General features: G+C 42.8%; 2 protein-coding genes and 1 long non-coding RNA gene across 10 annotated transcripts; all 3 read right to left on the bottom strand.

The window, feature by feature from the left end:
- Positions 1-14129: 14129 nt before the first annotated feature.
- Positions 14130-37829, bottom strand: LOC110505391 (uncharacterized). 8 transcript variants are annotated; one of them, XM_090219247.1, is made up of 11 exons: positions 37671-37829; positions 34606-34727; positions 33129-33674; positions 32885-32958; positions 18679-19226; positions 16599-16695; positions 16298-16364; positions 16010-16182; positions 15749-15865; positions 15594-15653; positions 14130-15488 (listed from the first exon to the last, which is right to left on the bottom strand). In XM_090219247.1, the coding sequence occupies exons 2-11, from the start codon at positions 34643-34645 to the stop codon at positions 15399-15401; spliced, it is 1812 nt and encodes a 603-aa protein (XP_090075373.1). In that variant the 5' UTR covers positions 34646-34727; positions 37671-37829; the 3' UTR covers positions 14130-15398. The 8 variants fall into 8 exon arrangements, with proteins under 8 accessions (XP_090075373.1, XP_090075369.1, XP_021440251.3 ...); XM_090219243.1 differs by having other exon boundaries at positions 32885-32961; positions 37671-37791; XM_021584576.3 differs by lacking the exon at positions 37671-37829 and adding an exon at positions 36360-36469.
- Positions 37830-56192: 18363 nt separating this feature from the next.
- On the bottom strand, positions 56193-62873 carry LOC149972078 (uncharacterized). Its single transcript, XM_090220659.1, has 2 exons — positions 62722-62873; positions 56193-60145 (listed from the first exon to the last, which is right to left on the bottom strand). The coding sequence occupies exons 1-2, from the start codon at positions 62770-62772 to the stop codon at positions 59873-59875; spliced, it is 324 nt and encodes a 107-aa protein (XP_090076785.1). The 5' UTR covers positions 62773-62873; the 3' UTR covers positions 56193-59872.
- An 11432-nt stretch (positions 62874-74305) lies between these two features.
- On the bottom strand, positions 74306-90605 carry LOC110505392 (uncharacterized). Its single transcript, XR_005039581.2, has 6 exons — positions 90522-90605; positions 89488-89613; positions 89357-89411; positions 84048-84158; positions 77418-78550; positions 74306-74954 (listed from the first exon to the last, which is right to left on the bottom strand). It is a non-coding gene; the product is annotated as an uncharacterized LOC110505392 (long non-coding RNA).
- Positions 90606-144179: the final 53574 nt, after the last annotated feature.

Genomic DNA, 144179 nt, shown 5'->3' on the forward strand with positions numbered 1-144179 from the left:
TATGCATTGTTTACATTCCCACAGGCCCACCGATGTAGATGTGTGCCGTCACAGCTGACTGAGCAACATGTATATTTAAGGAGGTGTCTTCGATAACTGTGAGGAGCAAGGCGTGTCTGTGCATCAGGTCTGTCTTGTATGTACTAGCAATCACACGTTAGTCCTCGCGTGATGACACCTGTTTCTGATCGATGTTTTGTGATACGGGGACATTCTGTGCCACTGTTCTGTGAGTTACATGGGGCCACACAGCAAACTAGCTAGAGACTGACGGGTTACATGGACTGTAGTCTTACATTCTTTAGTATGTTTATGTACGGACAGAAATTGTCTTGACAAAGCTATTGTCAATTTGTCACTCAGAAAAATCCTGGGAATGATATGAGTGGGAATGACAATAGCTGAGAATTGTGATATTCTAGCAGGAAGGTATTGGTGTATAGATCCTGGAACAGTCCTGCGGCAGCAGCTGCCCCTCGCTAGGCCCTGTTCTGTCTGGTCTGGGGTCTTTCAGACCTGGCCTTCAGAGCCAATAAGAAACACACTATGTATTTCTGAGCACCTCCCAGATGTATGATACCTACAGGACTAATGGTAAAGTTACTTTAGACAGAAACGGTTGGGCGTAATCCGTGACCATCAAGCCAGATAGCAAAAAAATTCCCCCCGTCGCTACGGCCAAGGCTATACATTCCTACAGCCAGCGGGCAAGTTTCCTGCTCAAGAATTGATTTGTATCTCTGGCGGATAGCCCACATTCAGAGGGCCGCTATAAGCCCTCCGCAGGCTGCTTTTCCATCTGGCTTTCAGCATCCACTTAGGGGACTCTATTCGTCCTAGGCAAGCCATCTAGCCATGAGTTAATTTGAAAGACAATAGGCAGGAATCTCTCACCTCAAATTCGGCCTGTCACCTTCCAGCTAACCACTGCCACGTGAACGACAGGCGCATGGCCTGTCATGGGTGCCCAGTGAATGAGGCGATTGGATTGCTAACCAGTTAGCAATGAGCAAAGGTTGCGTGTTCAAGTCGCATAGCTGGCAACTGTAGCATTTTAGTTAACCCTTATTCTAAACGTAACCTATATTTCACCTAACCTGCTACATAAATTCTCCTAACCTTTGTAGTGTTAGTTCTCCTAACCTTTTAAATAAAATTATCCTAACCTGTCGTTAGCTCCCGCAACAAGCAATCTGGACTCAGAGAAATATGTATGGTACTATACGTCCTCCAAGATATATGATAATGTACACCATCCAATTTGTATGCCGTTGTACGACCGGGTAAAACATATTATACTACACGTCCTATAATTCGTATTATAAACTGGGTGGATCGAGCCCTGAATGCTGATTGGCTGACAGCCATGGAATATCAGACGTGTTAGACAAAACATTTATTTTTACTGCTCTAATTATGTTGGTAACCAGTTTATAATAGCAATAAGGCACCTCGGGGGTTTGTGATATATGGCCAATATACCACATCTAAGGGATGTGTCCAGGAACTCCGCGATGTGTCGTGCAAAAGAACAGCCCATAGCCATGGTATGTTCGCCATGTACCACACCCCCTCTGGCCTTATTGCTTATATTGTCTGACCACTATTCCATTCATAATGTAACGTAATACATCACACTAAATGGAGATACAGATTTACTTCCAGAATAATACGAATTGCCCTGAGACCATATTGGTCTGTCTGTCTATCTGTCTGTGAATGGAAACAGCTAAGGAAGTCTAGTTGGCCACTACACTAACAATCCCCATTCAGCTGGCTGTAGTTAAGGCTGCAAAGGTTTATGATGATTGAGTAACAGTGATTTGCATAGAGTTGTGTTGTCTAGTACAGTATGAGAGAGGTAGTACAGGGCAAACGCCAGAGAGCAGGAACTCATCAAACAAGTCACTCTGCAGCTTTGAGCTACATCACACTAAAGATGTGATGAGAGATATCCCAATGGCAGATACTTTAGAGTCTAGAGGCATTAAACATGGTGATAGACATTCAGCATCTGAAACAGTTTCACTTCTAAAACTCCTTTCATCCTTGTGGTAGACTAGAGTTGACAGACCCTAGCAATAGAAGCCATGGCCTCTACTTGCCCAAGAACAGCTTAAAGTGGCATCTCTCCAAAAGTGGCGAGATGTATGCAAACTCACAGAAGAGTCCAGTGCAACTTTATTAAAATCGACGCTGAATACATCATTGTGAGCTTAAACACATTGAACCCACAAGTGATTAATTTGCAGGGAATCAAGTCGAGTGCTGGCAGAATAAATCTTAATTCATAATTTTACTGCCTCAGCTAAACATGTTCTTCCAAAGGGTCAGAGACACATGTGGAGGATGAAAGCCAATGACTTTTATCTGTTCGGTTGCCAAATATCCAGAATGTCAGCTAGATCATAAATTATTCAGTCCGCAATTAATTAACATAATGGTATATCAGACCCATGTATCACATCCGGCTGTGATTGGGAGTCCCATAGGGCGGCGCACAATTGGCCCAGCTACGTCCAGGTTTGGCCGGGGTAGGCCGTCATTGTAAATAAGAATGTGTTCTTAACTGACTTGCTTAGTTAAATAAAAGTTCAATACAAAACTAAATGAAAAAAGATGGGAAAATAAGAATGGGGAATTGGAACGCATTTGTTCCACGTAATTGGAACGTACACCTACATTTGTTTGTTGACATTTTTATACCAAAGTGTTCAAATGAATGAGGTTACCTCACAACATTTAAAAAGACAGATGTATTTGAAATACAAAAAGTACATTCAACCCAGTGCATCAATTTGCTTCTTTTTTTTAACCTTTAACCATTCGAACCAGGGACTGTAGTGACGCCTCTAGCACAGTGCCTTAGACCGCTGCGCCACAGGGGAGCCCAAAGCTAATAAAACACTCAGATTTGACCAATTTACTGATTCAGGGTAAAGTAAATCAAATATATTACTAGAATAATAATTAGATATTTCTACAGATATTTTTTTGCCTTCTGACAGTGGCTTTTAAAATGGTTTATATTGTTATAACCGTAAAGCTGTGATTGCAACCAGTACACATCTCAGCCAGTGGATGGCGCTGTTCTTTGTATTGGTGGTGGAGGAGCCAGAGATTAAGATCTCTTGCCTGCAGACTGCAGTCTCTCCCCCAGAAGACATAGGAGGCCCTGTCTTGCAACACACCAGAGTTGTAGAACCTCCCTGCTCTACGCCGTATAAGATATTGAAGAGGTAAATGTTGTACTGATAAATATTGTACTGATAAATATTGTATTGATTACTAGAGAGACGTAGTATAACACTGAGTGATTGTCTGCTTTGATATTAAAGGTTACTTAGTTCATAGTAGTCGTACACTTGAACCACAGCATCTTGCACATGAAAAACTTTGAAGTCTTAACATTGGGATTGTGATGCACACCTCTGTTGTGGTCAACTGCAAATAAAATCATTGTGAATTAGCTACACAATCAATGATGACAAATCAATCTTCCAACAAAGCAAATTAATGATTTATTGTCCCAATTCAACCTCTGAAATATCAGTGCTATTGTATTTAAACACGAGGCGTACAGTATGTAAAAGTCAATTTACTGAATCTAAATATAGGCTAACTTTCCCAGGAGAAGTCACAGCTTTTCTGACCAGGTCTCCCGTGGCAACAGCTTGTGGAGCGAGGGTGAAGCCACTGAGCACACCCACCAGCAACTTACCTATCGGAGCTTTCCTCTGTCTCTCTAACAGCCTCAGACAGAAGTTGATTGAATGATTATACAAGGTGGAGTTATATATAATTATGACAACTGTCACGACAAATAGAAAATAGTGGCACATACTGATGCTTGCAACAGACAAAGAATTAGGTTGAAAACAAATGAGCCAAACATCTCCATAGAGATAAGTTACCTGGGGCATATGGATAACATGATACTGTATGGTCCAGGTCATTCTCTTCGTCAAACGCCTCAGCATCCAGAGAACAGCCTTCTGTGTCAGCTTCGCTCCTCCGACAGCACTCGGTCCTCCATGTTGTAGAAAACATTCATCTGATTGACAAGAGAGGTAGAAGTGAGTGTATGACATGAAGTGGTTCTATGCCTGTGTAGTGAAATTGTAATTACTGTAGTAATTACAAAAGGGAAAGGGGGTAGCTAGTCAGTTGCACAACTGAATGCATTCAACTGAAATAGGTCTTCAACATTTAACCCAACCACTCTGATCTTCTAAACAGCACAGTATACATGACTTGTTATGTGCAACAGAAACACAATAAACAAAATAGTTGTCAAGGACAGAGAACAATGAGAACAAATAATTACAATGAATTGGATTTGGCCCGGGGTAGGTCGTCATTGTAAATAAGAATTTGCTCTTAACTGACTTGCCTAGTTAAATAAAAGTTTAAAGAAAATACAATAAATTAAAAAACAGAAAGCTCTGTTGTTTTAAGTCAATTTGAGAGGAAAACAGTGAACGTGTTTGAAGAAAAGGCCAAATCCTCTGGATTTTTTTTTTTACTGTTTCCAAAATGTAATACATCATATAAATGGCTCCCCAGGGCAGGTGAGGACACTGTAAGAAAGATGTTTAGAGGGGGTCTGTAACAGACTAAATTGAAGGCAGTTGGAAGCAGAACATTCCATCATATCGTATCTGCGATACAATCTAAGCAGATTTAACATGGACCAGACGGTATGTGTTCCAGATGGTCATTTCTGAATGAATGCGGTCAATTACCACGTTTCTGCATCTCAACACATTTTTCACGCTACATTGTGGGGTCAGAGCTATCATTCACAGCTGTTGCCTTCATTCACACTGGACATCGTTCTGGGATTTACATGGAACGCAAGTGAGGAGACAACACTGAGAACGTATGGCCATTATATCTGAAGTGTCGGACTTGCTGGAACCTGAAACACAGGGCCCCTCTATTGCCTGTAGGAGCATACCTAAACGTCACCTTCTTCTATGACATAATTAAGTCATCACATATCATAAATGTCTGTACAAGTTGAACATTGTGTTTATAGCTATGATTTAACTAGACATCCAGTGATAAATAGGTGACCTGAATACCTGAAATAAGGCAGATCAATACATCAATGAGTAAATCCTGTTCATCGTCTACCTGGGAAAATTGTTAATACTGTCGCCTTGGAACTGTACATTATGGTGGCTGTTAGCCTTTGATGCATGCAGTCAGGTGAAACATCACTGAAATGATGTATCATATGTTCCACTTGAAATAGACAAAGACTTACCTCTTTGCTCTGGTGTAGCAGGTAGTTAGTGGAGTTGGTGTTGAAGTGGGACACTTTGTGAGAGCAGAGGGAGAGAGAGAGATGGATAGATTGAAGAGGGGGAGTAAAAAGGTGAGGGGAGACAAAAGAATATGGCTGAGAGACAAAAGGACAGAGATGAAGAGACAGGAATTCTCTTGGTGTTTAGAAAAGATTGCCTGTATAATATACATAACATGAAGAGAGACCACACGGTTTGGCCTTGAACGACAAAAGTTGCTAGGTTTGTATTCTACCATGACAAATCGCTGGATCTGATTGGTAAACATAAACAACTCCACAGCTGCTCTGAGTCGACTTGCCACAAATATATAATATTTTGATAGCCCTCATTTCCGTTTCCATCATCTACCACCCAACCCAAAATGAGAGATTTTTATTGGCCAGCCACGTGCCTGCATCATGCCCATTGTCTAAACACAAAATGAAACATAGGCGTACGCTGCGGTTGAGTTAACGACATGTAAACCTAAACAGAGCTGTGTTGGTGATAACAAAAGATGGATGGTAGACAGTATTGAACGGTACATACCAACCACTGCCACGTGAGCCCTCTCGCGGCCTGGCACCACATCTGGAGGGAAGGAGAAGTGGAGCTGTCTGGACAGCCAGCCCCAGAAACACTGTCCCAGAGAAGGGCCGTTGTTTGCCCTCGGGGCTTAGAGAATACAGACCGACAGAGAGGTTACGGGACGAGTACTAAGAGGCAATGTAGTGTTAATTAGTCATGGTCTGGGGTGTTCTGATGGGAGAGGGGTACCGAGGGGGGTGTATCAAAAGACTGACTAAGTTCATTATTTTACATCCATCAAGAATCCACTTTGTAACTAAGAAAACTAATTTATTATGAAGTTAATCAGCCACGTTGTACCTTCACAAGGATCTTTACGACCAATTTTCTCAGTCCAGTCTTTGCTTTCACAGACATTGTTATCTCTCCACGAACCAGGGGCCTGATGGGAAAGAGAGCAGCAGCGCCGCCCTGGCTCTGAACAGCCACCGTAGGTAGGTTCAGTGTAGAAACAAGGGCATTGTCTGCCAGGACAAACAAAGAGCTGACTCTCAGCAACCACCAAGATGACCTGTGGAGAACAAGAGGAATGGGAAAACAATTAAGGATGGGTCACTTACATCTAAGAAGCGGTTTGATACGGGAGATGCAGAGTATAGGAAGAAGTAGAATGAAGAAAGTAAATGATCTAAGACATTTTCTAAGAGTTTTTCACAACACCGTTTAAAATAACTGTCCAGTATTTCCAGATTTCTATGAAATATACCATTCTTTAAACTTTAAGGGGCGGTTTCACGGATAGAGTTAATTTAAAATCAGGAATAGGCTAATTCTTTTGAAATGAATCCAGATTTTTTTAAATGTTTCTGAGACGTTGCTTAACTTCAGATGAATTAGTTCTAGACTAGGGAGTCTGATTAGATTAACGACGTGCACTTGTTGCTGACCTGAGAAGGCTTCAAAAACCAGGGATGGGACACTAATACAGAACTATTGTGTGGATTTGGAGCAAGTCACCTAAACCAAACAATGAAGTAAAAGAAAATGTTCAAAGAATGACTTTGGAAAAAAAAAAGTTACGTTTCAAAGCACTCAATTATCAAAAACAAAACAGCATGATTCATCAATAGAAAACAAGAAAAATAATGCCTGGACTACCATTTGTAATGAATTCAACTCAAATGAAAAGTAAACAAAAGGACGCTACAACTACTTCAGGTCAGATTCTGTATTTATTGTTGACTCACTTTTACAAATCAGAGTCACTTTGAAATGTTAGTTTTCTTGTGCAACACAGTTTGGCCAAAATGTATTTGTGTGACAAATGTAAGCAAACAATATCATACATAATTATTAATATATTTTATATGTTTTCTTGTCTTTCTAAAGGTCCTGTCGAAAACACAAAAAGACAAATGCTGTTGCTCGTAGGGAGCCATGGAATTGGAATTTCATGAGCGCAAACTGTATTTAAAAGAAGAGCATGATATGAGTTGGCTGTTAAAGGAGGGAAACATGAAGCAGCACCCATGTTCTTCTACCACCAGCACCAGTTCACAGTCCCGATATTTACATTTGTGAATTATGAATATTGTTTGCTTCAATCACGTGAGCGATCTTTGTTGTGAGAAGTGCTGCATAGCAAAAGCATCTCTGCAGGCTTGTCCATTTGTCTGTCTCAACCATGGGAACATCTGGGTCATTCCCATCTTTAATGTGAGGTTCTGGGCAGCCATGCTGTTTGAAGTAATTGATCTGGGCAGCCATGCTGTTTGAGGTAATTGATCTGGGCAGCCATGCTGTTTGAGGTAATTGATCTGGGCAGCCATGCTGTTTGAGGTAATTGATCTGGGCAGCCATGCTGTTTGAAGTAATTCATCTGGGCAGCCATGCTGTTTGAGGTAATTGATCTGGGCAGCCATGCTGTTTGAGGTAATTGATCTGGGCAGCCATGCTGTTTGAGGTAATTGATCTGGGCAGCCATGCTGTTTGAAGTAATTGATCTGGGCAGCCATGCTGTTTGAGGTAATTGATCTGGGCAGCCATGCTGTTTGAAGTAATTGATCTGGGCAGCCATGCTGTTTGAAGTAATTGATCTGGGCAGCCATGCTGTTTGAAGTAATTGATCTGGGCAGCCATGCTGTTTGAGGTAATTGATCTGGGCAGCCATGCTGTTTGAGGTAATTGATCTGGGCAGCCATGCTGTTTGAAGTAATTGATCTGGGCAGCCATGCTGTTTGAGGTAATTGATCTGGGCAGCCATGCTGTTTGAAGTAATTCATCTGGGCAGCCATGCTGTTTGAGGTAATTGATCTGGGCAGCCATGCTGTTTGAAGTAATTGATCTGGGCAGCCATGCTGTTTGAAGTAATTCATCTGGGCAGCCATGCTGTTTGAGGTAATTGATCTGGGCAGCCATGCTGTTTGAGGTAATTGATCTGGGCAGCCATGCTGTTTGAAGTAATTGATCTGGGCAGTCATGCGGTAATTGTGAAGCACTGCTGTTGCAATTATGACAAATGCAGCATCTTCTTGGTTGAAAGCGCAATGTGTTTGAGACACTGGAAATGACTCTTCCATACACCAAACATGTGCTCCATTAAACCTCTGGTGTGGATATGAGTTTGGTTGTACCGTTGTTTCTCAGAACCCTAACACTAATTCTACCGTGTAGTTGGCTTGGGCAGAAGCATCAGAGAACTTGATGCAATTGTCTTTCAGTTTACATATAGCATTGCAGACTTTGTGGACTTTTCTGCATACAGTCGGTTCAGTTAGACCACCCAAATCTTCTGTTTCACGATTGAAGGTTTCAGGTGCCAAAAACCTCAAGGTGATCAGTACTTGTAGGGAAGGAGGGATGGGCCGTCCCGGCAGAGAGTCAGATGAAAGCCTTGGCTCATGCGAACTATTGTCAGCTGCATTTTCTTTGTAAATACAGAAAAGGTCACAGTAATTGATTTCATCAAAATCATTCAGTGGGTTGCTCCTGTCTATAACCGCCCTTCTGTCAAGTCTTGGTGGTGCTCTTTGATCATCATTAAAATAGTCCAGGTAATCAATTTTCCTCCACTGCCAGGGTCAACCTGGGGACCAACACCCATTAATCTGAAGTTAAGCCTGCCTCTGGCCAGGTTTAATTTAAGCCTACACTTAGATCTAAATTAACTCTAATCGTCCTTCTGGAAATCAGACTTTAAAAATCTAGACTAGGGCAAGTCTGAGACTAATTTAAACCATGTCTGAGAAATGCATTTTCATTTAGTCCAATTTAAAAGTGCAATTTAGTCTAGGACTCGGCTTAATCTGTGTCTGTGAAACCGCCCCTAAATGTAATGTAATCTTTATGTAGTATTCCACATCTCCACAAGAGGGACCTCTTGATTTCATAATCCTTTCGGGAACAGAAAGTAGATCTCACAGTATATGGGCTTGTTTCCGAGTTGTTTAAATGTTAAGTTATCCAAACATGGTGGTGTGTGTAATTAATTTCATACCCAATTCAGTCTTCTGTTTAATGTAAACTGGTATCTGTTCATACCACAAGGTTGCAAGTCTAAGATTTGAAAAGCAACAAGCTAATGTTTTGGCAACATTGTACACAACACACTATAGGCCTATTTGTACTTGCAGTAAATGTCCTGCATTATGGAATTGTATCTGCAAAAGTCAATATTAATAGAATAGAACACTTGTTTCATAGCCACATTTATACAGTTAACCCCACATCACGGTCAACTATCATCTATGAAGAAGTGTGTCAAGTCACAGTCATGATGTAACGCAACATCAACCCAGGAATACAGTGAGGTGAGACCTAGGGTTATTCCAGGCTCAGTGTAGTCTATTCAGCAAGGCACAACGTGTGCCATCAGTACTGTGAAAATGGAGAGCGTGATATCTTTCCCTCCAGTCATTCCACTGTGGTGAAGGGTTATCTTCTTGAGTTATCCAGTCATCTCCCCCAGCAACTGAGCACATCCCCACCCACAACACTAGAGGTGCCACCACCACTTAGACATAACAAAAACAACTAGCTACATTACAGCAGGTTGGGCCAGTTCTGATGCCGCAGAAGTTTACCACGTCGCCATTGATACAGACAGAGCCTGACTGCTGAGCTGATGACCTAAGACTGTTACAATCACAAGATGAACCACTTGAAGAGCTCATCTGAGATATCACTATCAGAGTCTTTGTCCTCCACGCCACAGCCATGATTCTGACCAGAGGGCCAGGTTCAAGCACACTGACGGAGGAACACCTCATCACCTGTCCTTGCCGTCAGATGGCTCCAGCTGAGACATACCTGGAGAACAGAATACATTTCATCATACTGCAATAATTAATTTAGTATACTATCACTGTATGCACTGAGTAATTTCAAAAATAAGAAAGATTAGCATTATTAGTGATACGAGTTAGTTACCTTGTTTTGTAGGATTACATGGGGCTTGATAAAGATGTGCAGTAGGCCATTGATGACCTCACCATCAGGTAGTACACAGTGATACAGGCCTCTGCTGACCAAGACACTGCAGGGGTTAGAGAGAAGGAGGGAGAGGTTGCTGTCCCTGCAGCCACCACCTGACCCCTGGACGTCAACTGGAAGTCAATGACAAGAGGTCAGGGGTCAGATGTCAAAAGGTTATCGCAAAGAGCAGAGCGGAATCACTACAACTCTACACTCACCAACCAAGAGAAAAACCTACCAAATAATGAAGCTCATGAAGTTGGAAAGTGCTCTTTACAGATATAGGAGGAGATTCTCCAATCTGGAACATCAAATTAAATAAAAACAGTTTTATTTTCATCTGTATACCTCAGGTGAAAGATCAGATTCATAGAGACATTGATGTCAAGTTTTGGTGACGTAAAATGGGCGCCGATATGTTATGCTACAGTCTGTTGAGAGGAATATCTGTGGTTCCCTTACTATGTAAAGTGTTCCTGAAAGTTGTCGTCTATGGATATTCCTGTGGTATACAGAAAAGCACATTGAAAAGTCGCTATTCACCGGGAGGAAAAGCATCTCTACTTGTTTGTGTAAATAGAACTCTGTGTGTACGATCGCAATTCAACGGCTCAGACACAGTGGCAGGGTCTACAGACAATCATGGACTACAAAGGCAAAACCAGCCACGAGGACACAGACATCTTCCTTAAACACCTTCTTCGCCCGCTACCAAGGACTGTGGGCTCTCGTTCTCCATGGCCGACGTGAGTAAGACATTTAATCGTGTTAACCCTCGCAAGGCTGCCGGCCCAGACGGCATCCCTAGCCGCGTCCTGAGAGCATGCGTAGACCAGCTGGCTGGAGTGTTTACGGACATATTCAATCTCTCCCTATCCCAGTCTGCTGTCCCCCACTTGCTTCAAGATGTCCACCATTATTCCTGTACCCAAGAAAGCAAAGGTAACTGAACTAAATGACTAACGCCCTGTAGCACTCACTTCTGTCACCATGAAGTGCTTTGAGAGGCTAGTTAAGGATCAAATCACCTGACGACACCCTAGACCAACTTCGATTTGCTTACCGCCCCAATAGATCCACAGACGATGGACACTGCCCTATCCCAGCTGTACAAGAGGAATACCTATGTAAGAATGCTGTTCATACACTGTAGCTCAGCATTCAACACCATAGTACTCTCCAAGCTCAGGTCCCTGGTTCTGAACCCCCCCGTGCAACTGGATCCAGGACTTCATGACGGGCCACCCCCAGGTGGTAAAGGTAGGAAACACCTCTTCGCTGATCCTCAACACAGGGGACCCACAAGGGTGCATGCTCAGCCCCCTCCTGTACTCCTTGTTCACCCATGACTGTGTGACCATGCACGCCTCCAACTCAATCATCAAGATTGCAGACAACAGTAGTAGGCTTGATTACCAACAATGACGAGACAGCCTACAGGGAGGAGGTGAGGGCTCTGGGAGTGTGGTGCCAGGAAAATAACCTCTCACTCAATGTCAACAAAACAAAAAGGAGATGATCATGGACTTCAGGAAACAGCAGAGGGTGCACCCGCATATCCACATCGACGAGACCACAGTGGAGAAGGTGGAAAGCTTCAAGTACCTCGGCGTACACTTCACTGACAAACTGAAATGGTCCACCCACACAGACAGTGTGGTGAAGGCGGCACAACAGCGCCTATTCAACCTCAGGAGGCTGAAGAAAGTTGGCTTGGCGCCTAAAACCATTAAACTTTCACAGATGCACAAGAGATCATCCTGTCGGGCTGTATCACCGCCTGGTACAGCAACTGCACCGCCCACAGCCGCAGGGCTCTTCAGAGGGTGGTGCGGTCTGCCCAACGCATCACTGAGGGTAAACTACCTGTCCTCCAGGACATCTACAGCACCTGATGTCACACAAAGGCCAAAAAGATCATCAAGGACAACAACCATCCGAGCCAGAGCCTGTTCACCCCGCTATCATCCAGAAGGTGAGGTCAGTACAGGTGCATCAAAGCTGGGACCGAGAGACTGAAAAACAGCTTCTATCTCAAAGCCATCAGACTGTTAAAAAGCCATCACTGGGCGGCTTCCACACAGTTACGTAACCCTACACCTTAGAGGCTTCTGCCCTATATACATAGATTTGGAATCACTGGCCACTTAATAATGGAACACTAGTCACTAATAATGTTTACATATTTTTGCTTTACTCATCTCATATGTACATACTGTTTTCTATTCCACTGTATTTAGTCTATGCCATTCCGACATTGCTCATCCTAATATTTATATATTCCTTAATTCCATTCTTTTACTTTTAGGTTGTGTGTATTGTGAATTGTTAGATATTACTGCACTGTCGGAGCTAGAAACACAAGCATTTCGCTACACCAGCAATAACATGTGACAAATCAAAGTTGATTTGCTTCGACCCTCAGGCACTGGGAGAGTCAAGCGTCGCTTGCATTCTATGTCCTACATCTTGTCTTGTGGAGAATCGGCTGAAAATTCCAAGCCTATAGATATTTACACTCACATGTTGAAAGTGTAAAGATGGCTTCAGAACATGTGGGAAATTGAAAAGAAAAAGTGTCATGCGTCATTGAGTTAATCTTATTTCTGTGTAATTAGGCTGTAATAACCTAGATTAGTCATACTTGGCCTAACATGTATACTTTGTGTCATCAATAGTCCTTTACCCACCACTGACCAGCTCAGATATTACCTCAATATATTAATTGATACAGGAAAACAAAAAAAAACACAGGAGGAAGATCAAGAACCCACCTTTGAAAAAAACAGCAACCATGTTTGTTGCCTAACAAAGAGAAAGTTCAAGATAACTTGAAAGATGATATAGACTGATAACATTCCTCTGTTACATCCTCTGAAAGCGCACTCTGCCTGGACCAGGCCGGTGTTGCCGTTGGTCAGCTCTGCTGTGACCCTGACTGGGTCGTTCGTGAGGATGGTGACAGCTAGGGAGGTAGGGGTCTCCGGACACAACACACTGGGGTCTGAGATCAGGTACGTAGTGCTCATATGAGCGAGAGAGAGAGCAAGAGACTTCTACATCAGCTGGGATACAAACACTAAGTGTTCAAGCAACCAGTAAAATGTCAACATATTTTTTTACATGATTGAAATTCCAAAAATGTTTGCTTCTTGGCTCTTATGAGTTATGACTATCAGAAATGAGTACCTATAATAATGACTAGACTACATGACAGAGAAATTCAATTTACGGACATGGCAAAATATTTCAAATAATAAATCACAGAAATGTCTTGTTTCCATCAGCTCAAATTCAAGGTTCATTACCTGGAGGAGACCTGAGCAGAAGCAGAAATGACAGCCAGCGCCACACAAACTCCCAGGAGCCAAATCCTCTCCATGTCTTCTCTGCTGTGTTGTAGTCCAGACCAACACATCATTATGGCTCCAACCTGCACCACTGTCCTGTACCAATCCCACCCATAATGCCAAATTCTGATAGGCTTGTAAGAATTTGATCATAGCATATTTTATTGCACACATTAAAAATCAACTTTTTTCAGTATCACCCACTTGGAACAAATGTTAGTTTGGCGCAAAACAACTCCCTAGCCGAGAGCTATTGTGGATGACTTATTGAGTAATATTATTCAGATGTCTCAAGGTTGTCATGATTAATTCAAATAAGTAATTAAATGGACGTGATCTTGATGTCAAGAGGGCAGCGGCTATGTGTGTAGCTTGTCAGCTTTGAGACACCAGTGGATGGAGACAAAGGCAAGACCAAACAAGGTCTCACCTTTGATTATGGAGGACCAAGCCTGCAATAATAGACTGTACAGAACAAACAATGTTAGCTTTATATTGACAATTTTATTTATTCTGCGTCTTTGGCAACATAGTCAGCGATCACATTTTAGTTACATATAAGCATCCACGGATAGCAAGACAGACTGTGTGTGTATATATATATATGCATCCCTTTCCTTTTAAATTACAATCAAAGTGCTTATAAAAGTGCATATTTACAGAGTCCTAAAAACTGATAGAAAACATGAAAATCTTTGGAATGGAAAACTGATATTAAAAAAAGGCACTGCACACAAATCAGCAGCTTAAGAAGGTACTGCTGAAAAAAATGGCACCTGCACTCCTGACCACAACGGGGCTCTGTTGTGTCAACAAACCCTAACTTTCACTAGATGCCAATCACTAGCTAGGTTTCCATCCAATTGGCCACAGATTTTCATGTGAATATTATAAAATCTGTATGAAAACAATAGGCACATTTTCTCCCCACAGATGTGTTTCCATCAAACTGACTTGTTGCGGATTACATGCTGTGCGTGATGACCTTAGTACATATAAAAATATATTTTGCGCTTAAACTCCCATGTACTGAATTTAAAAAAGTAATGGGTTTCCCATTGCATTTTCAACTCTACCGATGGTTTTGTCCAAAAACTGTTGCGTAATATAGCATAAGTACCCACTCTCGTTTTGGCACGTGTGTGCTAGCTAACAGCTGGCAGATACAGTGCGGGTATAGGCTAGCCTAGGCCTACATGATGAGATTATTATGGGTAAGATCGAGATTATTTGTCAAAACGGCAGCCAAGCATCAATCAGAATAAGACCCTCAAAATGTATTGGAAAGGAGCATCAAGCTTATCACAGTGCACTTTCACCCCTCCTGTGAAGTTCATAACTTATTACATCTGTAGCTTAATAAACTGCATGCTTTCCCGAGTCGTAGTGGGACGACCACACCACATATCATTTCGTGACCATGTTTACCATATGATTGATTGATTATTATATCAATATTAGAACACAAAAAGTGTTTCTAACACCATTTCTCGCATAATTAATTGTACCGACAAAAGTATCCCACCATGTTGAACAAAACTTGTCTGTCGAAATTTATGAAATTGTACCAACATTTCCTCTTTCCATCAACCCGGTCATTTTCATGCGTCAGGTAATTCATCCACATGAATTGGTTGGATGGAAACCTGGTTAATGACCATCTCAGCTAGTAGAAGGGTGAGTTACACTCCCTCTCCTTCAACCAGTAGTAGTGAACTGTAACTCCCGCCGAGGCTTCCCTCATACGCAGTCGTTACATCTCAAAGTGATGGTACATGCTCTCCACATATCCCAGAACCCTTTGCCAGTCTGGTCCTCCAGCCCTCAGCATCTCCTCCATGGTCTGTAAAACACAGAGGACTTCAATACGGCAGCATCTCATTCACTATTGAGTCACTATTGAGTTATGACACTAACACAGCTTCTGATTAACGGAGACTCGACTCACAAGTGATGTTGTGATTCCAACATTTTCTCCAGTCTTAAATGCCAGGCTGAGGTTCTCCCTCTATGGATAAAAGAATCAGCACCATGATTGACAGGCTAATCAATAGGTGTGTGTGCAATGCATTCAAGTGTGCTATGCATGTGTGTGTTACCCACCTTGCTGTCAGGGCTAAGGGTGCAGTAGGGAATACGTGAGGGGAGGTAGGTGTGGTACAGAGCACAGAAGGCCAGACCATCTGCCCAGCTACTGCTGAAGTTAGTGATGTCAATATTCTGTAAATAGAGTGAGCGTGGGCAGAAAAAGGGTGAAGAAAGTATCATAATGAGTGTTTACTGATTACATATGGAATGTTCCAACATTCTCTTTACCGAGCAGCCTTTCTCCTGACCCCGTTCAAAAACATCGCGTTACGGTACCTTGTAGCCCTGAGTGCGGTTCTGACACCAGCGCAGCAGAGAGTTCCTCTTGGAGCCGCCATGGCGGCGCAGCAGCAGACTGAAGCTGTCCTGAGACCTGGTCTTAGAAACCTTGTTAGGGGGCAGGTCTGTCAGGGCAGAGTTGTACTGGTTCAATGCCTCCTCCTGTATCCCTGTAAAACACACAAACGACAGTAGAATGTATTTTACCTGCTACATTAATGATCACGGGGTCGTGGTAGGAACGAACGCACTGACACGTGGTTGATTGGGGAACACAAAACACACCGGTGTGAGTGCTGGACCAGCTGCCTTGCCTTTCCAACTCTCTTCTTCCTCTGGTTTGGCTTTGGTTCTGAAGTGAGAGAACATAGAGAACATCTATTCATACGCTATTACATACTGTACCATACATTCCTTACATTTAATTGTTGTGCCTCAATATTTTAAAAACGTGAAGGCATTAGTCGATCACAAAACACATTCTAACTATTGCAATGACGCCACCTGCTGGAATAGTAATGGTTATATATTTGCAGGGTTATGAGACACAGACTAGCAGTTGGACCCCAAATTCTAAGTGGTCTACCTTGAATGTAGCCCCAACTATTGTGGCAGTATTGGACTGGGATGTTCCATTCTGTACAGTGGGAGAGTCTGAAGACACGGGTAGTCTGGAAAGGCTTCTGTGAAATCATGGAATGCCCTTTGATATTACTGGATGAACTCAACTCACACAGACACACTGATCAGAGAAGAACCATTTGTTGTTCAGCTCATCAGGGGTCAGACATGATAGCAAAGCTAACCATTGTTGAAACACTTTATTCTCAGTTTTCACCTTCAGTACCAGTAGTAAAATAAGTTAACATGGTTCTTTACAAATCAATGTCCTCAAGGGTCCCGCCTGAACATCAGTTCCATTCCAACAAGCGCTCAACCCTCCTGACAATGATTCGTCTGATTATGCAACTCTGTTTATGATTTACAAATTATCAAAAATCAGTCTGGATTTACAGTTGAAGTGGGAAGTCTACATACACTTATGTCGGCGCCATTAAAACTCATTTATCAACCACTCCACAAATTTCTTGTTAACAAACTATAGTTTTGGCAAGTCGGTTAGGACATCTACTTTGTGCATGACACAAGTCATTTTCCAAACAATTGTTTACAGACAGATTATTTCACTTATAATTCACCATATTCTAAGTCCAGTGGGTCAGAAGTTTACATACACTAAGTTGACTGTGCCTTTAAAACATCTTGGAAAATATCAGAAAATGTCATGGCTTTAGAAGCTTCTGATAGGCTAATTGACAAGATGAGTCAATTGGAGGTGTACATGTGGATGTATTTCAAGGCCGACCTTCAAACTCAGTGCCTCTTTGCTTGACATCATGGGAAAATCAAAAAAAATCAACAAAGACCTCAGGAAAAAAAAATTGTAAACCTCCACAAGTCTGGTTCATCCTTGAGAGCAATTTCCAAACACCTGAAGGTACGACGTTCATCTGTACAAACAATAGTATGCAAGTATAAACACCATGGGACCAGCAGGCCGTCATACCGCTCAGGAAGGAGACGCGTTCTGTCTCCTAGAGATTAACATACTTTGGTGCGAAAAGTGCAAATCAATCCCAGAATAACAGCAAAAGACCTTGTGAAGATGCTGGAGGAAACAGGTAAAGTATCTATATCCACAGTAAAAACAAGTCCTATATCGACTTAACCTGAAAGGCCACTCAGCAAGGAAGAAGCTACTGCTCCAAAACCGCCATAAAAAGCCAGACTACGGTTTGCAACAGCACATGGAGACAAAGATCGTACATTTACAAATGTCCTCTGGTCTGATGAAACAAAAATAGAACCGTTTGGCCATAATGACCATCGTTATGTTTGGAGGAAAAAGGGGGAGCTTGCAAGCCGAAGAACACCATCCCAACCGTGAAGCATGGGAGTGGCAGTATCATGTTGTGGGGGTGCTTTGTTGCACTTCACAAAATAGACTGCATCATGAGAAAGGAAATTGTGTGGATATATTGAAGCAACAGCTCAAGACATCAGTCAGGATGTTAAAGCTTGGTCGCAAATGGGTCTTCCAAATGGACAATGACACCAAGCATGCTTCCAAAGTTGTGGCAAAATGTCTTAAGGCCAACAACGTCAAGGTATTGGAGTGTCCATCACAAAGCCCGGACCTCAATCCTACTGAAGATTTGTGGGAAGAACTGAAAAAGCATGTGCGAGCAAGGAGGCCTTACAAACCTGACTCAGTTACGCCAGCTCTGTCAGGAGGAATGGGCCAAAATTCACCCAACTTATTGTGGGAAGCTTGTGGAAGGCTACCCAAATCGTTTGACCCAAGTTACACAATTAAAGGCAGTGCTACCAAATACTAATTGAGGGTATGTAAACTTCTGACCCACTGGGATGTGATGAAAGAAATAAAAGCTGAAATAGATCTCTATTATTCTGACATTTCACATTCTTAAAATAAAGTGGTGATCCTAAAAACTGAGTTTAAATGTATTTGGCTAAGGTGCATGTAAACTTCCGACTTCAACTGTAGCTAGAATAGCCAGCTATATAAAATCATGGACATTAACATTCATTTAAGTTCATGTATAGTTGAAATCCTTCAAACAGGTAGTCATCCTGGTACTCACCTTGACCTCTCCTGTGCGAGCATCCATCGCGTCTCCCTCACATCACACCCCTCCTCTGCACTCCTCTCCTCATTGGTCACCTTCATCAAGTACCGGTTGGCCACGACCTTAGTGTCCGTCCTAGCCTCTTCCACAACCACATTCTTATTCACTTCTTCCTGGCTCCTCTTCCCCATCTCTTCATCTCCTCCTTTGCCCACCCTGCCGATTCCCCTCTCCCTGCCCCGGTGGCTTCCCTCCTGGGGCTCAGGTGTGCTGATCTCCCCAGTGGTACTCTCCTTGCCCTGGGTCTTGGCCTGTCCTGGCCCCTGGTTCTGGGTGAGGTGGGCCAGTCTCTGCCTGCTCTCCTTCAGCTCTCCTCGCAGGATGACCAGCTGCCCATCAGTCTCTTCCCATCTCTGCTGGGCAGCCGCCAGCTCTCGCTCTGTATCCTTCTGAGCCGTTCTGAGCACGCACAGTTCCTCTTCGCCCTCAGCCCTCAGCCGGTCGGCCACCGCTACTGCCACCTGCAGGTCAGACTGGAACTGCTGCCACTCCCCTCTCTCAGTCTGCAGAAAGGAAGACAGTGACAATTATCTACTATGAAGAACAATCCATAGGCCAAAAGTATGTTAACACCTGCTCATCGAACATCTTATTCCTAAATCATGGGCATTAATATGGAGTCCCCTTTTTGCTGCTCTAACAGCCTCCACTCTTCTGGGAAGGCCTTCCACTAGACGTTGGAACATTGCTGTGGGGACTTGCTTCCAGTCACCCACAAGAGAGTTAGTGAGGTCTGGTTCACACTCTGCGTTCCAATTCATCCCAAAGGTGTTCGATGGGGTTGAGGTCAGTGCTCCGGCTGGCCAGTCAAGTTCTTCTATTCCGATCTCGACCAACCACTTCTGTATGGACCTCGCTTTGTGCACGGGGCATTGTAATGCTGGAACAGGAAAGGGCCTTCCTCAAAATGTTGCCACAAAGTTGGAAGCACAGAATTGTTATTCTATGCTGTAGCGATAAAATTTCCCTCCATCTGAGTGAACTACTCACAACATTTTATGCACTGCTAGCTAGCTTTAATTACTAGATTAATTATCTGATTGGGTGGACAAGATGTCAGTTCACCCTGCAAGAGCTCTAATAAGTTGGAGGACACCCTCTGGAAGTTGTCATCATTACTGTGTAAGTCTATGGAAGGGGATGAGAATGATGAGCCTCCTAGGTTTTGCATTAAGGTCAATGTACCCAGAAGAGGACAGAATCTAGCTGTCCACCAGCTACACCATGGTGCTACCCTACAGAGTGCTGCTGAGGCTACTGTAGACCTTCTTTGCAAAACTGTGTTTTAACCAATTATTTGGTGACGTGAATATATTTAGTATAGTTTTAACTAAAAAAGGACAACTCCCCTTCCTCATCTGAACAGTGGAAGCTCCTACATATAGTACCAGACAAAAGTCCATGGTAGGGCAAGAACAGCTCAAATAAGCAAAGAGAAACAACAGTCCATCATTACCTTAAGACATGAAGGTCAATCAATTCAAAACATTTCAAGAACTTTTAAAGTGCAGTCACAAAAACCATCAAGTGCTATGATGAAACTGGCTCTCATGAGGACAGGAAAGGAAGACCCAGCATTACCTCTGCTGCAGAGTTCATTAGAGTTAACTGCAACCCAAATAAATGCTTCACAGTTCAAGTAACAGACATCTCTACATCAACTGTTCAAAGACAGTGAATCAGGCCTTCATGGTCAAATTGCTGCAAAGAAACCACTACTAAATAACACCACTAAGATGAAGAGACTTACTTCGGTCAAGAAACACGCGCAATGGACATTAGACCGGTGGAAATCTGTCCTTTGGTCTGATGAGTTCAATATATACATACACCCACTTGAAATATACATACACCCACTTGAAACATACATACATACATACATACATACATACATACATACATACACCCACTTGAAACATACATACATACATACATACATACACCCACTTGAAACATACATACATACATACATACATACATACATACATACATACACCCACTTGAAACATACATACATACATACACCCACTTGAAACATACATACACCCACTTGAAACATACATACATACATACATACATACACCCACTTGAAACATACATACACCCACTTGAAACATACATACATACATACATACATACACCCACTTGAAACATACATACACCCACTTGAAACATACATACATACATACATACATACACCCACTTGAAACATACATACACCCACTTGAAACATACATACATACATACATACACCCACTTGAAACATACATACACCCACTTGAAACATACATACATACATACATACATACACCCACTTGAAACATACATACACCCACTTGAAACATACATACATACATACATACATACACCCACTTGAAACATACATACACCCACTTGAAACATACATACATACATACATACACCCACTTGAAACATACATACACCCACTTGAAACATACATACATACATACATACACCCACTTGAAACATACATACATACACCCACTTGAAACATACATACACCCACTTGAAACATACATACACCCACTTGAAACATACATACATACATACATACACCCACTTGAAACATACATACACCCACTTGAAACATACATACATACATACATACATACACCCACTTGAAACATACATACATACATACATACATACATACATACACCCACTTGAAGTCAGAAGTTTACATACACCCACTTGAAGTCAGACGTTTACATACATACACAAAAATAGAACTGTTTGGCCATAATGACCATCGTTATATTTGGAGGAAAAATGGGAGGCTTGCAAGCCAAAGAACACCATCCCAACCGTGAAGCACGGGGGTGGCAGCATCATGCTGTGGGGGTGCTTTGCTGGAGAGATTGGTGCACTTCACAAAATAGATAACATGAGAAAGGAAAATTATGTGGATATATTGAAGCAACATCTCAAGACATCAGTTAAAGCTTGGTCGCAAATGGGGTCTTCCAAAATAGACAATGACCCCAAGCATACTTCCAAAGTTGTGGCAAAATGTCTTAAGGCCAACAAAGTCAAGGTATTGGAGTGTCCATCAAAAAGACCTGACCTCAAACCCTTAGAAAATTTGTGGGCAGAACTGAAAACCTGACTCATTTACACCAGCTCTGTCAGGAGGAATGGGACAAAATTCACCCAACTTATTGCGGGAAGCTTGTGGAAGGCTACCCGAAACATTTGACCCAAATTAAATAACATAAAGGCAATGCTACCAAATAATAATTGAGTGTATATGAACTTCTGACCCACTGGGAATGTGATGAAATAAATAAATTCTCTACTATTATTTTGACATTTCACATTCTTATAATAAAGTGGTGATCCTAATTGACCTAAAGCAGGGAATTTTTACTAGGATTAAATGTCAGGAATTGTGAAAAAAAACAGTTGAAATGTATTTGACTAAGGTGTATGTAAACTTCCGACTTCAACTGTGTGTGTGTGTGTGTGTGTGTGTGTGTGTGTGTGTGTGTGTGTGTGTGTGTGTGTGTGTGTATATATATATATATATATCCTCCTAATGTGTCGCTTCAAGACCAGATTGATCTCAGTTTGTCAGAGTAGCCACTCATTTAGGTGGTATTAAAAAAAGATTCAGCTAATGTCTCCTGTCATGTAAATTACGTAGAATTGCATGAAATGCATTTTTTTTTTTTATCCGATTTTTTTCTAAGACTAAAATCAAAATCCCCATGTGTGGAAATCCAAAAAACGCCTCTGCTGAACTGTAGCCTACGCCACATTGCCAAAGATTTCTTAATCAGGCCCCGTCTGCCAGCATCACATCATACACAGCACCTCTAGAGACTATGCGATTTAAATGATTAAATGTCCATTTGGCCTTCATAAACTAACAGCTGGATGGGATGAGACGGAGGCAAGTCTTAGCATGTTTAGAGGAGTGGATCTAGCGAATCAAATGAGCCACATCGAGACCTGTGCAAACGCATTGCTGTAAACAGCCCTGGCCCCATTCAGGTGCACTGGCTCAGATCCACTAGCCTGGAATGTGTCAGTTGTTTACTGCCCTTACTCCAAAGGGGCTATGATTCACTGAGGTTATTGCTGAATTTCTAATGAATCACACAAGTTGAACACAGGGAGAAGAAATCATACCACAGCAATGCAGCAGGCTATTACATACCGTAAACTCACGAGAAAGGGTGGATAGAAAAGATACCAATACCAGATTGTGCGTCGCAAAGTGGCTTTGTCAACTAACATGCTAACCAAACTGACCGCGCTGCGTGAAGCAAGCATAGCAAAATAAACCAAACACGACCTAACTGCTTAAACGAGTATGCGTAGCCAAGCGTTAAAATAGAACGGATCTCTATGCGAAGGAGATGTGTCGTGCTGCATGAGGAAAATGGTGGGTACACCAGATACTGGCTGGTTCTGATCCACGACTATACTTTTTTTATTTTAAGGTATCTGACCAACGGATGCAAATCTGTAATCCCAGTCATGTGAAATACGGTGTATTCGGAAAATATTCAGACCTCTTGACTTTTTCCACATTTTATTACATTACAGCCTTATCATACAGTGCCTTGCGAAAGTATTCGGCCCCCTTGAACTTTGCGACCTTTTGCCACATTTCAGGCTTCAAACATAAAGATATAAAACTATTTTTTTGAGAAGAATCAACAACAAGTGGGACACAATCATGAAGTGGAACGACATTTATTGGATATTTCAAACTTTTTTAACAAATCAAAAACTGAAAAATTGGGCGTGCAAAATTATTCAGCCCCTTTACTTTCAGTGCAGCAAACTCTCTCCAGAAGTTCAGTGAGGATCTCTGAATGATCCAATGTTGACCTAAATGACTAATGATGATAAATACAATCCACCTGTGTGTAATCAAGTCTCTGTATAAATGCACCTGCACTGTGATAGTCTCAGAGGTCCGTTAAAAGCGCAGAGAGCATCATGAAGAACAAGGAACACACCAGGCAGGTCCGAGATACTGTTGTGAAGAAGTTTAAAGCTGGATTTGGATACAAAAAGATTTCCCAAGCTTTAAACATCCCAAGGAGCACTGTGCAAGCGATAATATTGAAATGGAAGGAGTATCAGACCACTGCAAATCTACCAAGACCTGGCCGTCCCTCTAAACTTTCAGCTCATACAAGGAGAAGACTGATCAGAGATGCAGCCAAGAGGCCCATGATCGCTCTGGATGAACTGCAGAGATCTACACCTGAGGTGGGAGACTCTGTCCATAGGACAACAATCAGTCGTATATTGCACAAATCTGGCCTTTATGGAAGAGTGGCAAGAAGAAAGCCATTTCTTAAAGATATCCATAAAAAGTGTCGTTTAAAGTTTGCCACAAGCCACCTGGGAGACACACCAAACATGTGGAAGAAGGTGCTCTGGTCAGATGAAACCAAAATTGAACTTTTTGGCAACAATGCAAAACGTTATGTTTGGCGTAAAAGCAACACAGCTGAACACACCATCCCCACTGTCAAACATGGTGGTGGCAGCATCATGGTTTGGGCCTGCTTTTCTTCAGCAGGGACAGGGAAGATGGTTAAAATTGATGGGAAGATGGATGGAGCCAAATACAGGACCATTCTGGAAGAAAACCTGATGGAGTCTGCAAAAGACCTGAGACTGGGACGGAGATTTGTCTTCCAACAAGACAATGATCCAAAACATAAAGCAAAATCTACAATGGAATGGTTCAAAAATAAACATATCCAGGTGTTAGAATGGCCAAGTCAAAGTCCAGACCTGAATCCAATCGAGAATCTGTGGAAAGAACTGAAAACTGCTGTTCACAAATGCTCTCCATCCAACCTCACTGAGCTCGAGCTGTTTTGCAAGGAGGAATGGAAAAACATTTCAGTCTCTCAATGTGCAAAACTGATAGACATACCCCAAGCGACTTACAGCTGTAATCGCAGCAAAAGGTGGCGCTACAAAGTATTAACTTAAGGGGGCTGAATAATTTTGCACGCCCAATTTTTCCGTTTTTGTTTTGTTAAAAAAGTTTGAAATATCCAATAAATGTCGTTCCACTTCATGATTGTGTCCCACTTGTTGTTGATTCTTCACAAAAAAATACAGTTTTATATCTTTATGTTTGAAGCCTGAAATGTGGCAAAAGGTCGCAAAGTTCAAGGGGGCCGAATACTTTCGCAAGGCACTGTAAAACTGATTAAAATTGTTTTCCCTCAATCTACACACAATACCCCATAATGACAAAGCAAAAACAGATTGTTTGGCAAATGTACAAAAATAAAAACAGAACCCTTTGCGACACGACTCAAAATTGAGCTCAGGTGCATCCTGTTTCCATTGATCATCCTTGAGATGTTCCTACAACTTGATTGGAGTCCACCTGTGGTACATTCAATTGATTCGACATGATGAAAGGCATACATACCTGTATAAGGGCCTACAGTTGACAGTGCATGTCAGAGGAAAAACCAAGCCATGAGGTTGAAGGAATTGTCCGTTGGCCACCGAGACAGGATTGTGTCGAGGTACAGATCTGGGGATGGGTACTAAAACATTTCTGCAGCTTTAAAAAAGGTACCCCAAGAAGACAGTGGCTTCCATCATTCTTAAAATGGAAGAACTTTGGAATCACCAAGACTATTACTAGAGCTGTCCGTCCGGCCAAACTGAGCAATCGGGGGAGAAGAGCCTTGGTCAGGGAGGTTGACCAAGAACCCGATGGTCACTGATAGAGGATGGGAGAACATTCCAGAAGGACAACCATCTCTGCAGCACTCCACCAAATCAGTCCTTTATGGTAGAGTGGCCAGACAAAGGCCAATCCTCAGTAAAAGGCACATGACAGCCCGCTTGGAGTTGGCCAAAAGGCACCTAAAGGACTCTCAGACCATGAGAAACAAGATTCTCTGGTCTGATGAAACCAAGATTTAACTTTTTGGCCTGGTGCCTAGCGTCACATCTGGAGGAAACCTGGCACCATCCCTAGAGTTAAGCATGGTTGTGGCAGCATCATGCTGTGGGGATGTTTTTCAGCGGCAGGTACTGGGAGACTAGTCAGGATCGAGGGAAATATGAACGGAGCAAAGTATAGAGAAATCCTTGATTTAAAACCTGCTCCAGAGCACTCAGGACCTCACTGTGGCGAATGTTCTCCATCCAACATTACCACGAACCTAAGCACACAGCCAGGCCAACGCAGGAGTTGCTTCGGGACAAGTCTCGGAATGTCATTGTGTGGCCCAGCCACCTGGACTTGAACCCTGATCGAAGATCTCTGGAGAGACCTGAAAATAGCTGTGCAGCGACGCTCCCATCCAACCTGACAGAGCATGAGAGGATCTGCTGAGAAAAATGGGAGACTCCCCAAATACAGGTGTGCCAAGCTTGTGGCGTCATACCTAAGAATACTTAAGTCTGTAATCGCTGCTAAGGGTGCTTCAACAAAGTACTGAGTAAAAGGCTCTGAATACTTAAGCAAATGTGATGTTTTTTAAATTTGTAATACATTTGCAAAAAATGTCTCATTATGGGGTATTGCTTGTAGATTGATGGGGAACATTCTAAAGTGGAAAAAGTCAAGGGGTCTGAAGGCACCGTACATATTAGGACCTAATGACTATTTCAATTGACTGATTTCCTTTAAATCTTTGAAATTGGTGCATGTTGTGTTTATATCTTTTGTTAGGCGTAATACAGATGGTTCACAGTTGGTTTTGCTATTTTAACTTGCGTGTCACGAACGTGTCCGGTGGGGATAGACAAAAAAAATTATAAATCGTCGGATGCAAGCGTGGAGACGGTTTAGTCCGCGTGTTACCTCACTTGCACTGATATTATAAAGAACTGCACCGACGGAACGTACCAGTAAACTTCCGCCATGTTTTCTTCACATATTATTTTCTATTGAGTGCAAATGCAGGAGAGGAGACCAGGTGAGAACGCCACTATCGACAAACATACACCCCGAGAGCATGCCCTAGCTCTGGACATGCACAAACACTGCCCTGTGGATAAAAGGTAGAAATAAAACACAGGCTCTCAAGCAGAGTTGCTGAGCCAAAAGGTAAAATGATAAGGACCACTGAGAAAATCTGTTGAGAGCAGCCGAAATACAGCACTATCCAGTTACAAAACATGCAACAGCACATAAAGTAACATGCACAGATGGAATCAGTGCAGAATAGGTGTGAGAGCATTGCAATGTGACCCCGCAGAGAAATGTGGGAGTGTGGAGGAGTGGAGGGGTTGCCTTGTTTGGTAATTAAATGAAGAATGGATAGAGACGCGGAGGAGGAGAGACTGGAGCCAGCTCGTTTCCTCATCTGACCGGCGACTCTAGACCACAGCTGGGGTCTATTATGTCGTCATTGGACACACACACACACACACGAGAGCATATTCTCTTTCACTCACACACCTCTCCTTGGTCATTTCTCTTCCAACACAACCAAAGTGAAGTTCACCGCTCTCTCTAACACAGTAAACTTTAGACCACTGAACCCCTTCTTACATTCTTTGATTCAAAGCCTCAGAGTTTAAACTGCCTTATGGCAGCAGACACAAAGTGATTTTTATTAGTACACATGATGCAACTCATAATGCCAGATGGGAGACAAGAACACAATGGGAAACCATTAGACTAAACCACCCCGTCCTTTAGTAGCCTCTGATCTGCATCCTGCCTGTACAGCTAACTAAGTGTCAGTGTGTCCAAATAGGGCACGTCTTAGACGGGAAACAGGAGGGGGCACTCCTCACACACAGAGAGATAACACTGTTGATTCTCCCTTAGACACACACATACTCCCTCTCGGGAATCCCTAGTGACACATGCCGCATAGTCTCTCCAGGACGGTTGTTGTTATTCCAGTTGTGTGTCTATCTCAGCTGGTGTATGTGTGAGAGAGACAGAGAGAACCATCCGTCTGTCCCCAAGCCTCCGTTCACTTCCACACCCAGACCCCCTAATGCATACTTGAGTCTGTGTCCCCACTCGCCGTGGGTTTTCTGCAACTTTCCACACTCACTTGGGTGTATTGAACAACCAGTTCCCATACACTCTGATACTCATTAAGAGACCAACTCAGTTCAACAGCAGTCCCTACAAGGCCTGTGGATACACTCACCCACACTAGACACATCTAGATCAAAGACAGTGCTTCTACCCCCCCACAGGATATCTAACTTCTCCCCAACCGCAACCATTTATTCTGCATTGCAAATTTGACCCACAACCTTCATTTGGCATGTAAACATATTCAACCTCAGTTTCAGAGCCAAAACCAGCTCAATCCTGGAAATCTGCAGCACTGTCCAACTGGAACTGATCCCAGAGCAGATCTGAGAGCTATTTAATCCACGGGAAAAGATCAGCCCACATACCCAACCACATGGACAGGCGCAATAGACAGGGAAAGAGACCGGGTGGATGAACGGGACATTGGTTTGGTGAGAAGGAGGAGTGGACGCAAAGGACAGGAAAGAGGGGCTAGACAGGGAAGACGAAGGGCAGAGGTGGGATCAGGAGGGAGCAACAGTTGAGTGGTCGTTTGAGTGTCTGAGGGAGGGGGGGAGGGGTGGTGAGAAGAGCCTCGAGAGCACAGGAGCAAGAGAGCGCGAGATACCGGCGCGGGAGCAAGAGAGCGCGGCGCGGGAGCAAGACAGAGTATGCGGGAGCAAGAGAGCGCGGCACGGGAGCAAGACAGAGCGGCGCGGGAGCGCGGAAGCAGGAGAGCACGGCACGGGAAAGTGAGAGGGAGCGAGCGAGCGGCAAGGGAGAGGGAGCGAGCGAGCGGCAAGGGAGAGGGAGCGAGCGAGCGGCAAGGGAGAGCGAGAGCGAGCGAGCGGCACGGAAGAGGGAGCGAGCGAGCGGCACGGAAGAGGGAGCGGGAGAGCGAGCGGCACGGAAGAGGGAGCGGGAGAGCGAGCGGCACGGGAGAGGGAGCGGGAGAGCGAGCGGCACGACGGGAGAGCGAGCGGCACGGGAGAGCGAGCGGCACGGGAAAGCGAGCGGCACGGGAGAGCGAGAGAGAGCGGCACGGGGGAGAGAGCAGGAAAGCGAGAGAAAAGCCAACTGACATTTACTCCTGAGGTACTGACCTGGTGCACCCTCTACAACTACTGTGATTATTATTTCACCCTGCTGGTCATCTATGAACGTTTGTTCTTCAAAATGTTCAATCTGGCTTTAATGGCCATGTAGTCCTATAATCTCCACCCGACACAGCCAGAAGAGGAGTTGTTCCTAGCCACCATGCTTCTACGTCTGCATTGCTTGCTGGCTTCTGGTTAACACTGACATCTGCTGATGTAAAAATGGCTTGTATTTGATTTGATTCGATAGTGTTTACCATTATTTTCTATTACTAAATCATCTCTGTACCTCACACATACAATTATCAGTCGATCAGTGAATTTCAAACACAGATTCAACCACAAAGACCAGGGAGGTTTTCCAATGCCTCGCAAAGAAAAGCACACATTGGTAGATGGGGTAAAAAAAAAAAAATAGACAATGAATATCCCTTTGAGCATGGTGAAGTTATTAACTACACTGTGGATGGTGTATCAATACACCCAGTCACTACAAAGATACAGGCGTCCTTCCTAACTCAGTTGCCCGAAAGGAAGGAAACCACTCAGGGATTTTACTATGAGGCCAATGGTGACTTTAAAACAGTTACAGAGTTTAATGGCTGTGATAGGAGAAAACTGAGGATGGATCAACAACATTGTAGTAACTCCACAATACTAACCTAATTGACAGAGTAAAATATTCCAAAACATGCATCCTGTTTGAATTAAGCACTAAAGTAAAACTGCAAAAAAATGTGGCAAAGAATACAAAGCGTTATCTTCGGGGAAAATCCAACACAGCACTGAGTACCACTAAATATTTCCTAGTATGGTTGTGGCTACATCATGTTATGGGTATGCTTGTCACCGGGAAGAGAGTTTTTTTTAGGGTAAAAACAAAGCTAAGAGCTAAGCACATTCAAATTTCTGGAGGAGTGTGCTTTTCAACAGACACTGGGAGACAAATTCACCTTTCAGCAGGTGAAAATAACGTAAAACAGGAACCAGGGGTACTTGTGAAGACTCACGAGACCATAGGCGTACTGGTAAAATGCACAGTGGGGTACTTCAGGGGTACTCCATGCAGAGCAAAAATGTAATTGGTGGTACATTAACCAAGAGCATTTAGGAACCACTGACCTAAAACAAGGCCAAATATACACTGGAGTTGCTTATCAAGACAACATTAAAATGTTCCCGAGTGGCCTAGTTAGTTTTGACTTGATTCGGCTTGATAATCTATGGCAAGACATGAAAATAAATGGATGTCTAGCAATGATCTATTTTTTTTATAAATGTGAAAATGCAATCCAGGTGTGCAAAGCACTTACTCAGAAAGACTCACAGCTGGAATCGCTGCCAAAGGTGAGCCTAACATGTATTGACTCAGGGGTGTGAATACTTATGTATATCAGATATTTCTGCATTTCATTAAATTTTCTAAAATGTCTAAAAACATGTTGTCACTTTGTCCTTATCGGGTATTATGAGTAGATGAGCAAGAAAATCAATTAAATCAATTTTGAATTCAGGCTGTAACACTACTAAATGTGGACTAAGCCAAGGGTTATGAACACTTTCTGAAGGCACTGTATGTATATACAGTATGTACAGTTTGTGTGTGTGTTTGTGCATAAAAGGGAGATCAAGATTATCTTAGAGCATTTTCTCCTTGACTCCTCAGGATCTCAGGAGGGGTCTAGGACAGGAAGAGGCCATTTAGCAGGACTGCGTCTCCCAGAGGCCCTTGCTCTGTTCTATTTCTGGGTGGAGATGACAGGATGTCTTTTGTTGTTATCTCCTGAGCTAAGAGGTTACATGCGGTAAACCCCAGTTGCAACCTCTGCCTCTGGGATTGTGTAATTTCCTGTTTGTTTCTAAATTTATCCACCAAAAACTCCCCCCAATACACCTCTCCACGTACAATGAACAAAAATACAGTTGAAGTCGGAAGTTTACATACACTTAAGTTGGAGTCACTCGTCTTTCAACCACTCCACACATTTCTTGTTAACAAGCTATAGTTTGGCAAGTCGTTTAGGACATCTACTTTGTGCATGACAAGTCATTTTTCCAACAATTGTTTACAGAGATTATTTCACGAATTCACTGTATCACAATTCCAGTGGGTCAGAAGTTTACATACATTAAGTTGACTGTGCCTTTAAACAGCTTGAAAAATTCCAGAAAAGTATGTCATGGCTTTAGAAGCTTCTGATTGGCTAATTGACATCATGAGTCAATTGGAGGTGTACATGTGAATGTATTTCAAGGCCGACCTTCAAACTCTGTGCCTCTTTACTTGAGATCATGGGAAAATCCAAAGAAATCAGCCAAGACCTCAGAAAAGTAATTGTAGACCTCCACAAGTCTGGTTCATCCTTGGGAGAAATTTCCAAACGCCTGAAGGTACCACGTTCATCTGTACAAACAATAGTACGCAAGTATAAACACCATGGGACCAACAGAGCCATCACACCGCTCAGGAAGGAGAAGAGTTCTGTCTCCTAGAGATGAACATACTTTGGTGCGAAAAGTGCAAATCAATCCCAGAACAACAGAAAAGGACCTTGTGAAGATGCTGGATGAAACAGGTACAAACGTATCTATATCCACAGTAAAACAAGTCCTATATCAACATAACCTGAACGGCCGCTCAGCAAGAAAGAAGCCACTCCAAAACTGCCATAAAAAAGCCAGACTACGGTTCGCAACTGCACATGGGGACAAAGATTGTACTTTTTGGAGAAATGTCCTCTGGTCTGATGAAACAAAATAAAAAACTGTTTGGCCATAATGACCAGGAAAACTGACCTAAGACAAGACATTTTTACTAGGATTAAATGTTAAGAGTTGTGAAAAACTGAGTTTAAATGTATTTGGCTAAGGTGTATGTAAACTTCCGACTTCAGCTGTAAATGCAAAATGTTAAGTGTTGGTGCCATGTTTCCTGAGTGGAAATAAAAGATCCCAGAAATGTTCAATACGCACAAAAAGCTTATTTCTCTAAAATTTTGTGCACACATTTTTTATATCCCTGTAAGTAAGCATTTATCCTTTGCCAAGATAATCCCTTCACCTTACAGGTGTGGCATATGAAGAAGCTGATTAAACAGCATGATCATTACACAGGTGCACCTTGTGTGTGGGACAATTTAAGACCACGCTAAAATGTGCAGTTTTGTCAAACACCACAATGCCACAGATGTCTCAAGTTGAGGGAGTGTGCAATTGGCATGCTGACTGCAGGAATGTCCACCAGAGTTGTTGCCAGAAAATGTAATGTTAATTTCTCTACCATAAGCCGCCTCCAATGTCATTTCAGATCATTTGGCAGTACGTCCAACCAGCCACACAACCGCAGACCACGTGTTTGGCGTTGTGTGGGCAAGCAGTTCGCTGATGTCAACGTTGTGAACAGAGTGCCCCATGGTGACGGTGGGGTTACGGTATGGGCTGGCATAAGCTACGGACAACGAACACAATTGCATTTTATTGATGGCAATTTGAATGCCCAAAAATACAGTGACAAGATCCATTGAGAGGACAATTGTGCATATCTATACGCCCAGTCATGTGAAATCCATAGATAAGGGCCTAAAGAATGAATTTATTTCAATAGACTGATTTCCTCAAATGAACTGTAAATCAGTAAAATCAATGAAATTGTTGCATGTTGCATTTATATTTTTATTCAGTATACTTAGACAAATGCTAAATAAAGAATAGTAGCTACACCTAAAACAAAGTAGTTGTCTAACCTAAAAACACACCTGAGCTTAGTACTTAGATTAAAGGAAGGGAATCTGTCATGTTCTATTGTCTGAGTTTGTAGCAATGGTGACCCTCGCTCCACATCTGTTTGTGCTTTAGCCAACTCTTCTCTGCAGTGTTCCTTTGTTGTCATGCCAAAGGTAGTCCATGGCATGACAACAATAGTTAGAAGAGTTGGCTAAAGCACAAGTCAATCTGGGACTAGGCTAAAGCTGAAGGGTTACACTATGTAGAATCTGTTTCCTGATTTGGAAACAGGTCAGTTCATTGTTTACTGGAATGTCTTGTTAATCTTTCTCACCTGCATGGTCTCCCTCAGACTCTGGACCTCTACGGTCAACTTCTGACGTTCCACTAGCAGATGCTTCAATACATCTACTAGATGGGGAGAGAGAAAAAGAAAGTGAGAGAGAGGAGAAGAGAAAAATGTGTTTGTTCAGAGGTATGAGATCATGCATTTCAGAAATATGGCATTGTGGGATTATTTTAGGCATTGCTAGAAAGAGGGTCTGTTAATGTCTACGTACAGTATGTGCTGCTCTTACCCGCGCTGCTCAGAGCAGCATACTGACTGGGGCTGAGACCCAGTGCTGTCCTACACTCCTCCACCAGTCTCTCCAGCTCTCCCTGGTTGTCTGCAGTCCTACGGACCTCCAGCATGGATGTGCTCAGTCCACTGTCCTTTTCCTTCCAGCTATGGTCAGAAGGGCTGACCGGGCCGGCTGAAAACAAGGGGCTATCCAGAGATGGAGGACTCTTGGTGTGGCTAATCATTGAGCTATTCCCCTGTGATACAGGACTCCTGGGAGTAGAGCAGGTGGGGCCTCCATTACGCCCCATCACAACCCGCCTTTCAGGCGCTGCTGCATCACTTCCTGTCTTGCCCTGCAGGGAGATAAGCCCAGGACCAATCACAGAGTAGCCTGGGCTGACAGGCAGGGAGGGTAGTAGTCTCTTCCCACTTAGGGCTGGAGCCGGAGCTGTGGCTGGGACCGGCTGGCCTGGTGTAGAGGGTGTGATCTGAGTGAGAGCAGGCAGGGTGGAGGTCACTGGAGAAGTAGGGGGGGTGTGGAACACATCCAAGTTGGGCCCTGGAGAGAATAAGAGCAACAGCACAAGTGTGAGTAAGAGACACAGCCAGACAGACAGCTAACGAGAGGGTGAGAGATTGAGTGCAGTGGTCACTGGTTGGGCATGTATCGTGTGATGGCATGCAATGCTGCCTTGATGACTAATCCAGACCGTCAACCCCCCCACAATACTCAGGCCGTCATTCTCAGGATGAATGGGCCATTGCTTGTCAGGAGACACACGTTCCTCTGCTCTGTGCTGCTGATCTATACCACCACTGACCCTAAATCCTCCTTTGTCCTTGGTTTAAACAGATATTCCCTAGGCTTAATTCATATCATTCCTGATAGAGTTCCACAATACAAGTTATGGAAAGTGATGCATCATAATCCTGTCAATCTAACCCACAGCAAATTCAGTGACTGGCCATAACTTCCCACTTCCACCGCTGACTTCTATTCACCCATTCCAAGCCATAATGTGTGTATGCGTCAGTCCGCCAGCATTAGGCTTCCCATGATTAATCCGTTGCCCTTGTGCTGAGCCGGGGAATTCTGCAGATTCATCACAGCTTGGGTAGCAAAGCCTGACAAATCGCAAGGGGACGCGAGGAGAATGACCACCGAGCAACACACACACAGGAACCAAGCCAAGATTCCTACCCCCTGACCCACACACACTCTGGAGATTGGGGAACACAAATGCAGAGATGGATCCAGTCTCTCCTCACTCCCTCGTCTCATTCCTACTCTCTATTAATGCCTCTCTCTGTCCATCCCCATTCGGTCTTTTCACCATTGACTAAAAGCTGAAATAGGTATGTGAGCATCCCTCTGGGTATGCTGTCTTTGTTCTCTGAAGGAAAAGTCAGCTGACAGCTGTTCAGCACATCAGGAGGGTTGACAGGTTAAGTAAGGAGTGTGTGTGTGTAGGGGGGGGGGCAGAGGGTACCTGTGGGTCCATGGCTGTCCTTGCTGGAGAAGTTACCCATGATGCAGTGGGAAAGTAGACAACACACCAGTGGCCCTGGCCTTTCTTGGCTCTCTGGACAGAGCTGAGGCTGCAGAGGAGACCTGCACAACAGCAATCAGTGCGATTAATCATCTCTAATATGGCACTGCGCTGTTATGTAATGTTCCACAAGGGAAATGATGCACCAATGAATAACACATTCCGCACACAGCAATTGGTGAGACACCAATCTATATTAAAAGTGATTAGAGAACTGCAATGGGAAAATATTACTTGTTTCACATGGAAAGCAGTCACTTGTATCTGACCCTCCTGCATATGCCCAGTAAGAGAGAGAGGACATGAGTGTATATCCAGACTAAACATTAGATAGACATCTTAGATAGACATCTATGTTCATTTGAATGTTGCACCACCTTCGGGGGAAAACAAAAAGTCTGCAACAAACCAAAGCACATTTTAGTGAGGGATAGAACAGATGACAATAGAATCCCACAACTCAATTGTAGTAAAACAGTGCCCGTATCATGAATTTGGTCGTCTAATCTGTCAGTGATATCTGTCCAAAGCGTGCCAGCGTTCTCAACTTTAATTATTCTCATTTGTAGCTGACTAATGACGGAGATCATTCAAACCTCAGTGGCTTTGGGCGTTTGAATTGATTCCCATGTTAAATAGACACGAAGGCCCATTTCAATATCTAAATTGGATGATTAATAGCCAAATTAAGTTGAATGCATGTAGCCCTAGAGTTACAGAACAACACCTTCCCCTAAAATGAATTTACAGGCGCAACTCAGTCGTCCCATCAAAAATACTAAAACTCAACGTTTATATTTACACAAGGGAGGAGAATAGAAAATATTTCGTTTTTCTACCAACACAAAACCCATCTCAAAGAAATTTGAAAGTTAACTGAGACACACGTCTTTCTATCCAAACTGCGACGCATTTATCAAGCTTTTTAATCAGAGAAAAAAAATCAACTGTAGGCCTACACACCCTTTAAACTTTAAGGTATAATTATTTATTTGTATCCCTTTCTTTTCCTCCTCGTGCAAATGTAATCAATCGTATCTCCTCCTCACCTACCTTCCCGCACACTGGATCTGTCCTCTTTGTCAATGCGGGGAGTGCGTACCACGAAAGAGGATGAAGTAGCCAAACGTACCAACTCCGCTTGTTCAAGGTGAAGTAGACCTATACACTTGTTTCTCCCATGAGAACCCCCAATATGTAACGTGGCGAGTATTTTGTAACAGAACTTAATGCATCTTCATCGTTATCAACTTCACCTAACTTTCCTCCATTCTGCTCTGATACAGTAAGCTCTCAGTTCTGGCCATGGCCACTAGGAGCATAATTGCGCTCTTCTATTTGTATGCAATAGTGATTTGGTCGTTCGCGAACGGATCTTTTTGGTGAACGCAGGGAAAATAATAGCATCGGTGAAAGAGCCGTTAATTTGTCTCCCTGATTTGCATACTGCTGCTACTGCTTTTTGAGCTCAAAACAACGTTTTTCTGCAGATAAATGACAAAATAATTATCGAAAGAAAGATAATTTTCACTGCAGACAATGAATAGTGGGAATGGAGAGCTGTCAATCTGGTCCACGTTGATGTTTTGTGCATTAAAAAAATGTAGTTCCTATTTTTTGCAGGCCATCTAAATTTGGCCAGGTAAAATCGTATTTGAACAACCATTTCACGATCTGACATAATGGTAGCCTACCTTTTGGGCTTTACATTAAATGTTTGTTTTTTTTTAATCATGGTTCTAGGTAGATTTTTAAAGGGAAACTTCACTGCTAGACACAATGTAGGGTGTTTTTCCAGTTTCCCTGCATAATTATGATTGATGGAGGGTGTTTCAGACAATTATGCACTACAGCTGTGTTTCAGAATTTTCGAGCAGGTAGAGTTCAATCAATGACGTCATTGGTTGATTGATCCTGCTGTCAGATCTAAAACTGAATGGTCATGTTTTGTAGCAATTATTGTGTCTGTGTTTCGCAGATTGCACGATCACGCTAGCAGAGAGTAGATATGGTTGTCCTTGTTCAATAGAGCCATAGAGTACCACGGCATGAGTCATAATACCCATAAAACCTAGCGGTCAAACAGGGAAATGGTTCCAATTGTTTTTACACCATTCAGTTTTCCCAGGGGATTTTAGAAACATAAAAAACAAGGGCTGTGATTCATGTAGACTTATGTGACGTTTTGATAACCACATAAATCTCTCTTGGACAAGGTGACTTTTATCAGTATATATTGGCTCTATTTACTCTCATATTCAAATGCTAATTAACATCAGAGTAGACATCATGCTAAACTACAAATCCCTGCAAGCTCCTGCACATCATCTCTAGCTGAAACCTTTGCTAAACAGGTATTGTCAATTAAAAGATTTGTAGCCAATTTATTCATTACTACATTTAGCTAACGTTAGATAGTTAATCCAGAGATTCTTACCTTTGCCTTGATTAGCATTTCATGTTTTGCAGGTAAATTCAAGTTACTGGTTACTAGTTACTGGAGCTATGTTATCGTGCACTGTCTCGCCGAGATTGCTAAATAATTAGCTACAAATGTTCTTTTACATGGAAACAAACAGCCCTATTTATTTGAGCCGGAATACACGGAAGAGGAGTTGCGACAGTGAGAAAAAAAAATTGCGAGACCAGCAGGCAGCGGGGGAAGCTTAGACAAGTTAGTCCAGGACTCAGGTGGGCAAATGACAAACTAGTAAGTTGTTTTGCTGTCGGTAGCTAGCTAGCAATATGACCTCTCTTTTTACAGGAGGCAGAGTTGTTCAACAGTACAATTTGGTGATACATTTGGCCATAACGGTGCTTGCTAATACCACTATAAACCAAGTTTAGCAAGCTAGCTAACAAATGAATAGAATTGACTCCATACGGTTAAAAAATTCAATGAGCATTTCACCAAACAACAACATGTCTTATTTTTATGGTGCAGATAAAACAATCTGGTAATTGAAAAAAAGTACATGAGACTTGAAAGATAAAAAGTAACATACCTTATCAAGGCTATCAACTCCCCCTTTGTTCCTGTTGTAATCCAGGTTTCTTGTCCTCCCTGTGCAGAGTCATCAGGAGCACATTCTTCTTTTTCTTCGGGCAGTAGGACACAAGAGTGTGTGTAATGGTGAAGGTAAATTCAGAGGGAAAACGATCCCTGTCCTTGGTAGTGAGTAAGGCAGGAGGCAACTCCGGCTTGTTCCTTCTGACCGTCCCCACCATGGTCATTTTTTTTAGCAGCTCCTGACCAAGAGCATATAAGGTGAAGAAATTGTCACATGTTATGTTGTGCCCCTGGAGACCTGTAGTCATTTCCAGGACCACTCGCTTCCCCTACTTCCTTTCAGGAATTCCGTCAGCAGGTTTCCCAGTGTAAACTTGCATGTTCCAGGCATAACTTGTCCTGGCATCACATACTGCCCATATCTTTATTCCATATTTAGACGGTTTGCTTGGCATATACTGTTTGAATGGGCAGCGACCAGATGCTCATCCACTGTGATGTCTGGACTTGGGTTACAGATGAGTGGCAGGCGCTCCACTCACTTGTGCCAAACCTCTCTGATCGCTGCCAGCTTGTCTTGTTGATGGCGGCCTGGTCTTGTATCACGGCTGTCAAAGCGAATCAATCGTGACAACACGTGAAATGTCTGGAGTGACATAGTGGCACCCAAAATTGACTGACACATTCTCTATCCCATAAACTGGTGGTAGATTTGTTTCTTGGATCCAAGTTGGTCATGTTCATCACTATAGTTTCGATTGACTCTGTCAGGAACAGTTCGAAGCAGCGTATCTCGTTGGCCCTGGGGTCATGCTGATAACATTTTCAGCCGACAGCAGACCTCTCCTCTCAACCGGAATATAACAATAACCTCAGCAGGGCCCTCTTCCTCATCACTGGATTGTTCCACATTGGATGTCTCTTGGTCTGGATCATATTCTGTGTTGTCTTCAACTTCTGACACTTCCTCCTCTAATACATCTTCACTGTCAGTTTCCTGGCCTCTCTCCTCCTCACCAGAGTCATGATCAAAGATTGATCAAGAGCCTCACATACAGTATATCGCTTGGTCATTGTGCTGCCACAGAATGAATTGTGAGCAAGGCCTCAAAAAAGCTTTATGTACCAGAGCTGCGAGAAAAGTTCTATATATTATTGAAACAATGCAGCGATTGTTTGTGAGAATGCCAAACAGGTGTGGTTCCCGTGGGGGAAAGGTTCCTGTGGGGGTTGCCATGCAAGCCAAGAAGGGAGTGGGGTGTGTGTGTGTGTGTGCGCACGCTCAAACACACATGCATGTGGGGGTCTGGGAGAGGAAGTGTTTCCATCTGATGAATGGACATGTGCCTGAACTCAATGTTCTACACTAATTGTAGTCTCACCCATTCATTTCTAATGACAGGTCATATTTAACTGGGAACACCACAGGTGTACAAAAGGTAAATAAAACATCCTGTAATGAAAATCATCATAATGTATTTTGTGTGTTCAGATGCCCTGTGTGGACAAAGTAATCTGACAATCAGATTAAATTAACTACATTTTCCAGAGAGAGAATTTGTAAAACGATCCAATTCGACCGGAACACAACAGGAGGGTTAAATCTACTGGAAAAATCTAGACCTGAAAATTGTTGTCTAGCAATGATCAACAACCTATTTGACGGAGCTTGAATACATTTGAAAAAAATAATGGGCAAATGTTTCACAATCCAGGTGTGGAAAGCTCTTAGAGACTTACCCAGAAAGACACATCTGGAATCACTGCCAAAGGTGCTTCTTCGAAGTATTAACTCTGGGGTGTGAATACTTATGTAAATGAGATATTTCAGTATTTCATTTTCAATAAATTGACAAACATTTCTAAAAGCATGTTTTCACTTTGTCATCATGGGGTATTGCGTACAGATGGGTTCTAAAAAAATATTTAATCATTTTTGAATTCAGGTTGTAACAAAATAAAAATACTTTAAGGCACTGTAGTTAGCTAACCTGTGTCTGTGGGATGTCTCATATTCAACACCGTGCTGCTGCAGTAGGAATACAGGCACAACGATTGTCCATGAATGTCTATTACCGTTTGGATACAAAGAAGTTGATGACTCTCAAGAAGAGATGTGAAAGGTCCCATAAGAACAATCTGCGTTCGATCAAAGGGACTTCGAACACCTCGCTGTACAACCCAAACACACCATATGCAAGTATTCCCTTTGTAGAACTGTAGTATTTATTATTAGTTAGTAGTATATTTCTATTTGGAAAGTATTCAGACCCCTTGACTTTTTCCACATTTTGTTAAGTTACAGCCTTATTCTAAAATTGTTGGAAGTCTGAGGTCCTGGTGCAGATTTTCATCAAGGATCTCTTTTTTTTACCCCCTTTTTCTGCCCAATTTCATGGCGTCTGTCTTGCCTCATCGCTACAACTCCCGCACGGGCTCGGGAGAGATGAAGGTCGAGAGCCATGCGTCCTCCGAAACACAACCCAACCAAGCCGCGTTGCTTCTTAACACAGCGCACATCCAACCCGGAAGCCAGCCGCACCAATGTGTCGGAGGAAACACTGTACACCTAGCGACCTGGTCAGCGTGCACTGTGCCCGGCCCAGCACGGGAGTCGCTAGTGCGCGATGAGACCGGCCAAACCCTCCCTAACCCTGATGACGCGAGGCCAATTGTGCGTCGCCCCATGGACCTCTCGGTCGCGGCCGGCTGCGACAGAGCCTGGGCTCAAACCCAGAGTCTCTGGTGGCACAGCTAGCACTGCAATGCAGTGCCTTAGACCACTGCGCCACCTGGGAGGCCCCAATCAAGGATCTCTTTGTATTGTGCTCCGTTCATCTTTGCCTCGATCCTGACTAGTCTCCCAGTCCCTGCCGCTGAAAAACATCCCCACAGCATGATGCTGCCACAACCATGCTTCACTGTAGGGATGGTTCCAGTTTTCCTGCAGACGTAATGCTTGGCATTCAGGCCAAGAGTTCAATGTTCATTTCATCAGACTAGAGAATCTTGTTTATCATGGTCTGACAGTCTACAGGTGCTTTTTGGCAAACTCCAAGCGGGCTGTCACGTGCATTTTACTGAGGAGTGGCCTCCGTCTGGCCACTCTACCAGAAAGGCCTGATAGGTGAAGTGCTGTAGAGATGGTTGTTCTTCTGGAAGGTTCTCCCATCTCCACAGAGGAACTCTAGAGCTCAATCGGTGACCATCGGATTCTTGGTCACCTCCCTGACCAAGGACCTTCTCCCCCGATTGCTCAGTTTGGCTGAGCGGCCAGCTCTAGGAAGAGTCTTGGTGGTTCCAAACTTCTTCCATTTAAGAATGATGGGGGTCACTGTGTTCTTGGGGGCCTTCAATGATTCAGAAATGTTTTGGTACCCTTCCCCAGATCTGTGTCTCGACACAATCCTGTCTTGGAGCTCTACGGACAATTCCTTCGACCTCATGGCTTGGTTTTTGCTCTGACATGCAGTCAACTGTGGGACCTTATATAGACAGGCGTGTGCCTTTCCAAATCATGTCCAATCAATTGAATTTACCACAGTTGGACTCCAATGAAGTTGTAGAAACATCTCAAGGATGATCAATGGAAACAGAATGCACCTGAGCTCAATTTCATGTATCATAGCAAAGTGTCTGAATACTTATGTAAATAAGGTATTTCTGTTTTTATTTTTAATCCATTTGCAAAACATCTAGAAACCTGTTTTAACTTTGTCATTATGTGGTATTGTGTGCAGATTGCTTAGGATTTGTATTTATTTAATCAATTTTAGACTAAGGCTGTAATGTAAGAAAATGTGGAAAAAGTCAAGGGGTCTGAACATTTTCCGAAGGCACTGTATTTCATATACTGCCATAACTCGGTCTCCAGAGCAAATAGACTTTGTCTTGAATACAAGCCATGTCTGCTTACTGGCTACATTGACAGACTAATCTATTGTTTTATTTAAACATGTTAACTTGCCAACAAATTAAAGTTTAAATTATACATCAACTCCCTTCATCCTTTGTTTTAGCATTTCATTAATATCACAATGAATTTATCCAGAAGTTGAAGTCGAGACTGATGCAGCTAGAATCGTTTATTCATGTCAGTACACTTCAAAAAATATTATATAAAACACCATTATATACATACCCCTGTATGTACAACCGCTAGCAATATCTATACCACAATGCAGTTATGAGCATACTGGGCACTCTATACTATACTACAACATCAGTCTAACTAAATACTATTGGTTGAATGTTCCAGGCAGGTTCCAGAATGTTCTTCAGCTGGTGAACCTCTTCTTGTGTTGGGTAATGGCACCTGGTTTAGCAGGCTTTGGCGCTGTGGCAATGTTCTTCACCACCCACTACTTAGACCTCTTGCAGAAGATTTGTATGTATGTACAGTACTGCAAGTGTCCTGGAAAGACATGAAGACTGATCATGAGAATGTGTAACCATACAATAAACCATGTTCATCTATAAACGAGAAAGGGTACAGTAGAACTGGTATGTGTTTTGTTACACTCAATAATGGGGCATTGAGATGGGCTGTTGGCAAAGATAAAACATTTGAGGAGGGCTTGACTTGTAGACAGTCTAGTCGTGTATTGTTGTGTGTGAGCACCTACAGTTGTGCTGTTAAGTAGACAAGCACTGCCAACAGTAGAGTGGATAGGGTAGAAGAGTGTACTAACAGCCCCTCTCTCCCATGCCAAAGAACTGACTGCAAATGGTGTGAAAGATTGAGAAGCACTTACATTTATATATTTTTGTCTTGCACACAGTAGTTTATTCATGATTTTGTTTTCTCAAGAGGGTAGTGTGCTTTCATAAATCCATTTGGCTGTCCTGGCTTGTTTCAAAGTCAGATGATGTTGAGTTTGAGCTTATTCCCGGCTGAAAGCTTTCATCCAATGGGTCTACAGCACATATGTCAGAGTCAAGGCCCGCGGGCCACATCCGGCCCGCAAGAAGGTTTTTTACGGCCCCTGGGATGATCTTGATTTATTATTAGAACCGGCCCGCAGCAAGCCGGCAGCCCGCAGATCTTTTACACGCACCAATACTACATTTCCCACAATGCAAAGGTGACGCACCGAGCAGTAGGCTGCTTCATTTCAATATTTATTGGCACAGCAGTCGTCAGCATCACAGTAAAATTAACTTTCAGATACCCATCAAAAATGGCAAAACGGAAGGTGGATACTGAGAACCGGGGGTTTCAAACAAGGTGGGAGTCGGAGTATATGTTCACGAAGGTAGCTGGAAAACCTGTGTGTCTTCTGTGTGGAGAAAGTGTGGCGGTACTGAAAGAGTATAATCTGAGACGACATTATGAAACGAAACACGCGGACAAAAACAAGAATATGGACATGGAACAAAGGCTACAAAAGGCAGAGGAATTAAAACGAGGCCTCAAATCTCGACAGGCTCTGTTCAAAAAAGCCAAATCACAAGGCCAGGCTGCTGTCAAGGCCAGTTTTATTTTGGCAGAAGAGATCGCTAAATCAGCCCGGCCATTTACGGAGGGGGATTTCATCAAAAACTGCATGATTAAAGTTTGTGACGAAGTTTGCCCAGAAAAAAGGCAACTCTTTTTAAATGTGAGTCTGAGCAGAAACACCATTGCCGAGAGAGTAGACCAGTTGTCCATCAATCTAAAAGAGCAGCTTGTGAAAAAGGGAAAAGATTTTATTGCATATTCCTTGGCTGTGGATGAGAGCACCGACATTTCTGACATTGCCCAGTTGTCAATTTTCATCCGCGGAGTGGACTCCAACCTAAGCGTGACAGAGGAGTTTTTGGCTTTACGTCCTATGCATGGCACAACTACGGGGCATGATTTGTATGAAGAGGTGTCAAGATGTGTAAATGAGATGGAGCTGCCTTGGGAAAAACTCGTGGGTTTGACAACCGACGGAGCACCTGCGATGTGTGGACACAGGAGCGGACTGGTGGCGAAGATACGGGAAAAGATGCAAGAGGAAAACGCGACAGGTGAGCTGACAGCTTATCATTGTATCATACACCAGGAAGCGTTGTGCGGTAAAGCCTTGAAAATGGAGCATGTAATGAGCATCATCACGCGCACAGTTAACTTTATCAGAGCCAAAGGTTTGAATCACCGCCAGTTCAAGGCATTTCTGACGGAGTTAGAAACGGAGCATGGTGATTTGCCTTATCACACAGAGGTGCGATGGCTAAGCCAGGGAAAGGTGCTTCAAAGATGTTTCGAGCTTCGTGAGGAGATTTGTCTGTTCTTGGACAGCAAAGGGAAAGACACAACACAACTCCGAGACGAAATGTTTCTGTGTGAAATGGCTTTTCTGTGTGACATTACGAGTCATCTGAATGCAATAAACTTGCAGCTGCAGGGTCGGGATCGTGTCATCTCTGATATGTACAGTACAGTGAAGGCATTTAAAACCAAACTGACTCTGTGGGAGACGCAGATGCGGAAAGAAAATTTGAGCCACTTTCCCAGCTGCCAGACCATGAAAGAGAAGCTCTCTACCAGTGCGTTCCCGAGCACACAGTTGGCTGATAAAATAGGTATGCTTGCCGCTGACTTTCGACGCCGATTTGCTGACTTTGAAGCACAAAAAAGCAGGTTGGAACTGCTCGGTAACCCATTTGCTGTTGACGTGGAAAGCTCACCACCAAACCTCCAAATGGAGTTGATTGACCTCCAATGCAATGATGCACTGAGGGCAAAATATACGGCAGTGGGTGCTGCGGAGTTCGCCCGTTTCCTCCCCGGCACAATGCCCCAGCTGCGCATCCAGGCTGCTCAAACGTTGTCTATGTTTGGCAGCACATACCTGTGTGAACAACTGTTTTCTTTGATGAACCTGAACAAAACATCACACAGAAGTCGACTTACTGCTGAACACCTCCACTCAATTCTGAGGATTTCTTCAGCTCAGAGCCTTACCCCGAACATTGATGAACTTGTGGAAAAGATGGGACACCACCAAGTATCACCCTCAACCTCAAACAAGTGAACATTACTGTGCAATCACATATTTAGAGTTTTTACTCAGTTCAAGTTTAAAAGTTAAAATTTAATATTTGTTTTCACTGCATGTTACTTCTCCTTAAACAAAGTGTTGTTTTTGATTAATAGATTTTTGCACTTTATTTTTTTGTATTTCAATCCAATTATATTTTAAAAATATTTCAGTTGAGTGGATGATAGAAAATTGCTATTATTGTTTTTTCTTTGAAGTAAATTTAGCCCACTTTTGCTAAAATAGAAAATATAGTCTACTGATGGTGCCTTGAATACCGGTTTCTTTCAATTAATGTTCATGTTATGGGGATATTTATATAAAGGAAATTTGTCTTTTGTGTCTGTTGAAAATTAAAGATTACTGACAGAGCCATAAGAAAATATTGCTTTATTTATCTGATCATATTGTAATATATTTGTTAGGTTTTCAGTAGGTTCAATTAGGTTCACTAGACTATATGCGTCATTTAAAAATTTTTCAATGAACATTCGAACAGTCCGGCCCTCGTCTTGTAGCTGATTTTTTTATTTGGCCCTCCGTCCATTTGACTTTGACACCCCTGGTCTACAGGCTCTGTACTACTGAAGCTAATGTCAAGGTCGTCATTGTCAGCAACAGCAGGACTAGTCTGTTGAACACACAGTGATTAGCCTACATGTCACTACTTTGTCCCATCAATAAACACTCATAGTATATTCACCCCCCCCCCCTCATGTCAACATACTAACCTTCACACACAATACCCACCCCAACAGACACCATTCAGTGACCCACACCATCCCCTCCTTACTGATCCCTCCTTTTCTCCAGTTTACACTTCAAGCCTTGCAGGAACAATCAGCTAAACCTCTATAATACAGAGAAAACTACAGTAGTAGTTGTAGCCGACTTGTGAACACATCAACCGTAACAACAAGACCATGTTTATGCTTAGCTCATCATGGAGTCATGGAAAGATTTTGTCGATTTTATTAAGATTTTTATTAGAAGGTGACTTCGCTGCAATAGTCTGGTGCTTAGCTTGATGTTGATGCCTCTGCAGATGTTGATGGGATTGGACTCTAAATAAAACACAGTCATGTTAGCTAGCTAATGGTTAACTAATGTAACCTAACAAAGCTAACGTTAGCTTGCAAAGTTACAAATCCTTTTTGTTTTTGCACAAAACTACCCTCTATACCGGTACCGGTTACCTTCAGATGAGTCCCGTGACACTTGTGGGGGTCGTAGAACCAAACGGAGAACACCATCGTGTTCGTGAGAGTCTCATCTTTCCATAGAGTGGACTGATTTTCGGGATGTCTGATAGTCTGACAAACGGGACGTCTGGTAGTCTGATCACTACTTTATTTGAAATTTTTTTTATTTCATCACATTCCCAGTGGGTTAGAAGTTTACATACACTCAATTAGTATTTGGTAGCATTGCCTTTAAATTCTTTAACTTGGGTCAAATGTTTCGGGTAGGCTTGTACAAGCTTCCCACAATAAGTTGGGTGAATTTTGACCCATTCCTCCTGACAGAGCTGGTGTAACTGAGTCAGGTTTGTAGGCCTCCAGGCTCGCACACACTTTTTCCGTTCTGCCCACAAATTTTCTATAGGATTGAGGTCAGGGCTTTGTGACGGCCATTCCAATACCTTGACTTTGTTGTCCTTGAGCCATTTTGCCACAACTTTGGAAGTATGCTTGGGGTCATTGTCCATTTGGAAGACCCATTTGCGACCAAGCTTTAACTTCCTGACTGATGTCTTGAGATGTTGCTTCTATATATCCAAATAATTTTCCTCCCTCATGAAGCCATCTATTTTGTGAAGTGCACCAGTCCCTCCTGCAGCAAAGCATCCCCACAACACGATGCTGCCACCCCTGCGCTTCACGGTTGGGATGGTGTTCTTCGGCTTGCAAGCCTTCCCATTTATTCTCCAAACATAACGATGGCGATTATGGTCAAACAGATCTATTTTTGTTTCATCAGACCAGTATGTTTTGTTCGATAAAGTTTATATTTATATCCAAAAATCTCAGTTTACATTGGTGCGTTATGTTCAGTAGTTCCAAACCTTCCGGGGATTTTGCAGAGAGCCACATCAATTTACAGAAATACTCAGAATCATAAAACACGAGACGAGATGTTAAAAACTGTCCATTGTGCCAATAGATGGAATGCATTCGCATGAGATTTGCCGTGATGTTGACAGAGTGGCATGGGAGGTTTATTTCTTAGACTGGGTTAAGATGTCAATTTTGGGACACATCCTCAGTAGTGTGCCTTCGAATCAGTGGGTGTTTCGGCCTTTAATCACTAAACACCCTCATCAAAGGTGGCCAGCTAAAGGGGTGATCAAGCCTTAGCTTGTGTCCCATGCCCAATTAAGATGTCCCACGGGACTATGCAAGGCAGGGGCGTCCTCTTCCCTGAGCCAGCCCTACAGCTGACCGCATACCTCATATGCCCTCCTCAAGTTGGAGGGATCTGAATTGGGTTCTCAGGTGGGGGTGGGGGGTCATGAAGTACTTGCTGCACTTGATCTTTATCCCGGAGGCTTTCGTTGTACCATCTACCCAGGCTCTTGATGGGTTGCTCAGACACCGTTGGTATCGGGTCATCTCCAATGCAGAACCTCACATCTTTAAGCTGTCCCTTGACTATGGAGATGCTTCGAGATTTGCTTGGCTTGATTTTCATCCGGGCCCACTTGATGTTATCCTGCAGTTTTGCAAGTAGCCGCCTGGTGCATGCTGCAGTGGTGTTCAGTGTAGTCATGTCATCCATGTATGCTCGGATAGGTGGGAGACGGAGCCCTTCCTTAGTTCTCTCACCGCCGACCACCCATCTCGATGCCCTGATGATGACTTCCATGGCCATAGTGAAGGCCAGAGGAGAAATTGTACAGCCTGCCATTACGCCTACTTCCAAGCGCTGCCATGTTGTTGTGAAGTCTGGTGTTGTAAAACACAATTGCAGGTCTTGGAAATAGGCCTTTACCAGTGTAGTGATGGGTTCTGGTATGTGGAAAATGTTGAAGGATTTCCAGAGGAGTTCATGGGGAACTGAGCCAAACGCATTGGCCAGGTCGAGGAAGATGACATAGAGTTCTCTCTTGTCCTTCTTAGCTGTTTGGATCTGGTGCCAAATCATACTAGTATGTTCCAGGCAACCAGAGAAACCAGGAATGCCTGCTTTCTGTACAGATGTATCAATGTACTTGTTCCTTTCAAGATAAGTGGACAGCCTCTGTGCTATTATACTGAAAAATATCTTCCCTTCGACGTTGAGAAGGGAGATTGGTCGGAATTGACGGATGTCTGTCGCATCCTTCTCTTTCGGGATTAGCACACCACCAGCCCTTCGCCATGCCTTTGGTATTATTTCCTTCTGCCACACTATCCTCATGAGCCTCCAAAGAAAGCGTAGGACATCCGGGGAGTTCTTGTAGAGCTTGTATGGTACTCCATTAGGCCCAGGAGCCGAGGCCGCTCTTGCTATTCGGACAACGTTCTCTACTTCCCTCCATTTTGGAGGGTCAGTGTCCAGATTGAATTCTGGTGGTTGAATAGGTGGGATGTCATGTGGGATGATTATCTGCTCATGCCTTTTCATGTCCTGGTGGACCTTTTCCAGATGTTCTTCCAGTTCAGGCTTTGGAGTTTTTAGGATTCCACACTTTTCCTTTGCGAAGAGATCTTTGACAAACTTAAAGGGTTTTTTATAGAACCGTGTTCTTGAGTGTTCCTTCTTCCTACAAAGTTTCCTTAAGTTTTCCGCTCTTCGCAAGGTTGCCAGCCGACATTTAATGTCTGCTTGGAGTAGCATGATACCTTCTCTCTCTGCATCAGAGGCCTTCTTCCACTGCTTCCTCAGCTGCCTTCTCTCTCTGACAAGTATCTCGATCTCCTGCTGCCTCCTAGATTTGGCTGGCGCGGGTTGTGTCTTGCCACTTCTCCTTTCGTTTCCTCCAAAGCGCTCTTCTCCGTAGTGGTAGATAATGTCTCCCATCCTTTCAAGCTTTTTCTCTGCTGTTCCTACCTGTTGTTCCAAGATTTTTGTCAGGTCGTTGTTGATTGTTTCCCACTCTCTCTTTTCAACAGCTTTGGGCCACTTCACACTCGGTCTGTGCCCTTTGATCTTTTCCTCTTTTAGAGGTCTCTGTGGTTGGGTGAGTTCATCCATGAACATAGCTAAAAGATATGTGTTATGCATGGAATTTTAGATCCACTTCTCCTTAAATGTATTTGGCTAAGGTGTATGTGAAGTTGGAAATTTAACTGTATATAATAAACAGAGTATTAGCAGTGTATATAATGATTGTATGTGAGTGGGTGTGTGTAAAGTCAGTATAAATGATGGAGTGAGTGTTTGTATTTGTGTTGGAGTATCAGTGTGCGTAGTGTGTAGGGCCCTATGAGTGTGCTTAGAGACAGTACCAAAATAAGAATAAATTACAACGGTTAACTCAGCCTGTGCAGCCATTTTGTTAGCTATTTAGTTAGCTATTTAGCATTCTTATGGCGTGGGGACAGGCACTGTTCAGGAGCCTGTTGGTGTCAGAGAGAACAGTCCTTGGCTTGGGTGGTGAGTCTTTAACAATTTTCCGGGCCTTCCTTTCACATCGCCTGATATAGAGTTCTTGGATGGCAGGCAGCTCGGCCCCAGTGATGTACTGAGCTGGCCTCACCACCGTCTATAATGCCATGCGACCGAGGGCGGTGCTATTGCCATACCAAGCAGTGATGCAGCCAGTCAAGTGCTCTCAATGGGACAGCTGTAGAACTTTTTGAGGGCCTGTGCCAAACCTTCTCAACCTCCTAAGGGGGAAGAGACTGTTGTGCCTTCTTCACGACTGTACGCATGTGTGTGGACCATTTTTAATTTCTTTGTGATTTGGACACCAAGGAACTTGAAGGTCTCGACCCACTCCACTGCAGCCCATTAGATGTGGATGGGGGCTTGCTCGCCACCCCATTTCCTGTTGTCCACGATCAGCTCCTTGGTCTTACTGATGTTGAGGCGAGAGGTTGTTGTTGTTCCGGCCCTACACTACCAAGTCACTGTCCTCCTCCCTGTAGGCTGTCTCTTCGTCACCAGTGATCAAGCCTACCACCGTCATGTCCGCAGCAAACTTGATGATGGTGTTGGAGTCGTGCATGACCATGCAGTCGTAGGTGAACAGGGAGTACAGGAGCGGACTAAGCACACAACCCTGTGGGTCCCCCGTGATGAGGGTCAGTGTTGCGGAGGTGATGTTGCCTACCCTCACCACCTGGGGTCGGCCCATCAGGAAGTCCAGGAACCAGTTGCAGAGGGAGGTGTTCAGTCCCAGGGGCCTATGCTTGGACGGCCTATAGAGTGCCCGTACAGCGCTCTAACATTCATGGGAGTTGATAGGAGCTGAGTGGGGACATTCAGCTCAGAAGCCAGGGTAGCGTCCAAAAAGCTGTCATCGGCCAATGAGTCAATGAGGACCCGGAGAGATTTGGACTGGTTTCCCCACAGCAGAATGGCATGAAAAGGGGTGCTTGCAAAGGAAGCAGGAAAGTTCTCCATATGGCCCACCCGAGTACTCGCTTCTATCAGTGAGCTTGGTCTTTTTAGGCTCACTGAGAAGATGGAGTGGCCGATGAGACGGCACTGCTAGCAGCTGGGTTACTGAGGGTCTGTGGGGTTACCACCGTCGTAGGCTGCCTCCCAGACAACCCGCGGAATTGCTCCAGCAAAATGTCCAATGCCCGGTTATGACGTTCAGCCAACATTTGGACCCCCTCCATAAGTCCACAAAGCAGTTCCTCGTGCCTCCCGATGGTGGCTCCTTGGGAGGAGATGGCGTTGCACAGCTGGCCCGGGTCTGCTGGGTCAGTCATGGCCAGTTCGTACTAACACGTTTGAAGGTAAAACCCAGGTGCAGACAATGTCGAAGTAACAACATTTTATTGATTCGAACATGGGCCGTCAAAGGTACAGGACGGCAGACAGGCTCATGGTCAGGGCAGGCAGAAAGGTCAAAACCAGGAAAACTAGAAAACAGGCACTATAAACAGGACAGGAGAAAGGGGAAAACGCTGGTAGGTATGAATGAACAAAACAAACTGGCAACAGACAGAGAACACAAGTATAAATGCACAGGGGATAATGGGGAAGATGGGTGACACCTGGAGGGGGGTGGAGACGATCACAAAGACAGGTGAAACAGATCAGGGTGTGACATCCTTACTAATTAGTGACCTTAATTAATCAATCAAGTAGAAGGGTGGAGCGAAATCCGCAGACACTCAGCCCTCCGTGGAATGAGTTTGACACATGGTTTACAGTGTTTGTTTACATTTACTTTGTTTATAAAATTTGTAGTAAAAGAAGCTTATATTTTGGGTTTTGATAATCGACGAAAGTTTAACTAAGCTCATGAGGCATTTATAAGTTATTTTCTTCAAGGGTACATATCAATGGGTAAATATCATTAATTTATAAGTCCAAAAATGGATGCAGCAACTGCAGATTGCCCCTTTAAACCAACTTGAAAATGGCGGTCTTTGTGAGTCAAGATGTGGGTTTTTCATGACCGAAGGCACATGCACAATATGGAATTACATGCACGCGAACCATGCATAGAGCTGGCTGACCAGCCAAACTGAGCAATCGGGGGAGAAGGGCCTTGGTCAGGGAGCTGACAGAGCTCAAGAGTTCCTTTCTGGAGATGGGAGAACCTTCCAGAAGGACTACCATCTCTGCAGCACTCCACCAATCAGGCCTTTATGGTACAATGACCAGACGGAAGCCACTCCTTAGTAAAAGGCACATGACAGCCTGCTTGGAGTTGGCCAAAAGGCACCTAAAGACTCTCAGACTATGAGAAACAAGATTCTCTGGTCTGATGAAACCGAGATTAAACTCTTTGGCCTGAATGCCAAGCGTCGCGTCTGGAGTATACCTGGTAACACCCCTACGCTGAAGCATGGTGGTGGCAGCATGCTGTGGGAATGTTTTTCAGTGGCAGGGACTGGGAAACTAGTCAGGATCGAGGGAAAGATGAACGTAGCAAAGTACAGAGAGATCCTTGATGAAAACCTGCTCCAGATTGCTCAGGACCTCAGACTGGGGGCGAAGGTTCACCTTCTAACAGAACAATGACCTTAAAACGTCTTAGGGCTAGGGGGCAGTGTTCAGAAGTTTGGATAAATGATGTGCCCAAAGTAAACAGCCTGTTACTCAGGCCCAGAAGCTAGGATATGCATATATAAAACTGTTAAAATAATGTCTGTGAGTATAACAGAACTGATATGGCAGGCGAAAACCCGAGGAAATTCCATCCAGGTCAAAGTCCATTTCAATGCTTGTATATGGGATATACAAATAAATAGCTCCACGATTGCAGTTCCTATGGCTTCCACTAGATGTCAACAGTCTTTAGAAAGGGTTTCAGGCTTGTTTTTTGAAAAATGAGCAAGTATTTGTAGTCTTTCAAGGTGTCCCTCGTTAGGACTCTAGTCTTGTGACGCAAGTGAAAGAGTGCGCACACTTCGTTATTTATCTCCGGTATTGAACATACTACATTCCGTCTTATATTGTATCATTTATTTACATACCTGAGGATTGATTAGAAACGTTGTTTGACTTGTTTGGACGAAGTTTACGGATAACTTTTGGGATTCCTTTGTCTGCATGTTGAAATAGTGAAACGGGTGGATTACTGAATCAAACGCGCCAAATTAAACTGACCTTTTTGGGATATAAAGAAGGACTTTATGGGATTGGGACCTTTGGGATTGCAAACAGAGGAAGATCTTCAAAGGTAAGGGATTTATTTTATCGCTATTTATGATTTTTGTGATGCCTCTGCTGGTTTGGAAAATGTTTTTAATGCTGGTGTATGCGGGGCACTGTCCTCAGAAAATCGCAAGGTATGCTTCAAAAACAATGACCTTTTTGAAATCTGACAACGCGGTTGGATTAACAAGAAGTTAAGCTTTTAAATGATGTAAGAAAATTGTATGTTCATGAATGTTTAATATTACAATTTTGTCATTTGAATTTGGCGTGCTCCAGCTTCACAGGATGTTGTCGATTTTGATCCCGGTAACGGGATCCGTGCGCTAAGAGGTTTAAGCACACAGCCAAGACAACGCAGGAGTGGCTTCGGGACAAGTCTATGAATGTCCTTGAGTAGCCCAGTCAAAGCCTGGACTTGAACCCGCATTTGGAAATACTTTCCAAATACATTGAATAAGGTCCTTGGATGTTAAAGGAGTAGGCTTGCTTGCCTACATTCCTTAACAGTACATTCCTGATAGACATGAAAGAATGATTGATGTGTGTAGGTGATATGTAGGTGTCTCAGTGCTTCATAGCCCTGTGACAATGCCTTACATCTTAGGGACACATCAAGATTTCTCTTTGCTTATTTTTCAGCACAATAAACTGATTTAGTGATTTAAAAAAAAATAATGAACAACCAAATATCGCTATATATCTTTATGAAGAACATGAATGAAAACAACCCAGCTCTATGAATACACTCCTTGGTTGAAGAACTCACGTTTTATCATAGAGATCCTATTAAATTACTAGAGGGGTGTCATAAACCCTCAAAGTTCCTCAATTCCATAATGGGAGAAAACAATTGCAGCCATCTTGGTCAGGGAGAAATCCAAAATCAATCTAATTGGAATGAAGGGAATGCAGAGCAAATAAATTGCCCGCGCTGAAGACGTCTACAGTATATAGGTCTGCTAATACAGGACTAGTAAAGGCCCAGTGCACTACTTTTGTGAAAAATTGTATTTGAGTGTTTACCAGCATTTGCAACTTAAGTCTGATAATTATCCGTACATAGCAGTTAGTCTGATAATACAAAACAGTTAATCTGACAACACTTGTGGAATATAAAAATACTTGCTTGATATGTTTTCCAGTTTCTTGAAATACTTTGCAAATGCAACTTATTTCTATGTGAAAACTGAAATGGTCTATTCATTCCTTTTCCATTTTAGTAGATGCTCTTGTCATACTTTTTTGCATCTGTGGGAATCAAAACCACAACCCTAGCATTGCCATACCAACTGAGCCACATCATCACAAACCACTTGATGTCTCAATCTACTCAATTACTGCATTGTTTTTCTTCACGGTGATGGAAAGTCTACAGGTACAAACCAGAGCCTATGTACAATACAGTAATGTATATTTACATTACATGGTTTGTACGGATGGTAAACTAATACTGCACAAAAGTGGTTGATTTCAATCTTATTTGATAAAAAAATATATTTCATTTGATGGGGAGGTTTTTTGTCTTTACCCATAACTTTGCACCTTTTTGATGTAAATGTTTGAGGACAGGGTTTTGTTCTTTCTGAATCCCATTAGAATGGTGATCACAGAGAAAGGGACAGGGTTTTGTTCTTTCTGGATCCCATTAGAATGGTGATCACAGAGAAAGGGACAGGGTTTTGTTCTTTCTGAATCCCATTAGAATGGTGATCACAGAGAAAGGGACAGGGTTTTGTTCTTTCTGGATCCCATTAGAATGGTGATCACAGAGAAAGGGGCAGAGTTTTGTTCTTTCTAAATCCCATTAGAATGGTGATCACAGAGAAAGGGACAGGGTTTTGTTCTTTCTGGATCCCATTAGAATGGTGATCACAGAGAAAGGGACAGGGTTTTGTTCTTTCTGGATCCCATTAGAATGGTGATCACAGAGAAAGGGACAGGGTTTTGTTCTTTCTGGATCCCATTAGAATGGTGATCACAGAGAAAGGGACAGGGTTTTGTTCTTTCTGGATCCCATTAGAATGGTGATCACAGAGAAAGGGACAGGGTTTTGTTCTTTCTGGATCCCATTAGAATGGTGATCACAGAGAAAGGGACAGGGTTTTGTTCTTTCTGGATCCCATTAGAATGGTGATCACAGAGAAAGGGACAGGGTTTTGTTCTTTCTGGATCCCATTAGAATGGTGATCACAGAGAAAGGGACAGGGTTTTGTTCTTTCTGGATCCCATTAGAATGGTGATCACAGAGAAAGGGACAGGGTTTTGTTCTTTCTGGATCCCATTAGAATGGTGATCACAGAGAAAGGGACAGGGTTTTGTTCTTTCTGGTTCCCATTAGAATGGTGATCACAGAGAAAGGGACAGGGTTTTGTTCTTTCTGGATCCCATTAGAATGGTGATCACAGAGAAAGGGACAGGGCAACAACTCTTACAATTCCAACTATTGAATCCTGCAAGATCCTGTTCTTAATTATAGAAATACCTTTTTTTGCCAAAGCACATTTTATGAAAATATGAACATATACATTTTGTACAATGTATTTTTGTTGTTGATGCTTTTACTACTGAGTTCAGAGCGTGATGAGGAGAGGCAAATATAGTTGTATGGGAGTCCAGACGGCAGCATTAACTTTTGCCTTGTATCTGTATCCATTCCATGCAGTCATTAAAAGAGAGACAACCGGCAGAATTGTGTCTAGAGTCTTATCTTCCACCTACACCTTACCAGAACCCAACGCAGAAAGGTCACAGTTACTTAAGGCAAAAACTAAAGTAGGGTGGTTGGCCAATCGTATATGTTACGAATACTCAGGGAGTCAGGAAGCAGGTGCAGAAAGATAGTTTATTAATGATGATGCAAGGCAGATGAACATAACAGGGATAGCGTACTGAACACGTTGAAATCTCATTATGGACAGCTTTCGCATTTGATCTAATTAGCAACTTTTCAACTACTTACTATTTTTTTAGCTACATGTACTTTGCAACTACTTAGCATGTTAGCTAATCTTTCCCCTAACCCCTTTAGATAACCCTTCCCATAACCTTGACCCTTCAACCTAACTCCAAAATGTACATATTGTGCAAATTCGTAACATATAATACGAATTGTAATTCGTAACATATATCTTACGAAATGGGGTGATGGACATCCACAAATTAATACATACGAAATGTAACAATCTACTAAATTGACTATCTGGGATTTGCGTACAGAATAATACTATTCTAATATATAATAATAATAAGACGGTCCATGTCCATTCTAGTATTCTAATTCCTAATTGAGCTTTATACACTCACACAAAGGGCACCTTTCCTCACTAAATAGAATGAATGAAGCAATATCTCACTGGTAAAACAGAGTTGAATCCATTTGGGATTTACTACAGTGTAAAAGCACATGACTGTTACACCCTGTGGGTTCATTAAGATAATTGATGGTGTCTAGTTGGATGATGATAGTGAGTCGGATGGGGGATACATCAGCAATATGTGCTCTATGAACCACAGCTAACAGAGCTGATGTAGAGCTAATGCCTCTGGATGGTGTTTCATGCTTCAAGTCATTATTATACAGCCAAAGAGCCTGAAGCCCGGAATTGGGAACAGAAAGACCAATATCAATCGTTCTAACTATGCCTGTTGGGGTTCTGGGTACAGTATATGCTATTCTACATGCCGTTTCAATTACCATTATTATGTCTAAGTGATCAGACAAAACAATATAATACATTGGTCAATCATTTTGAAAAACGTTTTATTGACTTTCTACTGTACAGGTAGATATAACAGACATAACAGGGGTAGTGAAGGTCAACAATAATCAACAGTAATAACTTAAAATAGTAGTGACACATTTGTAGAAACAAGATAAATTAAAGAAGGAAAAAGTGCCCAAAGTGCAAAATTGCCAAATTTCTTTGTCCCAGAAATACCTTACAAGGTATAGGTATAGAATACATCATGTTCTATTTAGAGGGCAATAGGGGGTGACCTAACAGGAGGCATTAGAGTTTTGTGCTGTTTCGACATGTCATGTTTCTGTGTAAAATCATTAGCCAGTCCATTGACAAGTTGTTTATGAGTGTCGGTCTCAGCCGAGTTGAGGGGACTGCCGGTCGCTCTCTGACGCCAGCTTGGCCAATTAGAACATCTGCTGAGTGGATTAGGGCCATTTGTAGTGACCTACAATGCAGAGGCAGAGCTAGCACAGCTAATCTGGTCCTGCTAAAAACGTATATCTTGGCAGACTCCGGAAACTGGCTCGGCTGCTGTGGAAAAAGATTATGGGATCAGATTCTGCTGACCTTTACTGTACCTGCTCTCCTTAAAAATCACTCCTCTTTGTTTAAGGTCAAGAGTATTGATTTGACGTTTAGTGGTTTTACAATAGCTGGTGATTTTGAATGTATCATCTCCCAACATAGACTGGATGAAGAGCTCCCATAATATGATCGTTTTGGTACCCAGCCTCTGTTCACAGCAGGAACCAGTCTCCTGTCCTGATTGGTCATCATCCCTAATACCAGATTAGAGCGATGTGCCAACTCCACCTGGTTAAATCCTACAGGAGGAAATTGGCTGAGTGATTAGGAGCTTCGTCATCCTGCTCTCTCTCTCTCTCTCTGTCTGTCTCTGCCAGCATCATTTTAACCATTAGACTACACGAACGTGACTATACGAACGTACCCAAACCAAAAACCGTGGATTACAGGCAATATCCTCACTGGGCTAAAGACTAGAGCTACCGCTGACAAGGAACGGGACACAGACATGGACACACGAACTCGGACAAGACATCAAACGTACAAAAGGACAATATAGGAGGAAGGTAGAATCCTATTACACCGGCTCCGACGATCGTCGTATGTCGCAGCGCTTGTAGACGATAACGGATTACAAAGGAAAACCCAGCCGCTTCGAGGACTGTGTGATCTCGCTCTCTGAGGCCAATGTGAGAAAAACGTTTAAACAGCTTAAAAATCACAATCCCAACCAGTTTCAAGCTGACCACCCAGTCCTGTTACCAAGAGCTCCTAGGTAAACTGCCTAAATGACTATCGCCCTGTAGCACTCATATCTGTAATCATGAAGTGCTTTGAAAGGCTGGTCATGACACACATCAACACCATCATCCCAGACACCCTGGACCCACTCCAATTTGCATACCGCCCCAGCAGATCTACAGATGAAGCCATCTCAATTGCACTTCACAATGCCTTCTCACACCTGGACAAGAGCGGAAATAATTATGTGAAAATGCTGTTCATGGACTACAGTGTTCAGTACTATAGTCCCCTCCAAGCTCATTATCAAGCTAGGGACCCTGGAACTGAACCTCTCCATCGGCAACTGGATCCTGGACTTCCCAATGGGCCGGGCCCAGGTGGTGAGGCATAGTCCCTTCCTGTACTCCCCACAACTGTGTGGCCACGCATGACTCCAACACCATCAACCTTGCTAACGACACAACGGTGGTAGGACTGATCACCGATGGCGATGAGACAGCCTATGGGGAGGAGGTCAGAGACTTAGCAGTGTGGTGCCAGGACAACAACCTCTCCCTCAACGTCAGTGAGACCAAAGAGCTGCTCGTGGACTATAGGAGAAAGAGGGGAGAGCACGCCCCATCCACATCGACAGGGTTGTAGTGGAGCAGGTCGCGAGTTTCAAGTTTCTTGGTCCACATCACTAAGGACTTAACATGGTCCACACACACCCACACAGTCGCGAAGAGGGCATTCCCACTCAGGAAGAGGAACAACAACAATCAGGACTGGCCTATTTACCGCTTGGTATGGCAAATGCACCGCCTTCCACCGCAAAGCGCTACAGAGGGTGATGAGAACAGCTCAGTACATCACTGGGGCCGAGCTCCCTGCCATCCAGGACCTCTATATCAAGCAGTGTCGGAGGAAGGTCTGAAAAATTGCCAAAGACTCCAGCCACACAAGCCATAAACTGTTCACTCTGCTACCGTCCAGAAAACGGTACCGGAGCATCGGCTCAGACCAACAGGCTTTCTACCCCAAAGCAATAAGACTGCTAAATAGTAAATTCATGGTCCCCAAACTTTCTGCACTGACTCTCTTGCACTGACCCTACGTACACCTAGACTATAGAAACCAGATACACACTGACTCACAACATTGACATTCCCACAGAAAACACACACATTCACATACACTACATACACACACACACACACACACACATTACACACCCACGAACACACACACTTTAAACTCGTAATTTGCTGCTGCTACTCTTATTTATTTTGCTCTTATTATTATCTATTCTGTTGCCTGGTTACCCTACCCTGCCTTCATTTACATATCTACCTCAAATACCTCATGCCTCTGCACACTGATCTGGTACTGGTGCTTCCTGGATATACCGTAGTTCCATTCTTGTGTATTTTATTTCATTCTTCTTCTGTTACTATTTTATCCTTATTTTTCTTTTGTATTATTATTTTTTAGACTCTGCATCATTGGGAAGGGGTCATAAAGCAAGCCTTTCACGGTAAAGTCTACACCAATTGTATTCGGCGCATGTGACAAATAACATGATTGGGTTTGAAAATAGGAACAGTAATCTAATGAGCAGTATTAATAAAGTGGCATTATTTACATGGCATTGCAGTCTGGATGTTGTCCTCAAGTGAGAAATCATATTGAGAGTATGGTCCATCCTATACAACCGGAAGAATCACTAGCTTGCTTCAGTGACTGTCTCTGAAAAATCGCCCAAAACACCCTTGGACATCCCTCATTACAGTGTACAATGTACCTCATTACATACAGTATCAATATGTAAGAGAATTGACACCCTCAGAGAGGACGACTGTAGTGCTATCGTTTGACAATGCAGTGAAATAATAACCGGTCTTTCACTCTGGTCCAGACCGGACCTGACAGTGCATGCCAAGCTATAGTGACGGATGGCACCTCCTGTTTCTTATTCATTGAAATCAATGAAAGTAGTTGGACGTGGATGAGCTTCCCCAGCCCTTATGGATGGCAATCTGCCCGAGGGAGCGGGGGTTGCCAACCATCTGTGTACCAGGGGGCTGAGCCAAACATGGTGACAATTTACCAGCCTTCACAGGCACACAATATGTAGCTATTCAGATGGACGGCCACAGCTAAATCTTCCAAGCTACTATAGCAACAGGTTGAACTACTCATCGAATCAGTCATCTCAAATTCATAACCTTGTATTTCAGCTCATATACTGTATGCCAATGAAGAATTTTACACAGGTGAGGCTAGTAATCATTGGTCATCAGATTATTGATCACTAGGTTAGGGTTCAACTTCTGTTAACACTAAAGTGCTTGCACAGTGGACTAAAGCTCCACCATACCTGGGTAGAGAGATACTACATACTGAGGGATTCATATTGATTGATTGTTGTTTTAAGGCACTTTCTGCCCAGCAAATGACGGAGGCGGGATGTTCTGACAGACAGTGTGGCGTTGAGACAGGTCCATGAAAGATGGGGCTCTCCCCTTCACCGGGGTGCTCCCGACGTCCATCCAGGTCAGCACGCGAGCGGAGGGCCGGTGGTACAGTGCCAACTGCCTGGAGCTGTAGCCACACACCCCAATCCCCAAGGCCCCCAGGAACATGGCCAGACGGGGCATGGCCAGGTCGCCAGCCCTCTGGGTCTCACTTGCCACAGCCTGGGTCTGAGTGGGAGACAAAGCAACATGATGTGGTTACAGGGGAAAGCTTTCTTATTCATTAACAATTGACTTGGGAGATGGCATGGCATTGGCATCTATAGGACAACCAGAACAGGTTTTCAATACTGGCTCAATGCCAGTCCACTGAGACCACGACCAATGTACTGAATGTACTGTGCATTGTGGCCATATAAGCCAGCTAAATGAAAATCACATATATATAATGCAATTATTTCCTATACTGATAGATGGGGGAGATGTTGTGGGTTGCAGTCGCTTCAACAGAACAAACATAATATAACCTCCCAGTCTCTTGCGACAGAAGTCTCAACTTTCCTCTGCGCCAATTGAGTCAGCCACAATTATGCCCCCATCACCCCCACCCAAGAAATTAAAAACCCACTTTCTCCCATTTTGCCAAATTAACTCTGACAAAGGCTCTCTTGTGATGCGGGCACATTTCCACGCAGGCCCCTAGACAACAATAAAGAGAAGAAGAAATAACAGGAACCTGAGCTCTGAATCCTAGACCCATTCCCGATGCTCTCTCACTGAGTTATTTGTAATCAGAATTCAACCAAACATGTCATGGATTTGTCCTCACTAGCTTGCGGTACACAGCAGTAAATACGTCAAATGAAGCTTTGTGAGCTAAAACAAAAGACTTCCTCAAGTCTATAGCTGATAAGTAAAACAGAGAATATCGTTTTTTTTGATGGAAGTAGAAACGTAAACTGCACTGTGGTCTATTACACATTGCAAATTCACTGTGTTTTTTCCTCTGTCATTGCCTGCAGTCACTCTCAAATTTGAATGATTGCAAAGCCGCTGAACTTTCGAAGAAGGATCTAAACATAAAACTATTTGAGACAAACTGCCCTAATATAAGATGCAATGGATTAGTAATATATGATAACGTTAGGCTCAGTAAAGCAATCTATGGATAAGATGTAAACCTAGAGGCAGAGCCGAACCTGTCCACCCATCCACAACAACTACAGGCAATACAGCATACGTCAATACACCATCTCAAGTTCAATCCATTTCTTTACATCCCATGTACTCCCTAGAGACTCCTAAAGCCTCAGAATTCCAAGGACCAAGTCATCTATACTACAACATCAGCAGATATTGCCAGGCATTATGTTTGAAAGGTCCTCAATCAAAACAAGCCAGGCAAAGTCATATCAAAACAAGCCAGGCAAAGTCATGCCAAAAAAAGCAGAGCCCACTGCCTCATGCTATCCAGTGTCGAGGGCAGTTTCCACTGCCTCTTGCTATCCAGTGTCGAGGGCAGTTTCCACTGCCTCATGCTATCCAGTGTCGGGCAGTTTCCACTGCCTCATGCTATCCAGTGTCGAGGGCAGTTTCCACTGCCTCATGCTATCCGGTGTCGAGGGCAGTTTCCACTGACTCATGCTATCCAGTGTCAGGGGCAGTTTCCACCGACTCATGCTATCCAGTGTCAAAGGCAGTTTCCACTGACTCATGCTATCCAGTGTCGAGGGCAGTTTCCACTGCGTCATGCTATCCAGTGTTCGAGGGCAGTTTCCACGGCCTCATGCTATCCAGTGTCGAGGGCAGTTTCCACTGCATCATGCTATCCAGTGTCGAGGGCAGTTTCCACTGCCTCATGCTATCCAATGTCGAGGGCAGTTTCCACTGACTCAACCAAAGAGATAATCTGGACCTGAGCTACTTGATGTAGCAGACAGGTTACAGGTTAAAAAAAAACTAAACAAAAATCTAAGAAATCCATATAAAAAGATAACCCCAACACATTCCCCCCACAGTCCCCATCCACCTGCCCGCCCGCATCCTCCCTCCCCACCCGGAAACATGCCTCCCACCCCACCTAGCCTCATTGTTTTTCGCAGCAGTGGTGCATGCCAGCATTCACTTTCTCTGATTGATATAGAGATTCAAGAGGCTACCGTTAAGTAACATGATAGTTGCAAAGCATTGGATATTTAAATTCATGCACTTCTAAATTAATTGTGTAACTTTGCCCCAGTAGCATTTAACTGCAGGGCACCCCCACATCATATGAAATAATGTGCCTACCTGATTTAGGGGACACAGTGAACAGTTGGGAATGGGGGCCAATTTCATCCTAATAAGTTTCATTGGTGTTAAATACAGTCGGTGAACAAAATTAAAATGTATAAATTGATGGTTCGGATTACGGGATGTCAAGGTCATATTTTTCCATATTCTGTTCCAGTTATTAAAGGGTTGTCAACCATACTTTTTTAATGGCTAGCTCAGAATATTAGCTATCCAAAAGTAGTTTATATATTATAGAGATCAGCCCTTTCAGGAGCCCAGAGCCCAACCATACTTGTTTAATGGCTAGCTCAGAATATTAGCTTTCCAAAAGTAGTTTATATATTATAGAGATCAGCCCTTTCAGGAGCCCAGATCATTTATTTATAAATACCATCATTTGATGGTTCGGTAGCAGACAGTTTTAACAACACTTATCGCCTTAAAGTAAGGAATGCTACAACAAAACATGCTGTCCTTTTGTATCATTTTATAAGATTTATCTAAAAAAGTGCGTTTCACTGGCCACTCACCTGTAGATATCGTATGTACCCAGGAGTTAATCTTGGGAGTCTAAAAAACATCTTGCTGCTGGTCTCCAGGGTTTCAACTGGTTGCTTAGAGACTGATAGTGAAAATACAGCTCTGCTGGGCAACTCCTCTCAAACGGTTTCCGCTCAGTCTTCCTAGACTCCCTCTCTTTCTCTCCGATGGGGAACCCTCTGTAAGAGAGAGGACTGGATCTGGATGTGTGGACCTGCTGTTGTCTACCTGGTGTGGGTCAGTGTCTGAAGCTTTTATATAGCCTCTTTATATAACCACTCAAACACAGTACAGTATAAGACACAGGTGGTGCATCTGACTGGATTATGGGAGTTGCTGGCACAAAGACAATGGCCTAGGAGTAAACACGTGGGGGAGACCATCAATGAGGAGACACAAGTAAATCGTTAGAGAGCCAGGTGAGATATGGGTCAAATTCCTTCGAGATCAAGCATGTAAACACAGCATACAGTTTCAGGTTTTACTAGTCGTATGTATGGGATACACCGTCCAACTAAATGCTGACTTGCAGGTTCCTTCTCGACAATGCAACAACAGTAAGAAATAAGAAAATATAAACATAGGATCATAAAGTAAATGGCTCAGTAGAATAGAATAAACATTTTAGCATAAGTATAATACAGGATAGTCCAATATTTACATGTGTTTTGGGATAGGGGGGGATTGGGGAGCACGTGTTTAAACTGTGCAGTATTTAGCAATACTAATAAGAGTCTGGTAGCAGCAGTTGTGATGTTTGTGTAGCATGAATGTACTGTATATACTGTATGTGTAGATGTGTGTCACAGGAGGCTGCTGTGGGGAGGACGGCAAATAATAATGGCAGGAACGGAGCAAAAGGAATAGCATTAAACACATGGAAACCGTTTGATGTATTTGATACCATTCCCCTGATTCTGCTCCAGCCGTTAAAACGAGCCAGTCCTCCCCAATTTAGGTCCCACCAACCTCCTGTGGTCTGTGAGGGTGTATGCATGAGTGCATGTGTTCTAAGGTGCGGAGAATCAGAGCAGATGGTCAGTCCGGTTCAAGTGTTCAGCAGTCTGATGTCTTGTACAGTACATACAAACTGTCTCTGAGCCTGTTGGTATCAGACCTCATGCTCCGATACCGTCTGCGTGACGGTCAGGGAGTAAACAGCTCAAGGCGGGGGTGTGTGGAGTCCTTGATTATATTGCCTTCCTCATCCAGCATTTAAGTAGGTGTCCTGGATGGGTGGGAGCATACAGTATATACACAGAGTGTACAAAACATTAAGAACACATTCCTAATATTGAGTTCACCTGGTCAGTCTGTCATGGAAAGAGTAGGTGTTCTTCATGTTTTATACACTCAGTGTACACTGTAGCATACAATATACTGTACAGCAGTAGTAATAAAAAAATGACCCCAGTAAAAGTGAAAGTTACCCAGTAAAATACTACTCGTGTAAAAGTATTTGGTTTTAAAGATACTTCAGTACCAAAAGTTAATGTAATTGCTCAAATATACTAGTATCATAGTATCATAATTTCAAAGTCCTTATATTAAGCAACCCAGAAGTCATCATTGTATTTATGGATAGCCAGGGGCACACTCCAACACGCAGACATAATTTACAAACATAGCATGTGTTTAGTGAGTCCGCCAGATCAGATGCAGTAGGGTTGACCAGGGATGTTATCTTGATAATTGTGTGAATTGTAAAAATGTTGTCCTGCTAATCATTCAAAATGTGACGTGTACTTTTGGGTGTCACGGAAAATGTATAGAGTAAAAAGTACATTATTTTCTTTAGGAATGTAGTGAAGTACAGATACCCCCAGAATTTTTTTTTTACTTAGGAAGTTTAACCACTGAGTAATGATTTATGGTCAAGCATACTAAATGGATGGACATTAGGACCCCAGTTGGTTAGCTACTCTCCCCTTCCCAATCTTAGAGTGATTGATAGGTGTGAGTTGAACCCTGCTTGTAACTTACAAAAAGTATTTAAGAGGGGATATGATACCCATCCATGTCACATCACCCCGAAAGATGACAAGCCAGACTGAAATAAAAGTCTGAATATTAGCAGCACCACCAAGCAAAGTGCTAATGGTATGCTGCTAACACGAACTGTTAACACAGCATAATGGCAATGTTGTGTTTGCCTCACCGTCCCCTCTGGCTAATGGCTCGAGAGTGGGACTATAAGCATGAACCAGATACCACAAACCTGGTGGATCCTCCTATGAATAGGGGCCACAAATGGTGGCCCTTGTGTTAATCGTTCACTACTGCTGTGGCAGGTAGCTACTGATCCAGTCTGAGCTATTCCTGATCTCATAATGCCACTCAGTTCTAAATCAGCATCTGAGCACTGGAATGAAATCAATTCCTCTTAATCTAGTGTAAATTTACTATTGAATGCTGGGCAACCACAACCCAAACTAATTCCCTTCACCTGCTCCTCTCCGTCACACACGCTACTGCCAATTCTATTAGATTAGAATGCTCAGTGCTAAAGTCAGATGCTGTGATGTTAGTGGATAAGCTGTTGGCTCTGTGACAATAGGTGATTATCAACTTAAGTTCACTCACCAACAGAATGTCCGTATCATTGTGTGTGTTTGTCCCTAAGGCCAGAGTTTTTCCATAGCATGAGATCTGATCAGCAACAATAGCCTGATGCTAGGGCTCAGAGTTCTCCTGTTCAGGATAAAAACGTCACATGTGCACCTTGACTTGATTAGTGAAGTAAATTGTCGCCAAGTTAGCTTGTTCAAGAGGTGTAGGTTCTGACCTTGTTTAAAGTGGATTGTGAATACTACACTGTACAGTAATTGGTAAGCTATCAAGTTGGTCCAAATGTCATATCAACAACAAACAAACAACTAAGCCAATAATTGGGCCAGACTTGGCATTTCCGTCTCTGGTAATTTGGAAGGACGCTGTGTGATGCTACTCCCATTAGGTATCCATGCTATCATATGAAACAACTAGAACAGTAACTCAATAGTGGCATTATCATGCTTACTCATGGAAGGAATAATGATCCAACAGCCTGTCAATTTGAGGAAGTAATTAGGGTGCAATGTCATACTGTATTATACGTGGACAATACAAATAAATACAAAATATATATAAAAAAAAAAACATTTTAATACGCATACAGACATTCCCATGTACAGTGCCAGTAAAAAGTTTGGACACACGTACTCATTCAAGGGTTTTTCTTTATTTGTGCTATTTTCTACATTGTAGAATAACAGTGTAGACATGAACACTATGAAATAACACATGGAATCATGTAGTAACCAAAAAAGTGTTAAACAAATCCAAATATTTTTTATATTTGATATTCTTCAAAGTAGCCACGCTTTGCCTTGATGACAGCTTTGCACACTCTTGGCATTCTCTCAAACAACTTCAATAGGAATGCTTTTCTAACAGTCTTGAAGGAGATCCCACATATGTTGAGCACTTGTTGGCTGTTTTTACCTCACTCTGCACTCCCAACTCATCCCAAACCATCACAATTGGGTTGAGGTCGGGTGATTGAGGAGGCCAGGTCATCTGATGCAGCACTCCATCACTCTCCTTCTTGGTCAAATAGCCCTTACACAGCCTGGAGATGTTTTGGGTCATTGTCTTGTTGAAAAACAAATAGTCCCATGAAGCGCAAACCAGATGGGATGGCGTATCGCTGTAGAATGTGGTGGAAGCCATGCTGGTTAAGTGTGCCTTGAATTGTAAATAAATCACGACAGTGTCATCAGCAAAGCACGCCCACACCATCACACCTCCTCCTCCATGCTTCACAGTGGGAACCACACATGCTGTCACGACTTCCGCCAAAGTCGGCTCCTTTTCTTGTTCGGGCGGCGTTCGGCGGTCGACGTCACCGGCTTTCTAGCCATCGCCACTTCATTTTTCACGTATCCATTTGTTTTGTCTTGTTCCCTGCACACCTGGTTTTCATTCCCCAATCAATCCATATGTATTTAATCATCTGTTCCCCATCATGTCTTTGTGTAAGATTGTTTGTTTGTGTTACGTGTATTTGGAATTGTGGATATTGTTACGCGCATCACTTTTTGTCCATGTTCCGTGTTTGGGCACATTTTGGACCGGAATAAAAAAATGTGCCTCTTCACTACACTCTGCTCTCCTGCACCTGACTTCGCCTCCAATACACACTCCTAACACATGCAGAGATCATCCGTTCACCTACTCTGCGTCTCACAAAGACACGGCGGTTGGAACCAAAAATCTCAAATTTGGAGTCATCAGACCAAAGGACAGATTTCCACCGGTCTCTTGTCCATTGCTCATGTTTCTTGGCCCAAGCAAGTCTCTTCTTATTGGTGGTGCTTTCTTTGTAGCAATTCAACCATAAAGGCCTGATTCGATAAGTGCAGTCTCCTCTGAATAGTTGATGTTGATGTGTCTGTTACTCTGTGAGGCATTAATTTGGGCTGCAATCTGAGGTGCAGTTAACTCTAATGAATGTATTCTCTGCAGCAGAGGTAACTCTGGGTCTTCATTTCCTGTGGCGGTCCTCATGAGAGCCAGTTTCATCATAGCGCTTGATGGTTTTTGCGACTGCACTCATCACGTTCAGGTAAGACCCAAATGCAGACTGTGTTGAAGTAGCAATGTTTATTACAGCAACAGGGGCAGGCAAACGACAGATTAAGGCAGGCAGGGGGTCGATAATCCAGAGAAGTGGGGCAAAGTACAGGACGGCAGGCAAGCTCAGGGTCAGGTCAGGCAGAGGTCGGTAATCCTGAGTAGGGGCAAAGGTACGGGACAGGATCAGGATCAAGCAGAGTGGTCAGGCAGGCGGGTAGGTGGAGACAAGCACAAGGACAGGTGAAAAACAGATCAGGGCATGACAGCACATGAAGAAACTTTAAGTTCTTTAAATTTTCCTGGATTGACTGACCATGTCTTAAAGTAATGATGGACTGTCATTTCTCTTTACTTATTTGAGCTGTTCTTGAGCTAATATGGACTTGGTCTTTTACCAAATACAGTGCCTTGCGAAAGTATTCGGCCCCCTTGAACTTTGCGACCTTTTGCCACATTTCAGGCTTCAAACATAAAGAAATAAAACTGTATTTTTTTGTGAAGAATCAACAACAAGTGGGACACAATCATGAAGTGGAACGACATTTATTGGATATTTCAAACTTTTTTAACAAATCAAAAACTGAAAAATTGGGCGTGCAAAATTATTCAGCCCCTTTACTTTCAGTGCAGCAAACTCTTTCCAGAAGTTCAGTGAGGATCTCTGAATGATCCAATGTTGACCTCAATGACTAATGATGATAAATACAATCCACCTGTGTGTAATCAAGTCTCCGTATAAATGCACCTGCACTGTGATAGTCTCAGAGGTCCGTTAAAAGCGCAGAGAGCATCATGAAGAACAAGGAACACACCAGGCAGGTCCGAGATACTGTTGTGAAGAAGTTTAAAGCCGGATTTGGATACAAAAAGATTTCCCAAGCTTTAAACATCCCAAGGAGCACTGTGCAAGCGATAATATTGAAATGGAAGGAGTATCAGACCATTGCAAATCTACCAAGACCTGGCCGTCCCTCTAAACTTTCAGCTCATACAAGGAGAAGACTGATCAGAGATGCAGCCAAGAGGCCCATGATCACTCTGGATGAACTGCAGAGATCTACAGCTGAGGTGGGAGACTCTGTCCATAGGACAACAATCAGTCGTATATTGCACAAATCTGGCCTTTATGGAAGAGTGGCAAGAAGAAAGCCATTTCTTAAAGATATCCATAAAAAGTGTTGTTTAAAGTTTACCACAAGCCACCTGGGAGACACACCAAACATGTGGAAGAAGGTGCTCTGGTCAGATGAAACCAAAATTGAACTTTTTGGCAACAATGCAAAACGTTATGTTTTGGCATAAAAGCAACACAGCTGAACACACCATCCCCACTGTCAAACATGGTGGTGGCAGCATCATGGTTTGGGCCTGCTTTTCTTCAGCAGGGACAGGGAAGATGGTTAAAATTGATGGGAAGATGGATGGAGCCAAATACAGGACCATTCTGGAAGAAAACCTGATGGAGTCTGCAAAAGACCTGAGACTGGGACGGAGATTTGTCTTCCAACAAGACAATGATCCAAAACATAAAGCAAAATCTACAATGGAATGGTTCAAAAATAAACATACCCAGGTGTTAGAATGGCCAAGTCAAAGTCCAGACCTGAATCCAATCGAGAATCTGTGGAAAGAACTGAAAACTGCTGTTCACAAATGCTCTCCATCCAACCTCACTGAGCTCGAGCTGTTTTGCAAGGAGGAATGGGGAAAAAATTCAGTCTCTCGATGTGCAAAACTGATAGAGACATACCCCAAGCGACTTACAGCTGTAATCGCAGCAAAAGGTGGCGCTACAAAGTATTAACTTAAGGGGGCTGAATAATTTTGCACGCCCAATTTTTCAGTTTTTGATTTGTTAAAAAAGTTTGAAATATCCAATAAATGTCGTTCCACTTCATGATTGTGTCCCACTTGTTGTTGATTCTTCACAAAAAATACAGTTTTATATCTTTATGTTTGAAGCCTGAAATGTGGCAAAAGGTCGCAAAGTTCAAGGGGGCCGAATACTTTCGCAAGGCACTGTATATTCTGTATACCACCCCTACCTTGTCACAACCCAAATGATTGGCTCAAACACATTAAGGAAAGAAATTCTACAAATGATGAATGAAGCTGGTTGAGAGAATGCTAAGTGTGCAAAGCTGTCATCGAGGCAAAGGGTGGCTACTTGAAATCATCTCAAATATTTTTGACAACCAAATTGAAGCCCAAATGATTGATGAAATCAAAGTGTTTCAGCTGTATGGCGATTTGCGATTCATAACTTACATTTTACCGGTACTACCAGTAGTAGCAGGCCAACCGTTAACACCAAGATGGAATGCTTTTGAAGTGATAATGCGCCGCCGAGAACATGTCCAGCGAAGTACATCGCCAGTGGCACGCACACATTTGTGCCGATCAGCAGCTCCACAATGATGTGATCGACTGTCTCCAAGGTGGGGGCTTTTCATGGCAGCCAGACGAGACAATCAAAGGAGGATGTGGTGAGCACAGTTACAGGGCTCGAACTTAGTCAAGCTTGCTCTATAGATTTGATGCTTCTAATTGTGCACGTTAAAAACAAAAACAATTATTTGGTGATGATAGGCTATACTCTATGGCTGGATTCATGTATTTTTGCCAATGCTACATTTATTTGGCAGACCTAACTTGATTGACCCTCTTTCTACAAGGCCTAGTCTAGTCTATGAGAGGCCTAATCATATTTGTATGGATATTTTGTTAACGCCTAGGCTATAGAGATGCAGTCAGGTAATGAACTCATTATTATACATCAACATTTTAATCTGATTACAATTATTTATTGTCCATCATTCTTGAATTAGATTTTTTTTTTGTCTACTCTATTACCCTATACATCACATTAAATTACGAGATTGGATTGCAATTTTTCCATTAATTTGACCCAATTCAAATTAAAGGTAGTCTATGAAAGGCCTTTATATTTGTATTGTCTTCATTTGCTAATGCCTTGCTAGGCTATTTCCCTATAATTTTTGAATATATCATTCTATTACATATCCTATGTGAACAATGTTCATTAATGTTAATTTATGTATTAATAATCTGATAATCAGGATGAAATATAATGTTTCATGTCCATATAACCTGGACATTCGTTACCCGATTATCAAAAGCACTCTGGTATATGGAACTCCATCTAGAGAAGTTTAAAGAGGGAGGCTTAGCCATACCAGACAGATTCCTGCAATTAGGCCTTGGATCCAACAACAGGTACCAGGAAACGCGACACAAGGCACCAAAACGAAGTCAAAATCAGCTTCATTGCAGCCAGCTGTCTATTTCAATATCCCAGCCCTGGGCACACTGGAATCACTTCACAGGTATGTTAATGAATGTGTTGTGTCATTTTTCTATATCAATTAAGTTTGTGGCATACCACTACTCCTTGGAGATTCATGTCACACATACTGTGTCTGATATTGTAAAATGTCACCATTTATTCAGGAGATGTAAAACGTGTAAGCTTTATGTTTTAAACCTCTCAACTAAAACTGCCTGTATTCCCTGTTCACATTAGATCTCAGAGAAGATGTGGCGAGTCGAACAGAGTCCATAGCAGCTGATGCATCCCACTGGGAGAAGGTGAATCAAGCAATGACCAGACGTCACCAACAGCCCCTCCCCTATGTACACCAGAGTCTGATGTTTTATGCTACACTGTGAGAGCACCATGCTGACCGGTCAGCCTCCAGTATAGCACTCTGTTTGGATAAAGTGCCCCAATTCCACCCCCCTCTTTCAACTGGACTTTGCTGCTGAAGATAAGATTCCAGAGAAGGAAATGGATTGACAACTTGAAACCGCCATCGACTTTCACTGTATAGAAGTATGCCTGTGGTAACCACCTAGGCACTCTGACATTCATATGGAAGGTATCCTCACACAACAATGGTGTTCATGAGACCAGGCTTCTGTCAAAAGAAATACCACCATACTCCACACTAGAGCAATGCAAAAAACATTCTTGAACACATACGCACACGCTGCAAAGTGAACAGCTACTTCCTGAGAGAAATGTATCAGTTTCTGACAGATGAAAATAGTTAAGCAAACGATGATGAACAGGGGGCCTACTAGATGAGAGAGTATCCTTGTTCCTCCTTGATGGTGATGACCCAGACCTGATCATGGATTTAAGGAAGCTGAATGGCAAACCACAATCCTCATTTCAGCCCTTTTGGGATGAAGTACAGAAGTATTTTAACGAATACACAGCTCAGGTCAACGATTGTAGACATTGGGCGGCAGGGTAGCCTAGTGGTTAGAGCATTGGACTAGTAACCGAAAGGTTGCAAGATCAAATCCCAGAGCTGACAAGGTAAAAATCTGTCGTTCTGCTCCTGAATAAGCCACTGTTCCTAGGCTGTCATTGAAAATAAGAATTTGTTTTTAACAGACTGGCATAGTTAAATAAAGGTAAATATATATATATATATATATATATATATATATATATATATATATATATATATATATATATATATATATATATATATATATATATATATATATATATATATATATATATATATATATATTATCTATATCTATATCTATATATATATATATCTATATATATCTATATATATATATATATATATATATCTATATCTATATATATCTATATATATATCTATATCTATATATATCTATATTAGTTGAGGACTTGTGACAAAGTGGAAAAGCGGCTTCCACCAGAAACTAAAATCCCATCAATACAGTGGCTAAGACTGCAGTTTACACCCAAGAATCCATGGTCCATGTCTGCTCTCCAGTACACTGGAAGGTTTGACCTCAAGTTCATAGTCCAGTCTCGGGTGAGAAGAAAGGAACATCAAGACTCAAAGTTTGGACCTACATTAAAACAGTTTGCCTGCATGCGGCAGAAGGACAGTGAAATGTTATGTGTGGATGATAAGGCAATCATCCCTGTCGGAGAACCTGGCCAGCCTATAGGGACCTGTAACAGAGGCAAACATCCAAGCATTGCTCCTGTGAGTGGGCCAGTTCTAGCAGCTGCCGACCATGATTATCACATCAGTGGACTTGTACCATCTGTCATGTTGATCCCAGGATCTCCATCTAGTTCATTCTATGATGGGAAAGTTCATGTCACTGTCAAGGACAAGGTTTTCTAGCCTTCCAGCCCCCTTTGAAAATACAGTTGAAAAATCTCAGCATCCTCAGTGGATAGAACTACAGTGAAGATGATGTGTCTCTCAACAAGTCAATCTTGATCATTCAATCGGATGGTGGGCCAGACCACAGAACCACAAATGCCTCTGTTCAAGCATGCCACACATTCAAACCCACAAATGCTGATGCTCCAGATACTCAACTAGTCTAAAGGCCAGTTGTATTGCTTCTTTAATCAGGACAACAGTTTTCAGCTGTGCTAACATAATTGCAAAAGGGTTTTCTAATGATCAATTAGCCTTTTCAAATGATAAACTTAGATTAGCTAACACAACGTGCCATTGGAACACAGGAATGATGGTTGCTGATAATGGGCCTCTGTACGGCTATGTAGATATTCCATTAAAAACAAAATCTGCCATTTCCAGCAACAATAGTCATTTATAACATTAACAATGACACAACAGTGGTAAGCTTGATTACCAACAACGACGAGACGGCCTACAGGGAGGAGGTGAGGGCCCTCGGAGTGTGGTGTCAGGAAAATAACCTCACACTCAACGTCAACAAAACTAAGGAGATGATTGTGGACTTCAGGAAACAGCAGAGGGAACACCCCCCTATCCACATTGATGGAACAGTAGTGGAGAGGGTAGTAAGTTTTAAGTTCCTCGGCATACACATCACAGACAAACTGAATTGGTCCACTCACACAGACAGCATCGTGAAGAAGGCGCAGCAGCGCCTCTTCAACCTCAGGAGGCTGAAGAAATTCGGCTTGTCACCAAAAGCACTCACAAACTTCTACAGATGCACAATCGAGAGCATCCTGGCGGGCTGTATCACCGCCTGGTACGGCAACTGCTCCACCCACAACCGTAAGGCTCTCCAGAGGGTAGTGAGGTCTGCACAACGCATCACCGGGGGCAAACTACCTGCCCTCCAGGACACCTACACCACCCGATGCCACAGGAAGGCCATAAAGATCATCAAGGACAACAACCACCCGAGCCACTGCCTGTTCACCCCGCTATCATCCAGAAGGCGAGGTCAGTACAGGTGCATCAAAGCTGGGACCGAGAGACTGAAAAACAGCTTCTATCTCAAGGCCATCAGACTGTTAAACAGCCACCACTAACATTGAGTGGCTGCTGCCAACACACTGACTCAACTCCAGCCACTTTAATAATGGGAATTGATGGGAAATGATGTAAAATATATCACTAGCCACTTTAAACAATGCTACCTAATATAATGTTTACATACCCTACATTATTCATCTCATATGTATACGTATATACTGTACTCTATATCATCTACTGTATCCTTATGTAATACATGTATCACTAGCCACTTTAACTTTGCCACTTTGTTTACATACTCATCTCATATGTATATACTGTACTCGATACCATCTACTGTATCTTGCCTATGCTGCTCTGTACCATCACTCATCCATATATCTTTATGTACATATTCTTTATCCCCTTACACTGTGTATAAGACAGTAGTTTTGGAATTGTTAGTTAGATTACTTGTTGGTTATTACTGCATTGTCGGAACTAGAAGCACAAGCATTTCGCTACACTCGCATTAACATCTGCTAACCATGTATATGTGACAAATAAAATTTGATTTGATTTGACCCAATGTCTACACTGTATTTCTGATCAATTTGATGTTATTTTAACAGCCAACAAAAAAAAAGCATTTCTAAGTGACCCCAAACGTTTGAACGGTTGTGTATATCAGAGATAATTTTTTTGATCAGGAATAACGAAACTGTCACAAGTTATACTTTAGTGTGTTTCATTTCTCATGGTTATAACACCATTGTAACATCTGCATTCTTTTTAAGAAAAATAGTGTAGGTTTTCACATGGAAAAATATAACTCTAGAGCCCACACAGGTGCATAGGACAATGTGGTAAAGTAATGTTATTCCTTATCCACTTAATGTTTTAATTTATAACAAAATAATTAAAAAACACTTGCTCGCCTCACTTTTCTGTGGGGAAAATCCATTAAACGGTTAATTAATTTTGTCTGGAATCACTTCCTCCATTCGGCTCATACCTGGCTCGAACTCGGGACCTCTGCTTTGCTAACATACGTGGCCTCCCTCCTTGACAACATTCCAACGGTTTGAGCCACCCAAAAGGTACAGATTGGATGGCTCCATCCGCGACATTTAAAGCTAGCTGTGGAGTGAGCTTACGATACTTAACTCCGTTTCATGGGCTCACAATGAATTAAGTCAGACATGTTTTCCGTCAGCAGTATTGTTAAAAACCCTGAACATCTAGGAAAGTCTAAGGTTGTGTTGTTGGTTGGCTCGACTAGGAAGGTTATGTTGTAGGTTGGCCTGTTTTCCATTCTCTCTGCATGGGCGGGATGTCTGTGATCCAGTACTGAAACAGGGACACAGCTGCAGTGGCATCACCTGGAAAGAGAAGAGACAAACGTTACATTACAGTTGATTGCAATCAGGAATAGTGAGTGATTAAACGTTAGTTAATGAGGTCATTACTGCTGTTCCATAGCGGTGAGGACAAGTAAACTAGTTATCCTAGGCTAAATCCAGTATTGTACTGCCAGTGTACTCCTATCACCTACAGTACCTCACTGTTTCCTAACAGCTTCCCTTTCCCCCTGGGCTATGGCTTTTATCTGACTGCTCCGTTCAAGCAAAAATTAAAAGGAGATTCCATTCACCAGGTGCATGAAAGTCATTAAATAAAACTGTCAGCAGACGTCATCCCTGAGCGAGAGGTGTTGGGTGAAACAGTGAAATATAAGCTGTGGGATATTCCTTAGCGCTGCCCCTTGGGTGAATTGATTCCTCCTCTCTCTCAGTTCTGAAAGGAAGCTGCAGTGAACTGTAAAAAGACGTGAAGGACTTTAAAACAGGCTAAACCAACAGCACACCGCAGGCTTACTGGGCTAAAGCATCGGTGGCCAGAAGCAGCTGGTTTTATTCCACTGGTGGCCAATTCCATTTGTGTTTAGCTCGATGAATACCCCACTTTGCATTTGCCACCTAAAACATTTATAGTACTCCATTGACATTCTGTTAAATGGAAATGTGCTTTTAGCAAAAAATAACAAGGGGGAATATTTTGCCGCTCCGACACAATATACAGGTGGGAATAGATTTGTTTTAACAGACTAAATGGTTATTAGACTTCTTTATTTTCCCTTCAAATGACTAATTATGTTTCAGGGAAATACACAAAGCTTGCCCACATCTGGAGAGCAGGTGGAGGGACCAGCAAGAATACACTGTGTGGTTTGAGTCTATTGTTGGAACTGATCACTGGTTTGGACTGGAGCCTGTTTTCCTCCTCAGCGTTGCCTTAGCGACGAGTGTGGAAAGAGGAGCGTCACTATTGCCACCTGCTCAACTGTGCCCTGAATCCCCTGGACAGGTCAGTCATATAACACTCCAGAATAGTACACTCTTCCCCAGGGACAGTCAAGTATCCACTGATCCTATTAGTCAATTAGGGCTGGGAATTGCCAGGGACCTCACGATACAATATTCTATATGTATTGCGATTCAATACGGCGATTTATTGCGATTTCATGTTCCAAACATATTGGTCTGCTGCAGAGAGAAGAGAGACCATGATCAGTCATGGAAATAAAAGTGCTGTAAACATGTTGGCTCAGGTACAGCCGACTAACTCTAAGTAACGCAAAAAAAATTATATAAAAAAAATCGATATAATATCATCCAAAAATAATATTGCGATATGTAACTATCGATTTTCCCTCCCATCACTATTAGTAGGGTGTCTAATCAAAAATGCATATTTTGACCAATGGATAAAATAATATGTTAATTGTGTTGATGCCCCTCTATGAAAACACATGGTCCAAACCTCATGTCTCTATCATAATCTGTTCAAAAGTTATTGGCCTTGCTACCCTTGTAGGATGGCCAAAATTAGGGTGAATAATTCAATGGAGGCCAGAGGGAAAAAGTTGTCAAATATTTGGAAAAGAGCATCGTGTCAGCTAGGCTGATTGCTGTGCGATAATTGAGGCAAACTGACAGGCTCACTGTTGAACTCGTCCCCTTTCTTCTCGAATCCAGAGGACATAAAACAATATTGAGGTAAGCTATATATCGATTTTGAGACATGACATGATATTTTAGTATACGCTTTTCATATTAAATGCGAAATTCCTGTTATTTTTCAAAGATTTCACAAAAACAAGCAGATCTCTGAAATGTCAATAGAGCACTGAGCATACAGCAAGCTTAAAAAAAAAAAAAAACACGTTATGTTAATTTAGCTTTTTGCGACTCGAGGAAACAACTTTGCAGACTACCACCACAACATGGAAAATCCTCAAAAGTCACTGCGAGAAAGCGTCGCCACTACTGTATGTAAACAGAGCTCGGTGCTTATTATCGGACGTATTCGGTTACGAAATCCGACTTTTTGAATATAATGTTCCACTGAACAATTCAGAACATGAAAAATCATATTTGTCTTGGTAAAATGTACTTTATAACACAAGTGAAATTTCATCACAAAAAGTGTTGGCAGAGTGGGTGGACAACATACTATTAGACAGATTTGACCCACATACACACCTGAGGCCATCTCATTCACAATTTCTAGATCTGTACAAAGTGTGGTCTCCTGGCAGCTCCTGAGTGAAACTCCAGGTGAATGAATGGCAGGAGACACTGATGATTTTCAAACTGGTTAGTGTTTGGATAGGTGAGAGCATGCATGTATAGGTCAGTGATAGTATGGACAGGTGTGGTCTGGTATTTAAGGACAGGTGAGGGCTGATACTGACCGGTGACTGTATGCATGTGTACGTGAATGGCGTGCTCAGACAAACACTGGTTAATCCAGGCGAGGTAAAACCAGATAAGACTACTCACCAGTAGACATGGTAGAGCTGTTCTGGAGCTCCTGCAGATCTTTTGCCATCCTTGCTGTGTCCTGATGCTGCACCAGGGACTAGAGGCTGTGGAGCTGGGCCAAAACAGCAGGGGGGAATGTTCCATTGTACAGGCTGGTCAGAAGGCCCTCCACTACCAGATGAACCTGCTTGGTAGTGGAGTCAGTATACTATTACTCCACCAACCATTATAAACTCTGTTGCTGAATGGGCCTGTGTCTAATCACCTGGTCCTTCTCTAGACTGAGGTGCATATAAGGAACAGGAGCACCTGGCCCCTTTAACTGAACTACTGTGGACATTTCCAGAGGTCTTCCTTCTTAGCCTTCCACAGTAATTCACCAACAGAGAAACCTTAATCCCTGGAACCAATGGGATTCTTTGGACTGACTGACTGTCGGTCTGTCTAGCCCTCCAGAGGCAAGTCATGGAGGGATTATGACAGACCAGATGACTGAGCCTGTCCATTACATTTGAGCATGATGAAGTAAACCCAAAACACCTCAATGCACCTCTACACCTCGATTCCTAAATCTCTCAAGGTCCTCAAGTTGTTATAGGCTAGTGGTTAATGAGCTGTGCTTTCACTTTCAATGTGCGTGTGCTCTGTACAGTGCTGTTCAAATTATTTATTTTCTGCCAATCCCGAAAGCGATAAAATGAACTATGCTTCAGCACTTTTGGCCAGCTCTTAGGAAGACTGAAACACAGCCTAGTCTATATGTGACCGTATCTGGGTTGATTAGCAGCCCTGGTATGTCACACTCACAATCAGACACATAGATCTTGTGTGGTCCTGAGGAAGATTATCACTTCAGCTGCTCTTCTCTGCCTCATCTCTTCCTCCCCCCTCGCTCTCGTAGGTGAACTCGAGCCGCAGCACGGGGCACCAGACCCAGAGACAAGAGCTTCTGTTTATGACGTTGCTTCCTCCTCTTCTTGTTGAGCCACACTCCTTCCTCCATGGAGGTCCCCAGGGTTGGATCCTGTAACCTGGCCCGCTCCGTCCACCACTGTCCCACCTCCTGGAGCTATAGTTCCCATTTCTCCTTCTTCTTCCTCCATCGTCTTCTTCTCCCACTTCATCTTTGTTGGACTCATGAGTGTTCTCAACTGAAGGGAACAATAAAAAAGTGAGAGCTTTTTAACTTTCATGACATTCACAAACTAGTGTCTAATCCCTTAAAGCTGGAATCCGCAATTGTAAAACTGCCACGTCCTTTTGTGAAATTAGAACAACAAAGTTACTGCAAACAACGAACACAGTTTTTCCCTCTCGGACATCATTGCATGCAGCTGCAAATGCAGTGCAATTTGTTTCACTACCATGCAATACGCTCCCCAGCGCTGCTTCGCCAACAAAAACAACGGCTATGGCACTGTTTCCCCATATTGCAGACGTTTTAGATCAATACCTATCTTACTGTAATAGTTTTCCATTTAAATGGACAAAAATAGCTTTCTAGCAAAAAAACGATTTCTCAAGCAGAATTTAACTAGGACTGTCTGGGACTCACGTCCATGCAAACCTGCTGATTAGAAGGTCCTGTGTAGATTGCATTTTAAACAAGCAACTATCAGAAAACAACATTGATTTGGCGGCAGGTAGCCTAGAGGTTAGTGCGTTGGACTAGTAACCGAAAGGTTTCAAGATCGAATCTGTCGTTCTGCCACTGAACAAGGCAGTTAACCCACTGTTCCTAGGCCGTCATTGAAAATAAGAATTTGTTCTTAAGTGACCTGCCTAGTTAAATAAAGGTAAATAAAATGTAACATTGTTACCATGTTAGTTTCATCAGCTGTTGTACAATATGATCCAAAACGCAAGAAAAACATTTTGACTGCCCTGGGCCTTTAAGGCAAGAATCACATTTGGCTGTAGTACTGTGATCCCTGTCCCTGTGATCCAAATTCATCAAAAGTACCCATTTCATCGCACTTGGAATGAACCACCTTCAACACCATGTCTACCCGGCCTTTAACACAAAACCTTGTTTATTTTGTAACAAATCAAGCTAATTCAGCAAGCATATTCAGCCAAGCTGCACCCCTTGGATGACCCTGCCTATAGACCTCTCTGTAGCTGAGGGGCTGGATTGATGCTCCAGGATGGGTGGATATCCACTGTCCAGGATCACAGAGCACAAATCTGACCGAATCGCCTGTGGTAAAGATGGGGCCTTCCCACACACAGCAGAGAGTGGAGGTTTTTCCCTAGGGTAACTGGTGGGTAGAGAGGCTGTCTGGAAATCAGCAACTCAACCACAGTCTACAGACTCCAGCACCACCACTGCAGAGCGTAAATGCACACACTGTTAGGTGGGCGGCACACACACACACTCTTTCTCTAGGCTTTCAGCAGAGTGTTGATAGCTTAGCGGTCCGAAGGGGAACCAGCTACCATATGGGCAGCTGTGCAGAGACAGAAAAAGTGGCATTTTAACCATCTTAAAAAACATTTTATTTATTTATCAATTTTCAGCTGTGAAAGAAACTACGCAAATAGCAAGCTGGTAAATTATTATTCACGGCATTTACATAAAACTATTCCTAAAAACCATGTACAGTGCATTCGGAAAGTATTCAAATCCCTTGGCTTTTTCCACATTTTGTTATGTTACAGCCTTTCTAAAATTGACAACAACAAAAAAATCAATCTACACACTATACCCCATAATGACAAAGTTAAAACAGGTTTTTAGAAATGTTGACTAATTTATTAAAAATAAAAAAACAGAAATAGCTTATTTACATAAGTATTTAGACCCTCTGCGCTGAGACTTGAAATTGATCTCAGGTGCATCCTGTTTTCATTGATCATCCTTGAGCTATTTCTACAACTTTATTGTAGTCCACCTGTGGTAAATTCAATTGCGTGGACATGATTTGGAAAGGTACACACCTGTCTATATAAGCTCCCACAGTTGACAGTCCGTGTTAGAGAAAAAAAACAAGCCATGAGGTTGAAGGAATTGTCCGTAGAGCTCCGAGACACAGATCTGTGTATGGGTACCAAAACATTTCTGAACCATTGAAGGTCCCCAAGAACACAGTGACCGCCATCATTCTTAAATGGAAGACGTTTGTAACCCCCAAGACTCTTCCTAGAGCTGGCCGCCCAGCCAAACTGAGCAATCGGGGGAGAAGGGCCTTGGTCAGGGAGGTGACCAAGAGTTCCTCTGTGAAGATTTGAGAACCTTCCAGAAGGACAACCATCTCTGCATCACATCGCCAATCAGGCCTTTACGGTAGAGTGGCGGGACAGAAGCCATTCCTCATTAAAAAGCACGACAGCCCGCTTGGAGTTTGCCAAAAGACATATAAAGACTCTCAGACCATGAGAAACAAGATTCTCTGGTCTAATGAAACCAAGATTGAACTCTGGCCTGAATGCCAAACGTCACGTCTGGGAGAAACCTGGCACCATCCCTACGGTGAAGCATGGTGGTGGCAGCATCATGCTGTGGGGATGTTTTTCAGTGGCAGGGACTGGGAGTTTAGTCAAGATTGTGGGAAAGGTGAACGGAGTAAAGTACAGAGAGATCCTTGATGAAAACTTGCTTCAGAGCACTCAGGACCTCAGACTGAGGCAAAGATTCACCTTCCAACAGGACAACGACCCTAAGCACACAGCCAAGACAACGCATCTTGGAGTGGCTTCGGGACAAGTCTCTGAATGTCCATGAGTGGCCTAGCTAGAGCCCGGACTTGATCCCGATCGAACATCTCTGGAAAGACTTGAAAATAGCTGTGTAGTGAATCTGACAGAGCTTGAGAGGATCTGCAGAGAAGAATGGGAGAAACTCCCAAAATACAGGTGTGCCAAGCTTGTAGCGTCATACCCAAGAAGACTCGAGGCTGTAATCGCTGCCAAAGGTGCTTCAACAAAGTACTGAGTAAAGGGTCTGAATACTTACCTGTTTTTGCTTTGTCACTTTGCCATTACGGGGTATTGTGTTTTAAATACATTTTTGAATAAGGCTGTAATGTAACAAAATGTGGAAAAAGTCAAGGGGTCTGAATACTTTCTGAATGCACTGTAGGAAGCGATTTGCTGTTGGAGGTAATATGTAAATTATGCGGCAGATATGGGGCTAAGATAACATGGGCTCGATAATAGACGCTTAATGCAGCAAGGTCCAGGTCAATCAATCGTGGTTCAAAGACACAGGCTGTCCTGTAGAACGAAGACGGACGTGTGGTACATTCACACGCACGCATAGTATTAGTCATGAAAAAAATGGTCTGTTTTAAAAGGGAAACAGGTGAACTGCAGTCATCTAAGGAATGTGAGTCACACTGCTCCCTCTAGTGGTCAGGTAGGCTAAGTCTATTAGTAAACCATAAACAACATTGTAATGTTGACAGGAGGGATGAATAGTAAGGTCATCCAAGGCCTCTCTGATGAGTAAATCTAAACCACTGATAAGATATCCTTCTTGGCTGAGTTGGTCCCTCACTTTACACATTTTGACTGTCTAAGAACTCCAAGGCCTTGTGGGAGGTTGAAGGAATTAGGCTTTTGGAAACAAATTCCTTGTGACATAGACACACAGGCCTAAAACTACTCACCAACTAGCGGGCACTGGGCAGCCCAAATACAATGCAGTAGAGTTGCTATTAACTAGGCAAATAGCAGTAGACATGGCTCTTAGTGTCAGATTATTCAGTCACTTGAGTATTGCTGAGCTTCTCCCCATGCCTCTTTACTTGTTTTTGGTGTGTATACTGTTCATTGAGATTTTCCCATAAGTGGGCCTTTTCAAATATGCAATATACATGATGACTTCATTCCTTGCTTAGATGTTAATTTAAAAAATGGAGAAGAACTGCACCATGTGTATACGCCCAGCTGCTCTACATGGAAGTACTTTAAGCCATTATTCAAAATAGACATCTGCCACGGTAAATGTTAAGACTTTGAAGAAACAACTAAAAAAAATACAGATTTTCATGACTGAGGTTGTCATGCTCTTTGCTTTCTCCATGGTAACAACAAATATTTAAAGCGGTAGGCATACCGTACCTGCAAGCGTAATGTAGCACAGAGCCACAGACACAAACATCCACTCAAAACCCCTCTACTACTCCATGTGTACTGCTACAAGATTAGGCCTATCCTGTGCTAACCTCTACTACTTCTAAAATAGTGCTGCTTGTCAGAAAAATGGAATGGCCAAGCATTAAAGGTGCAATACGAAGAAATCGCGCCGCCATTTTCTGGTTACAAAAATGTGAATAGTTTGCCAAATTTCCGTTGGTGACAAAACAAGCAATAGTGTAGAGAATCATTGTACCATCTAAACTGCTGTGAAATATATTTTCAATAAACAACAATATTGTGTTTTCAGCTTGTGTACAAAACCGAAAGACGCAAGGACAAAACTTAACGGGAAGCATAGAAATAGCGCACATAGAACCGATCTACCGGTTCTTAGACTTGCTTTTAATGAGAATGATAGATCTATAACTCACATTTCTATGTGAATTTGGACAGGCTTTAAGAGAAAGTATTAATAGGCCTAAATTGCTGACTCGGCCTAAACCATTGTAACGGGCAAATATAGCTCAATTGAGTATGCCTTGATGTCATAAATTCTTGAGCTGCTAGAAAAACATGTCTTCCAATTAATTAACACAATTGCTGCAGAGAGCTGGTAAAGTGTAAATACTAGTACAACCCATTCAGTGTACAAATTAAGCTGTTGCCTTAGGCTATTCTCTAATGGCAATACTCATCTCATCAGTTTCAGCCAGGTAGCCCAAACCCCCTACCCCTCCAGCAAGCAGACGGTGAGTGAGTGAAATGGACTTGGGTAGGACGGCTTAAAGCAGCTTGTTCATTCAGCTGTTTCGTGATGCCAGGGAAACCTCCTCTAAACACATCTACTGTACTTGGTTACATCTCAGTCTACTGACCACATATCAAAAACAAATATAAGTTCTTTGGTAAATCAATGTCAACTGTTGAGCCAAAATGGTTTAATTGAGTGCCCACATAAGCCATTTACACTGAGATAATCAACCCATATCTGTAATGATAACCATAACATTTGACCTTGAGAACACACAGTGTTGAGAACAACAGCATCAACCATTTTATTTAACTAGGCAAGTCATTTAAGAACAAATTCTTATTTACAATGACGGCTTGCCCCAGCCAAACCCTAACCCGGACGATGCTGGGCCAATTTTGCGCTGCCCTATGGGACTCCCAATCACAGCCGGTTGCGATACAGCCTGGAATCGAACCAGGATCTGTAGTGAGGCCTCTAGCACTGAGATGCAGTGCCTTAGACCACTGCGCCACTCGGGAGCCCCGAACTGGCTGGTCTAATCCATGTGGCATAGAGATTGAAAAGATCACATCTCAATGCATGGGGTACACTTCTGCATAACCATCTAACAACTAAGATCATGGTTAAAAATATTTGTTCCTGCTTTTTCCCCACAACTGGACAGGAAAAGACAATCAAGGAGAGTGATAGTAACACTGAGCACTGAGCCAAACCGGGGAACCAGGGAGAGGCCTCGATAGTAAATCCCTTGCTTTACGGCGCATCTCTTTCCCCACAGACAGTCCATAAATGTAAGATTATAGCCCTCTTACCAAATCCACAGTATTTATGCATGCTGGCTGAAGGCGTGACAGATCCCTCTGCACTCGTCTTGTAATCTGCACTCGTCTGCCTGGCTGGGGAGAGTGTTATCCCTCTATCTCCTGCAACACAGAGCAAATGAGAAAGAAAGAACATTAGCTACACTGTAAGTACTGGCAGTTGGTTTGGAGGTGTTTGTAGCTATATAATTTCCAGAGTGTGACACCAACTTAGTTGGGAGTAATAAAAAATCAGGTGATGTCTCACTTTGCTCAGCTCCGGAAACAATATTTATTTCAAATCAAATTTTATTAGTTACATGTGCCGAATACAACAGGTGTAGACCTTACAGCGCAATTCCTACTTACAAGCCCTTAACCAACAATGCAGTTTTAACAAAAGTATGTGTTAAGTAAAAAATATAAGTAAAAAACAAGACAAACAGTTACAAATAATTAAAGAGCAGCAGTAAAATAACAATAGAGGCTATAAACTTGGGGTACCGGTACAGAGGCACTGGTTAGTCGAGGTGATTGAGGTAAAATGTACATACATGTAGGTATAGTTAAAGTGACTATACATAGGTAATAAACAGAGAAAAGCAGCAGCATAAAAGAGTGTGGGGGGGGGGGGGGGTTGCAAATAGTCTGGGTAGCCATTTGATTAGCTGTTCAGGAGTCTTATGGCTTGGGCGTCGAAGCTGTTGAGAAGCCTTTTGGACCTAGACCTGGCGCTCCGGTACTGCTTGCCGTGCGGTTGCAGAGAGAACAGTCTACAGTTGAAAGTGTAGTTTACATACACTTAGGTTGGAGTCATTAAAACTTGTTTTTCAACCACTCCACAAATTGTTTGTAAACAAACTATAGTTTTGGCAAGTCGGTTAGTACATCTACAATGTGCATGACACAAGTAATTTTTCCAACAATTGTTTACAAACAGATTATTTCACTTATAATTCCTGTATCATAATTCCAATGGGTCAGAAGTTTACATACACTAAGTTGACTGTGCCTTTAAACAGCTTGGAAAATTCCAGAAAATTATGTCGTGGCTCTTGTAATGATCTTTGTCTTCATCGGATAAGGAGTAGGAAGGATCGGACCAAAACGCAGCATGGTAAGTGTCCATGATCATTTATTATAACAGAACACGAAAATACAAAATAACAAAGTGAATGTAAGAAATGAAAATCGAACCAGTCCTGAAAGGTGAAAACACAAAACAGGAAACAACTACCCACAAACACCAGGTGCGAAAAGGCTACCTAAGTATGGTTCTCAATCAGAGACAACGATAGACAGCTGCCTCTGATTGGGAACCATACCAGGTCAAACACATAGAAAAGAAAACAACATAGAAAAACAACATAGAATGCCCACCCCAAATCACGCCCCGACCAAACCAAAATAGAGACATAAAAAAGGAACTAAGGTCAGGGCGTGACAGCTCTAGAAGCTTCTGACAGGCTAATTGACATCATTTGAGTCAATTGGAGGTGTACCTTTGGATGTATTTCAAGGCCGACCTTCAAACTCATTGCCTCTTTGCTTGACATCATGGGAAAATCAAAAGAAATCAGCCAAGACCTCAGAAAAACAATTGTAGACCTCCACAAGTCTGGTTCGTCATTGGGAGCAATTTCCAAACGCCTGAAGGTACCACGTTTATCTGTACAAACAATAGTACGCAAGTATAAACACCATGGGACAACGCAGCCGTCATACCACTCAGGAAGGAGACGCGCTCTGTCTCCCAAAGATGAACGTACTTCGGTGCGAAAAGTGCAAATCAATCCCAAAACAACAGCAAAGGACCTTGTGAAGATGTTGGAGGAAACAGATACAAAAGTATCTATGTCCGCAGTAAAACGAGTCCTACATCGTCATAACCTGAAAGGACGCTCAGCAAGGAAGAAGCCACTGCTCCAAAACTGCCATAAAAAAGCCAGACTACAGTTTGCAACTACACATGGGGACAAAGATCATACTTTTTGGAGAAATGTCCTCTGGTCTGAAACAGAACTGTTTGGCCATAATGACCATCGTTATGTTTGGAGGAAAAAGGGGGAGGCTTGCATACAGAATAATCCCCATCCCAAACGTGAAGCATGGGGGTGGCAGCATCATATTGTGGGAGTGCTTTGCTGCAGGAGGGACTGGTGCACTTCACAAAATAGATGGCACCATGAGAAAGGAAAATTATGTGGATGTATTGAAGCAACAAGACATCAGTCAGGAAGTTAAAGTTTGGTCGCAAATGGATCTTCCAAATGGACAATGACCCCAAGCATACTTGCAAAATGGAATAAGGACACCAAAGTCAAGGTATTGGAGTGGCCATTGCAAAGCCATGATCTCAATCCTATAGAAAATTTGTGGGCAGAACTGAACAAGTGTGTGCGAGCAAGGCGGCCTACAAACCTGATTCAGTTACACCAGCTCTGTCAGGAGGAATGGGCCAAAATTCACCCAACTTATTGTGGGAAGCTTGTGGAAGGCTATCCAAGTTAAACAATTTAAAGGCAATGCTACCAAATACTAATTGAGTGTATGTAAACTTCTGACCCACTAGGAATGTTATGAAATAACTAAAAGCTGAAATAAATAATTCTCTACTTTATTCTGACATTTCAGATTCTTTAAATAAAGAGGTGATCCTAATTGACCTAAGACAGGGAATTTATACTTGGATTAAATGTCAGGAATTGTGAAAAACCGAGTTAAAATGTATTTGGCTAAGGTGTATGTAAACTTCCGACTTCAACTGTATGACCTGACTTGGGTGGCTGTTTTCATTGACAATTTTCAGGGCCTTCCTCTGACAACGTCTGGTGTAGAGGTCCTGGATGGCAGGAAGCTAGGCCCCAGTGATGTACTGAGCTGTAAGCACTACCCTCTGTAGTGCCTTGGGGTCGGAGGCCGAGCAGTTGCCATACCAGGCAGTGATGCTCTCGATGGTGCAGCTGTAGAACTTTGAGGATCTGAGGACCCGTGCAAATCTTTTCAGTCTCCTGAGGGGGAATACGTTGTCGTGCCCACTTCACGACTGTCTTGGTGTGCTTGGACCATGATAGTTTGTTGGTGATGTGGACACCAAGGAACTTGAAGCTCTCAACCTGTTCCACTACAGCCCCATCAATGAGAATGTGGGCGGGCTTGGTGCTCCTATTCCTGTTGTCCACAATCATCTCCTTTATCTTGATCACTTTGAGGGAGAGGTTGTTGTCCTGGCACCACAAGGCCAGGTCTCTGACCTCCTCCCTATAGGCTGTCTCATCGTTGTCGGTGATCAGGCCTTCCACTGTTGTGTCATCAGCTAACTTAATAATGGTGTTGGAGTCGTGCCTGGCCATGCAGTCATGAGTGAACAGGGAGTACAGCAGGGGACTGAGCACACACCCCTGAGGGCCCCCGTGTTGAGGATCAGCGTGGTGGATGTGTTGTTACCTACCCTTAGCACCTGGGGGTGGGGGGGGGGGGGGGCGTCAGGAAGTACAGGATCCAGTTGCAGAGGCAGGTGTTTAGTCCCAGGGGCTTTGGCTTAGTGGTGAGCTTTGAGGGCACTATGGTGTTGGACGCTGACGCAACATCTGTAGTCATTTGGGCAGGTTACCTTAGTGTTCTTGGGCACAGGGACTATGCTGGTCTGCTTGAAACATGTTGGTATTAAAGACTCCGACAGGGAGACGTTGAAAATGTCAGTGAAGACACTTGCTAGTTGGTCAGCGCATGCTCGCAGTACACGTCCTGGTTATCTGTCTGGCCCTGCGGCCTTGTGAATGTTGACCTGTTTAAAGGGCTTACTTACATCGGCTACGGAGAGCGTGATCACACAGTCGTCCGGAACAGCTGATGCTCTCATGCAATTTTCAGTGTTACTTGCATCGAAGCAAGCATAGAAGTAATTTAGCTTGTCTGGTAGGCTCATGTCATTGTAATAGTTTGCATGTCATTGTAACAGATGCTAATATATGCATGCAATTATTAAGATTGGATAGAAAACACTCTGAAGTTTCTAAAACTGTTTGAATGATGTCTGTGTGTATAACAGAACTCATATGGCAGGCGAAAACCTAAGGAAAATCCAACCAGGAAGTGGGACATCTGAGGTTTGTAGTTTTGGCCTACCGAATACACATTGAGATATGGATAAAGTTGCACTTCCTACGGCTTCCACTAGATATCAACCGTCTTTAGAAACTTGAATGAGGATTCTACTATAAAGGAGGGGCTCATGAGACCTGTTTGAGTCAGTGGTCTGGCAGAGTGCCTTGGTCTCATGACGCGCGCTCCCGACAGAATTCCCGAAGGAATTCTCCGGTTGGAACATAATTGATGTTTTATGTTAAAAACATCCTAAAGATTGATTCCATATATCGTTTGAATTGTTTCTAAAGGACTGGAACGGAACTTTTCGAGTTTTTGTCTGGACAAGGTGCCTGCGCCTCATGAAGATGGATTACTGGGCTGAACACGCTAACAACAAGTGGCTATTTGGACATAAATGATGGACTTTATGGAACAAATCAGTCATTTATTGTCGAACTGGGATTCCTGCGAGTGCCTTCTGATGAAGATCATCAAAGGTAAGTGAATATTTATGGTGTAATTTCTAACTTCTGTTGACTCCAAAATGGCGGATATTCCTCTGGCTGTTTTGGGTTCTGAGTGCCGTTCTCAGATTATGCTTTTTCCATAGTTTTTTTTTAAAATCTGACACAGTGGTTGCATTAAGGAGAAGTTTATCTTTAATTCTGTGAATAACAGTTGTATCTTTTATCAATTTTTATTATGAGTATTTCTGCAAATTCACCAGATGTTTTGGAATCAAAACATTACTGTACGTAACGCACCAATGTAAACTGAGATTTTTGGATATAAATATGCACATTATCGAACAAAACACATATGTATTGTGTAACATGAGTGTCATCTGATGAAGATAAAGGTTAGTGATTAATTTATCTATATTTCTGCGTTTTGTGACTCCTATCTTCGTCTGGAAAAATTGCTGTTTTTTTTACTTGGCTATGCCCTAACATAATCATATGTTGTGCTTTCGCTGTAAAGCATTTTGGAAATCGGACACGATGGGTAGATTAACAGATTTATCTTTCATTTGCTGTATTGGACTAAAAGTTACATATTTCTAAAAAACATTGTAGAATTTCGCGTGCTGCCTTTTCGCCAGCGGAACCCCTGCCCTAGAAAGGTTAATGTCCCGTTGGTAGGATATACGTGCTTGTAGTTCGTCTATTTTATTATCCAATGATTGTACGTTGGCTAACAGGACTGATGGTAAAGGCCAATTACCCACTCACCGCCAGATCCTTACAAGGCCCCGACCATCGCCCTCGATATCGCTGTCTCTTTCTCCTGCGAATGACAGAGATAAGAATAATTTGAGAATAACTTTTATAACTTGTATATTGTAATATGAAACTCTACTTACCAGTGATAGTGCCCTCCTCCTCTAGGCCTACTTTTGTTTCACAGAGGTCTCAGGGGGTGGAGAGCTGGATTATTTTGCAGGCCTGGGAGGTAAGGTACAGCCTCTGAAGAACCTTAGACTGGAATACTGAAACAAAGTTAACTAACATTCTTAAAGGTGCTTCACATATTTTTTTTGCATTGTAATGTCTAAATATGTCTAATATACCTGGCGCTAATAGTGGAAGGATAGTGTTTCACAACAATACTTAACTGCCACTGTTGTGATTGGCTAAGATATTTGCCTATTGATTTCTCCCTTCAGGGGCGACTTCTGTTGTAAAAAAATATATATATACTCTTATGTGTAGCATCCTTTAACTTTTGTTTTACTTTGCTGTCCATGTCAAGTACAAGCCATAGGCTTAAAATAAAAATGTAGTTAATGGACAAATGGGGGGAAAAAATCATCACAACAGCAGCTAATAGATTAAAGTAAAACAGACAGTAAGCATAAACACTTGATTAAAACCAGAAGTTTACAACAAAAGGAATACAATGTATCCAATGATGTATACATCTATGAATGTATTGCAAAAACACGCGGGATTGACAGGGCAGGATGCCACTTGCGTTTGACACAGTGAGATGCGCGAGGTGAGTAGCAGCCTTGCTAGCAGGATAGCTAGCTAGTACACACTTGTAAAACCAGCTAATGTTAGCTAGCGTTACGTCTGGCGTTAGAAGCGAAATGGACTTACCTTGTTTCCTATGTGCCATATCACTAGAATTAACTCAAATGCACCATTAAACAAACCTGTGATGAACGCTAAAGCTATCAGCTAGATAGCTCGTTAGCATAGCCATCTAACCTGCTAGTGAGTGTTTTGCAGCTTTTAAGAACTTCTGGAATGACACTCCATCATTTGCATCATTGCATTGACGAAGCATGCCCCGTTACCACTGAAATCATTTAGTCAAATATAATTTTGTGTGTGTGTGTGTGTGTGTGTGCACAGCGGTGAAAGAAAAAAACAAGCAAGCTGGAGCACAGACCTCACATCCATACAAGAATGGAACCAAAGACTGTATGGTTTAGAAACTGACAGACGTTCAACTGCCTGCATCCCCCTGCCAGACAGTGGCTCCCTGATCAACAGCTCCACCTCTGGTCGCATCCAGTAATATCAACTCCATTGACATGCGCAAACTAAGCCAGATGTGAAGAAGGGTTTGAAAGCAGCGCATGGAAACCGCGATGTGAATATCAAATAGGTAGGTACCAATTGCTCAGCATCAGGACCAGAGTGAGCCTAGTTTGGAATGGGCGCACCCTCTAAACTTCGCTGGAAACCTCAGCATGTGAACGGGATTTGAGGAGGAATTACCTACTGTAGAATGTCAGCTCTGAAGAAGGTAACATCATTTTTGATAATCTACCCCTCATGTCATAGTTATACCCTATTCGAGAAGTCTAAAGGTGTCGGATTAGCAACGTTGGCAGCACATGGATTTCAGTGTGTTTGAATAGTCAGTGATTTTAGCATAGTGATAGATTAAGTGTTCAGTTTGGAAATGGGTGGGTCTCAGCATCTTACTTCCAAATACATTTTTTTTCTGTATGGCTGATCAGTCTTATGTAATATCCACTGTTTAAGAATTTTGATAGATGATTTTGGTAGAAAAGATCATTCATTACTTTTTAGTTACCTGCAATTATTAATTCCCGCCCTGCATCTTTCCTAGAAAGATTATCATTGGAATGATTTTGCACTGTGGGGCACCTGACATGCTTTTGTACACAAACACACCACTGTTCTCTCTGGCTGCTACTGCATACATGCACAACTTTGCCCCGGAGGAGAAGAGTGAGAGATGGGAACTTTCTAGGCAACATTTTTTTTTTTTTTTTTTGTGAGATGTAAACCTCTGAAATGGAAGAAATGTATCTTTCACAGTGCATCTCATCTTACACACTTCTGGTTGCAGCCGGCAGACATGCAATGTGCTGCTGCTTTCGGTCTGTGTGGACTATGTTCAGTGGAAGCAGTGGTGGTGGTTAGTAGTGGGTACCGCTTGCCTTTTGCATGCTTTGAAGGGAGAGCTCGGTTCAGCTAGGGAAGGGAGGCAGGCAGCCGTGTTTGAATAGTCAGTTTCTCTGTCTGTGAGGAGCTGGGAGGAAACCTGGGTAAACATGTTATGTAATGATCGGGTGTTGAGGACACTGTGAGAGAAGCCAAGTATTCAACAAGACTATCTGGGACAATAATAATCAACTAGTACACTGTGCATTTATTTATTTGTGGCCAAAGAGCAATAGCAGCAAGACTAGATGTATTCCCGTGAAGGGTGTATAGAATCTGTGAATTAGGTTACATCACTTGGGCTGCGGCTGGCGTACTGGAAATGCATACAGTATGATGTGCTATTGTCAGGTATGATGATGAGTCAAAGGCCACAGTAGTTAGGATTCACAATTTGCAGATGCAATGATTGATGCCAAACAAAAATTCTGTTATTGTGTGCAAAATTGGGTTTTTGAACACCACGGGAAGAAATGCTGTAAAATTCCTGGGACACATTGGCACAGTACAATCAATTATCTGGTTGCACAGAGACCGCATATAGGCTAGTGGTTGACTGAGTTCCCACTGGGCTCAGATGTCAGTTCAACGTCTAGTTTTGATTTACATTGGTTGAGTTGTCAACTTATGTGAATTCAATGTGAAAGGAATAAAACATGTCTGGATCATTGGATTTAGTTTAAAAGTTGGATGAAAAAAAAACATGTAATTCCCTTATGTTGATGACCTTTTGCAAATCAGTTTACCACATTGATTCAACAACATCATATTGAATTGTTTTGTTGAACTGATGTGGAAACCACATTGATTCAACCAGTTTTTTCCCAGTAGGTTGTAAATATTCCACAAACATCATAGGTGTTTTTATTTAACTAGGCAAGTCAGTTATGAATAAATTCTTATTTACAATGGTTAACTGCCTTGTTCAGGGGTAGAACAACATATTTTGACCTTGTCAGCTCGGGGATTAAATCTAGCAACCTTTAGGTTACTGGCCCAACACTCTAACCACTAGGCTACCTGCCACCCCCCAAAAAGGTGAACATTGTAATTTGCATGTAATCTCTCCTAAAAGCTGAATGGCTGGCACATTGCAATCCCTAAAACCTCATATTTCCTAAACAGTTCAAATACGCTACACCTTGCCTCTTCAATAATACAAAGAGATTGATTGTCCGTATTTTTAGCCCATAGTTCCCAAGCATCTTTCTTCAATGACAACCAGCTGCGTGGCAGAAACTTTCAGTGGCAGGGACTGGGAGACAGCAGAAACTTATTGGTAGATTCCTGTGTGTTTCTCTCTGGACAAGGAAGAGAGTGGATCGCTACAGTTGCAACATGGAAACTGCATGTCTTACCATGTGGAAGCAAGCTGAGGGCACGTCAATTGCAGTGTTCTGTGTTCATTTATTATGCAAGCATGTGTGAGAGAGAGTGCTTTGGCAAAGCCCTGTCGTGACAGCCAGGAGGAAAGCAGTGTGTAATGAAATGAAGTGAATGGAAGAAGGGGGCGGACCTGGCGTCAAATGAGCAGGGAGTTATCAAGATTGGCAACTATAAATGATTAGAATGTGTTTGTGTGGTATTGTACGTGTGTGTGTGCGTTCGTGTGTGTGTGTGTCAGGGCTGGGCTCAATACAGAATTGAATTGAGAATTCCTCATGAATTCCAATGAAATGATTGCATTTGAATTTTAATATAAGTAGTTAACAGGATACAGAATTGCAATTCGAATTTGCATGAACGGAAATAGAATTGATATCAGTGAAATGTAAATGTCTCTTCTATTCTATATTAGGTGTAGTCTATACAAAGATTCATCTTGTACATTAAACATCATGTCATTATATACAGAAAGTATTCAGACTCCTTGACCTTTCCAACATTTTGTGGAATTACAACCTTATTCTAAAATGTATAACTTTTTTTAACTCATCAATCTACACACAATACCCCATTATGAAAAAGTGAAAACAGGTTTTTAGAAATGTTTGCAAATTTATAAAATATTAAAAACAGAAATACATATTTACATAAGTATTCAGACCCTTTGCTATGAGACTCGAAATTGAGTTCAGGTGCATCCTGCTTCCACTGATCATTCTTGAGTTTGGACATGATTTGGAAAGGCACACATGTCTATATAAGATCCCACAGTTGACAGTGCATGTTAGAGCAAAAACCAAGTCATGAGGTCGAAGGAATTGTGCGAAGAGCTCCGAGACAGAATTGTTTCGAGGCACAGATCTGAGGAAGTGTACCAAAAAATGTCTGTAACATTGAGGGTTCCTAAGAACACAGTGACCTCCATCATTTTTAAATGGAAGAAGTTTGGAACCACCGTGACTCTTCATAGAGCTGGCCGCCCAGCCAAACTGATAGCCACTCTGACCTTCCAGAAGGACAATCATCTCTGCAGCACTCCACCAATCAGGCCTTTATGGTAGAGTGGCCAGACGGAAGCCACTCCTCAGTAAAAGGCAGTACGCTTGGAGTTTATCAAAAGGCACCTAAAGGACTCTCAGACCACGAGAAACATTATTTAACACTTCGGCTTGAAGGCGTCACGTCTGGAGGAAACCTGGCACCATCCCTACGGTGAAGCAGCATTGTGGTGGCAGCATCATGTTGTGGGGATGTTTTCAGTGGCAGGGACTGGGAGACTAGTCAGGATCGAGTGAAAGATAAACAGAGCAAAGTACAGAGAGATCCTTGATTAAAACCTGACCGGGAGCACTAAGGTCCTCAAACTGGGACGAAGGTTCACCTTCCAACAGTACAACGACCCAACGACTCAGCCAAGACAACGCAGGAGTGGCTTCGGGACAAGTCTCTGAATGTCCTTGAATGGCCCAGCCAGATCCCTGACTTGAACCCAATCGCACATCTCTGGAGAGACCTGAAAATAGCTGTGCAGTGACGGTCCGCATCCAACATGACAGAGCTTGAGAGGATCTGCAGAGAACAATGGGAGAAACTCCCCAAATCAGGTGTAACAAGCTTGTAGTGTCATACCCAAGAAGACTCAAGGTAGTAAGCGCTGCCAAAGGTGCTTCAACAAAGTACTGAGTAAAGGGTCTGGATACTTATGTAAATGTAATATTTGGGTTTTCTTTGTTACAAATTCTAAAAACCTGTTTTTGCTTTGTAATTATGGGCTATTGTGTGTAGATTGATGAAAGAAAAAACGATTTAATCAATTTTAGAACAATGCTGTAATGTAACAAAAATTTGTATCCAGGACAAAAAACGGGAATTGCTTTGCCACATATTCTGTACAGGCAAACTTCTTTTCAGTTATTTTTGTCAATTAGGTTAGTATTGTGGTGTAACTACAATGTGGTTGATCCATCCTCAGTTTGCTCCTATCACAGCCATTAAGCTCTAACTGTTTTAAAGTCACCATTGGCCTTATGGTGAAATTTCTGAGCAGTTTCCTTCCTCTCTGCCAACTGAGTTAGGATGGACCCCTGTATCTTTCTAGCGACTGGGTGTATTGATACACCATCCAAAGTATAATTAATTTCACCATGCTCAACGGGATATTCAATGTCTGCTTTTTTTATTTTTTACCCATCTCCCAATAGTTTCCCTTTTTTACGAGGCATTTGCAAACCACCCTGCTTTGTGGTTGAATCTGTGTTTGAAATTCACTGCTTCAACTGAATTTCGTACAATTGCATGTGTAGTGTACAGACATGAAGTAGTCATTAAAAAATCATGTTATACACTATTACTGCACACAGAGTGAGTCCATGCAACTTATTATGTGTCTTGTTAAGCAAATGTTTACTCCTGAACTTGTTTTAGGCTTGCCATAGCAAAGGGATTTAAAACGTATCGACTCAAGACATTTCAGCTTATTCATTTTTAATTAATTTGTAAACATTTCAAAAAACATAATTCCACTTTGACATAATGGGGTATTGTGTGTAGGCCAGTGACACAAAAATATACATTTTAATAATTTTTTTATTCAGGTTTTAACACAACAAAACGTGAAAAAAGTAAAGAAGTGTGAATTCTTTCTGAAGGCACTGTATATCAAAATTAACCCAGTTGAATGAAGACATATAAGATGTTGTTGTATTACAACTGCAAATGAGACAATATGCACGTGCCTATACTGCTTGAACTCCAATATACCTTAAGTATAATTATGAATGTGCTTTTATTTGGAAATGACTCATTTTGTTTGGACATGCTCATGGAATCGCCCAGGCACAGACTTAATGGGCCCAGTCAGTGTGAGTTAAATTTGATTAAGTTACTGTAAAAACACAGAGTTCTGGCTTCTTTAGTCAACAAACAGTAGGCTAATTGTTTAAATTGGTCTTAATTGGTAATTATTCTCCCTTTGGTATCACTTCTCCTGCTCGTGTTTGCTCTGATTTCAGCAGTTGAAGAACTTAACCACTATTTTGTACAGTACTGTATAGGGCTGCACAATTAATTGAATTGACATCGAAATATTAACATGTGCAATATCCATATCGCAAGAGATTCATAGTGCATGCAATATTTTGAAACGCATCTCCTCACTGTTAGATTCACCATAAGGGTAAAATGCAGTCAATTGATTGTTCCAAACAAGAACAATGCTTATTTTCACTTAGCTTCTTACCATAAGTCGTTACATTTCAATGATTCCAACAGTTCGCCCAAGTGTTTTGATCTAGGCAATATCGCATGTCAAATCGCAATAGCAAAATTTGGTAGTATGGGTAATGTTTGGCCATATCATGCAGCCCTAATAAAGTACAGTGTTTCAGCTATAGGTCTAGTAGTCTATCTTGTGTGTGGGTGTAGTTTGCTGGTGCAAATCGTGAATGTGAAAGTGCAGTTTTCTTGAACAAACTGTCACCTCCTGTGCTCTGCAGCGCACTTCTCTGCTTTGAAAGTTAAGCAGAGGGAGAGATTATCAGTCATACAGACGTGAGAAAAACACTCTACTGTGTGAACTTAATGGAGGGGTGAGGATATTAGAGGCTGAGATGTTCTCATTTACAGCAACCACCTGGGGAATGGTTACAGGGGAGAGGAGATGAATGAGCCCATTGGAAGCTGAAGATGATTAGGTGGCCATGATGGTGTGAGGGCCAGATTGGGAATTTAGCCAGGAAACCAGGGTTAACTCTTACGATAAGTGCCATGGGATCTTTAGTGACCACAGAGAGTCACGACACCCGTTTAACGTCCCATCCGAAAGACACCACCCTCCACAGGGCAATGTCCCCAATCACTGCCTTGAGATATTTTATCTAGGACCGGAAGAAAGAGTGCCTCCTACTAGCCCTCCAACACCACTTCCAGAAGCATTTGGTCTTCCTTCCAGGGACCGACCAGGACCAACCCTACTTAGCTTCAGAGGCAAGCCGGCAGTGGGATGCAGGATGGTATACTGCTGGCAAATTCTAATGCATTGCATAGGTAGTGGATTTGGAAACAAAAAACATAACTTGTCATTCTGGAAAGTGGCTGCTTTACCTGATTTATTGTCATATTGTGTAGCGATAATGTGTTAATCTTTGCAAACTGTCTTTCTACAGTTTGTTTTATGAGAGAGGCTACCATGTTCAAATCCTCCTCCTGAAGTATAACCTAGACTTCATCTCATTTTAACCTTCATTCAGAAATTCTCTCTCTCTCGCTCTCTTTTCTTCCCTGATATGAACTGTTGGCACTGCCTCGGTCTGGCCTCCCTTCTATCTAACATGAGTGTGAGACGCTGTAGCCAACCTCTTCACCCTGCTGTGCACCACAAGTACTGTATAACTGGTCACCTGTACCTTTGCCAAAATCAACCATGCTATGTCTATGGGATGTATCGACCTCTCCTCAACCCCACCGCTCACTCCACTGATATGGAGGGCTGCCTGCAGATGGACATCCTGTAGTGATTTCACCTCCAGAAGTTAAAAACATATTTTATATCTCCATGTGCAGATATATGCAGTGAAGTATGCAGTGAAGTGCAGTGCTCTCAACTCTAAATGAACACCTACGTGAAAGAATGCACGGTATACTGCCAGTGAGCGATGCACTGTAAATCTTTACGAAGCGGTTTTGGTGGGTATTTTGGTGTGAACCTTTATGGGTGATGCAAACACGGCATAGGTGTTGTAAAATACAGTATCTTCACTTTGGAGTGCATGAGTACACTTGTTCTGAAACTGAAAGCATCCACATGTGAAGTGGAGGCAGTCTACTTGGTGTAGTACAGAACTTTCCTGCCATGCAGGACATTTTAAACCTGTAGTACATTTGAGGTTTAAAAAGGCTCCTGAAGTTTGTAATTTACACTTTGAAATTTCTGACCTGATTTTCCCTTACAAAAAAATGTACCAACCCCTACACAAATGTCCGTTAATTATAATCCATAATTCACATTTCCTGTTGCTGCAGGATTATTATCGCGCTGTAGCAAACTAGCTCAAATTAAGATCCTACATCAATAGGTGGCTTATAGTGCTTTCCCCTTTTAGGTCCCTTTCAGCCAGTTCACTGGTTGTAATACTATCATTACGCGGTAAGCCGTTCCTCAGCAGACTAAGCTGCAGTTTATTAAGTCTCTAACTTCCTCAGGGGATTCTGATTAAACATAGCACTTATCTTACATTTCATCTACACACAAGTGATCTTGATAGCTTGACTGAGCATAGGGGACCAAATAGGGGAGAGTAGCAAACACTTTGAAATGCATGGAATCTACTCCACTTCTCAGCTGCAGGAAGAGTTGCTCCCCAGCCACCCACCCGTAGTTTGTGCCAAGATATCCCATTATACACTGTTTTTTCCCATAATTAACTGTGTGTGTGTGTGTGTGTGTGTGTGTGTGTGTGTGTGTGTGTGTGTGTGTGTGTGTGTGTGTGTGTGTGTGTGTGTGTGTGGTATGTGTGAATGCATGCATGCGTGAGTGAGGCTGGATTTGACACTGTCAGTGGATCTGAGTCTCTGCTGGGACAATAGGCATTTCTGTTGACTACACTCCTCTTGATAAACTGTGTTGCATCTCCCCAGCCCTGCATGCAGTGCAGAGGCGTTAAATGAAACTGGGACAGTGTGTGCATCCAACCCTGTCTTGTATTCAGGGGAGTTTTCAACTTTCTTCAGCTTCATAGAGTCAATGTCCGTGCCGCACGGAATTCTAATTACCACACACCAAAAAAATCCCAGTCAAAACCTGTTTTTTTAAGCGACACTAAGAAAAAAGGGTTCCAAAAGGGCTCTTCAGCTGTCCCAATAAGAGAAACGTTTTTGGTTCCAGGTAGAACCATTTTTCGTTCTAGGCAGAACCCTTTTTGGTTTCAGGTAGAACTATTCTGGGTTCTATGTAGAACCATCTGTGGAAAGGGTGTTACATGGAACCCAAGAGAGTTCCACCTGGAATCAAAGGGGTCTGCCTGGAACCAAAACAAGTTATTCAAGGTGTTTTCCTTCTTGATAGTATCTTTTTTTTCTAAGAGTGTGGAGATGTCAATTTTTTACATGGGCTGCTGAGATGCAGTTGAGATGTCAATTTTTTACATGGGCTGCTGAGATGCAGTTGAGATGTCTATTTTTTGCATGGGCTGCTGAGATGCAGTGGAGATGTATTCCTGTTAGTGGTCTTGGGTGGAAAACAACCCAGGACTTTTATAACATTTACATGTATGCTCCTCTGTTATCAATGACTGGGAGAGTTCATGCTAAAGCTGCTGTATCCGTTTCCTATTGAGGGACAATCAGTGTTCTGCTGATTTCTATTCAGCAGTCATATCCACTGGCATGGCCAAACGATACTTTTGCTTTCTGCTCCCCAAATAGCCATTCAGAGAGTAGGCAATCAGTTCCTTTTATATGAGATGCCATCAGTAAAAAAAAAAAAAAAACTCGAAACGATAGTGTATGACTTTTCTGGTCTGTATTGGCTTTTTTTCCTTTCGTTTTGCATCTCTCGCCTTCTCACTTGTACTTTCCTGAGTGTGTGATTGTTATTGTGTGAAATTACCACTGGCCAATCTCTCTTTTCATTGGCAGTCTACATTTGATGCTTGTATTTCTATTGAGAGCAATCGTATTCAGTTAAGACATGATTGTGAAACCAACAGTCAGTGGTCGAAAAAAGTACTCATTAGTCATACGTGAGTAAAAGAAAAGATACCTTAATCGAAAATGACTCACGGAAAAGTTAGTTACCCAGCAAATACTATACTGAACAAAAATATAAATGCAACATGTAAAGTGTTGGTCCCATGTTTCATGAGCTGAAATAAAATATCCCAGAAATTCTCCACACGCACAACAAGCTTATTTCTCTCATATTGTGTGTACAAATGTGTTTACATCCCTGTTAGTGAGCATTTCTCCTTTGCCAAGATAATCCATTCACCTGAAAGATGTGGCATATCAAGAAGCTGATTAAACAGACTGATCATTACACAGGTGCAACTTGTGCTGGGGACAATAAAAGGACACTCTTAACATGTGCAGTTTTGTTACACAACACAATGCCACAGGTGTCTCAAGTTTTGAGGGAGTGTGCAATTGGCATGCTGACTGCAGGAATGTCCATCAGAGCTGTTGCCAGAAAATGTAATGTTAAGTTCCCTACCATAAGCCACCTCAAACAGTGTTTTAGAGAATTTGGCAGTATGTCCAACTGGCCTCACAACTGCAGACCACGTGTAACCACGCCAGCCCAGGACGGTTACGGTGGCCGTATTACCGCCACACCGGCAGTCACAAGTCATGCCGGCAGTCAAATTCCACGTGCCCGTTTAGTCACGGTAATTAGGCTTCTCCAAGCCATTATGATACTAATGGTCATTAGTAGCCTACCAAACCTGCTAACTGCCTGGTACTCAGCACTCTATTGTCACTCTAATCACTCTGACATCAATGCAAATGTAATCAAAAATCTAAACTAACACTTCACGAGAGCCCATGCATGACCTCATGTTGTGCAACATTTCTATAGGCTATGAAATTGCATGAGAAAACAGAGTGATGGTCTCTTTTAAAAATAGGAGGATCCCATCATCTTTCTATAGGCTATTTCTACTATATTTATTTCTCAACACTACTAATATTAAGCACATTACTTTACAACAGGAGTATAGCCTACCTGGCTGGCATGAAAATGAACCAATGGAAAAGCGTCCTCCATCCTCTATTTAAGATGACATGTATTTTTTTGCCCCTGTTTCGATACAGGTACTTGATAATGGTCCATTCTAAATCAAAACAAATTTCACACATATATGATTTAGTATATGTAAAGACTAGATTAAATCAAGAATAGTCAGATGGGTGTCCATATTAGCCTATCACTTGTGAATGATATATTATGATGTCCAGCTTGTGTTCAGTAAGGCAAGGTACAGTGCATTCGGAAAGTATTCAGACCTTGACTTTGTTCTCCCGTATCAAACTACACACAATACCCCATAATGACAAACTGAAAACTGGTGTAAAATTTGGGGGGGCAAATGTAAAAAAAAATATTTAAAAAAATCTGAAATATCACATTTACATAAGTATTCAGACCCTTTACTCAGTACATTCTTGAAGCACCTTTGGCAGCGATTACAGCCTCGAGCCTTCTTGGGTATGACTCTACAAGATTGGCACACCTGTATTTGGGGAGTTTCTGCCATTCTTCTCTGCAGATCCTCTCAAGCTCTGTCAGGTTGGATGAGGACCGTCACTGCCTGGCTATTTTCAGGTCTTTCCAGAGATGTTCAATCGGGTTCAAGTCAAGGCTCTGGCTGGGCCATTCAAGGACATTCAGAGACTTTGGCTTGTCACCAAGAACACTCCAACTTTTACAGATGCACAATCAAGAGCATCCTGTCGGGCTGTATCGCCGCCTGGTACGGCAACTGCTCTGCCCACAACAGTAAGGCTCTCCAGAGGGTAGTGAGGCCTGCAATACGTGTCACCGGGGGCAAACTACCTGCCCTCCAGGACACCTACACCACCCGATGTCACAGGAAGGCCAAAAAGATCATCAAGGACAACAACCAACCGAGCCACTGCCCGTTCACCCCGCTATCATCCAGAAGGCGAGGTCAGTACAGGTGCATCAAAGCTGGGACTGAGAGACTGAAAAACAGCTTACTGCATGCTCCTGGACGCGCTCCTCCACCTCAATGGCCAGGGTATCCTCTCCTGCTGACTCCATAGTGTGGTCAGAGATTCTGTAATGAGGTGCGTGCTGGTGGCAGGGAAGTCAGGCGCAGGACAATGAACTTGGTAAAAATGGAGCTGTGTAATAAATATTCAAAAAACCTCCTTAAACCAAAGTATACAAAAAGAACATAATGGAGTGCAAAACCCGTCGCACACCAGAACAAATAACACACCTACATACAACCAACCATCTCTGACAAGGACACGAGGGGAAACAGAGGGTTAAATACACAACATGTAATGAATGGGATTGGAAGCAGGTGTGTAGGAAGACAAGACAAAACCAATGGAACATGATAAATGGATCAATGATGGCAAGAAGGTCGGTGACGTCGACCGCCGAACGCAGCCCGAACAAGGAGAGGGACCGACTTCGGCGGAAGTCTCGACAGTCGGAACTAGAAGCACAAGCATTTCGCTACACTCGCATTAACATCTGCTAACCATGTGTATGTGACAAATACAATTTGATTTGATTTATTTGATTTGAACAGTAGTTCAGGTGCTACAAAACTAGGGCCTGTAGGACCTGCCTTGTTGGTAGTGTTGTTAAAAAGGCAGATCATGGCTTTATTATGGACAGACTTCTCCCCATTTTAGCTACTGTTGTATTAACATGTTTTGACAATGACAATTTACAATCCAGGGTTACTCCAAGCAGTTTAGTCACCTCTACTTGCTCCATTTCCACATGATTTATTACAATATTTAAGTTGAGGTTTAGGGTTTAGTGAATGATTTGTCCCACGTCCAATGCTTTTAGTTTTTAAAATATTCAATTTATTCCTTCCCACCTATTCGGAAACTAACTGCAGCTCTTTCTTAAGTGTTGCAGTGATAAGGGTTTGCAGTGATTTCCCTCGCTGTAGTAGCTGACGTGTAGTGTTTTGTCATCCACCTACATTGTGAGGACAAACGATGGGCGACGAGAAGCAAGTACGGGGAGTGAATATTTAATAAATAACCGACATGAAAGAAAACAAGGACAGCGTCTGGACAAGGGGAACAAAACAACATTAACGCCGACACAGGGAAGAGACTGAGGAAGCCCCATGTGCGCACTCCCTTAAATCATATCCTTTCTATTGTATTCAGCTGTGTTCAATTGTATTCTTCATACTATAAAATAATATAAAATAATGCCATGAAATTCTAAATAGATCTTGTCTGCTAAATGAACTAGTGTAGTCCACAACCATGTGGCATAGCCAGATCATGGCCTAACATAAGGACAACTCAGAGTATGCTATTCTGTTCTACATCTTTTTCATATCATGTTTCTTTAGAACAGAGTGCCCCATGGTGGCGGTGGGGTTATGGTATGGGAAGGCATAAGTTATGGACAACAAACACAATTGCATTTTATCGATGGCAATTTGAATGCACAGAGGTACCATGACGAGATCCTGAAGCCCATTGTCGTGCCATTCTTCCACCGACATCACCTCATGTTTCTGCATGATAATGCACAGCCCCATGTTGCAAGGATCTGTACACAATTCCTGGAAGCTGAATTTGTCCCAGTTCTTCCATGGCCTGCATGCTCACCTGACATGTCACCCATTGAGCATGTTTGAGATGCTCTGGATCGACATATAGGACAGCGTGTTCCAGTTCACGCACAGCCACTGAAGAGGACAACATTCCACAGGCCACAATCAACAGCCTGGCAAATGGTGGTCAAACCAGATACTGACCGGTTTTCTGATCCACGCCCCTACTTAAAAAAAAAAGATATATGAGCATATCTGTATTCCCAGTCATATGAAATCCATAGATGAGGGCCTAATGGATTTATTTCAATGAACTGATTTTCTTATATAAACTGTAACTCAGTAAAATCTTTGAAATTGTTGCATGTTGCGTTTATATTTTTGTTCAGTGTACTTCAATAAAAGTCTAAAAGTATCTGGTTTAAAATGTTCTTAAGTACAGTGGTGGAAAAATGACTCAATTGTCATACTTGAGTAAAAGTAAATGCTGTACATCAAATTCCTTAATTTATCAAACCAGATGGCACAATTTTCTTGTTTTTTATTTTATTATAAGGACAGCCAGGGGCACACTCAGACATAATTTACAAACGCAGTATTTGTGTTTGGTGAGTCCACGAGATCAGAGGCAGTAGAGATGACAATGCCATATATTGATATGTGCTTGAATCGGACCATATTCTGCCTGTCCTGCTTTTGGGTGTCAGGGAAAATGAATGAAAGTAAAAAATGACATATTTTCTTTAGGAATGTAGTGGAGTAAAAGTAAAAGTTGCACATTCATTAGGAATGTAGTGGAGTAAAAGTAAAAGTTGCACATTCATCATCATGATATTTTTCTCTCTCTTCTGAGAAAAGCCCCCCTCCTGTGATCTGCTGGCTTTGCCTGGAAACACAGGACATGGTTGTGTTGTGCATTCTCTTTGGCTGCAGAGACAGATAAGGGAAGAAGGACAGGAGGCATCGAGAATGCAAATAATGAGATACACTCTAATTCTTTTGTATTTCATCTGCAGCCCCGAATAGTAATTAAGCAAAAAAATATAACATTGAATAATATTGGCAGTAGCACAGAGGATTTGAAAGCACTTATGCTAAATGGTACCTTTTAATAGCACATTGGCACAGTGGATTAAGACTGTTCATTCACAAGATCTGTCCTTTAGTCCAGATGGTAATGTGGTAAACTCTCATTTACAATCTTGTTTCATGCATGCCTATTCATTTGTTTTATAGAAACTGTGGACCTCCACAAAAAAAACATGTAATTATTTGCTAACCAGAGCCATAGTCTGTGCCAATAAGCTCCTTGTTCCCTGTTAAAATTGAACCTGAAGCTAAAAATAACTTAGCACACACAGTATAGAACTAAAATAACAGATCAGCTGTGACTGTGCTTTTTCATTAGTTTCACCTTCTATTCATCCCCCAACTGGAATGTTCCACTATCACATCCATTTGATTGAGTCGACATCAAACACATCCTAAAGCTGATTCTTGACATGTTATTCCCAGTTGTCCCATTTATAGTATTGTACTATTTGTGTTTCTTGTAAATCTGCCTTGTTAAAGCAGAACAACATAAATCCTCTCTCTGGTACGCAGCCCAAGATGAGCTTAAAGACAAATGGATGCCTAACATGTTTATATGAAATTAGACAATATGCTTTCAGGCCCAACAATCCCTTTAAAGTGAAAATGAGAAAGAAGGACTCCTCTTTCTGGGTGTGAAACATTTATTTTAAAACATTTTTTAACCCCCTTTTCTCCCCAATTTCGTGGTATCCAATTGTTAGTAGTTACTAGCTTGTCTCATCGCTACAACTCCCGTACGGGCTCAGTAGAGACAAAGGTCATGCGTCCTCTGAAACACAACCCAACCAAGCCGCACTGTTTCTTAACACAGCGCGCATCCAACCCGGAAGCCATCAGCACCAATGTGTCGGAGGAAACACCGTGCACCTGGTGACCTGGTTAACGTGCACTGTGCCCCGCCCGCCACAAGAGTCGCTAGTGCGCGATGGGACAAGTATATCCCTACCGGCCAAACCCTCCCTAACCCGGACGACGCTAGGCCAATTGTGCATCGCCCCATGGACCTCCAGGTCGCGGCCGGCTGCGACAGAGCCTGGGCTCGAATCCAGAGTCTCTGGTGGCACAGCTAGCACTGCGATGCGCCACCGGGGAGGCCTGGTGTGAAACAGTTATGATCATCCTGACAGTTTGTCTCTCCCCCTCCTAATGCAACGTCTGCCAGCCCAGCCAGCCAGCCAGCACCATGCATCGTCCCCATAACTTAGCCCATTATGCTGAGTTTGATCCATGCAGGCCAAACTGTTTATCATTCACTTTTGTGGAGCCTCTCATTCGGTTTCAATGCTCCTCTCTTGCTCCTTATCCACCTAACCACTCCACGGCACGGCTTAGGTCATCCTTTAAATACCTGGCGGAGCAACAGCCAATAACATGAGCTGCTAATTGATGAATGGAGCCGACAGGCTGAGAGGAGGAGGTGAGGATGATTTGTGGCGCTTATGAAGCAGAGGTGACAGGATAAAGACTACCTGTTCAGTGTTTCCCCAATATGCATTTAGCAGCGGCGCACTGCCGTTGCTAGATTGTGGCCGCCACTCAAAACAAAACAAACAAGATATACAGTACCAGTCAAAAGTTTTGATGAAGACATCAAAACTATGACATAACACATATGGAATCATGTAGTAACCAAAAAAAATGTTAAAAATCAAATTATATTTTATGTTTGAGATTCTTCAAAAGTAGCCACCCTTTGCCTTGATGACAGCTTTGCACACTCTTGGCATTCTCTCAATCAGCTTAATGAGGAATGCTTTTCCAACAGTCTTGAAGGAGTTCCCATATATACTGAGCACTTGTTGGCTGCTTTTCCTTCACTCTGTGGTCCAACTCATCCCAAACCATCTCAATTGGGTTAAGGTCGGGTGATTGTGGAGGCCATGTCATCTGATGCAGCACTCCATCACTCTCCTTCTTGGTCAAATAGCCCTTACACAGCCTGGAGGTGTGTTTTGGGTCATTGTGCTGTTGAAAAACAAATGATAGTCCCACTAAGCTCAAACCAGATGGGACGGCATATCACTGCAGAATGCTGTGGTAGCTGTGCTGGTTAAGTGTGCCTTGAATTCTAAATTAATCACTGACAATGTCACCAGCAAAGCACCATCTCACCCCCTCCTCTATGCTTCGCGGTGGGAGGTTTGAACCAAAAATCGCACATTTGGACTCATCAGACCAATGGACAGATTTCCACCGGTCTAATGTCCATTGCTTGTGTTGCTTGGCCCAAGTAATTCCCTTTTTCTTAATTGTGTCCTTTAGTAGTTTGTTTGCAGCAATTCGACCATGAAGGCCTGATTCACGCAGTCTCAAGGCAAAGGGTGGCTACTTTGAAGAATCTCAAATATAAAATATATTTGGATTTGTTTGACACATTTTTGGTTACTACATGATTCCATATCTGTTATTTCGTAACAGTTTTGATGTGTTCACTATTATTCTACAATGTAAAGAATAGTAAAATATAAAGACAAACCTTGGACTGAGTAGGCGTGTCCAAACTTTTGACTGGTACTGTACAGTGAGGGGAAAAAAGTATTTGATCCCCTGCTGATTTTGTACGTTTGCCCACTGACAAAGAAATGATCAGTCTATCATTTTAATGGTAGGTTTATTTGAACAGTGAGAGACAGAATAACAACAACAAAAAAATCCAGAAAAACGCATGTCAAAAAATGTTATAAATTGATTTGAATTTTAATGAGGGAAATAAGTAGTTAACCCCCTCTCAATCAGAAAGATTTCTGGCTCCCAGGTGTCTTTTATACAGGGCACGAGCTGAGATTATTCTTTTTTCCCTCACTGTATATATTTTTTCTATAATGTAGAAGCATAGATGTATGCCCCAGGAAGACCCCATCCACCTCCGCCCCCCATCTCCCCCTAGACTCCTCTCATTGTCAAATAGGAACTTGATATGTTTCAGTTTTAATTAAGATATACTTATCCAATACCTAGTAGCAGGACTTGATATAACTCTGGTAGATTGAGGTGTTTGAAGTTACAAAGAAGAGCAAATATAGTGAATATTATTGCCTCCCTTCCCACTGCTCTTCCCATGGGTGAATGGGAGAGCGCCGAGAGGTCGTTATTATGAAAGTAATTTTGATGACAATAAACCTGTCAATCAGTAGTCATAAACAGACACCTGCTGTTTGCTGTGACACCTGCTCTACCCTAAGCGCTCATGGACAGACTAGGTAAACCAAATGAGCAAGATTTTAGTTCTGGTTTAACTGAGACTAGCTCTACCCAATTCCTGCCTCTAGTTTTGTGTTCTTTTCAGTGAAAATGCTACATAAGAAGATTTAGCTTTAGACTATGAAAATAGTTTACATTTGCTGGTGCTGAGGGAAATCATTTCACTATGCTGTGTTTAGATCATATATTTCATTTTAATATATGAGATAGAGGTGAAATTGATATTGTTCATTATATCATACAAATAATGTAAGTAGTACAGTAAGTGCTTGTTCTATTTTATGTTCCATAGCTTCCTGTCAAACTGTTGATGCAGCAGAAAATGCTTCTAAGTCAGGCTTCTTCAATCTTGTAGTGAACACATCAGATTACATTTTCAGATGGTCTTAATTTCCTCCGTTTGAGCAGTACTGCTAGATACTTGTTATCCTATCACATTCTCCTCTCCACACCACCAGATTCACCTCTGCCAATATTTTAGATAAAAGACTCTCGGAATTACATGGTCCACCCACACACACATCTGTATCTGGACCACAATTTCACAGCTTACTGCATAATTAAAATGCTTCATAACAGATCCATTTAAATAAACACGAGGATCATTCTTAGCCCATACAAATGGGGTGAGAAATTGTTGCCTATTGCTGTAATTGTAGGCCATAGAGTGTGGCTGAATGCTCTCCCAGGACTAATTGCCATCCATTCTGCTGTGACACAACTGTTATTTTTTTTATCCCTCTCTCTCTCCCTACACAGGTGCTGCCAAGCATCCTGCAGAAGCATTGCTGTATCTTACCTGACACGAACACAGGTAAAAGCAGGTGCCCCAGCCAAACACATTCAGAGCAGAGGCAGATTGGGGCGTGGGACAGGGGGAGATGCACTGTCTGTCAGCCAGCCAGCCAGCAAGGGGTGAGGGGGGTTCATATCTGTCTGCATGGTCCCTGGAGTATCACAGGATTCTATCTGACAGATGTTGACATACTGTCAGACCTGCTGTTTCTGTCTCATCTCAGCTGGGAGTGGAAATATATGCTGATGGGTGTAGTCAGTGCTACTGCAGAAGGCGTCTGCTTATTTGAAACTGCAACAGGTATTTGAAGTGTTGTTCAGTTTGGGGTTAGGATGGGTGGTGATTTATATAAGCAAATGATCTAATATGGTTGCTGCTCTGAATGTTAACTACTGTATTACTGACAGTCTCCTGTGTGAAGGTCCTGAGTGTGTTGCCTTGCCTCGACCGCTTTCAAGGCTACTGTAACATTGCCCTGCGCATGACGGGCTTCTTCACATCATTGTTGCAGGTGTGAAGCGGTGGCTGATGAAATTGAAGAGCAGGGAGATATACTCAGATACCTGGTCGGGGCTCTTCCCCAGTTTACAGGGTTTGTGACATTTTCTCTCTATCCTCCTGCACTAGGCTAGCGCAGGGCCCCATTATTACCTTGCATGAGGGCTCCAGAAACCATTCATTTCACAAAGCAATGCCACGGTAGAGTTGTTGTGACACACCCATGTCTATTGCTTACTCATCTTTCAAGTACTATAGGGAGGACATGGTCACTCTGGATTGGATCATTGAGAAAACATGATGATAAAGATGTATGAGTAAGAGATTTCATTTTGCTCATCAATCAAAATGAGTTATTGAATGCTTTTGAGCTGTAGGTTTATTATAGTGCATGCCCTTAAAAAGTGCTAGTGCATTTAGTGTTAGTAAATGTTTTTTTCAAGCTGGCATTAGTTACTGTGTCTTCTTTTTGATGAGGTCATATTATAATGCTCTTGTTGTTCTGGCAGTTTGCAATGATAAGCACCCAAGGATGGCAGTTAGCCTGTTTGGTAGGCGCGTTGGGCCAGAAACCGAAAGGTTGCTGGATCGAATCCCTGAGCTGACAGAATCCCAGAATCCCATCCTTGAGGAAAGATGAAAGCAGAATAGAGCTACAGTAGTTAAAAGTCTGATTGAAAATATCTGTTATTAGTCTAATGCTTGATGGAGGAGTATAGTATATACTATATCTGTAAGTCCTTAGTGAAACAAATGAGTATCTCTATTCTATTGACAGTGTGCATATTATAATCTGTGTGCAGCAATCTCTATAGGGAAATGGATACCCTCTTATACTGGTATTTGTTGAAGCAGGTGACAATATGGAACTATGAATATGGAGGAATGTGTCTGACGTCCAGGGTGCTGTTCAGAGAGTAGTTATGGCAGAGTGGATATTTATCTAAACAATCCCTCATGAATATGGATGTCTTCCCTCTCCCTGGGACTAAAACACAGTGGTTGATTAGGAGAGAAGAGTTAGCTTTCAGTCCCCCTGTCTCAGACCTTACAATTTACATTGTGTGTGTGTGTGTGTGTGTGTGTGTGTGTGTGTGTGTGTGTGTGTGTGTGTGTGTGTGTGTGTGTGTGTGTGTGTGTGTGTGTGTGCGTGCAGAAGCACCTCTAGTGTTTTGGGGGTGAGATTTGGTTGCCCCTCCCACCTCGCGGGCAAAACATTTCAGTGACCCACTTCTTGGCAGAGGAGAAAAAAAATCAGTTTTTAAGCTAATCCCCTACAGTTCAACAGATTTTGCCATGATTTATGTCATGTTCATATGATATCAGAGTAAGAGTGACTAACAAAATCAGTCGTGGACCCCTGGAGGTCAGGGCCTTTGGTGATGATTGCTGCAAGGTTTAGATAGCCGGCTAGACTACTTTGCCTAGCAATACATACAAAAATGGTAGATGACATGGGTTTATAGAGTGACTGGCATAACAATTGGAAAACTGCTGATGCACTACTTTAAAAACAAATTGCACCTTGTTTCTACTATTCTAACTCGCAACAGTAAATTGAGTCCCTGACTGAGTTCCTATTTGTAATCGGTGTCGCCCTAGCAACCGAGGGGCTCAACGTGCAGCACGTAGTCTGCGTATAGACAGAGGCACGCAGGCGCGTGAGTGTGTGGGCATGTGTGGGTATGCGTATGTGTGGGCATGCGTGTGTGTGGGCGTGTGTATGTGTGGGCAGGTGTGCACATGTTGATTGTTTGTTTCTTTTTCATGCACATACCTATGTCACGACTTGCAGAAGAACTTCAGTTTCTCGTCTGCATGTTTCTCACAGTAGATGCCCACTTCTGACTCTTCTTGTCTTCTTGTCACCAAACCGAAGATGGCAGAATTATCCACTAGCTTAGCCACACCAGAGTGCGGTACTTTGATCACCTGTCTGCATGAGGGGCACGGCAGCGCCCCCTTACTGGTGTGACTGTCTATCTCTCCCAGACAGATGAGACAGAAGGTTTCCCCACAGTGCAGCAGCTTGGGCCGACGCCGGGCCTTATTGTAGTGCTTAGTACACACAGGACAGGTAGACAGCCAGTCAATGGAGTGGAAGGAGGGAGAGTTCATAGTGAATCAGTCAGATAGTACTCCAGCTCTCTCTGTTAGAAGAGATTCTCTCAAGCATATAGATCCTATTAAATTACTAGATGGGCTATGTCATAAACCCTCAAAGTTCCATAATCGAGCGAAAATGGCAGCCATCTTGATCCGGAAGTAATCCAAAACCAGTCTAATTGGAATGAATGGCAGTAGAGGCATAGGTGATGAATTTCCTGCTTTTACTTATGCAGGAAAATAAAAGTATAAACTGGGTGGTTTGAGCCCTGAATGCTGATTGTCTGAAAGCCGTGGTATTTCAGACCGTATACCATGGGTATGACAAAAAGTATTTTTACTGTTTTAATTACGTTGGCAAACCAGTTTATAATTGACTGCTGGGCTGATGAGACAGTGTATTGCACAGTCAGATGGAACAGAGTAAATAGGCATTTTAACGTCATAGATTTAGCCGGTGGTAACTTGTGGAATAGACACTGGCTGGAATGCGATTTTAATTATTCAGCATTCAGGATTAGATTCACCCGTTGTATAATTAAGCAATAAGGCATGAGGCAGTGTGGTACATTGTTCAATATACCATGGCTAAGGGCTGTTCTTTTCACGACGCAAAGCAGAGTGCCTGCATACAGCTGTTAGCTGTGGTATATTGGCCATACCCCACACACCCTCATGCCTTATTGCTTAATTATAAACTGAGTGGTTCAAGCCCTGAATGCTGATTTGCTGAAAGCTGTGGTATATCAGACCGTATACCATGGGTATGACAAAAAATTTTTTTTACTTCTCTAATTATGTTGGTAACCAGTTTATAATAGCAATAAGGCACCTCAGAGGTTTTTGGTATATGGCCAATATACCATGGCTAAGGGCTGTATCCAGGCACTCCGCGTTGTGCGTTATAAATGGATGGGTCTAATCCTGAATGCTGATTGGTTAAAACCGCATTCCAGGCGCTGTCTATTCCACAAGTTACCACCTGCTAAATCTATAACGGTGAAATGCCTATTTACTCTGTTCCATTTGACTGCGCAATTACTTATCAAAATAAATATGTCATTAATTGTTATTTTAATATGTTGGCAGCAGTTTTATATAAGCAATAAAGGCAAGTGTCAAACAACGCCATTTACCTGTGACTGTATTCATGATACAGTGTCTTATTGTTTAATTGTGGAATGGAAATATAGTCAACCTAATATATTGAAATATAATTATAAATACAGTTTAAATAGGTTTTATAAAAATGTTCTCTGAATAAATAGCCTCAAAGATATACAGTGAGCAAAAAGTATTTAGTCAGCCACCAATTGTGCAAGTTCTCCCACTTAAAAAGATGAGAGAGGCCTGTAATTTTCATCATAGGTACACTTCAACTATGACAGACAAAACGAGAAAAAAAATCCAGAAAATCACATTGTAGGATTTTTTATGAATTTATTTGCAAATTATGGCATTTGGCATGGGTCCCCAGATCCTCAAAAAGTTATACAGCTGCACCACCTGACCGGTTGCATCACTGCCTGGTATGGCAACTGCTCAGCATCCGACCATAAAGCGCTACAGGGGATAGTGAGTACAGCCCAGTGCATCACTGGGACCAAACTTCCTGCCATCCAGGACCTACAGTGCCTTGCGAAAGTATTCGGCCCCCTTGAACTTTGCGACCTTTTGCCACATTTCAGGCTTCAAACATAAAGATATAAAACTGTATTTTTTTGTGAAGAATCACCAACAAGTGGGACCGAATCATGAAGTGGAACAACATTTATTGGATATTTCAAACTTTTTTAACAAATCAAAAACTGAAAAATTGGGCGTGCAAAATTATTCAGCCCCTTTACTTTCAGTGCAGCAAACTCTCTCCAGAAGTTCAGTGAGGATCTCTGAATGATCCAATGTTGACCTAAATGACTAATGATGATAAATACAATCCACCTGTGTGTAATCAAGTCTCCGTATAAATGCACCTGCACTGTGATAGTCTCAGAGGTCCGTCAAAAGCGCAGAGAGCATCATGAAGAACAAGGAACACACCAGGCAGGTCCGAGATACTGTTGTGAAGAAGTTTAAAGCCGGATTTGGATACAAAAAGATTTCCCAAGCTTTAAACATCCCAAGGAGCACTGTGCAAGCGATAATATTGAAATGGAAGGAGTATCAGACCACCTCAAATCTACCAAGACCTGGCCGTCCCTCTAAACTTTCAGCTCATACAAGGAGAAGACTGATCAGAGATGCAGCCAAGAGGCCCATGATCACGCTGGATGAACTGCAGAGATCTACAGCTGAGGTGGGAGACTCTGTCCATAGGACAACAATCAGTCGTGTATTGCACAAATCTGGCCTTTATGGAAGAGTGGCAAGAAGAAAGACATTTCTTAAAGATATCCATAAAAAGTGTCGTTTAAAGTTTGCCACAAGCCACCTGGGAGACACACCAAACATGTGGAAGAAGGTGCTCTGGTCAGATGAAACCAAAATTGAACTTTTTGGCAACAATGCAAAACGTTATGTTTGGCGGAAAAGCAACACAGCTGAACACACCATCCCCACTGTCAAACATGGTGGTGGCAGCATCATGGTTTGGGCCTGCTTTTCTTCAGCAGGGACAGGGAAGATGGTTAAAATTGATGGGAAGATGGATGGAGCCAAATACAGGACCATTCTGGAAGAAAACCTGATGGAGTCTGCAAAAGACCTGAGACTGGGACGGAGATTTGTCTTCCAACAAGACAATGATCCAAAACATAAAGCAAAATCTACAATGGAATGGTTCAAAAATAAACATATCCAGGTGTTAGAATGGCCAAGTCAAAGTCCAGACCTGAATCCAATCGAGAATCTGTGGAAAGAACTGAAAACTGCGGTTCACAAATGCTCTCCATCCAACCTCACTGAGCTCGAGCTGTTTTGCAAGGAGGAATGGGAAAAAATGTCAGTCTCTCGATGTGCAAAACTGATAGAGACATACCCCAAGCGACTTACAGCTGTAATCGCAGCAAAAGGTGGCGCTACAAAGTATTAACTTAAGGGGGCTGAATAATTTTGCACGCCCAATTTTTCAGTTTTTGATTTGTTAAAAAAGTTTGAAATATCCAATAAATGTCGTTCCACTTCATGATTGTGTCCCACTTGTTGTTGATTCTTCACAAAAAAATACAGTTTTATATCTTTATGTTTGAAGCTTGAAATGTGGCAAAAGGTCGCAAAGTTCAAGGGGGCCGAATACTTTCGCAAGGCACTGTATATACTAGGCGGTGTCAGAGGAAGGCCGGAAAAATTGTCAAAGACTCCAGTCACCCAAGTCATAGACTGTTCTCTGTGCTACCGCACGGCAAGCGGTACCGGAGCGCCAAGTCTTGGTCCAAAAGGCTCCTTAACAGCTTCTACCCCCACGCCATAAGAACAATGAATTAAATGGCCACCAGGACTATTTACATTGACCCCCCCCCCCCCCCTCCTTTTTTTTTAACAGTGCTGCTATTTGCTGTTTATTATCTTGCATAGTCATTTTACCCCTGCCTAGATATACAGATTACCTTGACTAACCTATACCTCCGTACATTGACTCGGTACCAGAACCCTCTGTATATAGCCTCGTTATTGTTATTTTATTGTGTTACTTCTTTTTTACTCTAGTTTATTTAGTAAATATTTTCTTAGCTCTATTTCTTGTTGGTTAAGGGCTTGTAAGAAGCATTTCACATTAAGGTCTACACCTGTTTTAATCGGCGCATGTGACAAATACAATTTGATTTGATTTGATTTACAACTTGTCTAAGTACTATCATCAACTGATTTGAGACTGTGGGTGCATTTGTAAATTGCCTCCAGTGTGTCAGAGTGCGCTCTGGCCATTCGTAAATTCAGAGAGTTGTCAGATTGTCTGCTTGAAAAATTAAGCATGTATTGCTCATGGAGCGTTCAGAGCGCATACTGTACCTCAAGCTAACTGGCTAAAGTTGGCTAGCTTGCTAGCTACTACAAATAAAATTCAATTGTATTAGTCACATGCACCGAATACAACAGGTGAAATGCTTACTTACGAGCCCCTAACTGACAGTGCAGTTTCAAAAAATACGTATAAGAATAAGAGATACTACCTCACCGGTTAGTTGAGGTAGTATGTACATGTAGGTAGAGTTAATTAACGTGAATATGCATAGATGACAACAGAGAGTGGCAGTGGTGTGGAGAAGGGAGGGGAGTCAATGTGAATAGTCTGGGTAGCCATTTGACTAGATGTTCAGTCTTATGGCTTGGGAGTAGAAGCTGTTTAGAAACCTCTTGGACCTAGACTTGGCGCTCCGGTACCGCCTGCCGTGTGGTAGCAGAGAACAGTCTATGACTAGGGTGGCTGGAGTCTTTGACAATTTTCAGGGCCTTCCTCTGACACCGCCTGGTATAGAGGTCCTGGATAGCAGGAAGCTTGGCCCCAGTGATGTACTGGGTCATCCGCACTACCCTCTGTAGTGACTTGCGGTCGGAGAACGAGCAGTTGACATACCAGGCAGTGATACAACCAGTCAGGATGCTCTCGATGGTGCAGTGTGGAGTGCAATAGAGACTGCATCATCCGTGGATCTGTTCATGGCTACAGACGTGAGTGCTACGGGTCATTTAGGCAGGTTACCTTAGTGTTCTTGGGCACAGGCACTATGGTGGTCTGCTTAAAACATGTTGGTATTACAGACTCGGACAGGGAGAGGTTGAAAATATCAGTGAAGATACTTGCTAGTTGGTCAGCGCAAGCTCGCAGTACACGTCCTGGTAGTCCGTCTGGCCCTGCAACCCTGTGAATGTTGACCTGTCTAAAGGTCTTACTCACATCGGCTGCGGAGAGCGTGATCACACAGTCTTCCGGCACAGCTGGTGCTCTCATGCATGTTTCAGTGTTATTTGCCTCGAAGCGAGCATAGAAGTAGTTTAGCTCGTCCGATAGGCTCGTGTCACTGGGCAGCTCGCGGCTGTGCTTCCCTTTGTAGTCTGTAATGGTTTGCAGGCCCTGCCACATCCGATGAGCGTCAAAGCCGGTGTAGTATGAATCGATCTTAGTCCTGTATTGACGCTTTGCCTGTTTGATGGTTCATCGGAGGGCATAGCGGAATTTCTTATAAGCTTCCAGGTTAGAGTCCCGCTCCTTGAAAGCTGCAGCTCTAGCTTTTGGCTCAGTGAGGATGCTGCCTGTAATCTATGGTTTCTGGTTGGGGTATGTACGTACGGTCTCTGTGGGGACGACGTCATCGGTGCTCTTATTGATGAAGCCAATGACAGATGTGGTGTACTCCTCAACGCCACTGGAGGAATCCCGGAACATATTCCAGTCTGTGCTAACAAAACAGTCCTCTAGCTTAGCATCTGCTTCATCTGACCACTTTTTTTTATTGATCTAGTCACTGGTGCTTCCTGCTTTAATTATTCCTTCTAAGCAGGAATCAGGAGGATACAATTATTATCAGATTTGCCAAATGGAGGGCGAGCTTTGTATGCATCTCTGTGTGTGGAGTATAGGTGGTCCAGGGTTATTTTCCCTCTGGTTGCACATTTAACATGTTGATAGAAATTAGGTAAAACGGATTCAAGTTTCCCTGCATTAAACTCCCCGGCTACTAGGAGGGCTGCCTCTGTGTGAGAGTTTTCTTGTTTGCTTATGGCGGAATACAGCTCATTCAATGCTATATTGGTGCCAGCCTCTGACTGTGGTGGTAGGCACAGCTACAAAGAATATAGATGAGAACTCTCTCGGTAGGTAATGTGGTCTGCAGCTTACCATGAGAAACTACCTCAGGCGAGCAATGGTTTGAGACTTCCTTAGATATCGTGCACCAGCTGTTGTTTACAAAAATACATAGACCGCCGCCCCTTGTCTTACCAGCCGCCGCTGTTCTATCCTCCTGGTACATCGTATAACCAGCCGGCTTGGCTGTATGTTGATATTGTTGTCGTTCAGCCACGACTCCATGAAGCATAAGATGTTACACTTTTTAATGTCCCGTTGGTAGTTTCATCTTCCCAATAACTTGTCCATTTTATTGTCCAAAGATTGCATGTTTGACAGCAGAATTGAGGGAAGTGGCGGTTTATTCGATCGCCTCCTACTCCTCAGATGGCAGTCCGCCCTCCTGCCTCTCTTTCTCCACCTCCTCTTCACGCAGATCACTGGGGTCGGGGCCTGTTCCTGAGGGAGCCGTATCTCCTCCGCCTCGGGCTCGTCAGAGTTGTGAAAGAAGAAAAAGGATTCTGCTAGTCCGTGGTGAGTAATCACAGACCTGATGTCTAGAAGTTATTTTCGGGCATAAGAGATGGTAGCGGCAACATTATGAACAAAAATAGTACAAAAAATAAGTTACAAACAAAGCAGATAAACGAACAAAAAAACACAATTGGTTGGGGGCACGTAAAACGTCTGCCTTCTGCTCCGGCGCCATTTGATGACACAAATGAGAGAAAACCCTCAATCTGACCATTTTACTCACCCCAGTAGTGCTGGTTAGGCTGTTTTCATGTTATCTAGAGCGTTGGTGACTGTAAGTGTGCTGCTGGAAACAATTGAATTACGTTTTTTTTGCCAACGTTTACTGACACAGGTCATATTCAACTGGTGTTGCCAGGTCTCGCTAGAATTTTTGCCCAATGTCGTTCTCTTTGCTTATTCGAGCTGTTCTTGTCATAATATGGACTTGGTCTTTTAGCAAATAGGGTTATCTTCTGTATACCACCCCTACCTTGTCACAACACAAGTGATTGGCTCAAACGCATTAAGAAGGAAAGAAATTCTGACTACCTCATGAAGCTGGTGGAGAGAGTGTGCAAAGCTGTCATCAAGGCAAAGGGTGGCTACTTTTGAAGAATCTCAAATATAAATTATGATTGAATTTGTTTAACACTTTTTTGGTTACAACATGATTCCATACGTGTTATTTCATAGTTTTTATGTCTTCAGTATTATTCTACAATGTAGAAAATAGTATAAATAAAGAAAAACCCTTGAATAAGTAGGTGTCCAAACCTTTGACTGGTAGTCTATATCTATTTTTTTTTAACCTTTAGCCTAATCTGACTGCTGTTACCGTCAATCTAATGCTTTCTAACAACTTATCCGCAATTGGGATATAGCTTTGATAGCTTCCAATTTAATTAACTAAACATGTCCATTAGTAATTGCATAATAACACAAGGCTACAACAACAATAAACAGAAGTTATAGGCTATTTATCAGTGGTGTAAAGTACGTAAGTAAAAATACTGTAAAGTACTACTTAAGTCGTTTTTTGGGGTATCTATTCTTTACTATGTACATTTTTGACAACTTTTAATTTTACTCAAATACATTCCTAAAGAAAATAATGTACTATAGTAGTTACATTTTGAATGCTTAGCAGGACAGGAACATTGTCTAATTCACACACTTATCAAAAGAACATCCCTGGTCATCCCTACTGTCTCTGATCTGTCAGACTCACTAAATCCAAATGCTTTGTTTGTAGTGTGCCCCTGGCTATCCATAAATTTAAAAAAGCAAGAAAATCGTGCTGTCTGGTTTGCTTAACATAGGGAATTTGAAATTATTTATACTTTTATTTTTGATACTTAAGTATATTTTAACAATTACGTTTACTTTTAATACTTAAGTACATTTAAAACCGAATACTTTTAGACTTTTACTCAAGTACTATTTTACTGGGTGACTTTCACGTTTACTTGAGTCATTTTCTTTTAAGGTATCTTTACTTTTACTCAAGTATGAAAATTGGGTACTTTTTCCACCATTGCTATTTATTAAATTGGTTTGCTAGCTCCAGGTAGGCTACCAGTACACAACTGGCACACACTGATTTGCAGTGACTCCAGTGATATCGTCATTTCAACATATGTATTGTATCAAATGGTAGCCTGCAATGGTATGAAAATGAATAGGCTAATCGATGGCCAAGAGAGGCAAATGTATCATTCTCCACATGTAATGTCAGTTTCATTGAGGACTTTTCCACATAAAAAGAAGCATGCGAGGGAGTTCCATAACTTCCATTTCAAATGTCCACTCGGCAGCCCCCGAGACACAGGAACTGAGCATGCACATAACACTTTGCATAATACCATTTTCTTTAAGCTAAGTCAACATTAGAATGCAGTTTAAACCACCTCTGTGCGAATGTGCTTTAGTGCACGTTTTCCAGTCTTTGTCTGTTATTTCTTCAGGTGCATCAGTTCTAGCGTATTAATATGATTTATGGAAAAAGTGTTGTAAATAGGGGTCTCCATAATGACAATAGCCAAGTAATGAAATGCAATCATAATTGACTGTAGCCGCATATAAAGCACACACAACAGCTACCGGTGGTTCCATGATGACTGAAAACACAACACAAGGGTGGCTCATTTAAACTCATTCATTCTTCCCACGCCCTGCAATCTTCAACTCATCATATGTCATGAAACATCATCAGAAGTGTACTCTTAATTTGAGGGCAGATGGTGTGTCTTTATGGGTTTGGAATGCAGCTAGTGAATTATAGATTTTTTTTCAGAGAAATGCCATGGCAGCCGTAACTGGCGACTAATACATTTTCACCCCCACATCGTTTTCAAAATGACCCAATTTGCGCGAACATGGCAACACTGGGTGGGGAATCGACTCCAAAATAATCGATTAATCGGCTCATTGTCTATCGATTCCTATGGTTAAGTATTTCTGCAATGGATGAATCTATTTTCCCTAGCCTACACTACTTCGAGAAAATCCTCGCATTTTTCACAGAAAAGAAAGAGCGAGCTAGCGAGGGAGATAGAGATGGGAAGGTCACAGCTAGGCATAGGTAGGCATGTCAGCCATAAGGCAGACAGTCGGAACTGTGCATCGGTAATCAGAAGATGTAGGCTATAGGCTGTCGCATTGTTTTTGCAATTTCTTGGCTTGCAATGTCTCGCGCAACTTCACTAAAGTAGGGGCTGTCAATGAGAAGGCTGAGCTTTTCAACACGCAAAAGACCGAAGACCAAACACACACTAGCGTTTTTCATAGCAAAGAGAAAAATTAGCAAGCGAGGGAGAGAGATGATCCGGGCAGGCAGAGAGAGTCAGAACCGTGCTCAAATGCTGTATCATGGCCATCTGTACCTAGCAATGCCTCTTCAATTTACCAAAGGTATTGTAACGACCCTGGGTTTATAAGTGCGGAAATCGACTCTGCCGTACGTATGCCGTACGAGCATGCTGTTGCGGAACAGTCGATAGCGCGCTGGACCTCGGGCTAGATGGTCGATGGTTCGAGACCTTCTCCCTGCCTGTTTCATTACAGTATATTCAATAATATATTAGGCTATCAATGCGTATGGTTTAGCTATTCTTCATAGTGCCAGTGAATTGAAGTTGAACATCGCGAAATGCATTAGTTTAATTCAATAAAAAGTATTGCACATAGTTTATTTAACGAAACACTAAGATTTTTGGAAATGGCAAGTTCACTTTCTCATTCATAAACACAGTCAAGTGTAAAAACGGTTCAGCAGCTCAAATCAGCAGGATGTCTGGCATTTTTATTAGGAAGGATGTCTACCATGGATGGATCTAAACAATTATGATTATGATCACACTTCATCAATTTAAACAGTATGGGGAGACCTATACATTTGGCGGCTAAGCACGAGTTATCAGTGTAGCCTAATATCGTCACGCCTACAATGAAAACATCCAGTTTCCGTCATAAGATAACATTTAAAAAAAAATATTACAGGGGGCAGTTTGGAAAAACGAATCATGTGTGAATTGAAATCTGGAATAATGCACATGCTTGGATAATAATTACAAAACCAACATCTCTAGTAATACCCCTCTGAATAGGGCTATAACATGGTAAATAATAGGTTTATCAGTGTTGAGTGTGCCTCATCATCCAATGGGATCTGTCAAGGCTGCACACAGCAGAAATATCACTAAAATATTCTAGTTTCTACACAGCACCTTCTATATTCTAACAAAATAAGCCTTTTATAGGCAAATGGTAGCATCATTCTCATGTCAGTCCTCTAGAACGCAAATGTAGTCTTCCTAGTAGGACTGCAATAATGGGATGGTGTGTATGTGTTTGCGCATCTGTTTCAGCGTGTTTTGGGAGTCGAGCAAGAGTCGACTCCTACGACTCCAACCACAGGAGTCAGGGGGTCGAGCAAGAGTCTACTCCTTTCAACTCCAATCACAGGAGTCAGAGTCGACTCCAAAAATCTTGCAAGAGTGAATTTACGAACGCATGTATGGCTGTGGATTGACAGCATTGTTTGAATGGAATGTTGGCATATTGGCAGTTAATTTAAAAAAATTATGGAATCACCCCTCAAAAACTGGCTGGCTAGCTACAGTACGTTAGCACACATACAATGCAGATGCATTCTTCACATTCATTGTTTTACACAAGATCTCAACACAGCACTGTCAAACCATGGTTGACCATCTCCCTAACCAACATGGCTGACCTTTGGACCATCATAAGAAGGATCATGTCCATTCTAGTATTCTAATTCCTAATTTTATGCTCTCAAGGATTAGGATAAACCTAATCAAATATAAGTTGAATGTAGTGTATTCACTCTCACTCTTACATTCACTCTCACTCACAGAGATGGGGGTTGTGATACCCACAGTACTGACCAAATAACTCATTCCTAACATCCACCACCAGACACTGGCGTACGTGAGCTGCCGCCAGAGCCAGAGATCAAGCGCTCTCTCTTTCTGGGTCCCAGTACCAGTCTTTATAGTGCACCAGACAGAGCTAGCATGGCAACATGTCTATCTGCTTGGCCAGTGTTATTGTAGAGGGAAGTGCTAATCAGAGTAGCTAAGACTACACTCTCACAAATCCTGGGCAAACATGACAGCAGGATATGCTACACAGTTTGTTGAATTTAATAGCTGCTGTTTGTGCTAGCGCTGTAGTTAACTGGCCAAAAACAAGCCCTGTCCCAATTAGGTATTGTTATCTGCAACCTTGTCACTTGTGGGTGACAGAGGCTGTTGTTAACTCAGGGATTACTTACTGTGATGTCAAACTCATGTTATAATGACATGTCACACTCTCAGAAATGATTTGTGTTCAAATGGCCTTGGAGAGAGAGATCTATACGTATGTGACTGTGTTCTGTCTCGCTTGACTATTTAAAGAAGAGTTGAATGTCACCAACACCTCTTGTGAATATTCCATAGGTCATAGATCCCAACTCAACCATGTCGTTATTTCTACAAATACAATCTGTGACAGTCCTTTTGTTTCTTACTTCAGTGAAGTAGGTACTGGAGTTGTTATTTCAGCTGAACAAACTCGAATAACCTCAACAGTTTGAAAAGATAATGACTATGGTTGCATTCTGTTTCTATGGCGACAGAGCCGTGGATGTCTTTGGAGGTTATAAAATATGGTATTGTGCGTGCTGTCAATTACATTCACTTGTCCGCTGATTCAATGATATAACCATGGTGAATGGTTCTCCTAAGTTAACATATGCACATTTTGGAAAAGGAGCAAACAGGGTTGGGGAGTAACTAATTACATCTAATCAGTTACATGTAATCTGATTAAAACAAAACTGTAACTGTAATCAGTTACCAGCAAAAATATTGTAATCAGAATACAGATACTTTTGAAACCTAGGTGATTACTTCTTGAATTACTTTTAAATTCAGAAAGGATGTTTGGGGAAAGAAAATACATTATGATATTGTTCTGTTTCCTCAATGACATTCAATTCAGCACTGCAAGTTTAAGACCACAAGTCAGAGACCACTATGATGACACTCTTCTAACACCTCTTAAAGGGAAAGTAATCAGATTATGTTGGGTAATCCAAAAGTTAAGATACTGATTACAATTTTGTACAGGTAACTTGTAACTGTAACAGATTACATTGAGAAAGTAACCTACCCAACCCTGCCCCGGACACACAGTATATGGTAGCGTTTATAATGTTACCGCATCAGCATAGCAGTTATTTATAGGGTAGTGTCACAATGTTACCTCATCAGCTTAGTGTCACGTCTCTCCTCCTCCTTTACTATAAGCAAGCATGCGGAATGTCACTCACCTATTCATTTCAGCCAATGAGCATGGCACACTTCCACCACGGTTGCTGATTAACCTATGGGCTCACTGGTGCAACAATCACTTTCCTTTCTTTCAACAAAAGGGCATGAATCTAGGGGAGTATTTATATGTCAACTCAAACTTTTTCCCACTTGTTGTTTTGCACCATCAGCCCAGCATAGGGCAATCTGTCATCAGCATCTGATTCTGAGGAGCATTCCTTGGAGACGAGGCCTACCCCAAACTATTCAATACAATTTCATATTGTATTCTGTCTCTGTTGTCATTCAGTAGTAAATAAACCCATGGAAAACTGTGGTACCCTTCATACCGTGACAAACCATTTTTTTCTATCTCGCAAATCTCAGTTTTGGACCAGACTGACTTTATGATCAAAATTATATTTACACTTTGTCGTACATTTTGACAGTAGAATAAATGTTTCTGGCTCATATCGATGCCACATAGGCCGTTTTCAAGACAAGAAGTTGCTTTTTAGGGACATTCTTTCTTTAAGGAGGTCCACAGCTTGGGCGGCCCCCTGTCCTTTCATTGGGTTAGTGGTGCCCTCTGCTGGCACTATGCCCTAAGTGTGTAGGTCTCTGTACAATGCAATTACACACACATGAATTCTCTCTCCCTCTGCCTCACCCACTCGCTCTCCCTCCCTCTTTCGTTCTCTTTTAACCTATCTCACCCCCTTTACTTCCAAAGTACCCCCATCCCCCCACACTTGCACATTTCCCGTGACTTTAAGTAGTACTGTATCTCAGAGATAATAGTAGTACTGTATATTCATGGGATCTAAACTCAGCAAAAAAATAAACGTCCCCTTTTCAGGACCATGTCTTTCAAAGATAATTCGTAAAAATCCCCATAACTTCACAAATTTTCATTGTAAAGGGTGTATACACTGTTTCCCATGCTTGTTCAATGAACCATAAACCATTAATGAACATGCACCTGTGGAACGGTCGTTTAGACACGTTTACAGACGGTAGGCAATTAAGGTCACAGTTATGAAAACTAAAGAGGCCTTCCTACTGACTCTGAAAAATACCAAAAGAAAGATGCCCAGGGTCCCTTAGGCATGCTGCGAGGAGGCATGAGGACTGCAGATGTGGCCAGGGCAATATATTGCAATGTCCGTACTGTGAGACGCCTAAGACAGTGCTACAGGGAGACAGGACGGACAGCTGATTGTCCTCGCAGTGGCAGACAACGTGTAACAACACCTGCACAGGATCGGTACATCCGAACATCAAACCTGCGGGACAGGTACAGGATAGCAACAACAACTGCCCAAGTTACACCAGGAACGCACAATCCCTCCATCAGTGTTCAGACTGTCCGCAATAGGCTGCGAGAGGCTGGACTGAAGACTTGTAGGCCTGTTGTAAGGCAGGTCTTCACCAGACATCACTGGCAACAATGTCGCCTATGGGCACAAACCCACCGTCGCTGGACCAGACAGGACTGGCAAAAAGTGCTCTTCACTGACGAGTCGCGGTTTTGTCTCACCAGGGGTGATGGTCGGATTCGCGTTTATTGTCGAAGGAATGAACGTTACACTGAGGCCTGTACTCTGGAGCGGGATTGGTTTGGAGGTGGGGGGTCCGTCATGCTCTGGGACGGTGTGTCCCAGCATCATCGGACTGTGCTTGTTGTCATTGCAGGCAATCTCAACGCTGTGCGTTACAGGGAAGACATCCTCCTCCCTCATGTGGTACCCTTCCTGCAGTCTCATCCTGACATGACAATGCCACCAGCCATACTGCTCAGAATGTCAGTGTTCTGCCATGGCCAGCGAAGAACCCGGATCTCAATCCCATTGAGTACGTCTGGGACCTGTTGGATCGGAGGGTGAGGGCTAGGGCCATTCCCCCCAGAAATGTCCGGGAACTTGCAGGTGCCTTGGTGGAAGAGTGGGGTAACATCTCCCAGCAAGAACTGGCAAATCTGGTGCAGTCCATGAGGAGGAGATGCACTGCAGTACTTAATGCAGCTGGTGGCCACACTAGATACTGACTGTTACTTTTGATTTTGATCCCCCCCTTTGTTCAGGGACACATTATTCAATTTCTGTTAGTCACATGTCTGTGGAACTTGTTCAGTTTATGTCTCAGTTGTTGAATCTTGTTATGTTCATACAAATATTATGTTTATTTTGCTGAAAATAAACGCAGTTAACAGTGAGAGGACATTTATTTTTTTGCTGAGTTTATATTAACCAAGGAGATGAGTTTTCCTTTCCATACTGTGTGACAGCTATGTGTTATCAGTGTGTCCCTCCTCTCCCATCGTACTCAGAGAGAGACCTGGGGAACCAGCCTGTGTATGGCATGGACTCAAAGCTTCTGCTCCCTATTTTTAGCCATTAATTAGAGTGTTAATATTTCACCATTGTGTTGCCATTTTTCACTTCCATACCTAATTGATTGTGCCCCGTTATCACCTCCTATCCCAGCTCCTAGCCTCTTCTGGTTTGGAATAAAAAGGAGGCCAGCATTCAGAAGTGCCTTATATAATGTACTGCAGACTGTGTTAGCTCTTTGTTAAGTCATGAAGATTTTGGGATACTGTAACAACTCAGTAGCTTAGCTCTAGCTTTAGCCAACTCCTCTGGCATGACAGCGATTGTCAGGTGACTTGGCTATAGCAAATACAGATCCAGATACCCCGGCTCACAACTCAGCATTGTAACGAGCGATTGAGCGAACACATGTCAGTGACACAGTTAATGTACAAATGAGTTAATGGCAGTCTGCCTGTGTGTACTGTATGCCACTGTATGCCACAGTTGCAGCAGTCACAAAGGCACCAGAAAGACACTGGCATTCTCATTCCAGTGAAGTTGTTGATCCCTCTTTGCTGTACTTGTTGGTTGCCCCTACTTTACATTCTGGGTCTGTGGTCCTTATTGATTTTGGTTCCCACTCCCTGGTCTCCCCTGAGCCCTACCTGCCTCCCAATCTCCCTCTACACCTGTGTCCCATTTCTCTAGGCCTGTTACCTGGCTGTCAGCTCCACTTTCAGCCCCCTCACTACACCAGCCCCTCTGAATAGTAACCACAGCGGGAGGGAGGGAGGCAGGGAGGGCGGAAGGAAGGAAGGAAGGAAGGAAGGAAGGAAGGAAGGAAGGAAGGAAGGAAGGAAGGAAGGAAGGAAGGAAGGAAGGAAAAGGAAAGAGAGATGGGGAGATGGTGAAATGGGCTGGGAGCGAGAGAGAGCTTTTGGGAGAGGGAGTGGACTAGGGAAGAATAGATAGATTTTTTGCAGGGTAATGCTTAAATGCTCTGCAGCAGCATCTTTGCTAGGTGCATCTATGTCTACTGAAGCTTCAAAGTGCTTCTTCACAGTGAGTAGTTAGCGCTCTCTACAACACACAATGTTAAAATACCCGCAACGTTTTCTCATTGCAAACTGCTGAGCCATAGACGAATGCTCGATTGTCCGGTGAAAAATGAAAATCTAGACACATCTGCTGTATGAGCTGCAGATGTTTTGCTTAGAGCACTTCTAGTGCAATACTTTGACAGGAGTATCAAGTCTATGAAAGCAATAGGCTATTGAAAATTAAATATATAACTCCTCTCATCCTCTTGAATGTGGAGGTAAGCACTCTTGAAATCAACTTAAAATGGTGGTGATTTTCTTTTACACGGAGTGGTTCCACTGACAGAGAGCTGTAAAGAGATAGAACCCTGTCTAGTCTCATGGTTCTGTCCTTACCTCACCTCATAATAACTGTATTCTCTATTGGAGCATGTGTGGGGGGAGTGTCTATAAGTGTCCATGTGGGTCCATTCTTTGGAAGACCTCTCAGAGCTCTGAGGTCTCATTGTACTGCTACCACGCTCCGTTATCCCCCATACCCCCCTCTCCCTCCTCGCACCCCCACCTCGTCCTCCTAGGCCCTCGATGGCAATCTGCAGCAAAGCGAGACTGCCTGAGTGTGCCTGTCTGCCGCTGATACCCTCTGAGGCCTGATGCCAACTCTGCATGCTCACCCTGCTGTTTCAGAGAGAAAGATAAATAAAAAGTTAGACAGAGAGAGAGCACGAGAGAGAGAGTGAGAGAGAGGGGGGGCCGGGGGTGAGACAGGGATGCAGCTTGAGGCCCACCCTCTTCAACATTTATAGAAACGAATTGGCGAGGGCTCTCGAACAGTCTGAAGCACCCGGCCTCACCCTACTAGACTCTGAAGTCGAATGTTTACTGTTTGCCGATTACCTAGTGCTTCTGTCCCCAACCAAGGAAGGCCTACAAAAGCAGCTAGATCTTCTGCACGGATTCTATCAGACTTGGGCCCTGACAAAATAATGGTCTTCCAAAAAAGGTCCAGTTGCCAGGACCACAAATACAAATTCCACCTAAACACTGTTGCCCTAGAGCAAACCAAAAGCTGTACCTACCTCGGCCTAAACATCAGCACCACAGGGAACTTCCATAAAGCTGTGAACAATCTCTTTTGATGGCCTTCTACGCCATCAAAAGGAACATAACATTTGACATCCCAATTAGGATCTGGCTAAAAAAATACTTGAATCAGTTAATCATTGCCCTCTATGGATGTGAGATCTGTGGTCCACTCACCAACCAAGAATTCACAAAATGTGACAAACACCAAATTGAGACTGCATACAGAATTCTGTAAAAACATCCTCTGTGTACATCGTAAAACACCTAATAATGCATGCAGAGCAGAATTAGGACGATTCCCACTAATTATAAAAATCCAGAAAATATCAATTGAATTCTACAACCACCTAAAATGTAGCAATTCCCTAACCTTCCATAAAAAAAGCCCTCACCTACAGAGAGATGAACCTAAAGAATAGTCCCTTCAGCCAGCTGGTACTGGGACTCTGTTCACAAAATTCAAACAGACCCCAAAGACCCCACATATATTTTAAGTGAAGTATCACAGTGTGCCACCACAGCAGCAAGGTTTGTGACCTGTTGCCACAAGAAAGGACAACCAGCGGAGCACAAACAAAATTGTACGTAAATACAACCTAGTTTTATCTATTTGCTTATTGTTACAACAGTGTACATTGCCAATCATATAACATTTGAAATGTCTATATTATTATAAAACTTTTGTGAGTAATATTTACTGCTCATTTCTGATTGTTTACTGTCTATTTCACTTGCTTTGGCAATGTAAACATACACCACATGACAAAGTATGTGGACACCTGCTTGTCGATCATCTCATTCCAAAATCATGGGCATTAATATGGAGTTGGTCCTCCCTTTGCTGCTATATCAGCCTCCACTCTTCTGGGGAGGCTTTTCACTAGAGGTTGGAAAATTGCTGCAGGGACTTGCATCCATTCCGCCACAAGAGCATTAGTGAGGTCGGACACTGAATTTGGGCGATTAGGCCTGGCTCACAGTCTCCATTCCAATTCATCCCAAAGGTGTTCAATGGGTATGAGGTCAAGGCTCTGTGCAGGCCGGTCAAGATCTTCCACACCGATCTCGACAAACCATTTCTGTATGGACCTCGCTTTGTGCATGGGCGCATTGTCATGCTGAAACAGGAAAGGGCTTTCCCCAAACAGTTGCCACAATGTTGGTGAAGCGTGATTCATCACTTTAGAGAACACGTTTCCACTGCTCTAGAGTCCAATGGCTCTTCAGTACTCTGCAGTCCTGTTCAGTGAGCTTGTGTGGCTTACCAGTTTGTGGCTGATCCGTTGTTGCTCCAAGACGTTTCCACTTCACAATAACAACACTTACAGTTGACTGGGGCAGCCCAAGCAGGGCAGAAATTTGACAAACTGACTTGCTGGAAAGGTGGCATCCTTTGAGGGTGCCACATTGAAAGTCACTGAGCTCTTCAGTAAGGCCATTCTAATGCCAATATGTGTCTATGGAGATTGCATAGCTGTGTGCTCTGTGTGCTCAATTTCATACACTTCTCAGCAACGGGTTTGGCTGAAATTTGAAGGGGTGTCCACATACTTTTGATATATAGTTTATATTTCCCAAGCACAGAGACAGAGAGAGAGAGAGAGAGAGAGAGAGAGAGAGAGAGAGAGAGAGAGAGAGAGAGAGAGAGAGAGAGAGAGAGAGAGAGAGAGAGAGAGAAAATAACAGGCGCCCTTTGCTCTCTCTCCCTCTGCTAAACTTTGTCTACTGGTTCATAATGAGAGCTCCAGTATCTCTATGCCTCAGCTTTTAGGTCTAGTTAGAATTCCACTGAGCATGTGTCTCGCTCCTTCTTCCCGCTCCGCCCGCTCAGGGGTGCAGCCGAGATGTGGCCACTGAACTGTACACCAGAAGTGAGTATTGAACACCCTCTATCTCTTTACGCCGTTGGGATGCTAAATTGATTGTAAACAAATAAGACGGACACACATTTAGGGAATACAGAACAGATCCTGGAGATATCCGCAGGGTTTAGGATTGGGAGCGGCATGGGTTTAAGAAATCGATCAGTTTTTCCCCTTCTGCCGATTTACGCTCATTATTATGTGTATCATGATGACCATGGGCACCCAGAGATGCCCAAACAGCATCAGTGTTTGGCGGGTATGCTGATGCATAGGGAAAGCTTCTCTGTTGGGATTTGATCACCTCATTGATCCACACTTGGGCTGGCCAGAGGGTGTCAAAAATCACACAACGATGGTTTGGGAACTCAGAAACAGACATCGACAAAGACTGAAATAATCTTCCAGTCATCATTTTGTAGGACTGTAAATCATAGTAGACTACAAGCTAATGATCTCTTTAATGTGACAGTCTTCACTGGGGTCCGCCATTGCTCTCAGGCTGAAGAGCTAAGGACTGCTCCGACCAGACAAGGGCTATCTGCAATCTCTCATCATAGCACATCACTTAGGAGAGGAAGGAGATGAAGTCCCTCAACACTTCTGAAAGAAGGCAGAGCCCACTGTTTATCTAGAGAGAGAGGAGGATAGATAGAGAGGGAGGGAGAGAGAGAATAGCCTAGAAGACAGAGGGAAAGTGAGAGGATAGCCACAGCAGAAGTAGTGCCATATTAAAACTGGCAGTCTCAATGTTATTGTCAGGCAAAATTGGGGTTAGAAGGTGAGAATGGGGGGTTTGCCTGAAGTCCATTGATAGGTATTCTGAGCATGCCATACTTGCGTGTTTAGACAGTTTAACAGAGGCAAAGGAAGTATGAGAGAGTGGTGTATGTAATCTCTCGTGGATTGACAGTTATGGATTAACTAAGATTAGGTGAATGTGTCCACTATACACAGTGGCGTTTTTACCATGTCAATCTTGGTGGGGGGAAAAAAAAATACATGGTGGTATAATGCCAAGAGTGTGCAAAGCTGTCATCAAGGCAAAGGGTTGCTACTTTGAAGAATCTCAAATATAACAGATATTTGGATTTGTTTGGCACTTTTTTGATTACTACATGATTCCATATGTGTTATATAGTCTTCAATATTATTCTACAAAGTACAAAATAGTAAAAATAAAAAATGAGAATGAGCAGGTGTGTCCAAACATTTGACTGGTACTCTATTAACAATAAAAACTGAAACATCACATTTACATTAGTATTCTGACCCTTTACTCAGTACTTTGTTGAAGCACCTTTGGCAGCTATTACAGCCTTGAGTCTTCTTGGGCATGACACTACAAGCTTGGCACACCTGTACTTGGGGAGTTTCTCCCATTCTTCTGTGCAGATACTCTTAAATTCTGTCAAATTGGATGGGGATCATTGCTGCACATCTATTTTCAGGTCTCTCCAGAGATGTTCGATCGGGTTCAAGTCCGGGCTCTGGCTGTGCCACTCAAGGACATTTAGAGACTTGTCCCAAAGCCACTCCTGTGTTGCCTTGCCTGTGTGCTTAGGGTCGTTGTCCTGTTGGAAGGTGAACCTTCACCCCAGTCTGAGGTCCTGAGCACTCTGGAGCAGATTTTCATCAAGGATCTCTCTGTACTTTGCTCCGTTCATCTTCCCCTCAATCCTGACTAGTCTCCCAGGGCCTACCGCTAAAAAACATCCCCACAGAATGATGCTTTCACCACCATGCTTCACCGCAGGGATGGTGCCAGGTTTCTTGCTCATATATCCAAATCAATTGAATTTACCACAGGTGGACTCAAATCAACTTCTAGAAACATCTCAAGGATGATCAATGGAAACGAGATGCCCCTGACCTAATTTTCGAAATCTCATAGCAAAGGGTCTGAATACCTATGTAAATACGTTTTTTTTATTTTTACATTTGCAAATTATTATTTTTTTTAAAACTGTTTTCGCTTTGTCATTATCTGTTATGGTGTGTAATCCAGAAGGCTGTAACGTAACACAATGTGTAATAAGTCAAGGGGTCTGAGTACTTTCTAAAGGCACTGTAGGTATAGAATCATTAATTTGACTCAACTGAGTCCGGCAGCAGAGTTGCTCTGTGTGGTGGCAGACAGCCCAGCTCATTACTTCGACCTGGCTGTGCTGTGCCACTAGGCCTGGGGGCAGAATGGAGCCCTCTCCACCTGTCCATCTTTCCCTCCCTCAATCATTCCATACCTCCAGGTAATATCTGTGCCACTCAAACCACTCCATGGACTGCCACATCCAAAGATCTGTTAGTAGTCAAGTGTTTTTACATTGCTGTCTCCATCACTCCATGCTATTTCAGCCTTTCCCATTTGAAATGTACTCTCTTTGGAGTGTTTTTCCATTGCTATTGTGCTCTCCTTCTTTACTTGTTGTTGAACTCAGCCATGCATATTGATTTACTTGATGGGGGCGGCATCTTTGCATAATCTGGAGTGGTACAGTGGTTCCTGCCAGCTCTGGGCACTCTTGACTCTTTAATCACAGCTGGTTGAGAAGAAAAGGAATGACTGTACTTTGTTTTTCAAAGAGCACCACTTTATTTTCCTTTGAAATATCTCTGCGATTAGAGGAACATTAGATGTGCCCTCCGCATCTCTTTGATTTCCCCTCTCCAGTTCTCTCTCTCTCTCCCTTTCTTTCTGTTCCAGCTCCCCTATAGCCAGTCCATTTGTTTGTGTGAGGAGTGTTGCGTGCAGTTTATGCCAACGCAGCAGTTATTGTAAAGTGGCATTATTAATTTCACTCCTCATTATCAGCATGGCTGCCATGTTGAATAGATGGCACTCATTTGGCAGCTTCTCTTCCTGCAGACACCCTGCCGTCTGCTCTAATTGATCTCCACCTTTCTAGCCAGCGACCGTGTCTCTCTCTACTCTCGCCGTCTGTCTTACTCCTTCTCTCTCGCGCTCTCTCCTCCCACTGTCCTCTCTCTCTCTCTCTCTCTCTCTCTCTCTCTCTCTCTCTCTCTCTCTCTCTCTCTCTCTCTCTCTCTCTCTCTCTCTCTCTCTCTCTCTCTCTCTCTCTCTCTCTCTCTCTCTCTCTCTCTCTCTCTCTCTCTCTCTCTCTCTCTCTCTCTCTCTCTCTCTCTCTCTCTCTCTCTCTCTCTCTCTCTCTCACACACACACACACCGACAGCACATGTATTTCCATCTGAGCAAGTTAATGTTATCTGTTAAGATGTTGCGTTCACTGGATCTATCACTTTGATTGATCACATAGAGCATGTCTTGTAAGAAAATGCCATCTTTGTTTTCCCCTTTGGGAAGTGACATTATCACCGTGTGTAGATGGGCTGTAGCCTGAGGCTGGAGACTGTCTGGGGATGAAGCTCCACCAGATAAGACTAGAGGAGATCATAACCACAATAAAATAAAATACCATTATTGAACGGTTTCTGGTTCCTCATCAGATGGAAAAACATTCAAGGTATTAGAGATGTTTAATGGTTATGCTTTGATTGCTCAATACATTTCAGTCTCATTTGAATGCAAAAACCCATTCTGCAGATGTCGTCTAAACGCCACTTCGATTCCTTTCAATAAAACTACTCAAAATAAATCACGAACTTGATGAATGTCAAACTTCAGACTAGGTGTGTATGTCGCAACAGAAAAGCAATCATCAAGATTATACGTTTTTAAAAAGACAGGACATTCTAAATCTCACCCCCCCTTTCAGAAAATCCATCACTCATCCTTGCTTCCCTTCTCATGCCTCCCGCTCTCTAATCTCTTCTCTCTCCTCTCTTCCTTCTCTCCCTTTCCTCCTCTCCCCTGCCTTCGCCTGCCCTCAGTGAGTATCACTGTCAGATCAGAGGGATTAATTGCAGACTGTAGTGTAAATAAGACAGGGTTGTGTGACTCACCAGTGTCACTTCACATGTTACAGTTCCCCAATGAGGTGCTTGACACAGACTAGAGAGGGCTACCATGTTCCTCACTCACTACCACAGCTCTACCACAGATAGAAAAATGAGCCAGATGTTTCACCGGATGTATAAATCTGAAGCATCCGGTTGTCATTTCCACTCACCACCAAATATGGTGATGAGAGGAAGCCCAGTGGCCGGCAGTGGGAGAAGATGGATTTTGCCCGACATTCTGCACGTTTTCTCATCGATAAAACATTTTATCTCAATACACTTTTCTGTTCCCAAAACTATACTCTGTTTTGTAGACCCTTTGCCAAAGTTTATTTTGTTTTGGTTGTTTAGGAGGAGTACAAGGGCGAATTGAGTTATTGCACACCCGCACTTCACAGAGTAGGTTTTCCTAATGGAAATATACAAATACATGCTAGAACACGCCCACAGGATCTCGTGCTTGGCTCTGCCCACTTCCTTGCTTGTTCTACCCACTATGATTAATTTGCTCCCATTGGAAACAACAGGCTGTGGTCTATCTTGGGTTAGTTCTAAAACTCTTTGCCCTTACCGTTGCTTCTCCTCAGCTAGTCTGACTACAGGGTCTTACAGAGAGAAAGTGAGCACTACTGTCTTACTGCTATGTCAATAACAACAAAAGTATGACTCAAATCCTGCTTTTGCAGCCCTGAAAACATTAGTTTGTCCATGCAGAATGACAGAGCTCCTTGTAGCTGTATGTATTGAATAGTCACAAGCACAGCTTAAAAGGCCAGCCTTTGCAATTATTACTAAGTCAGAGTCAGAGTGCTCATTTCAGACATGCAGTATCTAAATCTACACAAACCGAACATGTCTCTTGCTGCTCAATTTTGAGGACATTCCTTTGCAGTGTGACAATGAGGTCATCCCATACAGCTGTATAGGCAGGTGGAGTAGACTTACCAAGAGAGGCTGTTATTCAGCTGTTTGTCCTGCTACAGTACTAGTTGGCTTGGCCTGTATTTGATAGCTCCCTATCGCCTCCACAAATAATGCACTTAATTGTTTAGGGAAGCGTCAATTGTCCATGGGGATTTTGTAATTTGGTGACAAGTAGGTATTGTTATCTGACTCCCTCTGTGAAAAAGAGAGTTATTTTGGGACGGAGAATAGATTGACTGCAGTGTAGTATTTATAGGCTGATTGCAAAGGGCTTCTGTGTGTTTGCAGATGCATCTTTCAGCAGGTAGCTTAATTGAAATGGAAATGTTGTTTTCTACATATCCAATAGCATCCCCAGGGGCTGTACTCCCTGGGAACGTTTTGGTCTGTAACAACTGTAGCTCACTGAAGTTGTAATCAGGTTGTAACAAACCCATTTAGTTTGATGTCTTAGTCCTATGGATAGGCCAATCCCAATGCAAAGACAACATACCGTGTAATGATTTACCACCTGTGTACTATGCTTTATTTCCTATAGATGGTGCTCTCTGAGGACCAATTCTCTCTCTAAACTTTCTCTTTCTCTCTCTCTCACTCTCTGGTTTTCCCATGCATCTCAACGGGCTGCCAAATCTGCGGGTTATTATAAAGCTAACCGCCAGCGTTTGTTTAAGATAAAACGACCATCTCACAAACTACTTGGAAATCTTCCCTATTATTTTTATGGAAATGCCTGTGGCTGATAGCAGGGTGATTTCAGCAACTGGGATGTAAGGAGACTGAATAAACAAACTCAATGCAGTTTTCTCCTCTCTCTTCTTTCTGTGTTGGGTAGGAGAGTGTGGGGGGGGGGGGGGGGGGGGGGTTGGTTACTCTCGGTGATGTGCCGGAGGTTAGCTGATTTATTACAGTGTCTGTGTTTTAGAGATATCTCTGGTTACCTCATCAGTTAGATCTCTTTGTCTGGGAGAATTATGATTCTTTCAGTGACCTCGCTTCCCGTTCACATATTCATCACATATTCAGATCATTTTCTCCCTCAAATCCATCTTAAATACGTTTATCAATGTTGCGGTTCAAGTTGCATGGCAATTATTCTGTGTTTATTTCCGGAGATGAGAAACAGATTACTCGTCAGGAATCCTGAGGCATGCTGAGAACAGACTACCAATGACTCTAAGGAGGAGAGGAGGAGACAAGCATACAATATGGCGTGTGTGAGGAGAGATGATCTGACATTTATTGTACTTTATGTACTATGCATTATTCAGACCTGAGTGTACAATTATACCATTATCTAAGAATGTTGTATCCCAGCTCAAAACTGTGTGTGTGTGTGTGTGTGTGTGTGTTGCATTTTTGTTTTTGAAGAAGCTGATGAATAAATTATGTTTCATTGGCGAGAAGAAGTTCACAGAGTGGAACACACACACACACACACACACACACACACAAACGCAAACAGAAAAGCAGGAATGTTATCAGTGAGATTGCTAATAGCAGGGGAAATGTGGAGTGGCTGCTGGTGTTTGTGTCAGTGACCTGCTGAGTAATCTCCCTCACAAAGTCTGACCCCTGACCTGTGTCAGCAATGGCAGAGGAGGAAATGACCTCATGAGAGGGGCAACATGACCTCATCTTAGAACTCATCAGCATGACTCTGTGTGTGGTGGGGTGTCCCGGGTAGACTGTGTGTGTGCGTGTGTGTGTGCGAGGCTGCATTTATTCCTAATTATAAAGACCAATAATATGTATTAACCCTAGATGACAGACAGGGGCTGCTGTTTTGAAGCCACCATGCAGCCATCTTGGTACTCCTATATTGTAAAAAAAAAATTGGAAGCAATAGAAATGCATGTATTAATGTCTACATTCACTGTTGGAAAGTATATTATATTAGACACCTTAATGCATACTTATATTTAGGGAGCTGAACATGAAAATGTCAAATAAATATATAGCGTATAGAGAGTACTAATGTTACTGTCCCCACTACAACAAAGAAATATTTCAAATGTAATTTTGTCCTTGAAACATTTTATTTAAATACTGTAGAATTCGATTAATTCCTATGACAGACTGCTCCTTTTAGGGAGTGCCCAAATGGTGGGCGGTGGCTTCAAAGCCTCTTATTGGCCATTAAATAGCATCAGCAATCCAGGGTTCATACACATCATTGGTAAAGACAGGGTCGGATATTGTAGGACAAGCTGGGACGGGGGCTCAGAGGCGTGAATGTTAAGAGTTAATTCTGTGTCAAGACTGAGTCACAGCCACATCAAATTGCACAACCATGGTATGGGCTGTTTCAGAGTGATCCCCACACTGTGACCTGTAGGAACTCTCTTATTTGCTGCCTTTTCAAGCCTATAGTGAATAACGTATTCTATAGCATTCTGATGGACATATTTGCTTATTTGTCTGTCAGGAGATACAGTATAGATTTGGACATAAATTGGTACTTGTTTGACCATTTCATATGGAATGTAGCGCTGTCTGAGAAAATCCTGAAAAGATTGTTTGGGTAAATACGATTATTGTTTTTCTGTGCAACTCCCATTTTTGAGAATCCTGTGTTTCCCTACTTGGCCCAGGAAAAGCCACCTACAGCCACTGTGTAACAATCTATCAATCGCCCTTTGCAATGACTAAAGCAAATATTGTCTTTCTCTGCTGAGGAGGGCTGTGGTCCTGCACTCTGCTAAGGCAATAAAGCAGACAGTCATGAAGATGGATGGAGGTTATCTCCCTGGTCTGTCCGATGCAGGGCCCGATAAGACTGGGGACACCAGGGGGATTCACTGGGCCTCTCATTAGGTGGTATAATGGTGTTTCTGAAAGTACACCTGCCTCAGCATGCTATTATCTCCACAGGGAAGGAAGGAAGGAAGGAAGGAGGGAAGGAGGGAAGGAAGGAAGGAGGGAAGGAAGGAAGGAAGGAAGGAGGGAAGGAAGGAAAGAAGGATGAAAGACATACCACAGGATTCCATTGTGTTTGTTTACATCTACTGTCATGTATTGCTGAATTATTCAGCATAACTTTGTTTTCTGTCTGTTGTTGTTACCTGTAACATGGACTATGTGCTAAAAGGTTTCAGTTCATAAATAGGGCAAGGCGTTTTCCCCGACCACATGCCCTGGTGGTCCAGATGAATTATGTTCTCATTCCTGACTGGAGCTGTGCATCTGTATTCAGTGTGGTGGTGGACTGACATTTTGAGAAACCTGCTGTTTAAAGGCTGGTAATAATCATGTCCTGTTAGCGGTGGCCTCTAAATGGCTCATGCAACACACAGTGTCCTGTGCTGGGATTCTGCAACTGGGATTGATATTAGAGCTCATCTCTGTTTGGGCCGTGGAGGCTGCAGTTCCTGACATATGGCCCTTATCACAGTCAATGAATACTGCAGAGATGTTTCAACTTATGTGCATACAAATACACTTTCCACCGCACAAATACACTTTCCACCGCACAAACACACCCTCCACCACACAAATACACCCTCCACCACACAAATATACCAACATATAGGTATTTCAGTAGCCAAAGATGTAGCCTACTTTGTGCCCAATCTATGGGTTCAGTTTTACTTTAAACCTAGACATTCTGTACATCAGATATCTTTTCTGCAACCCATACGTCAGTCTGATGCTATCCTCAAGGCGAAAGGTGGCCTATATATTCTTTCACTTTGCAACTCATGTATAATTCTAGTCGCTGCCATATTCTCATCTTTAAAAAGGTTTGAACTGGCAAGCGTGAATTCGGCTTTGCACGAGAGACAGGACAGATAATTCATGTTGTTTTACACTTTGTATATTTCTGGATCGGTAGCTGAGGAGCTGTGGCTCATGCAAATATGCATCAGGCCCGATGGGACTAGCTGGCACAGTGACTTATCAGGCTTAACCACTTTGTATTGAGGGAACAGTCAGATGTGTTAGTCAAGTAGTTTCATTAGTTCTGCTCGCTTGTGTTTGTATTCGATTGCCTATCATGTTACTGTAAACAGAATAGACTAAGTGGTTGTACTGGTATTGTAGCACTTGGTTACAAGCAAGGTCAGTATTCTACAACCAAAGCCCAAGACCATTGGTCACTGTAACATGATGAGTATTAACTGCTAGGCTACCATCAGCGGGATTTGTATAGGCGAGGTACAGTACCTGTTCGTATAGGTGAGGTCCTACAGTTGCAAATGGACAACATCGCATTCAATTTGGAATGCAGTATAAACGTATCTCTGTCTGATTAGAAGTTGAATTTCAGAGTAAGACCATGAGATGGTGCTATGTGCCTAAATTAGGAGTTGTGGCATTAAAATATAGGTAGGGTTGCATCACAGCGCAGCACAGGAGTGGCATTGTAGTACCTGTACCATGGACTGTTTCTGCACAGCCCAATTCCCCCTCACTGTGCATAGCATTCAGCCCCTGGGTCGCTTGTCTAAATGAGACAGGCTATTGGGGAATCTCAAACTGCAGTTAGCACGACCTGTTCCTCTGAGCACGTCCTCTCAGGGTGAAATGAGACGATGGCTGCAGCGCAGAGCAGCACGCCGTGGCACCGAGCAGCAGCACCCATGAAGCATTCAATCTGTGTGCCATCAGAATGCATCACACTCCCAGCCTGCTTTTTGGAGAGGTTAGTGTCCTGCCTGGAAGCTAAAGGTCAATGAAGGACAGGGCTGTTGAGTTTGACCAGCCTGGTAGTCGCTGTGATGTTTCTGAGGAATATGAGGCCCCCATGGGCCTGGAGAGATGCCAGATCGGCCCCACGTCCTAACCATCTGTAGCTCACCTAGCCTTGGTGTGGATGAGTTGATTGTGAAGTGTTGAATGAAGTGTTCTAGTATTGGACTTCTTCATTACAAAATAACACGAGTTTTAGGGAAAGAAAGCAGACACAGATTTAAACATTAATTTGTATTGGAAAAATACATGCAGCTACATTGGACTTCTATTTAAGGGTCCCACAGTCTTGTCCTCTTTAATATTCATAGTGTTGTGGACCATATTTCCATTTTCAATACCTGGACGGCTCCGAAGATTGCTGCAATTCATCAAGTGAAGGACACCCTTTATTACTGTGGTGTGACGGTGGGGGTGACCTGAGTGAGTGTACCACTGAGAACTCACTTTGAATATCTGAATTATTTACAAGGGTTTTACACATCGCCCCACAGGCCTGGGAATTGCCTGGTTCCTCAAATAGAACAGACAACCTGTTATGATATCACAGGCTACCTGAGGTAACGTGAGAGATCGTGTATCCTTTTGCTTGGGTGACAGGGTTGTACCTGAGACAAAATGCCCCTTTGTTTCTTCTGTGATAAAGGAAACATTGAACGTTCAGACTTAACATCGCAGGCTCATCTCAGTTCCAATCGCAGACTGAATTTGGCCAATGTTGCCTATGAGGGAAGCTGCTGAGGTGCAGAGGGAGTTGATTTTGGGAAAGCCGTTGCTCCTCTACACACAGGAGCGTACACACAGACACGGACACACACACATATCACACACACACCCCGTCTCCCCCTGACAGTCTCTGTAATGGAACAATTCCCCTTACAGCAGAACATGAGGATGTTGGTGTCTGCCTGCCACATGTCACTTATCGTTCCTACCCAGCAGCTGAGAGGAAGAGAGAAGACAGGGATGAAAAGCGCTGGCAGCGTGTGTCTTGGAGAAAAGTGGTCAGTTCCTGTGCATCCTTTTTCGATTGGAGCAATGACTAAAAAAAACTCTGACCTCCTTGTGATACACATCAGTAATGTGTTGAGAGGGAAAACCACGCGTGTGTTTTTCTACCGCTTCCCCTCTACATCATGATGACCTGTCCTTATTTTCACTCTACCTGTTCCTCTCTCCTCCTCTCCCAGGTTTTACACATTCACCCCGTACCCTGCCGCAATTTCTCTGTAGTTTGGGAATGCATCCTGATAAAGTCATGTGGCCCGTTGTGTTTTGACATAGGGACAAACTCATTTGATATGAATCCAGGATTTCTTAAGTAGAGCTGAAAGTGGTGACAAAATGCATCTATATTTCGTGCAGACTTTTACAACACAGTGCCAAATGCAGTGTCATTTGGCTGGAAGTCAAATCATTGGAGAGGGATTTTATGGTAATGTCAGGTTTCACCTCTAGGGAGAGCTGTGATGTACCATTAAACTGAAGGCTCTGAGATGGTCGCTTACATTTCACATGGCTGTCATTTATCTTATACACTCCCATTAAATTTCACCTCAGAGGTACCTATCTTAATTGCAGGTGGACAATCTCTTGAATGGCTGTCTTTATTTTAATAACTATACTCTGATAGAGGCTGACAGATTGACTGCTGCTCCTAACAAACGGGGGTTCAGAAATGAACTTTACAATAAGTCTGGCAGAATGGAGGTCTTGACACCTGCTATTTTATGAATTTCACCTCACTAGAAACTTTTGATATAGTCATGGAATTCTTTCTCCTCACAAGGAAATAATTACTTTTAAGGCACCATTTGCCAGGAGGCAAATGGCTGCTGGGACTTCACCTGCCATCACAAGCAGGTCAAAGGAAGAGGCTGGTTAGACTGTCACATTATTTTTGACAGACTTGCTCATATGTATGACTGTTGAAACAAGCTAAGTAGAAGAGACGATTAAAGAGTAGTTGATGTTCATTTATGTGCCTAAGAGCAGTCATGTGTGCATGTGAGTGTGTGTGTTTGCTTGCGTGCGTATGTGTGTGCATGTGCGAATGTACAGTGCATTTGGTAAGTATTCAGACCCTTTGACTTTTTCCAAATTTTGTTACGTTACAGCCTAATTCTAAAATGGTTAAATGTTGTTGTTCCTTCTCATCAATCTACACACATAATGACGAAGCAAAAACAGGTTTTTAGAAATGTGTATATATATATATATTTTTTAAATGGATACATCACATTTACACAAGTATTCAGACCCTTTACTCAGTACTTTGTGGCAGCACCTTTGGCAGAGATTATAAACTCAAGTCTTCTTGGGTATGACGCTACAAGCTTGACACACCTGTATTTGGGGAGTTTTTCCCATTCTTCTCTGCAGATCCTTTCAACCTCTGTCAGGTTGGATGGGAAGCGTTGCTGCACAGCTATTTTCAGGTTCAAGTCCGGGGTCTGGCTGGGCCATTCAAGGACATTCAGAAACTTTTCCCGAAGCCACTCCTGCGTGTTCTTGGCTGTGTGCTTAGGGTCGTTGTCCTGTTGGAAGGTGAACCTTCGCCCCAGTCTGAGGTCCTGAGTGCTCTAAAACAGGTTTTCATCAAGGATCTCTCTGTACTTCGCTCCATTCATCTTTCCCTCAATCCTGACTAGTCTCCCAGTCCCTGCCACTGAAAAACATCCCCACAGCATGATGCTGCCACCACCATGCTTCACCATAGGGATTGTATTGGCCAGGTGATGAGTGGTGCCTGGTTTCCTGCAGAAGTGACGCTTGACATTCAGGCCACAGAGTTCAATCTTGGTTTCATCAGACCTGAGAATCTTGTTTCTCATGGTCTGAGTGTCCTTTAGGTGCCTTTTGGGAAACTCCAAGTGGGCTGTCATGTGCCTTTTACTGAGGAGTGGTTTCCATCTGGCCACCATAAAGGCCCGATTGAAGGAGTGCTGCAGAGATGGTTGTCCTTCTTGAAGGCTCTCCCATCTCCACAGAGGAACTTTGGAGCTCTGTCAGAGGGATTCTTGGTCACCTACCTGACCAAGGCCCTTATCCCCGATTGCTCAGTTTGGCCTCGCGGCTAGCTCTAGGAAGAGTCTTGTTGGTTCCAAACTTCTTCCATTTAAGAATGATGGAGGCCACTGTGTTCTTGGGGACCTTCAATGCTACAGAATTTTTTGGTACCCTTCCCCGGATCTGAGCCTCGACACAATCCAGTCTCGGAGCTCTACAGACAATTCCTTTGACCTCATGGCTTGGATTTTGCTCTGACACGCACTGTCAACTGTGTGACCTTATATAGACAGGTGTGTGCCTTTCCAAATCATGTTCCATCAATTTAATTTACCACCGGTGGACTCTATTCAAGTTGTAGAAACATCTCAAGGATGGTCAATGGAAACAGGATGCACCTGAGCTCAATTTTGAGTCTCATTAGCAAAGTGTCTGAATACCTGCGTTTTGCTTTGTCATTATTGGGTATTGTGTGTAGAATGATGTGTGTAAAAAAATATTTAATAGATTTTAGAATAAGGCTGTAATGTAACAAAATGTGAAAAATGGGGAAGGGGTCTGAACACTTTCCGAATGCACTGTGCATGCTTGTGTGTCCAAAGTTATCGGCAATACATACCTTAACTTTCTCCATTGTTGATGTAACCCAAAATGAAACCATCTGAGGCCAAACTCTATGTTTTCTGATTGTGTAATGTTGCTGCTGGCGTCCCGGGACGGATGGCTTGCGCACAGTGTTGCTGCGTTTAGGTGTGAGATGAGCAGTGGGCTCAGTGTGACAGCAGAGCCATCACAGAGAAGAGAGGAAGGAGACACTCAGAGGAACACAAACAGGCTCATGTTGAAGGGTGTAAAACCCTCGGGCCTGTTCTCTCTCTGTATAATAATAACATTTGAGGAATGATGCAATCAGAGGCAGCTCAGGACCTGCGTGATGTTTTATGTGTATGATACTATATCTGGGCCCTAATTGGGATAGATACAAATAAAACGTTGACATGATGAGTCCACAACAGTCAGCAGTGGCAGTGCTGTATAAAAGTGATACAAGATTAAAAGATTCCACATCACATTACAAATGCTGGGCCTCCCGAGTGGCTCAGTGGTCTAAGGCACTACATCACAGTTCTAGAGGCATCACTACAGATCTGGGTTCGAGACCAGGCTGTGTCACAGCCAGCTGCGACTGGGAGACCCATGAGGCAGCACACATTTGGCCCAGCGTCGTCCGGGTTAGGGGAGGGTTTGGCCGGCCGGGATTTCCTTGTCCCATTGTGCTCTAGTGACTCTTGTGGCGGGCCGGGCACATGCACGCTGACACGATCGGCAGTTGGACGCTGTTTTCTCTGACACATTGGTGTGGCTGGCTTCCGGGTTAAGTGAGCAGTGTGTCAAGAAGCAGTGCGGCTTGGCAGGGTGGTGTTTCGGAGGGCGCATGGTTCTCAACCTTCGCCTCTCCCGGGTCCGTATGGGAGTTGCAGCAATGGTAGAAGACTTTAACTATCAATTGGATATCACAAAAAGGGGTAAAATTATAATAATTAAAAACAATATTTCAGATATTTGCTGAGGAAGTTACAACTAGTTACCAGTACACCAACTTTGATTCCAGTCTCTTCCCTCCTCCTTCACTATGTGATGTGGGCCCTGTCTCTCTTCATATCAGAGCTGTGCTAATCAGTTGGCACGCTCAAAGCAGATAGATCATCTCTCTTTTTTTCTTATTTTCTATGTTTCCCAGCTGAGTATCTGGAGAGACTCGATTCTAATTTTCCTCCTACCACTTTCGGTTACTTTCTCTCTATCTAAGTAGCTGCAGGACCTCAAATCTATATATTTTTTTCAACCAATTCACCTATTTCTCACTCTCTCTCCTGACATAACGCCTCACTTTCTTTCAGCTTCTCTTCTCATTGATGAATCCACCATCCGCCCATAGTGTGGAGTGACAGTTAGATCGAATGAAGGAGCAGTCAAATCTGGATCTATGAATATTTGATCAGCAGTGGAAGTGATATTGTTCTTCCATTTTACCCGCAGCAGTTCTATAGAAAAGTTATTTAGGTTCTGCATTCGTATTCATAACCACGCACAGTATCCTGCGAATATGATTACATACTTGAATGAGGAATGTGTTCAGTCCTATACACCTAGCCCGCTGGGCACAAACTGGTTGAATCAATGTTGTTTCAACGTAATTGGTCAACGTATTGTGACGTGGAATCTACTGTATGTGGAAAACACATTGGATTTGTTAAAAGTCATCACTGTTGTATTGAGGGTGAAATTTCAACTATAGAATTATGTTATCGCGGTAACCAATTTTGTGCCTATGAAACAACATCAGATCTTCAACATTATA

This window comes from Oncorhynchus mykiss, chromosome 25 (assembly GCF_057628025.1).
Source record: "Oncorhynchus mykiss isolate SJ-2025 chromosome 25, ASM5762802v1, whole genome shotgun sequence".
Lineage (NCBI taxonomy): Eukaryota > Metazoa > Chordata > Actinopteri > Salmoniformes > Salmonidae > Oncorhynchus > Oncorhynchus mykiss.

Coding starts and splice junctions, on each gene's coding strand:
- LOC110505391 (XM_021584575.3), bottom strand. CDS start 36,400: ATGATTAAAAAAAAACAAACATTTAATGTAAAGCCCAAAAG. Junction 33,675..34,605: donor GGACAGCCATGGACCCACAG/GTACCCTCTGCC, acceptor TATTCTCTCCAG/GGCCCAACTTGGATGTGTTC. Junction 15,654..15,748: donor CCCTTAGCCCTGACAGCAAG/GTGGGTAACACA, acceptor TTTTATCCATAG/AGGGAGAACCTCAGCCTGGC.
- LOC149972078 (XM_090220659.1), bottom strand. CDS start 62,772: ATGTTTTTTAGACTCCCAAGATTAACTCCTGGGTACATACGATATCTA. Junction 60,146..62,721: donor GGTACATACGATATCTACAG/GTGAGTGGCCAG, acceptor TCTCCCACTCAG/ACCCAGGCTGTGGCAAGTGA.